The following is a 143,353-nucleotide window of genomic DNA, read 5'->3' on the forward strand; positions in this document are numbered from 1 at the left end:
CCGCAGCGGATTTTCTACTGCGATATGGTAGGTGTGAAGGCACCCTAACAATAATTAGTATTTTTTATTGTACGTAATTGTACTGGCTAGGGGCGGGGTTGCAAAGATGGGGGGTTTTGATGGCGGCGGACGTGGGGGGGTGGGGCCCAATTCGCACCTCTGCCCAGGGGCCCATAATGCTGTTAAGACGGCCCTGCTAGTATCACACGGAGGATGGTGGGATTCTCCACTGTGAAATCTCAGCAGTTTAACTCCGTGTGAACGGAGCCTAAGAGGGTAACTACCACCCAAGGGACCCATAGACCAAAGACACTCCTTTCCAATAATCAGCCCCTGTAAAAATGCTTTAAGTTCACATTCACATTACTGCAGCCTTAAAGGGGTATTTAGCTCTTGGGAAGAACATAATAAACAGCCTATCCTTACCTTTCTGCTCTCCCCTGGTGTCTTCCTACGCCATCTTTGGATCCTGGATGAACGATCCTGCCTCTGCTCCCAAGACGGACTTGTCTTGGCAATCACTGGCTGCGACGCTGTCCCATCTCAGCCAGTTTATGTTCTCCCCAAGGATAGCAATATATTAAAAGTTTTGTTTCTATGAAATTCCCCTTTAAATGGATTTATGGCTGCGGGTGGGGTATAATTATACAACAACCTATACTAGCCTACCCTGATCCACCACATTCTTTGTTCCTTGCCTATCCTGGACCCTCCAATTGGTCTAAGTGTGCACTGGTCGCAGGTCTCTCTGTCAGGACCACGCTTAAAGGGGTTATCCAGCATTAGAAAAACATGGCCACTTTCTTCTATAGAAAACGCGGCTCTTGTCTCCAGTTTAGGTGTGGTTTGAAATTTGTCATCTACTGAGGAACTGTGCTCAGCCAATCACGGCTGAGCAGCTGGTGACGCGGCAGAGGGGGGTCGGCATGAGGGACGGATGGAGCGGTTCAGCCGGCCGCCCAAAGATGACATCATTGTCCCAAGATGGCGGACGGGGTCGACACGAATCAGGTGAGTATAGTGCATCACACTTCCGGGGGTGGCATGGGTGGGGAAAAACACGGGGAAGTGGGCCATTCACATACTGTACATAACATACATTACAAAGTTGTATAACTTTGTAATGTGTGTTATTTTGTGAATAATTGTTTAGCGCCACACTACCCCTTTAAACTCCATTCACTTTAATGGAACCGAGTTGCAAAACCTGCACCCAAACTGGAGATGATTCCTGCTGTCTCTGGAAGAAAGTGGCCATGTTTTTCTAACACTTGATAACCCCCTTTAACCCCAATTTCTGCTATCTACTGGACCTCTCCCTCTGGCAGCGCTATGGGAACTGATTCAAGCTCGGGTCGCCAAGCTTCCATCCTCCACCTTTCCATAAACAATGGGGGAGCTTTATCAAACTGGTGTAAAGTCGAATTGTCTCAGTCGCCCCTAGCAACCAATCAGATTCCACCTTTCATTTTCCAAAGAGACTGTGAGGAATGAAAGGTGGAATCTGATTGGTTGCTAGGGGCAACTGAGCGAGTTTCACTTTACACCATGTTTGATAAATCTCCCCCTATATGTTTGTCTTGTTAGGGGCCAAAACCGCAGTTCATGACCTTTAGCCATGACATTGACATGAGCTTCCTAGTCACAACAGGGCAAAGGTTATTAATAGTGATGAGCGAAAAATGTCCTATGGGTGTTGTGTTTCGATTTTCCCCACTTATTAACATCTGGTCTCTGCGTTTTTGAACCCCAAAAATGCCATATGCCATATTTCTGAAAAACGCCTAGTCTGAGTCCAGCCATATACTACATGAGAACATACCCCTCTCCTAGTTATTCACAGGATAAGGATAGCAAGACCTATAGAGAATTAATGGAGCACTGTCCCCACTGTTTATTTGAGGGGGATATGTTTCCCACATTTTCATAACTGGGACCCCAACCAATCAGCTTGATATCCCCTATCCTGTGGATTTTGCAGGGGGGGCAGCTACCTAGCCCACACCTGCATGTATGGGTGTGGGAGCACAATACTCTGCCTTGCCCCTGATCCTGCCCACTCACACAAGAGCCACTGGGTTATGTATATATGATGTATATTTATGGTGGTGTCCGTGTTGCTATGATTGGTGTGACCCTGTCAATTGATAAAACCTTTTGCCAAGCCTTGTAGATGTAGGTATAAACCTTGTGATACATGTTTTTTCTTCAAGATTTGAGTGTTCCTTTAATCCAGGGATATGCACATACAAGCAGGAGTTCCACCAGCCACCGCTCTATACTAATTTTGCGTATTGTGCGCAGGTGATAGATCTGTGTAGCAGGCAGATGTCCAGCTTTATGACTCTGCAATATGTGATGGATCCCCAACTCCCCCAAGTTAAACCAAAGAACGCAAAATATAGACACAACACATTATAATCAGGTGTCAAAGGGGCCCAATTTTATTTAAAATTACATGACACTGAAAATGGCAGACCCCCGACTCACGAAGAGTCACCCTCCAGCACTCAGGCGAGGAAAAACCCCCTGTGGGGGAAACCTTGAGGAAGCCATGGCTGGAGAGCTGCCCCTCCCCTGGGCTTAGAGGGTAATACCATACTATAAGTATAATAAACTGGATGTGAGAGAGATGAGGCTGCAATATCTGTCACCTTATTGATGGCTAGGCGGCTGTATCTCTTCTCCTTCACAGGTCCAGGTCCCCTGCTAGAACCTCCAAATTTCATCAAGGGTAGGGGGCAGTAAAGTATACAAGCTCAAGGTCCTCTGGCGCATCCAAGATGGCACTGATTAGGGCGCGGTGCATCGCTTTATGGAACTTTCTTCATGACATAAGCGCCTGTCATCCTAGTGCATGGTTGCCATGGTTACTGCAGGTAAACACATCTGAAGCATTAACCAATTAATGACTGGTGATGTGCTGTACTGCAGAGGTCACTAAACACACTTGTGACCAAGGAAACAGCTTATGGTTAGGCCGCACTAAGAACACTAAATAATATGGTTTGATGTGGCCCATAGCAACCAATCACAGCTCAGCTTTCGTTTCTCAAATTACTCTGGTAAAATAAAAGCTGAACTGTGATTGGTTGCCATGCGCAACCTAGACAGTCTAAGAGCTTGTTAAGATATGAAAGGTGATCTGTGATTGGTTGCTATAGGCGAATCAGATTGTGTTTGGTCTCTGGCAGGTTGATAAAGCTGCTCCATTACTGTAAAATCTTATGATGATGATGATGATGATGATGATGACTGAAAACAGAGGACATCAAGCTTCCCCATAATGCTTTGCAGTCAGCCCTTCCTCCATACCTCCCAACTTTTTGGAAGGACACTAGAAAACCACTGGTATACAGTTATATACGGCGGATTTGTTAACATGAATGAGACAGCTGACAATCTGATTTCGTTGTATGTGGAAAGGGTGGCCAAAGAGTATTACTACATTTCCCAGGCTGTCATAGGAAATCGGTGATCACCCGATTAGTTGATCAATGGAGAAACTGCACTGACTGTACAAAAGGGGCTGTCAAGTTGTTTAAGGTTACAAACCCACTTGGCGGGTCTGCAGCGAGTCTCCATGCTGCGTTTTTGCAGCGAGACTCGCTGCAGATCCCGGCCCTATACTTTTAATGGCAGACAAACACGCAGCAGGGATGTACATCCCTGCTGCGAGTTTGTCTGCAGCCCACCCCATTAACCCCCCGGCCGCCGGAGCTGATACTTCACCTGATCCCGGCTCCGGCGGTTCCCGATGTCTTCAGCAAGCCGGAGCGGGGACCAGGTGAAGTATATGCTCCAGCCAGCCGCCCGCAGCCCCGGCCGCCCGATCGCCCCCCCGCAGCCCCGGCCGCCCGAGGGCCCCCCCCCCCGCCCCGCCGCCCCGATCGCCCCCCCGCAGCCCCGGCCGCCCGATCGACCCCCCGCAGCCCCGATCGCCCCCCCCCGCAGCCCCGGCCGCCCGATCGCCCCCCCCGCAGCCCCGGCCACCCCCCCGCAGCCCCGGCCGCCCGATCGCCCCCCCGCAGCACCGATCGCACGCCCCCCCCCGCAGCACCGATCGCACGCCCCCCTGCAGCCCCGGCCGCTCGATCGGGGGGGCGTGCGATCGGTGCTGCGGGGGGGCGTGCGATCGGTGCTGCGGGGGGGGGGGGCGATCGGGCGGCCGGGGCTGCGGGGGGGGGGCGATCGGGGCTGCGGGGGGTCGATCGGGCGGCCGAGGCTGCGGGGGGGCGGCTGGAGCATATACTTCACTTGGTCCCCGCTCCGGCTTGCTGAAGACATCGGGAACCGCCGGAGCCGGGATCAGGCGAAGTATCAGCTCCGGCGGCCGGGGGGTTAATGGGGAGGGCTGCAGACAAACTCGCAGCAGGGATGTACATCCCTGCTGCGTGTTTGTCTGCCATTAAAAGCATAGGGCCGGGATCTGCAGCGAGTCTCGCTGCAAAAACGCAGCATGGAGACTTGCTGCAGACCCGCCAAGTGGGTTTGTAACCTTAAAGCAAAATAGTCCACAGTATTAACCCCTTAAGGACAGAGCCTGAAATGGCCTTAATGACAGAGACAAATTTTATGAATATGACCTGTGTCACTTTAGTCATTAATAACTTCGGGATGCTTTTACCTATCCGGCTGATTCTGAGAGTGTTTTCTCGTGACATATTGTACTTTACATTTCTGGTAAATTGGAGTCGATACTCATAACAAATCTTTATGAAAAAAAACCCAAATAATGTGAAAAAATGTGAAAAAATGCATTTTTCCAACTTTGAAACTTTTTTGCGTATACAGAAAGTGGTTATACCACATAAATTATATATTAAATAGCATTAGCAACATGTCTACTTTATGTTGGCGGCATTTATTAAACTATCTTTCATTTTTTTTTAGACAATAGGGAGCTTAAAACATTAGCAGCAAATTTCCAAATTTTCAGTAAAATTTCAAAATCAGATATTTTTAGGGACCTGTTCAGGTTTAAAGTGTATTTGAGGGGCCTGTATGTTAGAAAGCCCCACAAAGCACCCCATTTCAGAAACTGCACCCCCCAAACTCTGCAAAAGCATATCCAGAAAGTGTTTTAACCCTTTAGGGGAGTCACAGAAATAAAAGCTAAGTGTGTAAGGAATTTGAAAATTTTAATTTTCTGTGCAGAGATTTTATTGTAATGCAATATTTTTCATAATTATAAACCTATTACCAGAGAAATGCACCCCAATAATTATTGTCCCGTTTCTGCAGTTTATAGAAATACCCCATATGTGACCCTATTGCGCTATTTGACGCAACCACAAGCCTCAGATATAAGGGAGCGCCTAGTGAATTTCAACGCCTCCGTTATATTTGGTCATTTCCGTATCACTTCAGGTTGGCAGAGGCTCTGGGGTGCCAAAACCTAAAAAACACCCCTAAAGGGACACCATTTAGAAAACTGCACCCCTCGAGGAATGTAACAAGGGGTGCGGTGAGCATCTGGACCCCATAGGTGCTTCACAGATTTTCCGAACAATATGGCGTGAAAAAAGAAAAATTTATTTTTTACACTAAAACGTTGTCCTAGCCTTCAATTTTTCATTTTCTTAAAGGGATAAGAGGCAAAAAAAGACACAAAATGTGTAGCGCAGTTTCTCCCGAGTACGGAAATACCCCACATGTGGCGATAAAGTGCCAAGGGGGCGCAGGACGAGCCTCCAAAGGGAAGGAGCGCCAATTGGCTTTTGGAAGCTGAATTTCACTGAAAAGGATTTCAAGCGCCATGTCACATTTACAGAGCCCTCGTGCTGCCAAGACACTGGAAACCCCCCACAAGTGACCCCATTCTGGAAACTACACCCCTCAAGGAATCTAAAAAGGGGGGCAGTGAGCATATGGACCCCACTGGTAACGGGCACAAATGTGGAACAATGTGACTAATGTGCCCGTCATCAAGGGGTCCATATCCTCACTGCACCCCTTGTTAGATTCCCTGAGGGGTGTAGTTTCCAGAATGGAGTCACTTGTGGGGGGTTTCCAGTGTTTTGGCAGCACAAGGGCTCTGTAAATGCGACATGGCGTTCATCATCCATTCTAGCCAAATCCAACCTCCAAAATCCAAATGGCGCTCCTTCCCTTGGGAGGCTTGCCCTGCGCCCACATGGCGCTTTATGTCCACATGTGGGGTATTTACGGACTCGGGGGAAATTGCTCTACACATTTTGTTTTTTTTTACTCTTTTAACCCCTTGTGAAAATGATAAATTCAAGGCTAGACCAACATTATAGTGTAAAAAATGTAATATTTCATTTTCACGCCACATTGTTCCATATTTGTGCCCGTCACCAGTGGGGTCCATATGCTCACTACACCCCTTGTTACATTCCCTGAGGGGTGCAGTTTCCATAATGGGGTCACTTGTGGGGGGTTTCAACTGTCTTGGCAACACAGGGGCCTTTTGAATGCAACATGGCCCCTCGAAATCCATTCCATCCAAATCCAGCCTTCAAAAACCAAATGGCGCTCCTTCCCTTCGGAGGCTTACCCTGCACCCGAATGGCGCTTTATGTACACATGTGGGGTATTTCCGTACTCAGGGGAAATTGCGCTACACATTAAATGTTTTCTTTTATCTTTTAGCCCCTTGTGAAAATGAAAAAATCATGACAAGATTAATGATTTAGAGTAAAAATTTTACAAAAATTACACTAAATGTTGGTCTAGCCTTGATTTTTTTTCCATTTCCACAAGGGGTTAAAAAAGAAAATGAACCCAAAACGTGTAGGGTAGTTTCCCCTGAGTACGAAAATACCCCACATGTGGGCATAATGTGCCATATGGGCACAGGGCAAGTCACCAAAGGGACAGAGCGCCATTTAGAGGCTGGAATGGAGGATAGAGGCCATGTCACAATTACAAAGCTCCTGTGCTGCCAGGACAGTAGAAACCCCCGACAAGTGACCCCATTCTGGAAACTACACCCCATAAGGAATCTAACAAGGGGTGCAGTGAGGATATGGACCCCACTGGTGACGGGCACTTACGTAGAACATGTGCCGAGAAAATAAAAAATACAATTTTTTTCATTTTCACGTCCCAAATGTGGCCGTCACCAGGGGGCCATATCCCCGCTGCCCCCCTTGTTAGATTCCTTATCGGGTGTAGTTTCCAGAATGGGGTCACTTGTGGGGGGTTTCTACTGTCCTGGCCACACAGAGGCTTTGTAATTGCATCATGGCATCCTCTAATGGGAATGGCGGCCATACCTACTTAGCTGGGGAAAAGGGACAATTCTAATTTATTTGGGGGTATTAGGCCAATTATTAGTTTATAAGGTTGAAAATGACAGGTGTCCATCAAACTCAACCTGTTTTGATCCAGAGGAAGGCAAAAAACCTCTCGTGAGGCAGACGACAGTAGCCTCATCAATGGGAAAAATTCCTTCCCGACTCCATAATGGCGATCAGAATAATCCCCGGATCAACGTGACCCCTGAAATAGGAATAAGGGACAGAATTTAGATAATGTAGAACCCCAGTGATGTGTGGTGCGCCTTGAAGCGATCCAGTATGCAGAGGCCGGGGTGATCAGGACAGGTGTCACACTGGAAAATGGTGTCCTTCCTGATCCTCCTGTTACACCACACTCTGTACTTCTTCTGGGGTCTCCCGTTCTCCAGTGTGGGGGACGTCACCTGGAAAATGTTGTCCTGGTGCGATACGGGGTCCTTCATATCCAGAAGCGCTGGGTCCGCTCCATGGCTGCTAAATATTAGGGCGCTATTACTACTTCTGATATTTTCGGATCGTGCCGCAAGCTACAGGGCAGCGAGGGACTGGAAGAGGGGGTGCTGGTATAAAAGTTATCCCCGTACAGGTGGTAACCTTTATCCAGCAGTGGGAAGATCAGTTCCCGGACGATCTTCCCACTTGTTCCGAGGATGGGGGGGGAGGGAGGGGGCATCTGGGGGCATCTGGGGGCATCTGGGGCTGGATTCGGGTGTCCCTTCCTACATACACTCTAAGGGTACGTGCACACTGCGGAATCGCGACAGATAACCCTTCGTGCATTCTGCAGTTGGCACCCGCCGGCGGACTGATGCAGGCGCACGTCTCCGTCCGTGTCATAGACTCCATTCTATGCACGGGCGGATTCCGCTCTCCGTCCAACGTGTTCATTCTTTGGACGGACGATGGAATCCGCCCATGCATAACATGGAGTCTATGACACGGGTGGAGACATGCGCCCGCATCAGTCCGCCGGCGGGTGCCAGCTGCGGAATGCACAAAGGGTTATCCTTCGCCATTCCGCAGTGTGCACGTACCCTAAATCTGTAAGTGTACCCAGAGGTACGCTCACACAGTTTGTAGAATTTCACTCCATACCGTCATCTCTTATTGGGACGGTACTGGCGGAAAAGACGTGTCTGGGGGGCAGCGTACGCTACGCTACCCCCAGACACGTCACTGGATGATGAGGACGATGAGGATGAATGGAGGAAAGAAGGATCCCCCCATTCATCCTCACTGGCTGTTTCGGTGTCGGAGGCAATAACGTATGCGTCCGACACCGAAAACACCCTGGGGGCCATCTTTATATGGGGACTAGTATATGGGGTATGTAGTGGTGTAGTGTCAAACTTTATTCAATGTAGTGTGGTGTAATGTAGTGTTTTTTACGTGTTTTTTTACAGTAAGTATAAAAAAAAAAAACCTACGCCAACAAAGGAGTTGCTGATAAATGCCGTACTTATGTGCGACACTTATCAGCAGACCGTGGCAGTAGAATATAGAAAAAAAACACCCTACGCCAAAAAGGAGGAGTTGCTGATTAGCAGCGCACTTTCGTGCGATGCTGATCAACACTCAGCAGCGATAGGGTGCGGAAAATAGAAAAAAAAAAATTTGAAAAAAAAAACCAAAAACTTTTTCTACATTCTGAACATCCCTGTAGCTGCTGATAAGTGTATTACACATATCAGCCGCTAGAGGGCAGCAGAGCGCAAAATACGGAAAAAGCCGACGCTGGAGCCGAAAATAGCCGAGAGAAGCCGAACGTGACGTCACGGAGGAAGCCGAAGACCCGAACGAACACGAGGACGCCGCGAACCCGGAAGACGCCGATCAGGAGCCCGGGACAGGTGAGTAATGTACAAATACCTGCTCTGGACCCCTCGGCTACCTAGCTGAGGGGTCCAGGGCAGGTATTTACTATCGTTCACGGCGATCGGGCCGGTGGCACGGTGACCACCATTACTTTTTACAGTAATGGCGGTCGGTGCCGTCCTCGGACAGCACCGACCGCCATTTTTTTCCGGGTCATCGGGTTACCGATGACCCGGAAAGGTTCCGATCGCCGCTATTGGCTGATCTGAATTGATCAGCCTATAGCGGCGATCGTAAGCACGGGGGGTGTTAACCACCCCCCGTGCCGTGAAGCTAAGATGGCCTGCTATGATTTATAGCAGGCCATCTTCCCCGACCGCTGTGTGTGAACACACAGCGATCGGGGAAACATCGGGCATACCTATACACCCGTTTGCGTTAAAGCCCACCCTGCGGGGGCGTATAGGTACGCCCGATGTCGTTAAGGGGTTAAAGGGGTACTCCAGCAAAAAAAAAATCAAATAAACTGGTGACAGAAATTTGTATTTTACTTCTATGAAAAAAATCTCCAGTCTTCCCGTACTTATTAGCTGCTGTATGTTCAGCAGGAAGTGGTTATTCTTTCCAGTCTGACACAATATCTGCTGCCAAAGTAAGTAACTGTCCAAAGTAAGTTCCTGGCATGGACAAAGGTGGAAGCAGAGAGCAATGTGTCAGACTGGAAAGAATACACCACTTCCTGCAGGACATACAGCAGCTGATAAGTACTGGAAGGCTTGAGGGTTTTTAGTAGAAATAAATTAAAATCTATATAACTTTGTGACACCAGTTAATTTGAAAGATTTTTTTCTTAGCTTGACATCCCCTATCCTATGGATTTTAGGGGAAGCACCACCTTGGGCCCACCTGGGAATTTGATTCTTGGGGCCCACCATACCTTACACCAGATATAATAAGCACCAAACCTCGGGGACGTCTTACCCATTGGGCATGGTAGGCGGCTGCCCGGGGGCCCTTACGTCCTAGGGGGCCCCTGCCCGCTGTGACATACCCGTATTTTTGGCTTTATAAGACGCACTTTTTTTCCTCCCAAAGTGTGAGGAAAAACTAAGTGCGTCCTATAAAGCGAAGACGGCTCCCAAGCAGTGCCGAGCACCACAAAGAAGCCGCCCCGCCCGCCCCCTCTATTGCCGCTCACTATGCATATGCAGGACACTTCCGGCACAGGCAGTCTCTCTGTACCCCGCTGCCTGTGCCCGGAGGATGACAGGAGTGCGCACTGCCGAGAGACATCAGCTGCTGGGGCCGGCGGACGGGTGAGTAACTGGTTTGTTGTTTTTCTGTTCGGCAGGGGGGATTGACTACTATGGGGGGCACTGGCTACTATGGGGGCACTGGCTACTATGGGGAACACTGGCAACTATGGGGGAACTGGCTACTATGTGGGGGCACTGGCTACTATGTGGGGGCACTGGCTACTATGGGGGGCACTGGCTACTATGGGGAGCACTGGCTACTATGGGGAGCACTGGCTACTATGTGGGGGCACTGGCTACTATGTGGGGGCACTGGCTACTATGGGGGGCACTGGCTACTATGGGGGGCACTGGCTACTATGGGGGTACTGGCTACTATGGGGGCACTGGCTACTATGTGGGGGCACTGGCTACTATGGGGGCACTGGCTACTATGTGGGGGCACTGGATACTATGGGGGCACTGGATACTATGGGGGCACTGGCTACTATGGGGGGCACTGGATACTATGGGGGCACTGGCTACTATGGGGGGCACTGGCTACTATGCGGGGAACTTGCTACTAAGGGGGCACTGGCTACTATGGGGGCACTGGCTACTATGGGGGCACTGGCTACTATGTGGGGGCACTGGCTACTATGGGGGCACTGGCTACTATAGGGGCACTGGCTACAATGGGGGCACTGGCTACTATGGGGGCACTGGCTACTATGGGGGCACTGGCTACTATGGGGGGTACTGGCTACTATGGGGGCACTGGCTACTATGTGGGGGCACTGGCTACTATGGGGGGCACTGGCTACTATGGGGGGGGCACTGGATACTATGGGGGGCACTATATGGGGGGCACTATATGGGGAGATTGGCTACTATGTGGGGCACTATATGCAAAGATGGGGGGGTTTTGATGGCGGCGGCCGCACGGGGGGGTTGGGGGGCCAATTCACACCTCTGACCAGGGGCCCATAATGCTGTTAAGACGGCCCTGCCAAACCTTTCAAATTACTATAGTGACCTTGCACAGAGCTGTGTATGTGACTTAAGTTTCTTGAAAGGAGAAGTCCAATGAAACTAACAAATCTCAGGTAGACGGGCGGGGGGGGGGGGGGGGGGGGCAGGAAATTAATAAAGAAAGTATACTTACCCATCCTTGTGCCCCCGAAGATCTTCCTTAATGTGCCGGCTCAGCCAATCACTGACTGGGGATGGACACCGCTGGCTGACTGGCTGAGCAGGCAATCCATCAGTGATTATGTGACATTGAGCTTGGGCCGTGACATACACAGAATCTGTTCGAAAATGCCTATCACTGCCTATCATTTGTTACGAGACTTCTATCAGCTGTAATTCGCGTTCCAAACTGCTGACACTGTTAGATGCTGTTAGGTCAAGAAGACACATGGTACCTTACATATATTTGTCTGTGCTTCTATAGCATAGAAATTTTTTTTATTCTCTGGTAGATAGAGTCAGACAGGGAGGCCCACCTCCTGCCAGGGGCCCACCAAGGGGTAGGGCCCACCGGGGGATTACCCTGTTCCCCTGTAGGCCAGTCTGAGCCTGTGTATCAAGCAACATCCGCTAGGAATGCTAGGCCACAGGGTACAGTTAGCTCAGCAAGTCAAGATGTCAAGTCAAGTCAGTATATCATATTAAGGGGCTGCGGGGCTGTTGTGTTTTTTGCACATTGTGAGTCATACCCTGTATATTTCCCTTTGATGTAACTATATGAGGCTTAAAATGTGTCACTCTATAGAGGAAGGAAGCGAAACAACATCTCTGAAACACGTTAAGCAATAACATCACACCATCTACTGAGGAACAGACAGGTATTGAAATTCTCCAAGCATTACACCAACAGGCGGCTAAGTAACTTTATGACATTTAAAGGGGCCATTCAAGCTTAGAACAATGTCATATGTCAATGTCACCTGTCCTGGTGGCCGTGAAGAGCCACGTCCTGCTCCTGAACCCCACTGGCTGTCTTCTGAGCCCCCACCCCAGCTAGGTTACAACCCGGCTGACATATGCCCCGCTCAGCTAGTCTGTGACTGGGGAGGGACACCACTGCAGTCACTGATTGGCTGAGCGGGCTAAATCCCACCAGTCTGTGACGTGGATCCTGGGTCATGACGTACACGGAACCGAGGAGAAGATGACAGCCGGTGAGGTCCGGGAGCCCTGTGATGCGGCGCAGGGGACCGGTAGGCATATTGCCTATTTCAATTTCCCCCACCCCCTGCCCATAATGTTTTTACGGGGAGCGTGGACAGGTATGTATAAGGTTTCTTACATAGTCATCAGCCGCCGGCCACGCATTATTATTACATGTAGCGATGTGCGCCTGACAACTGATGATTTTAAGGCAGGGCCAAAAGACATGATCAGCCGATGATCAATGTTTTTATTACTTGGACCGATTACGTCTCAGTGTAATAAGGCCCTAATGCCCCGTAGTGCACTTCACTCATTATTAATACCATTTAGTATTGGCGTCCCCTTACTGTGCCCAAGAATAGTGGCCTAATACTCACCTAGCCCTGTTCCCATGGCCGTACTGCAGCCTATAAGATAATGGAATGGGATCCCTAGACAGGTAGGTGTGATGACAGGTGGCCGTCACTGTATTGTGGTGGTCTGTACACGGGTTCTTTCCTGGCATCTCATAGACGGCAGGACTATACTGACTAGCCCATGATCCAGGGCGGAGTGGATGCTGACAGCGCATGATGTTCTCATGGTGTTCATTTCTTGTCACGCACAGGGCCCTTTCTTCCTTATAGTCAGCCATTCTTACATCAATCTTTTCTTCAGGTGTCACTCTTGTAATTGACCAAGCTGTGCAAACAGTGATTTCAGCTCTGAAGCCTACAGAATTGTGAATGCAGTTCTGGATTGTAAGGAGGAGATTTTGATTTCCTTGAATGATTATTTAATTAGACAGATAATAGAAGCGGCAGTCACAGGTCAGATGAACGACTCGTCTGCTGTATTCAATGTTAAGATCCGCACTGATGGAAGGTAACATGATCTAGTTCCTGGAAAAAAACTGGTAACCTGACATGTCCAGGATGGCTGCGCTCTACCTGCTGTAAGTAATTCTAGATAACCAGGCTAAAGGCCTCCTGCCATGGAAAGTCTGAGCCACGTTACACTATGTGCGCCGGTCGCTATCCTCACCTGCAAGTTTAATCCCTTTACATGTGTCTGACATATCAGTGCGTGAGAACTCAGGTAGGAGTAATAGGAAGGCAATGCATTAGCCTTAAAGCCGTATTTGTTTCCTCTGTCACTCATGACCTCTGATGTGATTGATATCACCTACATGTAGGCCAAAGAGCATGAAGAAACACGACATCGACGGAAGGGGTTAACTTGAGACTCCATTTATTAGACTAAAAGTCGTCTACCTGTTCCCGCCTTTATCTAGCAATGGTTATAGCAGCCATATTACCTGACTACTGATCAATATACAACCTTTAATAGCTTAACCCTTTAAGGACGGGGCCAATTTTCGTTTTTGCGTTTTCGGTTTTTCCTCCTTGTGTTTAAAAGGCCATAGCACTTGCATTTTTCCACCTAGAAACCCACATGAGCCCTTATTTTTTTTGTCACTTATTGTACTTTGCAGTGACAGGCTGAATTTTTGCATAAAGTACACTGCGAAACCAGAAAAAAATTCAATGTGTGGTGAAATTGTAAAAAAAACCTGCATTTCTTTTATTTGGGGGGACTGTGTTTTTACGCCATTCGCCCTGGGGTAAAACTAACTCGTTATATATGTTCCTCAAGTCGTTACGATTAAAATGATATATAACATGTATAACTTTTCTTTTATCTTATGGCCGGTAAAAAATTCAAACCATTGTTAACAAATATACGTTCCTTAAAATCGCTATATTCCCCGGCTTATAGCGCTTTTATCCTTTGGTCTATGGGGCTGTGTCAGGTTTCATTTTTTGCGCCATGATGTGTTCTTTCTATCGGTACCTTGATTGCGCATATACGACATTTTGATCGCTTTTTATTAAATTTTTTTCTGGATTTGATGCGACCAAAAATGCGCAATTTTGATTTTTTTTGTGCTTACGCCGTTTACCGTGCGAGATCAGTAATGTGATTAATAGTCCGGGCGATTACGCACGCAGCGATACCAAACATGTTTATTTATTTATTTACTTTTATTTAAAACATGGGAAAAGGGGGGTGATTCAGACTTTTATTAGGGGAGGGGGCTTTTTACTAATAACAACACTTTTTTTTTTACACATATACTAGAATGTATATTGTAGGGAATATGGTTATTCCTCCCTGGGGTTAGGGTTTTTCCCCCCTGGGGTTAGGTTTATTCCTCCCTGGGGTTAGGGTTATTCCTCCCTGGGGTTAGGGTTATTCCCCCCTGGGGTTAGGGTTATTCCCCCCTGGGGTTAGTGTTATTCCCCCCTGGGGTTAGGGTTATTCCCCCCTGGGGTTAGGGTTATTCCCCCCTGGGGTTAGGGTTATTCCCCCCTGGGGTTAGGGTTATTCCCCCTGGGGTTAGGGTTATTCCCCCTGGGGGACTTCTAGTATATACACTTTGATCTCTCATTGAGATCTTGCTGTATACAGCAAAGATCAATGAGGTCGGTACTCGTTTGCTTTCGGCTGCTGCAGCCGAAAACAAACGTGTGCCGAGCCGGGGACGGCGCCATCTTGGAGCGGTCCCCGGCCGGCAGCAGTAACGCAGATCGCTCGATCTTCTCCACTAGACACCAGGGATGACGCTGCGTCCGGCAATTGGATGCAGCTGTCATGTTTGACAGCTGCATCTGATTACTGTATTAGCGGGCGCGGCGATCGGACCGTGCCCGCTAATACCCGCGGTCCCGGGCTGGCTACAAAGGGCACCCGGAACCGCGGTGGTTCAGAGCGGGGTCGCCGCGCGGCCACGCTCTGAACACCTCTTATGGGCGCATGACGTACGGGTACGTCATGCGTCCTTAAGAGGTTAAAGGGGTTGTCCAGTGAAAATCTTTTTCTTTCAAATCAACTGGTGTCAGGAAGTTATATAGATTTTTAATTTACTTCTATTAAAAAATGTCAAGTCTTTCCATACTTATTAGCTGCTGTATGTCCTGCAGGAAATGTTTTATTTTCAGTCTGACACAGTGCTCTCTGCTGACATCTCTGGCTGAAACAGGAACTGTCCAGAGCAGGAGAGGTTTTCTATGGGGATTAATAGAAAACCGAGACAGAGTTCCTGTCTGGGCCACAGATGTCAGCAGAGAGCAGTGTGTCAGACTGAAAATAAAACACTTCCTGCAGGACATGCAGCAGCTAATAAGTATGGGAAGACTTGACATTTTTTAATAGAAGTAAATTACAAATCTATATAACTTTCTAATATCAGTTGATTTGAAAGAAAAGGATTTCTGCTGGACAACCCCTTTAAGCCTAGAGTATGTAAATTAAAGGAGAAGTCCGGACATTTTTAAAATCCTACAGCCGACGGGAAAATTTGAAAACGAGTAGGAACTTACCTTCTCCTGCGCCAGTGGTGAGGTTTTTTTTTTTTGTTAAGCAACAGGTAGACTTTTTTTTTTTTTAGTAAACAACATTTACATAATACACTTAAGGGGAGATTTATCAAACATGGTGTAAAGTGAACCTGGCTCAGTAGCCCCTAGCAACCAATCAGATTCCACCTTTCATTTTCCAAAGAGTCTGTGAGGAATGAAAGGTGGAATCTGATTGGTTGCTAGGGGCAACTGAGCCAGTTTCACTTTACACCATGTTTGAGAAATCTCCCCTGCTTGAAGAGCTGTATAACAACTAAGAGGATGCCATTAAATAGTACAACTTGTCCTGCAAAAAAAAACAAGCCATCTTATGGCTCTGTAGATGCTCTGAGAGTCAGGGTATGTGCACACTACGGAATCTTGATGGAAAACCCGTAGCGGATTCCGCAGCTCGCACCCATTCGCGGACTCTGGCGGCTGCTCGCATTTCCACCCATGCCATAGACTCCATTCTCTGCACAGATGGATTCCGCTGTCCGTCCAAAGAATAAACCCTCATAGTTCATAAAAGGCTAGGTGATAAAAAGAAAGTTATATACATTTGTAGATTACTTGTATTTCAAAATCTCAAGTCTTCCATGACTTATCAGCTGCTGTATGTCCTTCAGGAAGTGGTGTGTTCTTTCCAGTCTGACACAGTGCTCTCTGCTGCCACCTCTGTCCATGTCAGGAACTGTCCAGAGCAGGAGAGGTTTTCTATGGGGATTTGCTCCTGCTCGGGACAGTTCCTGACATGGACAGAGGTGGCAGCAGAGAGCACTGTGTCAGACTAGAAAGAATACACCACTTCCTGCAGGACATACAGCAGCTGATAAGTAGTAGAAGACTGGAGATTTTTTTAAGGCTGGGTTCACACTACCAGGAGTGGATTAAAAAACACAGAAAGGATCTGTTCACATAATGTTGAAATTGAGTGGATGGCGGCCATTTAATGGCAAATATTTGCTGTTATCTTAAAACAATGACTGTTATATTGAAATAATGGCCGTTATTTACTGTTATATGACGGCCATCCACTCAATTTCATCAGTGTGTGGACAGATCCTTTCTGTGTTTTCAATCCACTCCTGGTTTTGGTTGCAATATGAGGACCACAATACTGACTGAAATATACATAGTGTGAACCCAGCCTCAATCTGTATAAATTCCAGACACCAGTTGGTTCGGACTCTGACAAGTGATCAGCTGTAATCAGAAGGAAGAACCTGACAACCAGTCTTCAATTTCCCTGCAGCGCCACTGCAGGAGAAATACAGTACTACATCTGAATCAGTGGGATGGCCGTGTACTGTACCGACATACTGGTTCTTTCTATTTGAACTGCTTAATGGGTAATGAAGGTTGAAGAACCGGAATCTGTGCAAAGACGCCGGCGGTTATTGTGTATAGTGATGGTGCGCTATTTGCACAATGATATGAGTCAGCTCCGCACGTGTGGACGTTGCAGCTGTTTCTCCATTCTTCTTTGCTAAATGGTCCAAGCTCGATCAATGTAAAATGAAGGTAAAAGGCTCTGTCCAGATAAATGGCAGCCATGTGCAGTAATATACAGGCCGGGACCTCCAGCAGGGAAGGCTTATCACCTGTGTAATGCTATATCATTTGTATTTTGCTTTTCTATATCTGTAGTTTTTTTTATGTATATTTATCCATTATTGTGTGCTTTCCTCTATTATCCTCTTTTATCCTGATTAGGGATGAGTATGTGTACAGTACTAGGGAAGCACTTCGCTAGGCTCGGCAGTCGGACGGCTTCCTTTAAAGGAGAAGTCCGGCGACAATTTTTATTAAAGTATTGTATTGCCCCCCAAAAGTTATACAAATCCCCAATATACACTTATTATGGGAAATGCTTATAAAGTGATTTTTTTCCCTGTACTTACTACTGCATCAAGGCTTCACTTCCTGGATAACATGGTGATGTCACTTCCTGGATAACATGGTGATGTCACTTCCTGGATAACATGGTGATGTCACGCCCCGACTCCCAGAGCTGTGGCTGCTAGAGAGGATGATGGCAGAGGGATGCTCAATGTCCCTCCAGTGCCCTGTGTCCCTCAGTGTCCCCCTGCCATCATCCTCTCCAGCAGCCACAGCCCGCACAGCTCTGGGAGTCGGGGCGTGACATCACCATGTTATCCAGGAAGTGACATCACCATGTTATCCAGGAAGTGACATCACCATGTTATCCAGGTAGTGACATCACCATGTTATCCTGGAAGTGACATCACCGTGTTATCCAGGAAGTGACATCACCATGTTATCCAGGAAGTAACATCACTGTTATCCAGGAAGTGACATCACCATGTTATCCAGGAAGTGACATCACCATGTTATCCAGGAAGTGACATCACCATGTTATCCAGGAAGTGACATCACCATGTTATGCAGGAAGTGACATCACCATGTTATCCAGGAAGTGAAGCCTTGATGCAGTAGTAAGTGCAGGGAAAAAGCACTTTATAAGCATTTCCCGTAATAAGTGTATATTGGGGATTTGTATGACTTTTGGGGGGCAATACTACTCCACTTGTTCCTCATGGACATTTTACTGAGCGACATTCACTCCCGTTCTTGGGATCAGCAGGGGTCGCAGTGGTCAGATCCCCTGCTTGTTATCCAGTATCATGTGGATAGAAGAGATGATTATACCCCTTTAAAAACCCACTAAAGCAGGGGTAGGGAATCTTGGCTCTCCAGCTGTTGCAAAACTACAACTCCCATCATGCCTGGACAGCCAAAGCTTTAGCTGTCAGATCCTCAGGGTCAGGCTGTCAATCACGCAACAGTGGGCGGATGGTGGGTGTGGTCAGCATGACTAGAATCTGCCTCTTCCCCTCCCATGCAGACCTGAAAGATTCCTTTTAAACTCCCAGCATGCCTTTGGTATGTCTAAGGTTTTTCTTACAGGGGAACTATCATCAGGGTACTGTCACTTTAAAAAACTTTTGACATGCTAAAGGCATGCTGGTAGTTGTAGTTTTGGCAAAAGCTAGAGTGTTTCAGGTTGGGAAGCACTGTCATAAAGGTACCAGGGTGTCAGGGCATGCTGGGAGTTGTAGTTTTGCAACAGGAGGAGACATGGGTTGGAGAAGGCTGTTGAAGGCTCCTGTAGTGGAAGGTATAGTTACTAATAGTCCTGCTTTAAGATTGACCATCCCTTTAAGCCATTGAGGGCGTGGCTTTTCATGGCCCCGCCCCGAAGTAGCCGAAGGTGGAGTTTACATGTGATTTTAAATGTCGGTCCGCATGCCAAGGACAGTCACGGTGTCACCCGTAAGCCCCACGTGTGATAATAACCAACATCCGGTTTATTCCTTTAACCCTTCCATCCCCAGCGGCGTTCATCTCCCGGCCGCCCGGCACCGCTACTCCCCTCAGCATCCCCGGCCACCCGCTCTTCTCGTAAGCCGCCATTGCCCCGCCCTTCCTCCCCGTGACGTCAGAGGCGTGGTATCCGGCGCGTGAAACGATTGGTCGATCCCCCGCTCCTTTCCTCCAATCAGCGTGTGGGCCTGCGATAGTGCGAATAGCGCTGGAGGGGGGGGATCTCAGTCAGTCAGTCAGTCAGCGCTGCTGGGAGGCGGAGGAGGAGGTGGAGGAGGAGGAAGGCTTCTCCCACCGCCAGCTCCTCCAACCGACACGGTCAGACACCGGGACACGGGGCCCCGCAGGTGAGAGCCGGCCAGAGGATTCTTGGGATAGCGGGTGGGGAGGCAGGGACGGGATTTAGTCATGAAGGAGCCGTTACATGGAGAGGCATCTGCGCAGGCGCAGTTGTGTCAAGCCTGTGTCCATCCATCCGTGTGTCTGTGTGTCCTGTCCTCATGTCCAGGCTCATCACGTGACTCCTCCCATGTGTGCCCGTCCTCTGTGTGTGTCCTCCCTGTACCTGTGAGCCATCACTTCCCAGTAATCTCCATCTAATCTCTATAATCTATATTACTGTATGGATCAGCAATACATCACGCCTGCCTTTATACCCAACCGGTGACCACATGGTGCGACCGCCCCTCGGCCGCCAGCGCGTACCATCAGATCGCTCGATGGTTTATCGGATAATATGTGAGATCCCTATGGATCGCTGAATGTAATGGATAATCTGGATAGAATCGTGGACACGGCGGTCGGCGACTAGTTTCGGTCTGTCATGTAGAGGGGATTTACTATTACTGGGCCCCCATCTGCTGGTGGTGAGCGTCTAAGGGATGTGACATCATCTGATGACATCACAGCGGTTAAAAAGCCATAGGCTGATCTTGGGGGGGCGTCCTTGTGTCTGAAGTTTAGCATTGACACCGTAGGGGTAATGCTTCAGTATGGCGGAGCTTTAGGGGGTCATCTTTTTTAATGAAAGTTGGTGGTGGTCTCGTACTACCCTCATGACAGTAGTGATCCCCAACCTGTGACTCTCCCATCATGTCCTGACACCCGCGTATCCCCCAACCTGTGACTCTCCCATAATGCCCTGACACCCGCGTACCTTTAGGACAGTGATCCCCAACCTGTGACTCTCCCATCATGTCCTGACACCCGCGTATCCCCCAACCTGTGACTCTCCCATAATGCCCTGACACCCGCGTACCTTTAGGACAGTGATCCCCCAACCTGCGACTCTCCTATCATGTCCTGACACCTGCGTACCCTTATGACAGTAGTAATCCCCAACCTGTGTCTCTCCCATCATGCCCTGACACCCGCGTACCCTTAGGACAGTGATTCCCCCCCCCCACCCCCCCAATGTGTTGCTTTTCAGCTGTTGGAGAACTACAACTCCCATCAGAGGCTGGGGATCACGTCCTTATGACGTCAGTCATTCTGGTGACGTTGCGGCAGTAGATGTTACAGAGCAGATGTAGCTCGTGGACCTACCCTTTCAAATGGTGCATAGACGCCATTGGTCGGTACAGTCAGGAGCGTGTACACTTGGTGTGATCATATTTGTCCCTGTTGCATAAACAGGATTTGCTGTTTACCACTTGTTGACATATTGCTGTGATATGCTGTGACTTTTTCATAGATGGCGGTCTGACATCTGGGGCCCAATATGGTCCGTAGAAGGGGATTGCAACACTATTCCAGCCTCGAAGGCCCTTCATTCTTAGGACCGGTTTGTTTCCCAGAGGTCAGACCCCCTACTGATCATAAAGAGATGGCATATTGGTGGTCTCCAAAGTCAGACCCCACCAGTCATAAAGAGAGAACATACGAGAGGCCCAGAAATCAGGCCCCACCAGTCATAAAGGGGTGACATATGAGAGACCCAGAAGTCAGACCCCCACTGACCATGAACGGGTGAACGTATAGGATCATAAAATAATTACATGGGGATCGCAGCATTTACCAATAATGTAAAGGTATATGGGGGTCTCTGAGCTCAGAGCACCACCGATTATAATGTTACGGGGTCCCGGGACCAGTCCATCATAAAATCAGATATTGGAGCCACACAGCTCATATTTTAGTGATATGATATAACTTTATCAAATGATAACCCAAGTTAATAAATATATATATATATATATATATATATATATATATATATTTATCTTTATACAGTAAAATTCCACTAAATGCCCTTTATACACATTGGTGTCCCACCCCGGCGACTGATGTGATGGGGGTCTCCTGACTATATCGGAGGAATGAGGATCAGGCATGTTAGAATTAGGGATGGTCCGAACCTGCTTCGGTTTGGGTTCGTACGAACCCGAACTCTCGGAAATAATTCCCGCTGTCTGGCCGCTCCGTGGAGAGGGTGGATACAGCGGGAGGACCGCCTGAAAAACTGGGATACGGCCATAACCATAGGCTGTATCCCAGTTTTCCAGGCGGCCAGACAGCGGCCAGACAGAGGGAATCATTTCCGAGAGTTCCGGTTCGTACGAACCTGAACCGAAGCAGACTCGGACCATCCCTAGTTAGAATTCATCTGCCCAGTCCTTCTGGTTTTCATGGAGATAAGCTGCCACTAGAGATGTCTGGCAGCGGCCCATGCCCTTTCCGTTTGCCCCACAGCATTTGAAGTAGTGTGGCCACTCTATGAACAACAGATTGCTTGTAATCTGACATGACCAGGGATGAACACAGAGAGACGCAATGATGAAATCCAGGCTTGTAGTAGCGTGTTTCCTTTCTGACCTTACTATCTGTACTTCAAATGACAGAGTTTACTCTATTGGATATGAACTAGCCTTTAGGCTGATCATTACCCTTATCTGTATCCATTACTGTATATGATAGATTGTAAGCTCTTGGGTAATCTGTATTACATGTTGGTGCCCAGTACATTTGAGCTGGCCATACCCATTAAACCAATGCTGTTGATTTTGGTGTGGTTGGTTAACCATCTAATATGTATGGAGCCACTGGTGTATATATTGTGCAATAGATTCAAAAGCAATTTATTTTAGTGGGAGAGACAGGGAGACAGTACTATCTGTGCTTAAATCCCGCACAGTAAGGCACTATTATAAGGTCTGTATATGCAGTGTTAGTACCATCAGTGTGCATGCTGGACAGGAAGGGGCGGTAGCTTCTGTCTACATCACTTACGCTTTCTGTACCCCATCATTTGCTGGAAGATGCATAGCTGCCTGTGCCTACATTATGGACACGGAGACAAAGCGCTGCATGGTTTACAGGGACAGGCACTACCATCAGTGTCAACATCATCAACACAGTCCTATCTGTGTCTGTGTCATTCACAGGGAAACTGAACACTATCTTTGCCTGCATCAAGGACAGGCAGAACCATCTAGGCCTGCATCATTGCTGCATCATGCTGTGCCTACATCCTAGACATGGAGACACAGTACTGTCCGTGCCTATATTTACAGGGGCAAGCAGTACTATCTGTGCCTACAATCGTGTACAGGAACATGCAGTAATAACAATGTAGGCACAGATTACAGGGACAGGCAGTACTATCTGTGCCTACATCAGGGACAGGCAGTACTATCTGCGCCTACGTTGTGTGCATGGACAGGCAGTACTATCTGCGCCTACGTTGTGTACATGGACAGGCAGTACTATCTGTGCACTGCTTACAATATAGGCACATATTGCATGGACAGGCAGTACTATCTGTGCTTGTGTCATTTTACCAGTCCTACATGGGGTGTTTTTTTTTTTTTTTTCCTTAAATGAACTTTTCCACGCCCATTTCAAATAGCAGTTTCGTCTTATGGCCCTATTTCACGGGACGTCTACAGGAGCAAACGAGCGCTGTCAGCGCTCGTTTGCGCCTCGTTCCCTGATTGCTGCCGCCGCTATTCAACGTGGCTGCAGCGAGTGGGTGAGTGCGGAAGGGGCGACTGGGAGCTGCGGGGGGGCTTCCCGGGTGATCGCTGATCGTCTGGGCAGCCCATAGAATACAGCAGCGTCTACTGCCGATGCTCCTATTCAACGGAGCGCAACAGCAAACCGTTGCTGTATCTGTCGCTTGTTTTTCAACATGTTGAAAAACAAGCGGCTGCAACAATCAGCCAACATGAACGTTGTCGGCTGATCGTTGCACTCTATTCCACGGGACGATTATCGTCCGTAGCGGCCGATATCGGCCAAATACGGACGATAATCGTTCCGTGGAATAGGGCCTTTAGCATGAGTGGCGGGTAAACTGTACCCCCCTGCCCAGAGACCCCATCAGCAGTGGATCCATGCTGTGCATTACAATGGGAGAAGGCTGTGTGTAGGCGGGGGATGAATGGGGGGTGCCCTACCTTCTGTTTAGTACGAGCAAAATGTGTCAACCTTTAAAAAAATCCCGTGTGTGATCATGTCCTTACACATCGTGCACCGAACGTCTATAAAGGATTCACCACACAGCCACTTTTTATAACTTTCTATATCTTGTTCTCTATTCGCCATATCCACAGGTGTTCTGCACCTTACACACCATAGGACAGTATACATGTATCCCCGCACGTGTGTCTGCGCTGGGCTGCAATGTTGCCATGCTTTGTGATGTGACCTTGTGGGGCTGTCAGGAGGGGTCCTGGGCAGCGTCCTCCTCGCAGTGAGTTTTTCTCGGGGGTTGTCTGCTCCTGCCGGAGGGGGAGAGGAGTGGCAGGAGACGGCTGTCACGGCTCTCCGATAGCACCAGCTCATCCCTATTAGCAAAGAGGAAGTTTTGGCAGCGAGCAGACGTGCACTGACCCCCTATCTGGATTTGCATGTCAACACCGCAAACGTGTCTGTAGGAATAAACCCGTCATGGCCTATAAGACCTTGAGTCGTCCTCCTATAGAAGTCTTGTCTATATCTGGGAAAGCTGGGTGACCGTCTATGTTCTCCCTTTGTAATCTTTTTCTTTTTCTTCTCTCCCAGGCACTGGTTCAGCTCTGCGCGGGCAAGATGGCGGTCACCCTGGAGAGGATCAGGAAGATGGGAGTACTTATTTTCGTCATGGTTTTACGATTCGCCTTCATGGTGGTCAACAACACGGTTGCCATTCCGTCCTATGTATTATATTTAGTAGCTCTGCAACCTCTCAGACTTATAGACAGAAAACTGTTCTGGTATATAGAAGGAGTCATGTTTAAATGGCTCTTGGCTATGGTGGCGTCCTGGGGCTGGACAGCGGGGTACACAGGTAAGGTCACGGCTGCACAATAATATGTCTGGATGGATGTGATGGTGGTGACGGCGCAGGCTGGGCTGCTCCACGGGGGGCCCTTACTTATCATGCATCATTATACGGCCTGTTCTACAGATTATGGAAATGCATTGTATAAACATTCTGATTACTGACAATGGGATCAGATTGGTTTGATTGTTACCCAGCTCTTCAGAAACCCTGAAGCTAAAGCCTTGGCTGTCCAGGCATGATGGGAGTTGTAGTTTTGCAGCAGCTGAGAGCCAAGATTGGCCTAAAGTCTACTCCATTTTATATTTGGTCCTGAGAACCCCAACAAAGGTCTTGTCTGGCCAGACATATAGGTCTATGGGGGGGGGGGGGGGGTGTCACTTTTAATCCCACCTGTTCTTATGATTACTTGCGATGCATCTGTGGTAATAAGTGGGTCCCAGTTCAGTTGGACCCCTCTGTGTTAGGTTTGTGGAAAGGACTGTGTAACTATGTTCTATAGGATGACCACAGTGCTGTAGATTTGCATACAGAAAGATTTGCATTTGCAAACTGTGCGGATTTGCCTGTGTGGATTTAGGGGCAGAAAGAACCAATGAGATTTACTTTTGGGAACACACAAGAATTCTGCAGCAGTTTGTGTCCTTTTTTTTTTTTTTTTCTTTTTTACTTTTTATATTCCATGTCTAACAAGGGGTGCGGTTTTGCCATGGAGACATCCAACACTGTGTGATATATCTGGAGCGTTCTTAAAGTGCTAACGTTTCTGGCATGTCCTAGTGGCATAGCTTGTATCGGCGGGGTCCGGGTGCTGAGACGCCTGCTGATCGCAGGGATGAAGAGGTTGTTTCTACAGATTTAGAGTGAGACTTCCAGACGTTTCGTTTAAAGGAAGTCCCATAGACATTGTTATAACTGTGCAGTTACCTGCACCCATATGCTTTTGCCCCTTTAAACTAGTGATTGATGGTGGTGGGTCTCTGCACCTGGACCCCCACAAATACCAACTTCTGACATGTTACAGGGTGCAGTTGAGACCCACCACCATTAATCACTAGTGTAAAAAGGGCAAAAGCATGTGGGTGCCCGCACTTAAGCCCCTTTAAACGGCGTTCGGTAATAGTAAGGGTACTACTACAAGGAATCGGCCCTATCTGGCCTATTATCTTTCTGTGTAATAAACACAACGATCAGCCAATGATCAGTGTCATCGGCTGATCGTTGATATAGGTTTGGACCTATAATTGTCGGGCACCGACCTCGCATGGCATGCGCAGACGATTTGCAAAGAAGAATACATTACCTATCCGTGCTGCAGGGCTCCTCTTAGGGTCGTCTTCTCACCAGGTCCTGCGCGCTCCAGCTTTAGAGCGGCCTGTCTTAGCTAACAGATATTAGGAAGAACCCGGCACTCACCGAGTAAATTATGCTTCTTTATTGTAGTGTAGTAAACATATGGTACAAGGACGCATTTCGGCCAAGCATGGCCTTCATCAGCTTAGGGGTGTACCCCTAAGCTGATGAAGGCCATGCTTGGCCGAAATGCGTCCTTGTACCATATGTTTGCTACACTACAATAAAGAAGCATAATTTACTCGGTGAGTGCCGGGCTCTTCCTAATATCTGAACATTTTTCTCACCTCGAGCACCACCGCCAAGGAAGTGCCGTCTTATACATATTTCTACTGTCTTAGCTCACAGGCCGCTCAGCCAATCACAGGTCAGCACTGCTGCGGCCATTGATTGGCTGAGCGGCCTGTCAGCTGAAACAGGCTGCTCTGGAGCGCGCAGGACCCTGGGAGAAGCAGAGCACAAGAGGAGCCCTAAACCATGGATAGGTAATGTATACAGTTTAAACAAGGGCTGCGAGGACATCGGTAACTATGTCCATGCAGCCTTTGTTAAATGGTAACCGGGCTGTGTAATGATTATCGAGATGCTTTTTTACAATTATTATCGGGCCCCCATCGGCCCGTGTAATACTACTCTTATAATAGAAGTCTATGGGGTCATGGGACATGTCAAAAGTTTTGATCGGTTGGGAGGCTGTCGACGGGGCCCTCCAGTGATCAGGAGAACGAGCAGAGAGAAGCACATGGTTGCACAATTCACCCCTTACAGCAGTCTAAGTTGATGGGACTGCAGGATAGAGATGATTGACAGCAGAGAAGTAAAATGCTGTGTATGTGCTGCTTGTGTGTGTCCCTGTGACCCAGATCAAAACTTTTGACATGTCTGTTACATCAATGAAGAAGGTCCAACAGCACCTGTAACATGATCCGGTACAAAACATGCTTGGCGATGATCCATGGAGGGTTGAAACGTTGCATGTTTTTCATCGGATCACGTCAGTTAACCTGTGAGTACACTTCACGCATGCGGTTGGACCTTCTTCATTGATGTATTGACACTCACAGATTGGATTGTGGGCTTTCCCGGTGTGCATCCACGCTCTGCTGGTCTCGTTGGTTCTTTACCCCGGCTGCTGTTGGATTTCTTCTCTCGAGGTGAATGAAGTTAAGTTACTCTGTTAAGTGAAAATTTTTGTCTAGTGACAAAACATTGCTGGAGTAAATGGGTACTCATGCAAAAAAAATAAAAAATCCTTTAAATCTACTGGTGCCAGAGATTCCAGTGTTCCAGTACTTATCAGCTGCTGTGTGTCCTGCAGGATGTGGAGTATTCTTTCCAGTCTGGAAAGTAGGTGGCAGCAGGGAGCACTGTGTCAGACTGGGAAGAATACACCACTTCCTGCAGGACAAACAGCAGCTGATAATTACTGGAAGACTGCTGCTTATGTAAATTATTGTGGCAGTTAACCCCTTAATGTGTGTACAGCTCAGATACGGTTAGTCTGTGTCCCAGGTGGATCACCCCCTTTGAAGGAGTAGTTCGCAAAAAATTTTTTTCTTTCAAATCAACTGGTGTTAGAAAGTGCCAGAGATTTATAGTTTACTTCTATTAGAAAATCTCTAGTATCCCAGTACTTATCAGCTGCTGTATGTCCTGCAGGAAGGGATATATACTTTCCAGGCTGTCTGCTGACACCTCTGCTCATGTCAGGAACTGTCCAGAGCAGGAGCAAATCCCCATAGAAAACCTCTCCTGCTCTCCAGACTGGCGAGCATACACCACTTCCTGCAGAACATAAAGCAGCTGATAAGTACTGGAAGACTTGAGATTTTTATTTTTTATAGAAGTAAATAACAAATGTCACCAGTTAATTTTAAAGATTTTTTTTTTTTTTTTGCGGAACTACCCCTTTAAAAAGTTTGTTGCTTCTCATGTTCGTCTTGTGTTTGTATTACGATGCGCCCCCTGTCTCTTGCACACTTCTGTGCCTCCATCATGGCGCTAGCTCCCTCTCCATCCAATCCATATTTATTTCACACGCCGGCCCTTTGTGTTCTCGTCCATTGATTATTCCTGAAATCCAGTGTGACTGTGCCGCCTGCGGTCAGGGCTGAGTCTAGTGACACGGTTGCTGTAAAGTGCTGCCATTTACTGAGCTGTCGACCCCGTGCTGCCGCCACCGCCGCTGCTGCTGTCACTTTCTCTATTCACATCCAAAGCGACAGGAGAACCTCTGTAGTGTCATCATACGGGTTCTAGTCCGGAGGGATCAGGTTTCGGCTTTGTGTGAAGGAGCCTTTTACGCAGTTGCTGAAAGGGTTGGCGTCCGAGACGTCAGCTGAGAGGGCCGTGACTGTGTCTTTCCACTTGCCGTTCTCTTAAAGGGAAGCGTTTCCATGTATCTAGATAATTCTCATAGACTTTAATGGAGCAAGTCACCATTTGTTGCAACAGGCAGCCCCTCTCTCCTTATTAATGGGGACCCCCACCTGTCAGTGGTTGGTACGTCTGTCATTGATGGATGGGCTGCTGCGTGTCAGTCATCACTGTCCAGGGTGTGGGGTAGCGGTGCCCAGCAGAGCCCACCTGTTCCCATACTATACTGCTATTACATAGGAGACAGAACTCGTCCTCATACTATACTGCTATTACATAGGAGACAGGACTCATCCTCATACTATACTGCTATTACATAGGAGAGCGCACCTGTCCCCATACTATACTGCTATTACATAGGAGACAGGACCTGTCCCCATACTATACTGCTATTACATAGGAGACAGGACCTGTCCCCATACTATACTGCTATTACATAGGAGACAGGACTCGTCCTCATACTATACTGCTATTACATAGGAGAGCTTGGCTTAACTACAAACCTGCTTTAACCCTTTGATGCACAATTTTGTGTTCTAAAAAAAAGGATGCATTTTAATCCATTTGTGGTTTTTTATAATGAAAGTCAATGGAAAAACGGATCAAAACCGATGCATGCATTTCATTAGTTTTTTTGCATAAAACTGATGAAAAAAATGGACTGCAAAAACAGTGTGAACCCGGCCACACTCTCTCCTTCCTATTATGACCATACGTACATGACTGCTGTGTGACTCCCGCAGAGAGGGCCCCGCACATGCTTAGACCTCTGCTGTCTGTGGGACTCATGAACATTATGGAGTTCAGGGCTGAATAGGTTGAGCAAACAGACTGCCGCTCCTGGGGACAATTGATCTCTGTGATCAGCAGGGATCAGCTAGTTATCCCTTATCCTGTAAATCAAGGATAAGTTTATTTTAAATCTTGTGATAACTCCTTTAAGTGGCCCTGCTGATAATCCTGTGCCGAATCCAGACCCTCCAAGACATGAGCTGTTTGCTGAAGTGAGACATTTGTCTTCTTCAGCCAGAAGAAGCCGCTCCGGCCCTTTAAGAATGAAAGCTCTTTACAGCGCACAGACTGTACAAAGAAAACAAACCTTGCCGGTTTTCGCTCATGTCGCGGTCACGCATATCGTTGTACGTCTGATCCTTTCTTACATGATCTCTGTCAAAAAAAAAAACTCAAGTCTGTAATTCTAGACAAGTTGTAATTACAGATTATAGTAAGCCGGGGAATGCCATGCCTGTCCCTGGAGGCGACGTGTCTTACCACCCGGGGCTTAGGAAAAGAGCAGACAATTCCTACCGAGCCATTCCTTATGTTATGTGTGTATAGAGCAGGGATGGGGAACCTGCCGCCCTTCAGCTGTGGCAGAACTACAATTCCCATCAACCCCGGAGGGCTAAAGCTTTGGCTTTCCAGGCATGGTGGGAATTGTAGTCTTGCAAGCTGGAGGGCCACTGGTTCCCCATCCCATTTATAGGCGGATGAGGCTGATGTGTGGTCATACGGGCAGGAGAGCTCTATACTGTGTAATGTACAGCGCCATCATACAACTTCTCATATGTCCCCCAAATGATTCAGTATAGATAGACTTATACACAGACGGCTGTCTTGGGGTTAGGGCTGGGCGATTAATCCAATTTTATTAATTCCCCCAGAATTTGAGAATCTATTTGATTTTCATTGAAAAATCTTAAATTCGATTTTTAATTTTTTTTTTTTTTTTTTTAAGTGCCCCGGCCTGCAGGGGGAGCAGTGGCACTCGTTACTGGTGGTTACCGTCAGCCTCCAGCTTGATAGGGGAGTCTGCAAGGTGCCTCGAGTGGCAAGCTGCTTCTCCTGCAGGTCAGAGCGCCCCCTGCTGGGCCGCCCGCCGCACCCAGAAGATCGCCAAAGCCCACCCATTAGAGAACTAGGAGGAGCAGAAGCCAGGCAGTGAGGAGCCCCTGGTGCAGGAGAGACCCAGATCACTGGAGAGCGGGTGAAGACCACTCCCCCACTACATCTACCTAGTAACTAATACTACAACTGGCACAACTACTACTCTCACTATTATTGCTGCTGCTACTACTACTGCAAATACTTCTACTACTACTCCCACTACTGTTACTGCCAATACTGCTACTACTACTCCCACTACTGATACGGCTACTGCCAATACTGCTACTACTACTCCCACTACTGCTACTGCCAATACTGCTACTACTACTCCCACTACTGATACGGCTACTGCCAATACTGCTACTACTACTCCCACTCCTGATACGGCTACTGCTAATACTGCTACTACTACTCCCACTACTGCTACTGCCAATACTGCTACTACTACTCCCACTACTGATACGGCTACTGCCAATACTGCTACTACTACTCCCACTACTGCTACTGCCAATACTGCTACTACTACTCCCACTACTGCTACTGCCAATACTGCTACTACTACTCCCACTCCTGATACGGCTACTGCCAATACTGCTACTACTACTCCCACTACTGCTACTGCCAATACTGCTACTACTACTCCCACTCCTAATACTGCTACTACTACTCCCACTACTGCTACTGCCAATACTGCTACTACTACTCCCACTCCTGATACGGCTACTGCCAATACTGCTACTACTACTCCCACTACTGCTACTGCCAATACTGCTACTACTACTCCCACTCCTAATACTGCTACTACTACTCCCACTACTGCTACTGCCAATACTGCTACTACTACTCCCACTCCTAATACTGCTACTACTACTCCCACTACTGCTACTGCCAATACTGCTACTACTACTCCCACTCCTAATACTGCTACTACTACTCCTGATACGGCTACTGCCCATACTGCTACTACTCCCACTCCTGATACTACTGCCAATACTGCTACTACTACTGCCAATACTGCTACTACTACTCCCACTACTCCCCTTATCTACTAATATTACACCCCTCATTCACTATACCTCTACTACTACATCCATCATAATAAGCAAAAAAAAAAAAAAAATTGAGATTTAAACCGAGAATAATTTTAAGTAAATCAGGATTTTATTTTTTGGCCATATTCCCCAGTCCTACTTTGGGTCCATCAGATTTCATGATGGTGTTTGTCATTTCAAGGGGAAGGGACAGTAATGGGTGCCGGGATTTTTCGGCGCTACTTTGTGGTGTAAATGAATAATATAAGTCATTTATCTCACGTGGGTTCTGTAAAAACGACAACTAAGAACTGGTTTTTGAATAAACAAGAAAATATGTCAACATCTCATCACAAGTTTTTAGGATAAACATTATAACCATGATAAATAGGGCGCAGGAGGAGGAGGCGGTGGTCGGTAACCTAGGAATGGAGCTGTCAGCAATGGGAGGAATAGAGAGGCGTATCAGGAGGCAAGTTTGCCAAATAAATCTATGTGCAAAAATGTACAACGAATCCTACAAGTAAAAAATGGAGAATCCAGCACTTTGAGATGTTGGTCAGAGACACAACTACGGCTTTTAACTTGTATGGAATGAAATGTTCTGTATTAATACAGGACAGTATCTCAGTGCTGGTTTATCCATTTTTTTGCTCTATACTTGTCATGTAGCAGGCACTTAGTCCCCACCAGAGTCCATGCACCCTCCTAAGACTTTTCATTTGCTATCACTAATTTTCAAGGTGAGCTGAACCCCACCACCTATTTTTTTGCACATGTTTAGAACTATGAGAATACCCCTTTAATAGTGTCAGTTTTTTAAAAGGGCGCTGTCACTTTAAAAAAAATAAACTGGCTTTCGACATGTCAAAAGTTTTGATCAGTTGGGGTTTGAGTGTGAAGCTGACCCCCACCACTATCAGCCGGTAAGACGAATCTAACCTGCTGATATGTCCCTGGGGCACCCGTTAGGAGCACTGCCCCGCCCCCATAGCACCGATCCGCCCCTGGCTGGCATGCCCATCTCTAATTAATGAGGTGGACTGGATGGGTGCTATGGGGTGGGCTTACTGGACCATGGAACAAACTACTAACTGCAACGGAACAGCGCTGAGGAGGATGCTAACAAGCCTACCCTCATCCTTGGTGTCTCCTCCACAATAGGAGGCGATCAGCAGGTTAGATTCATCTGATAGGAGCTGATCGTTTCCCTATAACCCCTGACTGATTGCTAGAATGAACCAGGGGAAATGCCCCCTATATGTGTTCTACTAACTCTGTGCCATATGACCTCTGTCACGAACACAGAGCCTGGGGGAGAAGAGCATAGCTGGGTGCTTCTCTCTCCACTTGTACTTGCAGTTGGTTGGGATCTGAACTTTTAAACCCTGAGCGATTTTACAACTTTTGACAAGTATCTACAAAGCGTTGTGTACTGACGGCCAGGTACACTTAAAATTTTTAAAGGGATTAGGAAAAAGGTCTAGCTTGCCCTGTATAGAAACGCCATACTGGATTTATTTTTACAAAAACAAACAGAAAACTGATTTCCATCGTTTAATCCCTCCTAATCTTTTTTTACAGAAAGAATCCACTTCAGGGAGCGGCCTTCAGTCCTGAGGCTTGTGCTATAGGAAGTGTTAGAATATATCTATATCTATATTTATATACATTTTTTTTTATTTATAATTTTTCCCTCTTCTGACAAATTTCCTCTACCATTTAGAAGTTTCTATTGGTTTATATATTTTTCATTATTTGCAATTCAAACATAAACCAAGTTTTTATAAAAGTTCTGTAGAGTTCGCTGTTGGCAGTGTTTCGCCAGCACAAAGGTCAGGTCTGTGGCGCTCTGTCTCTGTGTCGCTGTCACCTTGAGAAGATCACTGGCCCGTACCTTACACTTGTCATCCGATCCTGTATTTAATCTTCGCAGGGAGTCTGCCAGGGCTTTAATAATAGAACAATTTCCTCATAGTTTTTAGTACTCCCTGCTAGGGCAACGTCCCTCCGCGGGAATGTGGATTACAGGGGCCGCTAAACCTTGTGATTGTAAAGGTGATAGTTGATGGCTCCTGTCTGTATAGGTTCTCGATACAGGTCATGTGAGGTTACGGGGATCTGTCGCTTCTCCTGACGTAGGTTTCTGTAAATCCTTCTGCTATAACTTTGCATTGTGCTGTTTCTCTGTTATTCCTCCTGGAAATGTATGAATGAACATCTGGGTGTTCTTTTTACTCTTGTTGTTCTAGTAGATCAGCACTTTGCTATTGTGATTGGGGCGTCTAATACGGCCCTGAGCCCATGACTAGATGGGGCTAGTCATCAGGATCTTTCTGATCTCCACAGTCCTTGCAATTTACATATAAACAAATAGGCTTATGTGCCCAGGGGGTGTTCCCCAGAATGGCAAAAGCCCAGATAAATCTAGCTCATGTTCTCTAATGCCTCTATTCCACAGGTCGTTTAGAGGAGCGCGCTCGTTTGCTCCTCGTTTCCCGCTCGCTGCCGCCGCTATTCAACGCGGCTGCAGCGAGCGGGTGAGTGCAAGAGGGGCGGCGGGGAGCTGCGGGAGGGCTGCCCGGGGGATCGCTGATCGTCCGGGCAGCCCATAGGATATAGCAGCGTCTGCTGCCGATGCTCCTATTCAATGGAGCGCCGGCAGCAGATCGCTGCTATATCAGTCGCTTGTTTTTCAACATGTTGAAAAACAAGCGACTGCAACGATCAGCCAACATGAACGATGTCGGCTGATCGTTGCACTCTATTCCACCGGACGATTATCGTCCGTAGCGGCCGATATCGGCCGAATACGAACGTTAATCGTTCCGTGAAATAGGGCCTTGAGGGCCTTCACACACCAGATCCGCAGCAGATTTCACGCTGCAAATTCAGAGCGAAATCCGCTGCGGATCCAGTGGCTGTCTATCCCAATGAGAATACATACATTGACATCCTGCTGCGTGTCCGACCTCTGTACCCCCTGACAATCTCTGTATCGGGACCCCAGCTTCTGTATTATGAATAGGGTACAGTACTCTGCTCTGTTGATCTATAAGAATGAATAGTGTAGGGGGTCATGTGCTGTACAGAAGCCGGGGCCTTATATGGAGATGGAAGGGTAAAGAGGTCGGACCCCCTGCAATCTCCTACTTAAAAGTTTATATTTTCTGGAATACCCCTTTTAGGGTTCGTTCACACCTACAGGATCCGCAGCAGATTTGATGGTGCAGATTTGATGCTGTGTTCAGTTATTTAAATGAAATCTGCCGCAGATCCGGTAAGTGTGAACGTGCCCTAAAGGTCTGCATACACCTTATACTTTTACCTGCCGCTCATGAATTTGTAGCTGCGGGAGTGAGGAGAAGCTTGAAGGAGACCAGGGAGCGTGGAGAGGTAATGTATACAGTTTCTTATTTACTATATACAGCAAGGGCTGCACAGACGTCACTATTTCCTGGAGAGTGTTCCAATGAATTGTTGTACTGATATTGTATTATCAGACCTTACATATATGCAGGATATATATATATATATATATATATATATAATATATATAAATATTTCATTTATTAGTATTGATAACCCTTGAGGTAAGGAGCTGTAATATTTGAGAATAATCTATAATCTGAGTTGTGTTTGTATCTGCTCATCGTCTTCTCTGATTTCCCCCGTGTATAGACATATGGGCACTGATTCCCGGGGTAAGGAGCTTCCTCTGAGGCCAAATTAATTAGAGGTGCGTTGGCGTCAGATGGCAGCCGTCCTCCGGTGTATTCGCCTGTATAATGCCATCATCACACTCACAGGATATATTCTTTCATTTACTGTGGTGGCATCCTGTAGCTGCTCAGGGCCTGGCACCACATAGGGACAGTATTTGTGCCAGTCTGAGGCCCCTTTTTCAAGGATAATGGAAACTCCAAATGGGCATCATTGTTAAAGTGGCTGAGAAGACGCTATAGATGCCCTGTATGCTGTAGGATAAGGACCAGTTACAATCTAAAAAATAAAATCTTAAAAATTTTGCAGTTTCCATTTTGGCCACTAAGCCTAATAATAAGCTGATCACAATGCAATACACATCACAATACAAGTTGTAGCAGCTCTGGTTCAATGTAGTGCACACCTCACAGGGCCCGATCCAAGGTCTGTGATTCAATCCAAAACCACTGCTTGGAATGGGCTACTTCTGAAACATTGCGCTGTGGAATAAAGGCTCACGTTTGTATTGCGTTTGGAGTCCTGTCTTTGATATTGGTTTTAGATAATAACAGACTGAGACTTCCTGTCCTGTAAAATTTCTCTGCATGCATTCTGCATCACAGGCAGCATTACAATGAAAGGTAACATCCGTCTCCCTAATATATGTAAGATTCAGGCCATGATGGTCACAGAGCATGCCCACAACTCTCCCATAGGAAAATATTGTCACAGAGCATGCCCACAGTTCTCCCATAGAAGTCCATTGTATGTGGTTGCTGTAAAGCATATCTCTAAGTGCTGTTGACAGAGCATAATAACATACAAAAAGAGATATGGATAGATGTGATAATCCAGCCATGTAGAGGCGTGTTGTATTTCTTCTAGTTTATTAAGTTTATGTAATTTTCTAAATTTTATTAATAAATTATATCATTTTAATGGAAGAATATGCCCCCGTTTTTATGGCTAATGTGTTGTGGGTTTCTGCATACTAGCTTTTCAGGCAGCTACATCTAGTGTTGACGTAAGGTATTACACTGTATTGAGATGGGTTATATACTGTCTGCTGGGACTATTGTATATAATCTATGATCTATAATATATTTGGATCAGGCCATAATGGTCAGAGCATGCCCACAACTCTCCCATAGAAGTTTATAGTTTGTGATTGCTGTAAGACCTATATCTAAATGCTGTTAACAGAGCGTAATGACATACGAAAAAGTACAGTGTTCAGTAGCACCCCTTTAACAGGAAGAACAGCAGCTCTGGAGCACAAAATGCTGCTTTAGTGAAGCACTGTGAGGATGGTTCAAGCCAGAACAATTCCTAAACCCCTTTTCTTTGTGTGAGACCCCTGAGTGTGAGGGTGGATGGGGGCTGCAGACATAGACAAGCCTACAGGTTGGCTGTACAGTAGCTGGCAGCCCTTGATGTAGCGTGTAGAAGTCAGGTGGCAGCAGCTGCTGTCATGTCTTGGCGGCCTGAACCCTATCACATGAGCCGACGCTTATGAATTATAGAACGGCCATTTAACAGCACTATAGCTATTCTAGATCAATCATCATAAAAGCCTTTTACCTGGACGCCATGCTGCTTTTTGGTTCTTTTGTGTAATGTCTGTGTGACCAGATTGGTGAGTTATAGACAGTGACTAGTGTAAGGGGGTCCTGAGAAGCCACACCTGCTGCTGGGTACCTACGTGGGTGCACACCCCGCTGCTTCATCCTCCAATCAGCTGCTTCTAGACGGGCAAAAGTGCCAAGTATTATCCTTGTGTATAGTCCTGGATGGAGACTGTATGTATTGATGCAGCAGAGTTGTTTGTTTTATTACAAACACTGTGATTCACAGGGTGTCATATGTTATGCATGTGAGCGGTAGACTCATTGCCCCCACTCCACCCCTGCTGGTCCGTGTCTATATCCTCATTCACCCCTAGACTAATGTATATACACACAGTGGTTCCTTGGATTACGAGCATATTTCGTTCCGGGACCGCACTTGTAATCCAAATCCATTCTTAAACCAAAGCAAATCACTGATATGCAGACAATTGGTTCCACACCCCCAAAATAATGATTTTATATTCTAAATAACCTGTAAAACAGATGAAACAAACATTCAGAAACAGCAGAATCTGTGATATTATAAGTTACTGTACAGTATAGCGATCAGCATGTGGTGTGTAATGTATAGTAAGTGCATAAACCTGATAACACAGCAGCAGTTTGTGGATACAGGATGGAGCCGCAGATCCCCATAATGCAGTAGCGTAGTACAACAGGCTAGAATAGAGAAGCAGGGCAGCTGCCAGAGGTCTGTCTGGTCACATGACCGCAATGGAGGAGGGGTGTGTGTTCAGCATGGACCAATCAGGACTGAGAGAGACTGCAGGGAGCATGAAGGAAGGAGCAGGGCAGATGTGGGCACATACATGCAGCACTCTCTGTCTGGGGAGAGAGGGGTTACAGCTATGGAGAGATTGTCTCCACAGTCCTGTCCCCTGATGTTAGCCCCAGCCTGAAGTGGATCTGCTATGATTTGGAAGGTAAGGGAGACTTCCTGGGTGTGAGTGCAGTAGACCCCGCTATGCAGGTCATGCCACTCCCCCGCTCCCGCCCAGTACAGGGAGCTCTTACACCAAAGCAATGCTCTTAAACCAAGTCACAATTTTGAAAAACTGTGAGCTCTTAAACCAAAACGCTCTTAAACGTATTGTAATGTATGTACACAGTGACCCCACCAGCAGAATAGTGAATGCAGCTCTGGAGTATAATAGAGGATGTAACTCTGGATCAGTAATGTATGTACACAGTGACTGTACACAATGATGACTGTGTATACTGTGTCATGCCTGGTGCAGTGTATCCTGGATTTATAGAGAATCCCTCTGTCATGCAGCCCCCTCCTCTACAGACTGGACCCCCCAGCCTGTGCATGATATATTACATTGTGCCAGCTTTGGCTGGAGTATTACTTTAACCCTCTCTATGTAATATTCCTGTAATTCTCCTGTGGTGCCTCCTTGGAAACGGATATAAATTAGCCGCGCTCGAAGGATAAACTCGCATTTCAGATTGCATTAGAAAAATCCTTATTCATCACTCAGGAGGTAGAGGAGAGACGTCGCTTTGTGGAACTAGTGGGAGCGCTCAGCCGAAATAGGAAATGACAAAGCCGGAGACATTCTATAAAATGGCAAAAGATGAATCAGCATATGGGAATGTGATGAGCGGGGGGATCAGGATCAGCCGGATCAGATGTATCCACAAATGATGATGATCTTCAGCTCATGTTACAGAGATCAGGACCAAGGAGCAGGACGCAAGATGTTAGAGGGATTGATCATTTCTCTGTTACACCCAGCGCGAGCGGCGCTTCCCGGAAATGGCAATATTTCCACGGCTGCATCTGTGTGACTGTGTGCAGAACAAAGGAACCCCGATGTCTCTTCACTTACAGGAGGCATCCGCTGCTCATTGTCTTGTATGCGGGGACCCTCAGGCTAGGGCTGCACTGTGACAGATGTCAGACGGCTAAAGGGTCCCGCTGCCTGCGCTGCATCTAATGAAAGTAAAATGTAGTTGTGCAGCTACCACGACCCGAGAGTAACAAGAAATCCAGCAGGTTTGCATCCTGGTGACTCTTGTGAGTTCCCAATGTGACAATGTGCAGTTTTATTAACAGCGGTTCAGATGGGGTAAAGTGCTCAACATTGCTGTGTAGCCCTAACCTAAGGCTCTGTTCACACAGTCAAATTTCTTTAGAGCTAAAGTGATCTGCAGTTTTGTCTGTATTGACTGCCCTTGGGTTTCTCATGTGACCAGCATTACCGGGCTTCATCATAGGTTGTCATAAACCTGACCTGATTAAGCCTGGCAATGCTGGTCACATGATTAAAGGGAGAGTGTCGCCTACATTTTCTTTTACTGAGTAGAGTCGGCTACAAAACTTGTTGTTTTATTCTAATCTGTTTCTAATTTTTGAACAGTGTTATGGAGGCTGCCATATTGCCTGGGCTGTTCTTTACAGCTTTTAGTGACATGCTTTACAGCAAGCCTCATGGACATAGACACAATAGACACTCTGTCCCTTGATATGAATGTGAGACATTACTGAGCGCGCTCTGTGGCCTGTGAAGAGGTCATTCCACAGGGAGCTGCTATTGTCTCCTCTATCTACTGGTGTCACATGTCGCTGCAATGCTGTACAGATCACTTTACAGCAGCCTCCTCTTATCTACAGACACAACAGGAAGTCTCAGCTTAGTTTTAGCCCCAGTGGTGAGAATGAAAACTGCAAGGATGATAATCTCAGGATTGTTTTATTATCTAGCTAGAAACATGAAAAAATTTTGGGGAAAAAATTCTTTAAAAAATGTTTAACATAAAATATTTACACAATAGGTTATTTTCTGATGACACATTCCCTTTAAGCCTGGCAATGCTGGTCATGGGATGGAGCCCGGTTGTGCTGGTCACATGGCACAGCCCAAAAAGTCAGTTTTAGGCAAACTAAAAATATGAAACAGGAAGTGCTCCTAATAGCATAGTAAGTATAGAAGCAATCCCGAGCCCAATTGGTGCCACTCACCTTCCGGAGTTGTGCAGTCCAGGCAGAGCTTTGTAAAGCGGAGGGGACAGGGTACTTCCGCTGCTTCACCTGTGCACTCCAAGTAAGGGTGCATTCACACGTACAGGATCTGCAGCAGATTTGATATTCCACCGATTATCGTTCCCATAATTGTTAACGATCTCAAATGACCTCTATTGCGAAAGACCTGAAAACGTTCACTCATTTCCATGGAACGATAATCGTTACTTATGATCGTATTACCGATCGTTTTTCCTTCGCTATTTCTTCGCTATTGCGTTCGTATCTACTGCGAATGACCGAACGACGTCTTATTCAATGCGAACGAGCAACGATAAAAATAGGTCCAGGTCTTATAAAGCGATCAACGATTTCTCGTTCGGTCGTTAATCGTTAACTTCATTTCAACCGAACGATTATAGTTTAGATTTGAAATATTTAACGATAATCTGAACGATAATCGGCCGGTGGAATAGGGCCCTAACTCTGGGCCATCAAGTCTGCTGCAGATCCTGTACGTGTGAACGCACCCTTAGAATCCACAGCACATTTGCTGCAGATCCGCAGCAGATTTGATGGTGCAGATTTGATGCTGTGTTCAGTTATGTAAGGGTACGTTTACACTTACTGGAACCGCAGCTGATTTTCTGCTGCTGATCCGCAGCAGATTTATTTAAATAACTGAACACAGAATCAAATCTGCTCCCCCCCCGTACATTCCTGCTGCGTGTTTGTCTGTCATTGAAAGTATAGGGCCGGGATCCGCAGGTAAGTCTCGCTGCAAAAACGCAGCAAGGAACTCACTGCAGATCGGCAAGTGGGTTTGTACCCTTATGGTGCGTTCACACCTACAGGATCAGCAGCTGATTTTCTGCAGCAGATTTCATTAATTAACTGAACACAGCATCAAATCTGCTGCAGATCCTGTAGGTGTGAATGCACCCTTAAGGAGGAAAACTTTTACAACATTTAGTACCATGAGGTAGCGGAAGGAAGGAGAGCAGGACTAAGCCAGTCCTAGAGATTGTGCTACAGCACGTAGGATGTTCCAATATTACAAGACAAAGAACAACACGTTTCCACTGAATCCAGGTACACTGAACAGGAGGATACATGGAGCGCTGGCCTGCCCCTTCTAATGGATATTCATCCGGCGCCCTGCAATGAAAAGTGATGTCACTGCAAAGTGCCAATATTCATTAGAAGGGGCCGGCTGGATGGAAGCCCCACCCACAGTGCACCAAAGTGCCTCATTAGCATATGGCTTAAACAACAAAGTAACGAAAACTCTGGTAAGCGCAGCTTACAGGCCTCTAACCTGCTTATTTTAGTTGGATATTTTGCACCTAATTTAATGGGGAGACGAGTATTTCTCCTGTGCTGGATGAGAGAGTTTAGGGCAGATTACTGATGGTGTCCTGAGCGGGGGTCACTGACGTATTATTTAATTATTGAATTGGTTTCTTGACACTTGAGGAGGAGCTGAAGGACACGACATTGTGATTGTGGAGACGCCTTGCGAGCCGTCATTATGTCCCGGCTGTAATTGTACCTCTCCATCGGATAATAATCTTTATTGGAAAAGTCATCCATGAGCTCCATGTTAATAAGGTGACTGCTTCTACCTGGTCTCCTGTGAACGCCGGTTATTGACCGAGAAGGGGAGGTACATCAGTCTCCAGGTCACTATCACCAACTGTATTATCCCTGTGTAGTTATGAGATCCTCTGTGTTTCTGGGTAGTCTCCTACCTACCCTATGGTGGGGGTCTTCCAATGTGAAGACGCAGAAAACCATAATAAGCAGTAAATAGGAGTTATTTTCCATGTATCAAACGGCGGTTTTATTGTGTTTTGTAGCATTAAAAAATTAGTGTTTTTTTGTTTTTTGTTTTTTTTTAGGACTGCCCTGGTACTACTCCCCCATCATCTATCTGCTCATACTATGAGCAGATAGATGATGGGGGAGTAGTACAGTGTGCAGACTCACCTGTTCCATAGACTAATTAGGGTGTAATTCCAATGGAGTGTCCAGCAGGGGCGCACTATATTTTCAATGGTATTCATTGACTTCTATATATTGCGCCCTTTGCTGGACACTCCATTGGAATTACACCCCCGGTTCGTGAGGTCACGGTATTTCTGAGATTTTGATGTCTCCGAGATCTACTAAATTAAGGGAAATAGCAGTAAATGTGCATTTCCCATAATTAATGTATATTAGGAGTTTGTCTAACTTTCCCTAACTAATAACATATAAAAAAAGATGCTTTTGCCCGAACTTCTACTTAATTTTTTTTATTCTTATAAATATTTAAAAAACATAAAAATATCTCAAATCTTCCAGTACCTATCAGCTGCTGGATGTCCTGCAGGAAGCTGTGTGTTTTTTAAAGTCCGACACAGCGCTCCCTGCTGCTTTCTTTGTCCATGTCAGGAAGTGTCCAGAGCAGGAGAGGTTTTCTATAAGGATTTGCGACTGTTCTGGACAGTTCCTGACATGGACAGAGGTGGCAGCAGAGAGCACTGTGTCAGACCGGAAAGAACACACCACTTCCTGCAGGTAATACAGCAGCTGATAGGAACTGAAAGATTTGAGTTTTATTTTTACGTTTTTTAAAATATTTATAAAAATAAAAAAAGTGTAAATATTTTCCTCTTTAAGTAACAGCTTGTAATACTAGAAAAAAACCTGTCATGCATATAAATCCCCTAGATCAATGACCCTTCTCCAAACACTAGTAACTTGAACTTGTAATCTTGTTACATTCCAGAAATGTGTCCGGTCCCTTCTGAACTCTTATAGTAGATCTCTCTCCCTGTGACAGCTATGTAAGTGATGCAGTAATGGTTATTCCTTGTGTAATGTGTGCAATTCTCCTCTTCTAATTTATTGACACCTTCAATGTCTTTAACTCACAAACCATTGCAGCAGCTGATAAGTACTGGAAAACTGGAGATTTTTAAATAGAAGTAATTTACAAATCTGTATAACTTTCTGACACCAGTTGATCCCCCCCCCCCCCCCAATGGTCATGTCACACTATACAGTAGTGCCTTGGATTACGGGCATAATTCATTCTAGGACTGTTCCACACCCCTGCTGCTGGGTACCTACATGGGTGCATAGCCCGCTATGTGGGTACACACCCCGCTGCTTCATCCTCCAATCAGGCAAAAGTGCCAAGTATTGACCTTGTGTATAGTCCTGGATGGAGACTGTATGTAATGATGCAGCAGAGTTGTTTGTTTTATTACAAACACTGTGATTCACAGGGTGTTATGTATGTGAGCGTTAGACTCATTGCCCCCACTCCACCCCTGCTGGTCCGTGTCTATATCCTCATTCACCCCTAGACTAATATAAATATATACACACACAGTGGTGCCTTGTATTACGAGCATAATTCATTCCGGGACCACACTTGTAATCCAAATCCACTCTTAAACCAAAGCAAGTTTTCCCATAAGAAATCACTGATATGCAGACAATTGGTTCCACACCTCAAAATAATGATTTTATATTCTGAATAACATGTAAAACAAATGAAACAAACAATGAGAAACAGCAGAATCTATGATATAAGTTACTGTACAATATAGCAATCAGCATGTGGTGTATAATGTATAGTAACTGCATAACCCTGATAACACAGAAGCAGTTTGTAGATACAGGATGGAGCTGCAGATCCCCATAATGCAGTAGTGTAGTACAACATGCTAGAATAGAGAAGCAGGGCTGCTGTCAGAGGTCTGTGTGGTCACATGACAGCAATGGGGGAGGGGTGTGTGTTCAGCATGGACCAGTCAGGACTGACAGAGACTGCAGGGAGCATGAAGGAATGAGCAGGGCAGATGTGGGCACATACATGCAGCACTCTCTGTCCGGGGAGAGAGGGGTTACAGCTGTGGAGAGAGGGGTTACAGCTGTGGAGAGAGGGGTTACAGCTATGGAGAGAGGGGTTACAGCTATGGAGAGAGGGGTTACAGCTATAAAAGAAATTAGCTCCACAGTCCTGTCCCCTGATGTAAGCCTCAGCTTGAGGTGGATCTGCTATGATTTGGAAGGTGAGGGAGACTTCCTGAGTACAGTGCTGTAGATCCCGCTATGCAGACCATGTCCCTCCCCCACTCTCCCTCCCACCCAGTACAGGGAGCTCTTACACCAAAGCAGTGCTCTTACACCAAGTCACAATTTTGAAAAACTAAACTCTCTTAAACCAAGTTACTCTTAAACCAAGGTACCACTGTATATTGATATTTGTAATACCACATACTGTAAATCCTGCATTGGCCGTGAGCAGATTCTCTTGCAGGAAGTGCCGAGCCCATCACGATCAGCAGATATTGAGACCTCATTGAGCGAAGTGGAGCCATAGCCAAACGACCTGAAATTGTTCACCGTAACACACAGAGCGATAGTCGTTAGTTACGTATCCATATCGTAATTATGATTGTTACTACCATCGTTTAGTCCTTCTGATCCCAGCAAACAAATGAACCATGTGCACACACACCGAACGATTAACCATGACTTCATGGTCAGCGCAAAAGATGTGATCAATCATACACAAACCACTTTCCAATTGTTTCCTGCATACACAGGACGCAGCGTGCCGCACGTTAGATAGTTATTACCTGAATGATCAGGTGGCCGCCAATATAGATTTGGTTTTGGTTCAGCTGAATGTGGACGTGGGTTGAGCAGATGGACGTTATTCGGCAGAGGCTGCTCCCTCTGAGGCTGTACACGGGCAGCCACGTGTTTTCATCTTTATTAGAGTTTCATTTCTCTGAATAAGTCCCTGTCCCTGTAGATGCCGTCCCCTTTGTGTGGGAGGAAGTAAACTTCCAGTGACCCTCTGAATAAGCTGTGACTAATGGCAGATCATAGTGCAGAGCTGCTCCGCTGTGTCCCACCCTGCCCCGAAATCCAAGGGAGACTTAGAGAAGTTTTCTTTAGTTTGGAGTCTGCAGGAAGTCATCTGCTCATCTGCTCGCTTTATTATAACTTCTGATATTCTCGTTCTCTTATTTTAGGGTGCGGCCCAGAGTAGTTTATGTTGCGGTTTTGTGGTTAATGGCAACCTTTATGCTATACCCTATGCAGATGTGTTAATGTGTGACCCACATAGTGTTTTTTTTTTTTTTTCCTTTGGAGGGATATGTTAGAATGATAAATATCAAATGTTTATGGCCTTTTTGTTGCAGAGTGGCTTTTGGAAGACCTTCCTATTTTTCACCAAAATTGCGCCTTCATGCAACTTTGCATGCTTTGTAACAAATTGTCTGATGTAAGAACGTAGCAACATCTCTTTATAAAACTCATAGAACTTACTATTAAAGATGAGCGAATTTATAGTAATAAGGAAGCAGGTTGCTTTATCCCTGCAATCCACACCTCACTGCCGCTCCTCCCCGAGTGCTGGGGGAAGGTGGATCCAGTCCTGGGCAACTTATCCCAGTTTCCCAGGACTGGATCCAGCTTTTCACAGCACCCGGGGAGGAGCTGATTTTGCTTTCCTATTACTGTAAATTTGCTCATCTCTAGTTCCTATAACAAAAGTCCCCAGAACTTGGGGACCAAAAAAAAGCTACACCCAATGCAAGTAGGGGTTAAGGGAAACAAGTACATTCCCCTAAGGCTTAGAAACACCTCCAGCATCTTTTTTTTTAGGCACCATTTTCCTCTGTCATAGTCCTAAAACAACTTTATAAGTGTGGGGGTGGAGCCACAGCACCCGCCACTTGGTGTGTCAATCATGTGTGACTGGCTAAATGAACAGCCGGGGCTGCGAGGTACCTGGAATCTTTTCTACGCATGGAGGGGTGCATGACTTGTTCCCCTTAAACACCTTAAAGTGACACTGTCCCCACCTTTTTGCATTCTGACTTCTCTACACAGGTGTAAAGGGTACATTTAGCAGTTTTCATACCTTATTTTATATCATACATCATAGTGCTTGTTTCAGTAAAAAGTGATCTTTATTAATCTGTGGATTGCGCTATCTGGGCGGGGCTTCACGTCCGAAGCACAACTTAGCCCTGCCCACAATGCCACCGTTGGCTCTGCCCCCGTAACTCAATCGACACATAGACCCCTCGACTAGCATTGGAACAGGCCAGCCTAAAGGTCTAAGCTCCACCCCCTCTGGGTCGGCCCATACCAATGGGCGCTAAGGGGTGGACCCTTTGTTGTGATGACGTCACAGGGTGGGGCCAACTGTGCCTTTGTGGGTGGGGCTAAGTGGCGCTTCGCCCGTGAACCCCCGCCCAGATAGCATAATCTGCAGATGATAAAAAAATCACTTTTTACTGGAACACTCACCATGACGTATGATATAAAATAATGTCTGAAAACGGCTAAATTTACCCATTACACCTGTGTAGAGAAGTCAGAATGCAAAAGGGGGGACAGTTTTGCTTTAAATTAAGTCTTCTCCCCAGGCTGACCACCTTATGCCTAATTAATGTTCCTCTAGCAGCTGTGTTATATGTATGGTCAGTGACCTTTTAGTAGTTCATCATGATTACGCTCAAGTAAATTTGACTACTTAGATTACGCTCAGGGTCCTTTTACATTACGTGATCTTCAGCTTACTGCAGCAAGCAAGGCTCTTTACAAGCCAGTGAATCGCACGGCCAGGCCGCACGAACAATCGCTGTATCCTTCATGTGGCCTCTCACATTCATTGTAACCGACTGCACATGTTCTGTTTGGACAGGATGTGCGGCCGATAATACATTTTACATCAGCACAAAATATGCGATTGGCCGAGGATCTGTTTTTTTTTTCTCCGCTCGTCAGCTGATCGCTGGCACTTTTACACACCCGAGTAAGCATTTCTAGGAACCATCATTGCTGATAATCGGCCCATGGTGACCATACACCTTGAATAACTGACGGCTTATCTGCCTGACTGCAGCTTACCTCTCGGAAAATCACCATCTGACCCCTTTGATCTCAATCACACACAACCTTCTATCCCGACATAACGTATCTGTGGTCGTTCAGGAGAGCCCCATACACCTCACACAGATGTCTGAGGAAAGTGTATGGGAGTCCTCTAGAATTCAGTGGCAGGACTCTCAGGTTACTCATCTCTAATAACTTTCTGATCTATCTTGACATGGACTAGAGACTCCTTAAGTAAAGGGTGTAATAGTGGGCGACGTCCAAGGCCATAAGTGTGCCGGAGAAGATAGGTATCACTAAGACCACCTTCTTTACTCTAGCATGAGCTGTGGTTTCCGTGCATCTAGGTCTCTGTATTATACACACGCCTCCCATCGGGTTATGTATATGTATAGATGCTATAAATATAGAGACTATGCATTGTGGGTGGCGATGGGTTTTATTATAGAACCGCATTGTGTTTCAGCCTTGTAACTTCTTTGTTCCCGTGAATTATTCTGCTGTCACTGGAAGTTGTTCCAAGGGCAGCCGGCCGTCTCGGCGGCCGTATCACAAGTCTTGTACAAACAGAATTACATCGGCTAATGATCTGGAAAATCCTCTCAATAGTTAGATGGGCGGGACGTTTCCAGGAAGCGCGGATTATAATCTTATAAAGTTACGTCTAGGATTAAGAAGGATGGATAACGTCTTCCAGTACGGAGGAGAACCTGAATCATTGGTCCATCGGGAATCATGGGGTCTCTTAGGCGGGGATCACACCTACAGAACCCACATTTTTGTTCTGCACTATTGGATCCATTAAAAGTCATTGATCCCATTGACCACAGGTCCGTCTGGTTTCTGGCATGGTACTCGGGAACCTGCGACAGATGATACTAATAAAACCTCCAACATGCTTGTTAAGTCTGGTATTGTATGGGAGTATATGGTAGATTGGCTTGTTGGCTTGTTAAAGGGTCATCCAGGCTGGTAAAATTGATGGACTATCAAATCAATCACCGGCACCCCGGCTAATCCTGTATTGTGAGACTGGGCCATCAATTCCTTACAAGCTGGATAACCCCTTAAAGTAAACCTGTCACCAAGAAAATGCCACCTAATCTATCAGCATCATGTTATAGAGCAGGAATATATATATATAAATAAAATTTTTAAAGGGGTTGTCCACCAATATTTTTTTTCCTTTTCAAATCAACTGTTGACAGAAAGTTATACAGATTTGTAATTGACTTCTATTAAAAAATATCCAGACTTCCAGTACTTATCAGCTGCTGTATGTCCTGCAGGAAGTGGTGTATTCTCTCCAGTCTAACACAGTGCTCTCGGCTGCCACCTCTGTCCATGTTAGGAATCTGACAGAGAAAATGTATATGTATTTCTATGAAATTAGAGTTGTATAGATGTCCAATTGTGTTTGATTAAAAGTCTCATTCTCTGTACAGCGTGATGGTTGCAGTAGCTTTCCACTCATGCTAGTAGATGGCGAGTCTGGTGGGGGTTCTCTCTCTCTCGCTCTCTCTCTCTCTCTCTCTCTCATAAAGTTGATGGACAGGGGAGTATTGGACAAGCTTGCTAACTACTGTACGTGCTCAATTTACCCCACCTGTCTGTGTTCTTATGACTCCAGTTTCTACTACAACTATGGGTGATTACAGACTTCATACAGCAAGTGCCATATATTTGTAATTCACTTCTATTAAAAAATCTTGAGTCTTCCAGTAGTTATCAGCTGCTGTATGTCTTGCAGGAAGTGGTGTATTCTCTGACACAGTGCTCTCTGCTGCCACCTCTGTCCATGTCGGGAACAAATCCCCATAGAAAACCTCTCCTCTGGACAGTTCCTGACATGGACAGAGGTGGCAGCAGAGAGCACTGTCAGACTGGAGAGAATCCACCTCTTCCAGTGGGACATACAGCAGCTGATAAGTACTGGAAGACTGGAGATTTTTTAAATAGAAGTAATTTCCAAATCTGTATAACTTTTTGACACAAGTTGATTTAAAATAAAATCCTGAGGAGTGCCCCTCTAACTTTTGTTGTGGGACCGAACATTTCATAGTTGGCTAATCTTCCCTGACTTCAGCTGTAGATATGGAGAGCGTTCCCATAATCCTTCCCTTCCATTAATGTGTGATTGTTTGTGGGCGATCCCATCAGTCTTGAAGCACTCTGGTGTTTTTGTCGTTCCACCAGAGCTGGCACTTGTAGCTGATTGTCTCCTGTATATCCAGTGATGCTTTTTGTGTTTCGAGTGTTGCGGATCCTGCGCTGTATAGAGGAACGTTCCCAGGAAAGCCGCGTACCTGAACAGGGGCCCCGGGGTGCAGTTGTTTCCAGGCTTTTATGCTTATAAAGGGGGGCGATATTCAGCTGCTTTGTAACAAAACCTCCCTTGTATACAGCTCTTATGGAAATGTCAGGATGCCATTTATTTCTTAGCTGATTTTTAGTTCCTACCAGAGATGAGCGATTCTGAGCGCGCACCATTTGATGATCGGTAGCCTTAAAGTTGGTTGCAGCCTTAAAGGGTTAGTTCACAAAAAAACTTCTGGTGCCAGCAAGTTCCAAAGATTTGTAATATACTTCTATTAAAAAATCTCCAGTCTTCCTGTACTTATCAGCTGCTGTATGTCCTGCAGGAAGTGATGTATTCTCTCCAGTCTGACACAGTGCTCTCTGCTGCCACCTCTCTTTTTCAGGAACTGTCCAGAGCAGAAGCAAATCCCCATAGAAAACCTTTCCTGCTCTTCAGACTGGAAAGAATACTGCAGGACATACAGCAGCTGATAAGTACTGGAAGACTGGAGATTCTTTTTTAAAAGAAGTAAATTACAAATCCCTGGCACTTTCTGGCACCAGTTGATTTGAAAGAAAAACATTTTTTTATGGTGAACAACCACTTTAAGGATGCCTGGAAAACATGGCTACAGCTTATGGACTACAGCTGTATCCATGTTTTCTGACTTCTTAGTGCTTCATCCACCAGTAATAAAATGGTGCACACTCTGGTCCGCTCATCTCTAGTTCCTACTGATACTAGACCAGAGTGACGTGTAACCACCTAGGTGCTGCGGCTGCTATGGAACAGGGCATCTAGGGGGCTAAATGGCCAGGATGGTAGTAAACAGTTATGGAGCCTGCTCGCTATTCCTGACAGTACGTCCATATCTTCATCTAAGGATTCTGGAATTCTGTACCAGAAACCTAGAGCTCTGACTGCTATAACTATTACTATGCACAATGTATTCACAAATCTAAGAACGCGGAGACTTTACGGTGTGTCCTCTAGTTGTACATTGTGTTTAGGGTATAGTCTTCTCCCTGCAGCTTCTCCTTACAGTCTTCCTGTTTGATCCTTATTTCTTATAAAAAAAAACAAAGTCACACTCACGCTCACAAAGTCTGAGCTTTCATTAGAATAGAATCCCCCCCTTTCTCCTTATATCTGTGCCTGTATACACAGGGAGAGCCCCCATGGAGAGAGAGCCGTACATTACCTGCATAGGTGATGAACTCTGTACAGAATAAGTATGTGCTTTATAGAACTACGCTATTGCAGAACTACAATTCCCATCATGCCCCGACAGTCCCAGGTGTGAATTCTGTTTAGTAAGCAAAATAAAGGGGTTGTTCCAGCTTAGAGAAACATGTCTGCTTTCTTCCAGAAACTGCACTATTCTTATGGTGTGGTTCCCCAGAGAGATGTATCTGACAGATTGTTGAAGCCAAAGACAGGAATGGATTTGAAAAAAAAAGAAAAAGAAATCTTTTTTTTTTTTTTTTTTTTTTTTTTTTAATGACCTGTTCTCTGTTTATAGTCTGTTCCTGGCTTTGGCTTCAATAATTTGTCAGCTACATCTCTCTGTGTAAACACACTCTAATGTCCAGTTTGGGTGCAGGTTTTGCAACTCTTTTTCATTAAATTGAATGCAAAATCCACACACAAACTGTTTTTCTAATTTTGGACGACTCTGTCAAAAGATTTGTCCACTTTAGGGCAGTCTCTAAAGGTCCCAATACAGGTCCCCCTATGTATAGGGCTCCCCAAACAGATGTCAGTGGAGATAGGGGTTGGGGGTGATGAAAAATCACCACCTGCCCCCTTTGTTCTGCAAAAAAAAGCTGCAGTCAGAGCGCTCTGGCTGTGGCTTACCCCTCCCCTCCCCGTGGTGAGTAAAGGAATGTTCAGCACAGCTGTGTATGGGGAGGACAGGGGCCGGGCAGTAAAGAGAGAACTGACGGATGAACAATCATTTGGCCGTCTGTCATTGAAGATGTATGGCCGCCTTTCGGCGTCCGTAATCCCTCTTTGCAAATTAAAATAAGTTGATCCTTATTTTTTGTAAATGTTAGTCTAAAGATTGTGGATGCTCCCATAGGCTTCTATGGGTGAATCTGTGCTGCTATTTATTTATTTTTTTTCCTTCACAGATTGAGGATCTGTAAAACTGTGGTCAGTAGAAATCATTGGGCCCTAAATTTTACTGTAATTGCAGTTACAGATAAATTTACATAATGTGTGGATAAAGACTAAGGGGGACATTTATTAAGTCCGACATTTTTTAAATGTCCCCGCATCTCCGGCTCTACGGAGATTTATGTAGAGGCGGACTGAAAGGTGGAGTAGGTTTTCGGCGTATCTTTTAGTTTAAAAAATGATAAATCGCACGGACTCTGAGTCCGCGCCCCCCCACCCCCGGCGTACCCGAAGCACCCGGCGCAAAGGGGCGATATGCGAATATTTTATTCGCAAAACGGCCATTTGCAAATAAAATATTCGCAAATCGCCCCTTTCCGCAAGAAAATATGCCTCTTTGGGTTGATACATGTCGCCCTAAGAGTTTCTTGATAACAAAATAATCAGATGATCAAATTCTGAGCGATGAGTGCTTAGTTTTCCTGCAGTGCCTCTGCTGGAGGAATGAAGAATTGCACTGTTTCCATTGAAATGATTGGGTTGCTTGGGTCCTCCAGTGATAGGCGTTTTTTTTTTATAGCTATTGTGATCTACCGGATGTTGAGAGAGGGTCATGTGACACACACTTTTTAAAATCTTCAAATCGGGCCCAAAAATAAAAGAAAATTTCAAATTCATTGAATCTGCTTATGAGGTGGAGCCCTTTACATCAGATAGGTGTATGTTCCGGCAATGGGATAGACAGATCTTAGTCCAGTCTACATTGCCTCCTATAGGCAGGACCTCTAGGCTCGCTGTATACAGCCTATGGCTGCTCTATAGTCTATGGCAGTGGCAGCCCCCAGAGGTGACGGAGGACATTCTATGGATTCCACATGGTAGACGAAACCATTGTCATCATGTCGTATAACAAAGACTGCATAGTGTTGGGTGAAAGGTCTTGTCTAGTTTGCACTTGTACATCTCGCCCTGGGAGGATATAGGGAATAGCTGATACGGCAGTCCTGTCACGGATGAAAGGCTAATTGTGTCCAATCACTTTCCACACGTCCCATCTCGCCCTCCCATGAGACTCGGCATTTTGTGATGTCTAGGAATGTCAAACAGACTGTCGCACCGCCAACCTTTCCGGCATCTCTTAAAGGGATAGTGCACAAAGTAGAAAACGATTGGTGTAGATGGAAGAGGATACGTCAGGGGTTGCAGCTTATCTAGTGATTGGTCCCGGGAGGGATGGACCTTACAGAAAATGTGCAGTAATTGGAATGGATGATATAATTGAATAGACAGAAATAGTTATGATCAGAGGGGAGATCGCAGCTCCGGGGGACTCTGACAAGCTAAGTGCATTAGGGAGTATGATGGAACTGCATCATGTATTTTCTGTAGTGCCGGAGGCTTCATATAGACCTTCCATGTATCTGCTCCTTAGCTCCCCTGATGGGTGCAGTAAGGATTAGTATAGGAGGTATGTAGAGCAATGGTAGGGAACCTGTGGCTTTGGCTCTCCAGGCATGATGGGAAGTGTAGTTTTGCGACACTCGGAGGGCAGGTTCCCCCAGGTAGTGCATTGCCTATATGATGGCTGCCATACACTACACAAACACACACACACACACACACACACACACTCAAAGAGAGGATCATATTCTTTATAGCACCCTCTGAGAAGTGGCAGCAGTATGAATGATGTTATAGAACAGCACTGAGCAGTGTAAGCTGTGAATCCAGCACTGGTGAGAGATGTAACACTCGCTACAATCTGCTGGGGCCTCCACCTGTCTCTATACTTTTGGCTCCCTCTACAGCTCCCTCCTCTTCCCTAAGGGCCCATTTACACAGAAAGATTATCTGACAGATTATCTGCCAAAGATTTGAAGCCAAAACCAGGAATGGATTTAAAAAGAGAAGGAATCTCAGGCTTTCCTTTCTGACCTGTTCCCTGCTTATAGTCTGTTTCTGGCTTTTGGCTTCAAATCTGTCAGATAATCTTTCTGTGTAAATGGTGCGTAAGCCATGATCCATAAACTTCTATCGGCAGCTGTAACCGATCCCTCAGCAACCTGTTAGTTCATGCACACATAGTGTCTACTACTACAGACAGGACGGGAGAGAACCCCCGGGGAGGGGTTTAAAGCATCCCCACAATTGGGGGTCTGCGTGGTGGGATTACATGTGCGTGGCCTTCAGTCTGTGGGGACTGTAGAGATTCGTGAGACCTCTCAGCTGCTTATAGGACACAGAGCAGAATGCATAGTTTATGCCTCAGGAGCAGCAATCCTGGGGATGACATATGTCTCTAAATAAAATCTCCCCCCAGTCATGTTGGCATCTCTGTCCTGCTGTGGGGACGGTGCCAAGTAAACTCGTACAACGCCATCGTATTTCACAACACTACCAGGAGCATTACATGAAGACATGGGGGCGCTACCACGGCGGAGCTGCGCTCACTACAGGTGTCATATGAAAACCTTCAACCCTGCTGTATCTACCAAGGAGGACAATAATCTGCTCCTTCCTGGAAGTGTGTGTAGATAGACTGACAGTATCTAGACTGACAGTATCATTGAATGGTGTCCATCTCTACTGTGCAATACTGCAAACCAGTGCTGGGAGTTCAGCTCCAGAGTATAATACAGGATGTAACTCAGGATCAGTAATGTATGTACACAGTGACCCTACCAGCAGAATAGTGAGTGCAGCTCTGAGGTATAATACAGGATGTAACTCAGGATCAGTACAGGATAAGTAATGTAATGTATGTACACAGTGACCCCACCAGCAGAATAGTGAGTGCAGCTCCGGAGTATAATACAGGATGTAACTCAGGATCAGTAATGTATGTACACAGTGACCCCACCAGCAGAATAGTGAGTGCAGCTCTGGGGTATAATACAGGATGTAACTCAGGATCAGTAATGTAATGTATGTACACAGTGACCCCACCAGCAGAATAGTGAGTGCAGCTCCGGAGTATAATACAGGATATAACTCTGGATCAGTACAGGATAAGTAATGTAATGTATGTACACAGTGACCCCACTAGCAGAATAGTGAGTGCAGCTCTGGAGTATAGTACACTAAAAACAAAAAAGCAGCAAGTGAGTTAATGTAAATGAGTATTGTGGCCTGATAGGATTATTGTGTCCTCACTATAGGTCACAGGAGATGCCCTCTCAGCCATTACACAGCACCAATAATATTGCTGCCTTTCCCATATCTCCCTCCTCTATTATGTCCCTATAGGGTGGTATATAGCAGTCAGCTGCGTATATATCCTGTGTATATCAGTAGATGACTGATGACCCCGCAGCCCTGTATATTAGTGATGGGACTCGGCTGCAATGTAAGCTGAACGCTGTGACAACATTACGGCCCGTGCGGACCCCCAATCAATAAAAACAATTAACTCCTCATTTTTTCAGCGCCCTATTCCCTATACACCAACATAAGTAGCTACTTACTATTCACTCTATGGTGTATATGTACCCACCGGCACGTGTCTACACCGGCTGCATGTATGTGGAGGGCAGCGGCAGGGACATGACAGGGACATCAATCTGTCACCATTATATATCATTGTCACCATTATATATCATTATCCACCATCTGTGTGTGTGTGTGTGTGTATGTATAAATAAATATATATATATATATGCATGCTGTAGGAGGCTAAAACCATGATAACCACTTCGAGAATTCAGCCCAGCAAGAGGGGACATGTTGCTATAGGAATCTATACTATACCATGTCATAAATGGTTAACCCCTTCCTGTCCCATGCTGTAATGCTATGGCCCAGGCTCAGGGTCTGTACTATAATACACAGATAACACTATATTGTAGGGGTGTGAAACTGTCTTTTTTTCTGTAACACTACATTCCCCGCCTGGGGGTGAGAGGAGGATGAGGTGTGCACTCTGGCAGAAGGGGTGGAGGGCATATCTGTTATGTGCCCTCCTGCCACATGCCCCCCCTCAAGTCTGCCTCATGCTACTACTACTATGCACCTCATCTATACCTGTACTACCACTACTACAGCCCTCGTCTATACCTGTACTACCACAGCCCTCGTCTATACCTGTACTACCACAGCCCTCGTCTATACCTGTACTACCACAGCCCTCGTCTATACCTGTGCTACTACAGCCCTCATCTATACCTGTTCTACCACTACTACAGCCCTCGTCTATACCTGTACTACCACTACTACAGCCCTCGTCTATACCTGTACTACCACTACTACAGCCCTCGTCTATACCTGTTCTACCACTACTACAGCCCTCGTCTATACCTGTTCTACCACAGTCCTCATCTATACCTGTACTACCACTACTACAGCCCTCGTCTATACCTGTACTACCACTACTACAGCCCTCATCTATACCTGTTCTACCACAGTCCTCGTCTAAACCTGTTCTACCACAGTCCTCGTCTATACCTGTTCTACCACAGTCCTCATCTATACCTGTACTACCACTACCCCAGCCCTCGTCGATGCCTCCACTACCACTACCCCAGCCCTCGTCGATGCCTCCACTACCACTACCCCAGCCCTCGTCGATGCCTCCACTACCCCAGCCCTCGTCGATGCCTCCACTACCACTACCCCAGCCCTCGTCGATGCCTCCACTACCCCAGCCCTCGTCGATGCCTCCTACTACTCCCTACCTAGATGGAGGCATAAAGAAGATCTCCTATACTACATGGAGGCACAGAGTGGCACTTATTTGGCAAACCTACTTATATCAGGCACAGAGGGGGCTTGTGTACGAGGCACAGAGGGGGGCTTGTGTACTACATGGGGGCACAGGGGGAGCATTGGTACAGTGGGAAGTAATATAGTTGTTGTCTGAAACATCATTAAGGGTAGCTTTACACGTACCGTATGGCAGCGGATCCACAGCAGATTTTAGCAAAATAACTGAACACAGCATCAAATTCGCTGCAGATCCTGTACGTGTGAACGCACTCTAAAATAGTATCTGACAGCGCAAAGAAAAATATGTTCTGTTTATTTAGCAAAAAAAAAATAATAAAATCGAGGTTTGAATAGAGAATCGTCCAAATTTTTTTATTTTTTGGCCATATCGCCCAGCTGTACTATAAACAGAGAACCAGTCATAAAGGAAGAACTGAGATTTCTCCTCTTTTCAGATCCACTCCTGGCTTTGGCTTCAAAATTCTGTATGTAAAAGGACCCTTACTGTCTACGGAACTTCATTGCCAAGAGCTGTGCTCGGCATTGCTTCGATGTCCCATAGAGAACAAAGAGCAAAGCGGACCAGCATGTGCACTGCAGCTTCATTCACTTAGGGGTCATGGGACGCCCCATCAGCTAGTTAAGGACCTATTACACGGGTCGTTAAGAGGAGCAAACGAGCTCTTTCAGCGCTCGTTTGCTCCTCATTGCCTGCTCGCTGCCACCGCTATTCAACGCAGCTGCAGCTACCGGGAGGGGGCGGCGGGGAGCTGCGGGGGGGCTGCTTAGGTGATCGCTGATCGTCCGGGCAGCCCATAGGATATAGCAGCGTCTGCTGCCGATGCTCCTATTCAACGGAGCGACGGCAGCAGATCGCTGTTATATCAGTCGCTTGTTTTTCAACATGTTGAAAAACAAGCGACTGCAACGATCAGCCGACATGAATGATGTCGGCTGATCGTTGCACTCTATTCCACGGGACGATTATCGTCCGTAGCGGCCGAATACGGACAATCGTTCCGTGGAATAGGGCCTTTGCAATTTCAAATGATCCCTTCATATAATCAGATCATGCAGCAAATAAGCACTGTATAGAGACTGGCAATATGGATGACTCCACCAGCAGTAATACCCTTGCCCAGGTATATAATTAAGAGGTGTATGGCGCCTTGTAACCTGCCATGTAAGTGATCAGGGGTTGGGTTACTTACCTAGCGTCCCATAGCTCTGCTAACTGGGGACGGCCATGTAGAACTATCCTATAAATATTAAGAGCATTAAAATATACATATGCAGCTGCGAGACACCGGGTCATTGCTTGTCGTGTCTGACGCCATGTTAGATCCATCCACACTGATGCAATATAACACTGATTATAGGGATCATGTACAGAAGTCTTCTCATCACATTGACTATCTGGATACCCAGGTCTATAGGTTGTCGCCTCTTTCCATGCAGAGTATGGACGCTGTATAACTAAGAATTATTATTACAGATGGAGAGTCGCAAAATCCCAACAACGTTGCGTTGTCTTCCATTTTAACATGTCCCCCAAACGCAGTGCGACTAGTGGTAGAAGTCTCTGGTGCCTCGGCCTCTTTGCAGCGTGTCTCATTTACTGCATGGCAGCTGTTCCTGGAGCAGGATCGGCTCTGTACCCATTGTGGTTTGAGCCTTTTGACCCCTGAATTCTTCCCCAGAGCGGGTATCGTCTTACTTTACTGTACATGTCATCCCAGAGATGCCAATGAGAGCCGAGCAGCTGCCGCTTCATAGGGCTGCGCCTGGAAACTCTGGATGGAAAATCTACAAAATAGTTCCCAGTGTTAGTCATCTTTTTTATATTTGGCTTGGTGTTACACTTAAAGGTGTGCTCCCCTGGTGTCAGGAAGTTATATAGATTTGTAAATTATTTGTATTAATAAAAAAAAAAAAAACAGTCTTCCAGTACTTATCAGATGCTGTTTGTCCTGCAGCAATTGGTGTATTCTTTTCAGTCTTACACAGTGCTCTCTGCTGCCACCTCTGTCCATGTCAGGAACTGTCCAGAGCAGGAGCAAATCCCTATAGAAAACCTCTTCTGCTCTGGACAGTTCCTGGCATGGACAGAGGTGGCAGCAGAGAGCACTGTGTCAGACTGGAAAGAATACACCCCTTCCTGCAGGACATACAGCAACTGATAAGTACTGGAAGACTGGAGATTTTCTTTTAAATAGAAGTAGTTAACATATCTGTATAACTTTCTGTTTGGTTTGATTTTTTATTTTTTCTCTTGTTACCCCTTTAACCTCTTAAGGACGGTGCCACTTTTCTCTTTTGCGTTTTCGTTTTTTCCTCCTTGTGTTTAAAAGGCCATAGCACTTGCATTTTTCCACCTAAAAACCCACATGAGCCCTTATTTTTTGTGTCACTAATTGTACTTTGCAATGACAGGCTGAATTTTGCATAAAGTACACTGCGAAACCAGAAAAAAATTCAAAGTGTGGTAAAATTGAACAAAAAAACTCATTTCTTTTATTTGGGGGGTATTTGTTTGTACGCCATTCGCCCTGGGGTAAAACTGACTGTTACGATTACAACGATATATAACATGTATAACTTTTATATTATCGGATGGCCTGTAAAAAATTCAAACCATTGTTAACAAATATACATTCCTTAAAACCGCTCCATTCCCAGGCTTATAGCGCTTTTATCCTTTGGTCTATGGGGCTGTGTCAGGTGTCATTTTTTGCGCCATGATGTGTTCTTTCTATCGGTACCTTGACTGCGCATATACGACTTTTTGATCGCTTTTTATTAAATTTTTTCTGAATTTGATGCGACCAAAAATGCGCAATTTTGCACTTTGGGATTCTTTTGCGCTGACGCCGTTTACCGTGCGAGATCAGGAATGTGATTAATAGTTTAAAGGGGGGTGATTCACACTTTTATTAGGGGAGGGGGCTTTTTACTAATAACTTTTTTTTTTTTTTAAACACTTATACTAGAAGCCCCCCTGGGGTTAGGGTTGTTCCCCCCAGGGGACTTCTAGTATAAGTGCACTGATCTCTCATTGAGATCTTTGCTGTATACTTATACAGCAAAGATCAATGAGATCGGCACTCTGATGCTTTTGGCTGCTGCAGTCGATAGCATCCGAGTGCCGAGCCGGGATCAGCGCCATTTTGGAGCTGACACCCGGCCGGTAAAGATGTGTGGATCGCTCCTCCGGGACAACGGAGCAATCCACCCCACTAGACACCAGGGAAGTGCTGCATCCGGTAATATGATGCAGCTGTCATGTTTGACAGCTGCATCTGATTACTGTATTAGCGGGCACAGCGATCGGGCCGTGCCCGCTAATAGCCGCGGCCCCGGGCTACACGCGGCACTCGGGAGCGGCCCCGCTCTGAACACCTCTTGCGGACGCATGACGTACTGATACGTCCTGCGTCCTTAAGAGGTTAAAGGGGTTGTACAGCGAAAATCTTTTTCTTCCTAATCAACTGGTGTCAGAAAGTTATATAGATTTGTAATTTACTTCTATTAAAAAATCTCCAGTCTTCCCATACATATCAGCTGCTGTATGGCAGGAAATGTTGTTCTGTTTTCAGTCTGACACACTGCTCTCTGCTGACATCTCTGGCCAAGACAGGAACTGTCCAGAGCAGGAGAGGTGTTCTATGGGGATTCATAGAAAACAGACAGAGTTCCTGTCTCTGTCAGAGATGTCAGCAGAGAGCACTGTGTCAGACTGAAAATAAAACATTTCCTCCACGACATACAGCAGGTAAGTATGGGAAGATTGGAGATTTTTTAAAAGAAGTAAGTTACAAATCTATATTTCTTTCTCACACAAGTTGAAGTAAAAGGAAAAAGTCTTTCGCTGGACAACCCCTTTAAAGTAACAAACTTTATGGCAACCCGGTTGAAACTGTCCAATGGCAGTGCTGTACATGTATGGGTAGGATCCCTCCGCTCGGTGTCTGGAACACCCCGACCACCAATGCATTGTAAAAACCTCAGTTAGTGGTCACCAGACAATACTGCATTTATTTTGTGCAGCTACTCTTGGGGACATACTGTATGGGGCTCAGGTTGTGCGACAGGCATGATACAGCTGGGGGGGGAGGCACCTAACCTTGGGACCCGTATCTATAAGACACATATAGCTTATTCTCTCAAAATACCATAAATGTCCTTGATGGGACTACCCCTTTTTAAGAGTGATATATTTTCCTGTAACGCTTTAGTCGGTCTCTGCTCCCTCTCCTTTCCCCGCTATGTACAATCCATCACGTCACGGCCGTGCATGTGGATGTCACTGCTATTTTCAGCCATTATGTATTCTTTATACCAGGCAGACCAGATCACTTATTCATGCTGTACATAAATGAAAGTGTGTTTTGTCGTGTATGGCTTTAGAGACGTGGATATTTACAGCCCATAAAGGCGAAGTTTTATGGTGCTGTTATGTATGGAGGAGTAATAAGGCTGTCAGAGACTAACATGAAGACTCTATAGATTGCATACCGAGGCCTATGGATCCCAGACTAGCGCAAACAGATTAGGTACATATAGAGGTATTCTATGTAAGGGACAAGACCGCCATATGTATGGAATACATTCTTTTATACATGAGCAAGTGTTAAGGGGTATTAATAATATAGTTATACTTGTAGGACTCATCAGGCGAAATATTTTGGCAAATACAGTCATGTAGCAATCTTGTCTCCTCCTGATATATCGCTTTTTGCCTAGCACTAGTGGCCAAGAAAAATGGTGCTTAGCGTAAATCTTCTACAATTTTGTGATGACAGCTTGAATTCAGACCTATGTGTCTCCATGGTAACAGACTACAAACAAACCATGTGTAGTCTGATCCTGCGGTCACACATTGCAATTTACTTTTTTTTGTTAATCTGTAACGTTTACATTTATAAGATTGTGGACAGCTGAGAGTATACTGCATCAGACTACACAGGGTTTGTTTGTAGTCTGTCACCATGGAGACACAAGCTTGCCTAGTGGCTGTAAACTGGTTCCTAAATAACACTATTTGTGAAGTAGCTTTTATTTATTTTTATTTTTTTTTTAAGCCATTAAAGCAATAAAATAAAAGGGAAGAATTGGCTGCAGAGGTTAAAGGGGAACTATCAGCGGGTTAGACAAATTCAATGTGCGGATGGTGCCCGTGTGCAATAGGGGTTGAGGAGGATGGCGTGCCTCTTACCTTCCTCCTCTGCGCCGTTCCCGTGCAGTTAGCAGTATAATCCTCGGTCCGGAGCACCGGTAGGATCGCCGGCCTCTGATGATGAATGGGATGGGCTGATGGGCCGATGGGCCGGATCGTCCCTCTGGGGGTGGGTCAGTGCTCTGGACTGAGGATTACACTGCTAACAGCATGGAAACGACGCTAGAGAGGACGCACCTTCCCCCTTATCGCCCCATGCACAATAGGGGACTGATGTCTAACCTGCTGATAGTTCCTCTTTAATGACCCCCTTATGCAGGAGTGGCCAGACATTTCCAGGCCGTCTTCCATGCATTCGGGCCCTGCTCAGCATCACTGTCTTGGGCGTCTAAGATGACTCAGTCGTCTGGTTTCTCTGGGGTCATCTGGACAGTAACAGCCGATGTTCTCTGTGAGGCCTGTATTACACCTGTGCCCTCTATAGGAGCTCTGTGAAGTCTAACGCTGGGATCTTCTTGTCATTGCAGTTGTTGAATGGGGAGACGACGTCCACACGATCACAGAAGACGAAGCTGTAATGCTGGTGAATCACCAGGCTACGGGGGACGTCTGCACGTTAATGATGTGCTTGCAGGACAAAGGCATGGTAGGATGTCGCTCTATGGGAAGTGATGGCCACCTCCACAGGGGATAAGTGGGGGAGATAGAAGCTCTTGTACTCCGGCACTGAACAGTCCGCACGCTCTGGGCTCTGATGGAGCGTTTACAATGAAGCCCTAACACCATGTCACACATGTTGCTGATCAGCTCCTCAGGGGTTTGCCTAGTTTTTTTTTTTTTTTTTTTTTTTTCCAACTTTCTTGGGCCAATTGCTACTCCATAAAACCTCACACATAGACATGCCCTTGTGTACGCTCCCTCCACGTATCATCTCTTGCTCAGATCTTATTGTGATTTCCAGGACCCGCCAAGTGCTGAACTATCCAGTAAATTCTGGGTAAAGGATTATATTTTTTGTTGCATACAGAATTATCCGGATCTACAGATGATTGATGCACTGCACTGTGGTCTGTGAGGTTACATTAGTAAAGTTAGAGGTCAAGAGGGCCCAATGGAGCTCCCAGATGAGTGCCATAGTGATCGGTCACGAAATCTGATTCTTGGACAGCTGTGCAGCTGTCGACTGCCATGTGGTGCTGTCTGCTGCCTAGAATCCGAAGATCCGCAGCAGCGGTAGCACCGACCTGCCAACTACTCATCACTGCTACATAACATATGGCCGCCCTCGCCAGGTCACATCTCTTCATTAACCCTGACTGCAGGACTGAGTACAGCCGATGTCATGTATTATGTTATATTATGACTGCTTTGCTATAGTGGCTTATTGTGTTAGTATACGAGGTCTTTGGGCACCCTGGAACACTGTCACCCGCTTCCACACTCCTACCGCAACCTCAGGGATTGGAGAAATCTGTGATCTCAGCAGATCTCAGCCTCTGTCCCATTCATTTCAGTGGAGCTGTGCTGCAATACCAGATGTAACCCATAGACAGGTGTGGGGCTGTTTTGGTAAGAAAGAAGCCATGTTTTATGAAAGGAGTTGTCCGCACCATTAACACATCCCCTGTAGCCGACTGCTGAGAGATGCCTGGCGTCATGAGTCTCCCATATGTGCCATATGTGTCATTGTCGCCCCCCTCGAGGCATCATAGGAAAGGGCCGGCCTAGAGGCATAGAGCCCCCCCCCCTGGTGACTGTAAGATTGGACCGTTCACATGACGCTGTAGAGGGGTTGGGGTCTATGCGGCAATGACATCACGGAGGGGCAGGGCCTACTGTGCTGATGTAGGCGGGGATATGGAGCACGGCGGCTGTGAAGCCCCGCCCATAGGGCACTGTCCACCAACAATAACATGCATTTTTGAGGTGAGAGACCACTAAGAAATCCTTTATACAGTAAGTTATTAAATGTCCAGAATATAAGCTTAAATTGTCACTGTCGTTTTTGCAGAAATCAATATACAGGGGATTTTTAGAAACTTTTGTAATTGGGTTTATTGGGCAAAAATGCCATTGTCTGCATTTAAAAAGACTTTCCCCAGGCCCCCCCCCTCTCTCTCATCCACTGCTCATTATCAGGAAATCTCGACTCTTTTACATTAGTTGGGCCCTGTGTAACCTATGGAGAAGGGAGGGGGAGGAGGGAGATTAGTCACAAGCAGAGAGCAAAGTGTTCCCATACTTATCAACTGCTGTATGTCTTGCAGGTAATGTTGTTTTATTTTCGTTCTGACACAGTGCTCTCTGCTGCCACCTCTGTCCATGTCAGGCACTGTCCAGAGAAGCAGCAAATTCTCATAGAAAACCTCTCCTGCTCTAGACAGTGCCTGACATGGACTGAGGTGGCAGCAGAGAGCACTGTGTAAGACTGGAGAGAATACACTACTTCCTGCAGGACATACAGCAGCTGATAAGTACTGGAAGACTGGAGATTTTTAAATTAGCAATAAATTACAAATCTATATAACTTTTTGATATCAGTTGATTTGAAAGAAAAATATTTTTGCTGGAGTACCCCTCTTTAACTGGTATAATTTGGTTACATCCTGTATTACATTCCAGAACTGCGCTCACTATTCTGCAAAAATGCCATTATCTGCATTCAAAAAGACTTTCCCCAGGTCTCCCCCCTCTCCTCTCTCTCTCATCCACTGCTCACTATCAGGAAATCTCGACTTTTACATCAGTTGGGCCCTGTGTAACCTATGGAGAAGGGAGGGGGGAGGAGGGAGATTAGTTACCAGCAAAGAGCAGAGAACAAAGGATTACACATTTTCATGATAAAAATGCGTATTTCTGCTACTAAACCCAATGACAAAGTTTCTTAAAATCACGTGTACTATTGATCTCTGCAAAAATAATTAAAACGACAGTGACACTTTAAGGATGGTGCTGAGAACTTCTTATATATGGGGGGGGGGGGGGGGGGGGGGCGACAGTATCACTTTAAAGTGTTTCTGTCATGGTACCATGAAACAGTCATTTCAAAGTGCCATATATTAAAGGTAACCATATTACACAGAGCGCAAGGAGAACTTACAACGCCTACTAGGGGTCTGTATCATGAGTGTAAAGTAGCATAATGCTGTCTGCGACAGAGATGGTCAGACATGTCTGTAATCCCATGTTGCGGGCAGTCGAACACACGTATCGCGCTGTAGGAGGTTAAAGTGTCACTGTCGTTTACATTTTTCGGCAGAAATCAATAGTACAGGCGGTTTTTAAGAAACTTTGTAATTGGGTTTATTAGCCTAAAAATGTATTTTTATCATGAAAAAACTGTTTGAAGCTCTCCCCCGTCTTCGTTGTTCTCTATGGAGAGGGGAGAGATGGAGGGAGATGAGGCACCAAAACAGGACAACAAAGAGTTAATTTACAGCTACATCACCGGCTATCTCCTCTGATAGTCAGCACTGACCTCTGAATACCGGCTTTCATACTGGTCCAGCTGTGTAATGCTTTGTTCTCTGCTCTCTGCTGCCAACTAATCTCCCTCCTCCCCCTCCCCGCTCCATAGGTTACACAGGGCCCGACTGATATGAAGTCGAGATTTCCTGATAATGAGCAGTGAATGAGAGGAGGGGGGGGGCCTGGGGAAAGTCTTTTTGAATGCAGATAATGGCAGATTTGCCTAATAAACCCAATTACAAAGTTTCTTAAAATCGCCTGGACTATTGATTTCTGTAAAAAAAAATAAATAAATACGACAGTGACACTTTAAGGCCTCCGTGCCCTTTTATCTGTTTTATTCTTGGAAATGAGTCTCTCCCATTGAGACCTCCAGCTGCCAATCACTGCCCGCCTATGAATTATTGAGCAATATATAATGGCCCAGGACCAAGTGATTGCAAGGCCGGGTCATCTGCGCTGTGCTGGGCAGGCTGTCTACTGTCTGAGTACATGTTACGGTACATGATGTATTCTCTAAATGGACAATAAACATTGCAGGTTACAGGGCTCAGTAGGGTAAAGGTCAGGAACCAGCACAAGCGGTGAACTACAAAAACTGTACAGTCATTGGATCTGTGAGAATCATACACAGGATGTGGACATGTGACATCATGGGGTTGTACAGCGAAAATCTTTCTTTTAAATAGACTGGTATCCAAAAGTTATGTAGATCTGTAATTTACTTCTATTTAAAAATATCAAGTCTTCCCATACTTATCAACTGCTGTATGTCCTGCAGGAAATGTTTTATTTTCAGTCTGACACAGTGCTCTCTGCTGCCACCTCTGTCCATGTCAGGAACTGTCCAGAGAAGCAGCAAATTCCCATAGAAAACCTCTCCTGCTCTGGACAGTTCCTGAAATGGACAGCGGTGGCAGCAGAGAGCACTGTGTCAGACTGGAGAGAATACACCACTTCCTGCAGGACATACAGCAGCTGATAAATAGCTATAAATTACAAATCTATATAACTTTCTAATACCACTTGATTTGAAAGAAAAATATTTTTGCTGGAGTACCCCTCTTTAACTGGTATCATTTGGTTACATCCTGTAATATATTTCAGAGCTGCGCTCACAATTCTGCTGGTGAGGTCACTGTGTGCGTACATGGAATTACTGATCCTGAGTTACATCCTGTATTATACTCCAGAGCTGCACTCACAATTCTGCTGGTGAGGTTACCGTGTACATACATTACATTACTGATCCTGAGTTACATCCAGTATTATACTCCAGAGCTGCACTCACTATTCTGCTGGTAAGATTACTGTGTACATACATTACATTACTGATCCTGAGTTACATCCAGTATTATACTCCAGAGCTGCACTCACTATTCTGCTGTTGAGGTTACTGTGTACATACATTACATTACTGATCCTGAGTTACATCCAGTATTATACTCCAGAGCTGCACTCACTATTCTGCTGGTGAGGTTACTGTGTACATACATTACATTACTGATCCTGAGTTACATCCTGTATTATACTCCAGAGCTGCACTCACAATTCTGCTGGTGAGGTTACTGTGTACATACATTACATTACTGATCCTGAGTTACATCCAGTACTATACTCCAGAGCTGCACTCACTATTCTGCTGGTGGGATCACTGTGTACATACATTACATTACTGATCCTGAGTTACATCCAGTATTATACTCCAGAGCTGCACTCACTATTCTGCTGGTGAGGTTACTGTGTACATACATTACATTACTGATCCTGAGTTACATCCAGTATTATACTCCAGAGCTGCACTCACTATTCTGCTGGTGAGGTTACTGTGTACATACATTACGTTACTGATCCTGAGTTACATCCAGTATTATACTCCAGAGCTGCACTCACTATTCTGCTGGTGAGGTTACTGTGTACATACATTACGTACTTGTCTTGTAGTGATCCGGAGCTGCACTCACTATTCTGCTTCCTGGTGTCATGACTCCCCCTTGTAGGCAATCAGTTGAGCAGAGTATAAGGTGACGCCTGGCTGCTGTGGTGAACCCTTTTTCCTGGCTCCTGACCCGCATTATGATCTGACGGCCATAATAAAGATCAGTGTAGCCGTCGCTTACATCGGCGACCGTTCTGAGCGGGGGACGTGTGCTGCTCTGGGTCAGGACAGACTATTACTGTTCTGCAGGAGCCGCTATAACATTCTCTGCATTAATCCTATGGGGTCGGAGTTGATTTTTTTTGTGTTTTTTTTTTTTTATATTTAATAATTTATTTCTCTTCTCTTTTCTTTCTTTCAGGTCGTCCGGCAGATGATGTGGCTTATGGACCATATTTTCAAATACACCAATTTCGGGATAGTGTCCCTTGTTCATGGAGATTTTTTCATCCGACAGGTAAGCTGAAAACAAAAACAACTGAAGTGGGTAATTTAAGCATTTTGTGTCCCGTTGACTGTAATTTTTTTTTTCAAATCAACTGGTGCCAAAAACTGCCAGAGATTTGTAATTTACTGCTATTAAAAATCTCCAGTCTTCCAGTACTTATCAGCTGCTGTATATCCTGCAGGAAGTGGTGTATTCTTTCCAGTCTGAGACAGTGCTCTCTGCTGCCACCTCTGTCCATGTCAGGAACTGTCTAGAGCTGCAGCAGATCCCCATAGAAAACCATTCCTGCACTCCTGACTGGAAAGAATACACCACTTCCTGCAGGACATACAGCAGCTGATAAGTACTGGGAGACTGAAGATTTTTTTATGGAAGTAAATTACAATTCCCTGGGACTTTTTTGTTAGGAAGAAAACATTTCTTTTTGCCTAACTACCCCTTTAAATCACTGTCCTTGGCTGTTTTTGGCTTTCTGACCACCTCTGGTGGCTGCATACAGGCCAGAGGGGGACGGAAAGATGAAAAGCTGAGATGGAGATATCACGTATGAAGGGGTTACCCGGGATGACTACTTTTTGCACAAACAGCACCATCCCTATCCTCAGGTTGTGTCTGGTATTACAATTCAGCTCCATTCACTTTAATGGAAGAAAGCTGAAAAAGCCCACACCCAACCTGAAGACAGGAGAGGTGCTGTTTCTGGAAGAAAGCAGCCAAGTTTTTTAAGCTTGGATAACCCCTTTAACCCCTAGACGACCCAGGACGTAGAGTTACGTCATGGAAGTCTGTCACCAGACGACCCTGGACGTAACTCTACGTCCTGGGTGTTTCTCCCGCTAGCGGAGCGGAGCGCGCTTCATAGGAGGTGGGGGCTGGCTGCAGTGAGCAGCCGGGACCTCACCGGTAATGACACGCAGCGTTTAAGTGTAATTGACAGGGGGAGTCCCCTGTCACTTACCGATCGGGACCCCCGCAGTGTGACTGCGGGGGTCCCAAACGTTGAAACGGACCGCTGGAGGTCTCTCACCTGCCTCTGTGCGGTCCGATCGGCGATCTGCTGCACTGAGCCTGCCTATGGCATAGCAATCATCAGTGTAGAAATCAAACTAGTGTATGTACAAGTCCCCCAAAGGGACTTCAAATGTGTAAAAAAAAAAAGTTCAAAACACTATTACATTACCCCAAAACCCCTCCCCCAATAAAAGTTGAAATAACCCCCCCATCCCATTATATAAATAAAACATATAAAAATAAATAAATAGATAAACATATAATATACCGTAGCGTGCGTAATTGTCCGAACCATTAAAATATAACAAGCGTCATTGTGATCGGTAAACGGCGTACACGAAAAGAGGGAAAAAAGTGCGCAGATTACCGATTTTATGTTACATTACATATTAAAAAAAATCAATAAAAAGTGATCAAAACGTCCGATCTTCACAAATATGGTATTAATAAAAACTAGAGATCATGGCGGAAAAAATGACACCCCATACAGCCCCATAGGTGAAAAAATAAAACCGTTATAAGCGTCACAATAGGCCCATTTTATTAATATTTAATTGCCAAAAAAAAGGATTTCATAAAAAATATATATAACATTAGAGAATCTGTGTAACCTGCATATGGTTGTGTTCGGACTGACCTATAGAATAATAGTATCATGTCGCTTTTACCATATAGTGCATTACGTAGACACAGGAACCCCCCAAACGTTACCATATTGCATTCTTATTTACGATTTCACCAATTTATATCTTCATAAATAATATATTTGGGATTCCGTCATACATGTTATGGTAAAATGAATGACGCCATTACAAAGTACAACTATTCCTGTAAAAAACAAGCACTTACATGGCTTGTAGATAGAAAACTGAGAGTGCTAGAGCTCTTAGAAGGGGAGGAGGGAAAAACGAAAACACTAAGATCAAAATTTGCGCGGTCCACTGGGTCATTTTGGGCCTGGTCCTCAAAGGGTTAAAGAGGCACTGTCATAAAACTTTTTTTTTTTTAAGAAATTCAGCAGGGTTGTAATCAAAAGTTTTCTGTGTTTAAATTGTTATATCTGCGGCCAAATGTGCTCCATGCTCCCTCTGTGCCGATATTTGGTCAAACTCAGGAAGTCCCCGTCCTTTCTGCGCTCACACAGGGAAAGACACATGTCAATCAGGTTGAGGGCAATTACCTTGGCTGGGTTCACACTACGTTTTTGCAATCTTTTTTTTTTTTTTTTTTTTTTTTTACGGATGAAAAACAGATGGAAAAAACAGATGCATGTGTGTGCATCCGTTTTGATCAGTTTTTCCATTGAATTCCATTAACCCCTTCCCGCACGAGGACGTAACTGTACGTCCTCGCGCGGGTGAGGGAGTTCAGAGCAGGGCTGCGCAGCAACCTTGTTTTGAACCGCCGCGGTCCCGGGTGCCGCATGTAGCCCGGGACCGTGGCAATTAGCGAGCACGGTCCGATCGCCGTGCCCGCTAAATAAGTCTTCAGATGCAGCTGTCAAAGTGGACAGCTTCATCTGTAGACTTACTGCAGCCGATTCACTGGTGTCTAGTGGGGAGATCGCTCCCCGAGAAGCAGCTGGGGTCTGCGCCGTAATGGCGCTGATCCTGGCTCGGCATTCTATTGCTTTTGGCTGCAGCAGCCAAAAGCAATAGAACACTGATCTCATCGATCTATGCTGTATACAGCATAGATCTCAATGAGAAATCAGTGTGTGTATACTAGAAGGGAATAACCCTAACCCCAGGGGGGGCTTCTAGTATATGAGTAAAAAAAAAAGAAAAAAGTTGTTATTAATAAGCCCCCTACCCTAATAAAAGTCAGAATCACTCCCCTTTTCCCATGTTATAAATAAAAATAAATAAATAAACAAACAACATTTAGTATCGCCGCGCGCGTAATCGCCCAAACTATTCATTAATCACATTCCTGATCTCGCACTGTAAACGGCGTCAGCGCAAAAAAATCCCAAAGTGCATTAAATACAGAAAAATTGTAATAAAAAGCGATCAAAAAGTTGTATATGCGCAATCAAGGTACCGATAGAAAGAACACATCATGGCCCAAAAAATGACACCTCACTCAGCCCCATAGACCAAAGGATAAAAGCGCTGTAAGCCTGGGAATAGAGCGATTTTAAAGAACATATATTTGTTAACAATGGTTTGAATTTTTTACAGGCCATCACATTATATTAAAGTTATACATGTTACATATCGTTGTAATCATACGGACTTGAGGAACATATATAACAAGTCAGTTTTTCCATAGGACACAAGGCATAAAAACGAAGCCCCCCCAAAGAAAAAGAATTGAGTTTTTTTTTTCAATTTCGTTGCGCATATAATTTTTTTTCTGGTTTCGCAGCACATTTAATGCAAAAATTCAGCCTGTCATTGCAAAGTACAATAAGTGACGCAAAAAATAAGGGCTCATGTGGGTCTGTAAGTGTAAAAATGCAACTTCTATGGCCTTTTAAGCACAAGGGGGAAAAAAACAAAACGCAAAAACGAAAATGAGCTCAGTCCAAAAAGGGTTAAAAAAAAGAAAAAGAAAAGGATTTATTTTTTTTTACGGTCTAGGTTGACTATGCTTTTGTGTACGTTAAGAAAAACAGATCATGTTGTTGTTTTTTTTCAATCAAGACGGAAGCACACTCAGGCATCCGTTTTTTGCAAAAACGTAGTGTGAACCCAGCTTTAGGCTAATTCTATTATCAGCTTTGTAGCTTATGGTATTCTTTACACGGAGCAATTATCGTTTGAATTTACACAATAATGATCTTGTAAACACAGTGAACGATGAGTTAGAAATCGTTCATCTTGGTCTTTCAACATGTTCTCAAATCATCGCTGGTCGTTCACTGAAAATTCTGTGCTGTGACAGGAGAGCTGACCATACAATGCAAGCACACCCATGTTATTCTTACTGAATGTGGATGCGCAGCAGCAGAGTCCAAGGTACTGGGGCTTCTCGTGTTTGGTCTCTTTTTTTTTTTTTTTTTTTTTTTTTTTTTATTTAGTAGATAAAAGACCAAATATCTAGGGAGTATGGACTGCAGTTTGACAGGAAGGGAGACATCACCTAGTGGCCATATGTATAATGTTGATTTAAAGGACTCCGGCCAAAACGTATTTTTTAATATGGAAAGTTAGACTAATTCCTAATGTACATTAATTATGGGAAATGCACATATACTGCTATTTCTCTTAGTTTTAGTAGATTAGGAAGGCTTCAAATTCTGTAAAAAACCGTGATGTCACAAATCAGTTGTAATTCCAATGGAGTGTCAAGCAGGGGGCGCACTATATATAGACGTCTATGGCACTGTATTGTGCATGTAAAGTATGTAATATATGTACACTTTGCTTTATTGATTGAATACATTTATGGAATACTTTGGGGAGCAAGTGTCCTTGCTCCCCCAAGTATTCCATAAATGTATTCAATCAATACATTTGGAGGGCACCGAGCAGGGAGAGAGAGGTGCCTGTGCATCTAACTGTACCTGGAGTTCCCCTTTAATAGCAAACCGCACCTGACCTGGAGAGAGGGCGGTGCTGTCTCTGGAAGAAAGTGGCCATGTTTTTGTAACTCTGGATAACCCCTTTAAGTTTCACCTGCATAAAAGGGAAAAGCTTCCACCCCTTTAAGGGTCCCTCTTGTGTGTGATGATGGTGACAGCTGCGGGGAATATCCTTCATCGCTCAGCAGACAGGAGGAGGAGGCGGCCAAGATGTGATGTCTGGCTGGATACATTCTTCAGGCAACTGTGTATCCTCTGTTTAGTCAGTGTTAATCTGATACCAAATGAGGAGAACTCTGGAGACAGTAACAGCGACGAGATGAAGTGTAGAGGAAAGTCTACATGATCAGGACGCCATCAGAATGAACCTAGTATCCAGTGTTAGAAAAACATGGCCACTTTCTCCCAGAGACAGCACCACTGTTTAAGTGTTATTTGCAGTTAAAGTGTCACTGTCGTTTAATATTTTTTTTGCAGAAGTCAATAGTACAGGTTTTTAAAAAATTGTAATTGGTTTTATTAGCCAAAAAAATGTTTTTTTTTTCTTTTTTTTTATCATGATGAAGCAGTTTGAAGCTCTCTCTCCCCTCTCTTTTGGAGAGGCACCAAAACAGGACAACAAAGGGTTAATTTACAGCTACATCACCGGGCTATCTCCTCTGAAGTCAGCACTGACCTCTGAATACTGGCTTTTATACAGCTCCCACTGTGTAATCCTTTGTTCTCTGCTGGCGAATAATCTCCCTCCTCCCCCCTGCCCTTTCCATAGGTTACACAGGGCCCGACTGATGTAAAAGAGTCGAGATTTCCTGATACTGAGCAGTGAATGAGAGAGAGGGGGGGGGGGGGCTGGGAAAAGGCTTTTTACATGCAGATAATGGCATATTTGCCTAATAAACCCAATTACAAAGTTTATTCAAATCGCCTGTACTATTACGCCTGTAAAATATTACGACTGTGACACTTTAAGCTCCATTCACTTCAATAAAACTAAATTACAAAACCTGCACCCAAACTGGAGACAAGAGTGGTGCTGTCTCTGGAAGAACGTGGCCATGTTTTTCTAATGCTTGATAACCCCTTTAAAGGAATCATGAAATCAGCATTTAAAGGGGTTCTCCACTTCCCTGCTTGTCAGAAGGATCACAACACTAATCTGATGACAATGTGACTTTCAGCTGAAATTGGCTGGGGTTTGTTCAGTTATTATTCAGTTTCTCTGCAGCGCCACCACAGGTGACATTGTGCATTACACAGGGCTCATTCATATCAGTGGGTTTTCTGAGTGATACAGAACAGGTCTCTATGCCAGACCTGATAGCGTTTGCCCTTCTGGCGCAGTATGTTCTGTCACAAGAGATTAGAAATACACATAAAGGTCATCAGTCTTCTCTCTTGTGTCTCCGCAGGGCAAAGCTTATCGTGACCAGCAGCTGGTCCTCCTGAAGGTCCACCTAGAGAAGTACTACAGGAGTCGAGATCGAAAGTGGATCATCTTATTCCCAGAGGGCGGCTTTCTCAGGAAAAGAAGGGAAACAAGCCAGTTATATGCCAAAAAAAATAACTTGCCATTTCTTACCCACGTCACCCTCCCAAGACTGGGGGCCACACAGGTCATCCTGAAGACATTGCTGGCACAACAAGAGAACGGGACTCCTGCAGGGGGAGACAGGCCTCAAGTGGGTAAGGATTGTCTCCTTTATTTAGTGAGCACTTTATATACATATATATTATTATAATTTTTTTAATATATATAATATATACACACACTAGAGATGAGCGAACCGGGTTCGAGTCGATCCGAACCCGAACGATCGGCATTTGATTAGCTGGGGCTGCTGAACTTGGATAAAGCTCTAAGGTTGTCTGGAAAACATGGATACAGCCAATGACTATATCCATGTTTCCACATAGCCTTAGGGCTTTATCCAACTTCAGCAGCCACCGCTAATCAAATGCCGAAAGTTCGGGTTCGGATCGACTCCAGCATGCTCCAGGTTCTCTCATCTCTAATATAGATAGATATAGATATTATATATATCTTCTGGTGAAGGACGTCTAGGTCATGTACAGATTGCTCTCTAGAATACCTGAGCAGTACACACCGCACGTCTTTATAAGATTACCCCATGATCACAAACAGCTGCTTAGGCTCGGCCAGGAATTTAGATCCTAATGCTATTGCCAGGGTAATAGGTTGTTTTGCATTAGCACAATGTTTCCATAATCTGAGTGGGAAGAGCGTGTTCCAGAATATTACACAACGTGGTTCTCACTGAAACCATCAGCGCCCTTTATTGAACTGTTCCGGGATGCAGCAGCTTGTGTACCTGTGACCAACTCATCAGCACCTCCTGCAAATATTTGGTTATGAAATGTTTCCTTTGTGGCATATGAGGTTTTCTATGTGAAAAGGAAACATGTGGTTCCTAAAGATAATCCACCCTTTAAAGGGGTTGTCCAAGAGTATAAAAAGATTGCTGCTTCCTTGCAGAAACAGTGCCACACCAGTCCACAGGATGTGTCTGAAACTGCAGCTCGGCTTGGCTGATGTCGGGCTGAACTGAAATGGCCCACACAACCAGTTTACGGGTGTGGTGCTCTTTTGGGTAGAAAAACATGTTTTTCTAATCATTTGACAACCAGACGAAGCACGATAGAGCGTGAAAAAGTTAGTTGATTCAGTGTCGCTCCCTACTTTTCCATCTTCCCCCTTCCCTGCCGAGTGATCCACGTTCTTCAATAAAGTTTTTTCCACAACCCCAAGCGGTGAGTGCCACTACTGTTTTTCATCAGTATTTATACTGTGCGTCTTCTCTGAGCACCTCCAAGGGTCTGCACTTTAGACGTGGTAGCTTCATGTGCTATTTACTGAACTCCCCCCCCCCCCCCCCCCCCCCCCCCCCCACACACACACACACACACACACACCTGAGATATACGTGGTGCCGGTTATTTATTACTCTCACATTTATAACTACTATAATACTGCTCCTATATACAGGAATATAACTACTATAATACTGCTCCTATGTACAAGAATATAACTACTATAATACTGCTCCTATATACAGGGATATAACTACTATAATACTGCTCCTATATACAGGAATATAACTACTATAATACTGCTCCTATGTACAAGAATATAACTACTATAATACTGCTCCTATATACAGGAATATAACTACTATAATACTGCCCCTATATACAGGAATATAACTACTATAATACGAACTGGAGAGAATGGAACCGCTGCACATCCCATCTATGGCTGATACTAATGCTGCTAGGCCTATATTAAAAATCAACACCAGAGTGTCTGTATATGAACTGATCAAGCCATATTGCCCCGTGTACCACCGCGCAGGTCCTCTGGTCCACACGGGTCCTATAACTACTATAATACTGCTCCTATGTACGAGAATATAACTACTATAATGATAACAAGTAGAAAGAGAGACTGGGGCACTCACCAGGCTTGCAGGTTCAGTTTATTGTACGGTACGACATCAATCCATAGGTGAGGGAGGACAGATGGAATAGCGGGCGCTTACACCCCCGGGACGACGTTTCACGCCCACTCTGCGCTTCTTCCTGCCGAGTGGGCGCACCGGCAGGAAGAAGCGCCGAGTGGGCGTGAAACGTCGTCCCGGGGGTGTAAGCGCCCGCTATTCCATCTGTCCTCCCTCACCTATGGATTGATGTCGTACCGTACAATAAACTGAACCTGCAAGCCTGGTGAGTGCCCCAGTCTCTCTTTCTACTTGTTATCATATACGCTATCCTGTTCTCCTGGGAGCACCCCTTTGCATCAGTCAGCTCGGTTCAGATCTCCACTAGCTCCATAGCGCTACCAGCACCGGCAGTGCCGACCGCACTCTACTTCCATATAACTACTGTAATACTGCTCCTATATACAGGAATATAACTACAGTGGTGCCTTGGGTAACGAGCATAATTCGTTCCAGGACTGTGCTTGTAATCCAAATCCACTCTTACACCAAAGCAAATTTTCCCATAAGAAATCATAGAAATGCAGACAATTGGTTCCACATCCCAAAAATAATTTATTATTCTGAATAACCTATAAAACTAATGAAACAAACATTCAGAAACAGTAGAATATGTGATATTTTAAGTTACTGTACAGTAATGGAGAGGATGGGAAACACAAGGGCTGACGGACTGCAGGTAGCATGAAGGAATGAGCAGGGCAGATGTGGGCACATACATGCAGCGCTCTCTGTCCGGGGAGAGAGGGGTTACAGCTATAGAGAGATTAAACCTAGGTACCACTGTACTATAATCCTGCTCTTTATATACAAGAATATAACTACTATAATACTGTCCCCTATATACAAGAATATAACTACTATAATACTGCTCCTATATACAGGAATATAACTACTATAATACTGCTCCTATATACAAGAATATAACTACTATAATACTGCTCCTATATACAGGAATATAACTACTATACTATAATACTGATCCTATATACAGGAATATAACTACTATAATACTGCTCCTATATACAGGAATATAACTACTATAATACTGCCCCCTATATACAGGAATATAACTGCTATAATACTGCTCCTATATACAAGAATATAACTACTATAATACCGCTCCTATATACAGGAATATAACTACTATAATACTGCTCCTATATACAAGAATATAACTACTATAATACCGCTCCTATATACAGGAATATAACTACTATAATACTGATCCTATATACAGGAATATAACTACTATAATACTGCTCCTATATACAGGAATATAACTACTATAATACTGCCCCCTATATACAGGAATATAACTGCTATAATACTGCTCCTATATACAAGAATATAACTACTATAATACCGCTCCTATATACAGGAATATAACTACTATAATACTGCCCCCTATATACAAGAATATAACTACTATAATACTGCTCCTATATACAAGAATATAACTACTATAATACTGCTCCTATATACAAGAATATAACTACTATAATACTGCTCCTATATACAAGAATATAACTACTATAATACCACCCCCTGTATACAGGAATATAACTACTATAATACTGCTCCTATATACAAGAATATAACTACTTTAATACTGCTCCTATATACAGGAATATAACTACTATAATACTGCTCCTATATACAAGAATAAACCTATAATACTGCTCTTTATATACAAGAATATAACTACTATAATACTGCCCCCTATATACAAGAATATAACTACTATAATACTGCTCCTATATACAGGAATATAACTACTATAATACTGCTCCTATATACAGGAATATACCTACTATAATACTGCTCCTATATACAGGAATATAACTACTATAATACTGCCCCCTATACACAGGAATATACCTACTATAATACTGCTCCTATATACAGGAATATAACTACTATAATACTGCTCCTATATACAGGAATATAACTACTATAATGGATAAATCGGTGAGAACGTAGTACCCGCACTATCGGTGTATAAGGGTAATTAATGCAGGTGAGGCATCAGTGGATGGACATACACTGGAAGTGTATCAGACTAATACCGGGGTGCAGCGGCAGAAGGCACAGTAGTATGACGGCACAAGCGAGGAGATAAAGGAGAACCGAAGCACTCACCGGATAGCAGTAGTCTTCAAAAGTTTATTACATAAACATCACAGGGAGGGGAGATGGTGGATAAGGTGCGGGAGCGTCTCTGCAAACAACCGTTTCACGCCGAAGCGCTTTGTCAAGTTCAGAGTACGTCACTACCGGGGTAGGTGTGTCTTATATACAAACAGTGTGCATGAATGAATAATGAAAAACAAAAAACAGGTGATTAGAAAAAGAAAAATACATAAATATATCTTACAAGAAGACGCTCCAATCATTCCTTTCGTTGAGCCCCCCAGGGCCGGTAGCGTCTAACTTAGCAATCCATAATGCTTCATGTCTAAGTAACCTTTGATGCCTATCGCCTCCCCTTTCGTGTGGATCAATACGCTCTAAGCCTAGGAAGCGAAGGCATTTGGTGTTCCCTGCATGGACCTTGTTCACATGATCAATAAGCCGCGGGACCCCTTTACCTGTTCTAACTGAGTATGCATGTTCTTTATATCGTGTCCACATTGGTCTCTTAGTTTTGCCAATGTAGAACCGATTGCATGGGCATATAATGGCATAAACGGTAAAGGGGGTTCTGCATGTGATAAGGCTGTCAATCTGACAATCTACACCATTAAGTTTAATGTAGTCAGTAGGGATGAGCTGGGAGCAATAGTTACATGTACCACAGCGTTTATTACCCTTTATAGTACTCTGACTCAACCAATCGTTGCGCACTCTTTTTTGGGACATGTTCACATTAAGAACATCACCGATGGTGCGATTCTTACGATAAGTGATGAGTGGACCCAATGTAGCTACCTCTTTAAGTTCTTCGTCCTGTTCAAGCACATGCCAATGTTTGTGTATACTATTGGCAATAATATTATTTAGTGGGGAGTTCTGAAATGCGAAGGTGAATCTATTAACTTCTTTGTCGGGACTGGGTCTAGGTGAAAGTAAGTCGGCTCTAGAGAGTGTATTAGCTCTTTCTCTAGCTGCTGATACAATATTAGAGGGGTAGTTCCTCGCAAGCAGTCTCTGCTGGAGGGCATCGGCTTGCTTGGAATAGGACTCAACAGTACTGTTAATTCTCTTGAGGCGGATCATCTGACTGTAGGGGATTGAGTTTTTCACCCGGGCAGGATGCGAGCTCCCGTAATGGAGTAAGGCATTACAGGCAGTTTTCTTCCTAAAGACGGAGGTTTCCAGTTTACCATTGATAGCTTGTACATGTACATCTAGGAAGTCAAGGGAGGTGCCACCTATAGTGTGTGTAAAATACATATTGACCCCATTGTTGACATTCAGGTAATTGACGAAGTCAATGAAACTGTCATTACTGCCATCCCACACAACGAAGACATCATCGACATAACGGAAATATGCTCTGATGCCTCCGATGTGTGGGTTATGGGCACTGAACACCAGATCATTTTCTAGCTTGGCCAAGAATAGATTGGCGTATGTGCAGGAGACCGGCGTGCCCATCGCGGTGCCGACCTCCTGCACATACCACTGGTCATCAAACAGGAATACGTTATTACGCAGGACAAAAAGTAGGGCTTCTTTAACAAAATCTCTGAATGCAGCAGGCTGATCACATCTAGACACAAACCAATCGATTGCCTCCACACCCGCATCATGGGGGATGCGGGTGTAGAGGCTCTCTACATCGATGGAGGCCAGGATACAACCCTCAGAAAAATGTATGGTATCAAGGGCATTGATAAAATCTCCCGAATCTTTCAAATAGCCCGTGGTCTCGGCGAGCAATGGTCGTAAGGACCAGTCGAGGAATTGTGACAGATATTCAGTAGGTGACCCAATGGCTGACACAATAAAGGCTTAGAGCGTATTGATCCACACGAAAGGGGAGGCGATAGGCATCAAAGGTTACTTAGACATGAAGCATTATGGATTGCTAAGTTAGACGCTACCGGCCCTGGGGGGCTCAACGAAAGGAATGATTGGAGCGTCTTCTTGTAAGATATATTTATGTATTTTTCTTTTTCTAATCACCTGTTTTTTGTTTTTCATTATTCATTCATGCACACTGTTTGTATATAAGACACACCTACCCCGGTAGTGACGTACTCTGAACTTGACAAAGCGCTTCGGCGTGAAACGGTTGTTTGCAGAGACGCTCCCGCACCTTATCCACCATCTCCCCTCCCTGTGATGTTTATGTAATAAACTTTTGAAGACTACTGCTATCCGGTGAGTGCTTCGGTTCTCCTTTATCTCCTCGCTTGTGCCGTCATAACTACTATAATACTGCCCCCTATACACAGGAATATAACTACTATAATACTGCTCCTATATACAGGAATATAACTACTATAATACTGCTTCTATATACAGGAATATACCTACTATAATACTGCCCCTATATACAAGAATATAACTACTATAATACTGCTCCTATACACAGGAATATACCTACTATAATACTGCTCCTATATACAGGAATATAACTACTATAATACTGCCCCCTATATACAAGAATATAACTATAATACTGCTCTTTATATACAAGAATATAACTACTATAATACTGCTCTTTATATACAAGAATATAACTACTATAATACTGCTCTTTATATACAAGAATATAACTATAATACTGCTCCTATATACAAGAATATAACTATAATCCTGCTCTTTATATACTGGAATATAACTATAATACTGCTCCTATGTACTTGTATATGGCAGTAGACATTGCTTAGTATAGCGGTCTCCTCTCCTGTACAGCACACTGTATCTGGCTCCCCTGCACTCGGCGCTGTGCGGCTCATTGTCTCTGATGACAGGACGCTGCTGATACCATGTGAATATTGATGAGATACATTCGGCCTCGGTAACTGATCTCCTCCTGATTGTAAACAAGGGCCGGGGTTGTGTTCAATTAAGAAATCAATAAATTGCGTTAATGACAGCGTAAATTTAGTGAAGTGTATCCAGTGTATCACACAGATTTATAGTCTGTGCTCCGCTCAGTTTCGCCATGAATATATGGGACGGCACTTGTGCGTTGCGGAGGGGGTTGAAATACGCATTAATGTTACTATAAAGGTCATATGTAAATATTGGTGTGAGAGTCTATATTTAGGCGTATTTATCTTGAGGATAGACCATCAGGGAAGGACTTCTAGAAAACCCCTTTAAAGGAGAATTCCGGGCTGGGGTGATGCTGGGGTGATTTTTGGCAGAGTGCTGGGGAGGATGAAAGAAGTAACATGCTCTCATCTTCTCCTGCTCTAGCACTGATGCCGGTATCCTACAGCTCCGGTTCCAGGTCCACGGCCGCTTCCTGGTAAGAGTGGGGACCAGAGACCAAACACAGGGAGTCCCAGGCCTTTGCACACTCACTGAAATGGGGTGTGTGTGTGGCGTGTGTACTAATGTCAGATGTGCTGTATACCAGCAAGCTGTGATTGTCCTTCTGGCACAGCTAGTGTGTCATTGTCAGGTGTGCAGGAGCGATCTCGTTTGACAGAGACAACTTGGTTAGGTTTCTCTCTCATCACAGTAAAAAGTCGTCATTTTACTTTTATGCAGCAGATATAGAATTCCTATTATATAGATTTGCAGCAGATATAGAATTCCTATGATGTCACAGCAGCTGTAGTGTAGTAGTCAGGAAACACAGGAACATGCACGACTGAGTAATATTTATATGCAAAGTAGCGTATTGCAGGCTAGGGCTAATGAACAACTACAACTCCTATCTTGCCCGTATAGTCCCTGTCTTTATTGGGTTATGGTACACTCCTGGGGATAGGGCTACTGTTTTACTCTTTAAGATGGTAATTTGCTTTACTGAGGCAGAATTACATCATAAAGGATGATTTTTTTTAATAATATAATAATAAATAATTAATTATTATTATTATTAGCTAGCCAACTAATTTATCCATTATATAATTATATGCTTATAAAATACTATGGGAGTGATACAATAACTGTACAATGTGTGATGCAGTTATTGTCTCTCTCCTGGAGCTTTCTTTACCGCGCTCCTCTACTTCCCTCACTTGGCATGCTGCAAGGGCAGATGACATCACTTCCTTCTCTACTTCCCTCACTTGGCAGTCTGTAAGGGCAGATGACATCACTTCCTTCTCTACTTCCCTTACTTGGCAGTCTGTGAGGGCAAATTACATCACTTGCTGTATACTCCCACAGAGAATTGCAAATAAGGTGCACAGAAGGATGCGGCTAATTGCTGCCAAATTAAGAGGTAAAAAAAAAAACTCTAGGGAGGGGTCATAGACACTGCCCAAGCAAGACTGAATTATTATTTTTTTTTAAACAAACATGAAGACAATTCCTATCTTACAGTTATCCCCATCCACAGGTAAAGGGCCCTATAACAGGGGACGATTATCGTGCTAAAAATCGTTATATCGTTTGAATTTAAACGGTAATCGTCCTGTGTAACTGCTGGCAACGATTGATTAATCGTTTGTGTGTCGTTGCTTTTGATCTGACCCTAAAATCATCGTTAATCGTTCGCTGTAATTCCACATTCGTTCGCTCTTTTTTTTCCACTAATCGCTCAGCGTAATTGCACATTGTCCATTGTTTTGCTGGGATCATAAGGAATAAACAATCATAGTAACGATCGCAATAACGACTATCAATCTGTGTAATATGGTGACCGATTTCAGGTTAACGATTAACAATCTTGTTTGCGATCGTTTTGCGTTAATCGTTAAAAATCAATTGGTGTAATAGGACTCTTAGGGATAACTATCTGATCACAGGGATATTTGACCACTAGGGAGTAGGATCTGCACTTTTGTCCGTTTTTTTTTTCTTCTTTTTTTTTCTTTTCATTCCCTATGGGAGCCATGGAAACAGCTGAATGTAGCGCACCTGTGCACGTCTCTGACCGGCCGCTTTATTTTCAGATTGCACCCTCGTTAGATCTGGTCCAAGCAGATGGAGCCCCTTGTGATTTTTATATACGGATTACTTATGCTTCGTTTACTCTGAGCGATAATTCACCCAATCGATCGTTTAACGATTTTGAAGTAACGCTTTGGTTTTTATATCGATCAGCATTCAGGCGAATAAACCGTTAGAAAGATAGAAAAATAGTTTTTGCGATCGTTTTAAGATCCCTTAAGCCCATCTCACGCATACGGGGAATCAGTGAAAGACTGTTTACGCGAATCGATCTGCGAATTTTTAGCGAACGACCAATGACAATTTGAGAACATGTTGAAAGATCACAATGAACGATTTCTCGATCGTTCGCTGTGTTTACACGAGCAGATTATCGCTCAAATGCAATCATTATCACGAAAAATTTGACCGATAATCGCTCTGTGTAAACGCAGCATTAGTCATGTGTGTTAGATGATTTTTATATAAGGATTACGTAGGCTTGGCCGGATCCTAACCCTATACCTCGGGTGATACGTTTTATTGCAGCACATGCTTAGGGCCCTATTCCATTGGACGATTAACGTTCGCATAACCGTTAACGATTAACGATCTCAAACGACCGCTATTGCGAAGGACCTGTAAACGTTCACTCATTTCCATGGAATGATAATCGTTACTTATGATCGTAATTGCGATCGTTTTCCTTTGCTATTGCGTTCGTATCTATTGCAAACGAACGACGTCTTATTCAATGCGAACGATTTGTGAACGAGCAACGATAAAAATAGGTCCAGGTCTTATAAAGCGATCAACGATTTCTCGTTCGGTCGTTAATCGTTAAGTGCATTTCAACCGAACCATTATCGTTTAGATTCGAACGATTTAACGATAATCTGAACGATAATTGTCAGGTGGAATTAGGGCCCTTAGTGGATATGAAACGCGCGGTGTAGATTCTGCGGCACGTCTGAGGAACATTACAGCCAATGCGACTCCTGAAAAAGCCTCAGAAATGAGGATCCGGCATTAAATATTTAGGATGTTGGGAATCGCCCGACTCCCGGGAATTCCTCCGACTGACATATTAAATAAACTTCAGCACATTAGTAATTTATGGTCGTAAATTCAAAATTAAACAGATAATTGAAGCTGCAGATTATCGCGACTCTGCGAAGACGTCTCAGGTTTAAAGACTTTCTGTTCACTTAGCTGCAGAACAAAGCGTCTTGACCCAGTTTATCCGACCGGTAGCCGAGGTGATAATAAGTGTAGAGCGCAGGGAACAGATTTTAGGCTTTGCTATAGGACGGTGTAATTGCATCTGAACGCCATGTTGTCTGGCACATCGTGAAAAATTTAATGACTGTTTACTGCGGTCTGTCTGTGGGGCCCCTGTCTATGGGACTACACCTTGATGTCGGATGAATGGCATGCATGGGCAATTGGCTGGTAACATGTGCCACCTCTCGCAGAGTCATCCTGTCCAGTCTGGTCTGTCACCGGGTCTTATAGACTGTCCCCTGGCAGGAACAAATCCTACAGAGCATTGCCAGGTTTGCCCGGGTGCCACATATCCCTAACAACTGGTTATAGCTCTAAAGCAATGAGAGTTATGTCCTTTATAGCAGCTACATGTACTCTATTAACCTGCAGTCTGTATATGAGGTCATTGATGGAATTGTGGGCATGCTCTGTGACCTGTGCAGGGTAGGGGAGGAGGGGGAGCCTCCTCCTATTGTAAATATTGGATCTTTGTGAAATCTGTATATAGGTTTTTAACTATTTCTTGTTCTGCATGTGATACTGAGATGACTGTGGAAAAGTGATCTCTACAGAGCAGGATAGGGGAGGGGAAGTGATCTCTACAGAACAGGATAGGGGAGGGGAAGTGATCTCTACAGAACAGGATAGGTGGGGAGAAGGGATCTCTACAGAGCAGGATAGGGGAGGAGAAATTATCTCTACGGAACAGGATGGGGGGGGGGAGAAGGGATCTCTACAGAACAGGATAGGGGAGGGGAAGTGATCTCTACAGAACAGGATAGGGGAGGGGAAGTGATCTCTACAGAACAGGATAGGGGAGGGGAAGTGATCTCTACAGAACAGGATAGGTGGGGAGAAGGGATCTCTACAGAGCAGGATAGGGGAGGAGAAATTATCTCTACAGAACAGGATGGGGGGGGGAGAAGGGATCTCTACAGAACAGGATAGGGGAGGGGAAGTGATCTCTACAGAACAGGATAGGGGAGGAGAAATTATCTCTACAGAACAGGATGGGGGGGGAGAAGGGATCTCTACAGAGCAGGATAGGGGAGGAGATGTGATCACTACAGAGCAGGATAGGGGAGGAGACGTGATCTCTACAGAACAGGATAGGGGAGGAGATGTGATCTCTACAGAGCAGGATAGGTGGGGAGGAGATGTGATCTCTACAGAGCAGGATAGGTGGGGAGGAGATGTGATCTCTACAGAGCAGGATAGGTGGGGAGGAGATGTGATCTCTACAGAACAGGATAGGGAGGAGATGTGATCTCTACAGAACAGGATAGAGGAGGAGAAGGTAAAAATTGTGTCCCTGTCACAGTAAAATAAATACTTTTGACTTGTCACTGACTATTAGATTGCAATGGGAGAAGCGCTCAGCCAAGCACTTCTCCCACCCGCTCCCTACAACCTCCATCTAATTTCAGAAAACTGTATCTAAAGGCTTAGGGTACTATTACACCAACAGATCTGACGACAGATTATCTGCCAAAGATTTGAAGCCAAACCCAGGAGTGGATTTGAAAAGAGGAGAAATCCAGTCTTTCCTTTATGACCTGTTCTCTGATTATAGTCTGTTCCTGGGTTTGGCTTCAAATCTTTGGCAGATAATCTGTCGTCAGATCTGTTGGTGTAATAGTACCCTTACAGTGAAGCCCGTCTCCTGCAATGAGACAGATAAGGCAGCGAGCTGGAGAGTGAAGCACCTAGCTGTGCGTTTCTCCCGCCTCCAATTAATAATTTTTTTTTTTTCTTAAGCAAGTAGAGGCGGCAGAAGCGCACATATAAGTGCTTTAATCCCTGGCTCATTACCTTGTCCGTCTCATTGCAGGAGATGGGCTTCACTGGTAGCCTTTAGATACTGTTTTCTGCAAGATAAAGGGAGCCAGAGAGAAACGTGCTTGGCTGAGCGCTTCTCTGAACTCTACCTAATGGTCAGGGAGCATCTGAACTTTCAGACCTGATCAATTTTAAAAAGTTTTTTTTTTTTTTTTTTTTTTTTTTAAGTGACAGGGACACTTAAAACCCTAATTCACCAAAAAAAACCACAAACATAGGAGTGTCTAACCTGTCCGGCACAATGTGCACTTTCCGTACCTCCCTGCCGACCTCTGAGACAGCACTGAGAGTGTACATGTTATGAAGTACATGGACCCGGCGCACATAAAACTCATTGGACCGCCAGAAGATGTCCATGCCGGGTCGGTACTGTGCATGAGCCTAGTTGGATCAGAATGGGGTTTGTGCACAGTACCGACCTGGTGACTGGTACCATTTGTGTCTTCAAGACAGCATGATTTGTTGATCTTCCTGCATTCTCTATCTTTTTGTTTTTATCCTAATGCTATTTTGTTTTTTGATTTGGCCCTAGATGCCAAAACATGTTAGTATTTTTTATTACTTCATTCTACATTGTTATAGGGGGCTGCCATCTTGCCTGAACTGTTTTTAACAGCATTTCGAGAGGTTTTACAGCAAGCCATATGGACATAGACAACAATGGATCAAAGCTGTCCTGTTGATATAAATTGAAAGGTGTCTGTGCGGGCTAGGTGACCTTTACTAAAGCCCCTATTAAATGGGGCGATGAAGAGGAGCAAACGAGTGATGTCAGCGCTTCCTTGCTCCTCGTTCCCCTCTCGCTACTGGCGCTATTACATGCGTCGGCAGCAAGTGGGTGACATCATTCACGTTGCTGATTGGCTGATCATTGTCTTCTACTACACCAGATGATTACCGTCCGTAACGGCCAATGATCATTTTCTGTAATAGGGCCTTAATATCATTCCACAGGAAGGGGGAGACTGAGCTGTGAGCTTCATCTGTTCATCTGTCTTCTGTAATTCTGAGCAGATGAGACAGAACAGAAAGTCTCGGCTTAGTTTCTCATGACACATTCCCTTTAATAGAAGTAGAGACTGAGGTGAAGCCTGTGCAGCATGGATCAGCAGTCTCTGGTACAGCGGACAGAACAGGGCGGTGGTCAGCCATAGACATGTGTTAGTTATGGCACCCCAGGCATCAGATACAGCTTATACGTAGCTGGTACCTGGACGGTATTAAATGTAAATGTTTGGGTTTCATTGTTAATTCAGTGATGAATCCCGAGCCAGAACTCCGGCTGTCCGTCCTCAATGAAATATTCATCACCCGGGAGCAGGGCTTTAGATTTAGGTTACTTGTTCAATATTGAAGGAGCTGCAAAAACATCTTGGAAGCGATTCCTAAGCGAGCGGCCTGGGAACGTTCCTGTGCGCCAATGTTTGTCTGACTCGCCATCATTCCCCGACACGTGATGAATAAATCATATGGATGAGAACAATGTAGTAGAAGATGGCCGGCAATGTGCGACAACACAAACTGCTGGGACAGATTGCCAAGGCTGGAGCGTCTTAAAGGGGCTTGATGGAAGGTCATTAAATGGTGCTGGTTAATAACTTGGCGCATTAGGATGGTGCTTGGAGTGTTAGGGCCCGTTCACACTACGGAATTGTATCAATTCTTTGAGCGGAGGTGCACGACTCCTCCCATTCAAACACATAGGCAGGATTTGGCGACGAAATTCTGTGCGCAATTCCGTAGTGTAAACGGCCCCTTAAACTACGCCTGGGCAATATTTTATTTATTTATTCATATCTTTTTTTTGTTTAGCACCAGCTAAAGGGGTATTCCCAACCTTGCAACGTTATCTCCTATTCACAGGATAGAGGATAACAACCTGATCGGTGGAGGGCGCCCTGACCGATTACCATAGTGAAGGAAAATTGTACCCGATATAAATGGAGCGCTGCATCCATTCACTGAACCACTTTCTTCTGTTCTCATAATTATTGGGGGATCCCAGCAGGAAGACCTTTACCTATCCGCTTGTTATGAGTTGGGAATACCCCTTTAAGTAAATCTTAAAGGGATTGGGAATACCCCTTTAAGTAAATCTTAAAGGGATCTATCAGATTAGAAAATGTGGTGACTTACCTTAGTTTTTCTGAAGATACTGCTCTGTGCTTGTCCATTGGCCATGGCTGCTATGACATATGGTATACATTCACTTAGATTGGTTTTCTTACAAATGCTAACTTTTTTTTCTTTCTTTCTTTCTGTTTTTACTTCTGTTTAGATCGAAAACCTAAAGGCTTACAGTGGGTAATAGACACCACCATTGGATACCCAGATGCAGACCCTATGGACATCCAGACCTGGATTCTGGGCTACCGGCCACCTACTGTCACACATGTGTACTACAGGTAGGACAGTGCCCCTTTACTGGCAGAATAAAAAGGGTTGTCCCAGTGGTTTATTTCCAATAATAGCGCCTCTTTGTCCTTATCTCATCCTCCTAAATGGGTGTAGGCTCCTATACCAGACACAGGCCGTGGAAAGGAATAGGCCTTTTATTGATATATATTCTTTTCCACTAATCAGATTGCCATCACTGCTCACTGTGCTAGAAGCCGAGCGAGCGGAGATAACGTTCACCGCTGCCAGACACTGTGATCGGGTGGGCATGCTTTGTGACCCGTGCAGGAAGAGGGGCTGTGATCATAATTGATCCTGTGTTATCTATAAAGAGATGTTCTTTTTATTGTAATCCTGTCTGTGATGATAAGGAGGACACCGCTAAGGACATCTCTTTAAGTATGACGGCGGGCGTACACTTTTAGCCTGGTATCATTCGCAGCCTCTAATTCTTCTGGTAATTACACCGATTGTTCTCTAATAAAATATTTTTCGTTTTCCCGTACAGAATCTATCCCATCAAAGATGTTCCCATGGACACAGAAGCATTAACAGATTGGTTATATCAGCGGTTTGTCGAAAAAGAAGAGCTTTTGTCACATTTTTATAAAACAGGTAAAGTATAAATGACTCGGAACATCAGTGTATAGGGACGTCCCTGTAGTGATCTGCAGGAAATCCACTGACAGCGTTTACTTTGTGATGTGATATATAGGGCGACATGGGAACAGTCAGTGTGGCATCTCAGCTTACTACATATACAGCAGCAATATGTTGGTGGACCTCAGACTGTCCCCGTGATTTAAAGGGAACCTGATCTGATCTGTCAGCCACATATATACCAGTTATAGAGCAGGAAGAGCCGGGCAGATTGAGATCTATCTATCTATCTATCTATCAATCAGCTCCTATCTATCTATCTATCTCCTATCTATCTATCTATCTATCTCCTATCTATCTATCTATCTATCTCCTATCTATCTATCTATCTATCTATCTATCTATCTCCTATCTATCTATCTCCTATCTATCTATCTATCTCCTATCTATCTATCTCCTATCTATCTATCCATCTCCTATCTATCTATCCATCTCCTATCTATCTATCCATCTCCTATCTATCTATCCATCTCCTATCTATCTATCCATCTCCTATCTATCTATCCATCTCCTATCTATCTATCTATCTATCCATCTCCTATCTATCTATCCATCTCCTATCTATCTATCCATCTCCTATCTATCTATCCATCTCCTATCTATCTATCCATCTCCTATCTATCTATCCATCTCCTATCTATCTATCCATCTCCTATCTATCTATCCATCTCCTATCTATCTATCCATCTCCTATCTATCTATCCATCTCCTATCTATCTATCCATCTCCTATCTATCTATCCATCTCCTATCTATCTATCTATCTATCTATCTATCTATCTATCTATCTATCTATCTCCTATCTATCTATCTATCTATCTATCTATCTATCTATCTATCTCCTATCTATCTCCTATCTATCTATCTCCTATCTATCTATCTTTATCTGTCTAACATATTGATATTCTTAGGAGTCCAGTGAACAGGGTCACTCAGTGTTGAACCACCCTCTAGACTCCTAAGCATGGAAGGACAGGAGATGTCAATCATTGAATGAAAGGTTTCCTGGAGCTTTTCCCACAAAGATATTTACCAATCTGCTAAGCTCCTCCGGCTTTTTATTCTATGATGTTGGTAGACTGGACTGTGTACAATCTAACAGGTTCCCTTTTAAAGGGCTTATCCAGGCAGCGCTGTTAAGAACAAACAAACAAATCCCTGATCCTCCCTTTCTTTGCTCTGGGTTGGCACGGTGTATCCAGTCAGTGGCCAAGGGGCACACCGCTGTGGCCTCTGTTTTGGCTGAGCCAGCCTAGAGCTCCATGATAATGGCAGGAGAGCACGGTTACAGGTTTTATTTTTATCTTTTTATTATTACCAAAAAAAGTTATTGGTGATGTGTATAATCAATGGGCTACCCAACCCCGGGGTCCCCACCAGTCACTTGTATAGTAGTCTTAAGCATGTAAGGAGTAAAGTGGACCTGTAGTGATCCCCAATAAAATAACTTAGGGTGCCCGATCACGCACTCCCCCCCCCTTTCAACTTCTTCCTTTCCCAGTATAGGTGGGTTCATAGTTTACATGACATTTCAGTTAATAGTCAGAAGGGCGTGAGCTTAATTTTAATAATAGGTGTGATTATATATCCTGGGTGTGATTTATAATCATGCCAATCATTTGATGGTCACTCCCTTTATTAAGATTAAAAGAAAATTAGAGTGACTTATTTTTCAAAACTGCTGGGAAGGGGGTGGGTGGAAAAAACCATGTACTTCTCTCCCGACTCTGTCCTCCGCTCTGGTCCCCAGCCGCATCCTAGTTATAATTTATCTGACAATTCAGTTACTAGTCCCTTCTAGAGAGGGGGCCGGGATGGGATGTGTCAGGTCCATTTAAAATGGTTCACACAGTGAGACACCGGCCACTCTGTGACCCGGCCATGTCACAGAACGGCCAATGTCGGTGAGGTTCATCCTTGCAGTACCGGCCGGACGAACATAATTTCGGGTGAATTTGGATGCTGGCGCATTCGTGCGCGCCCCCATCCCAATTCACAACGGAGCGTGCAGTCAGAGCTGTGCGTGAACTGTTAGTGGTGTTTGGCCGCTATTCAATAAACAGACATGTCAGTTTTTCCTGCGGCCAATTGGAATCCTGGTCGGAGTGTATACACTCAGGCCGTGATTCCATTGACTTTAACGCAATGTACATTTTCAACTAATCACGGCCGGTGTAGCAATTTGCAACAACGGCTGTGATTGATAGAACATATAGAATCCCCCCCCATTCTTGGCGATGGTCCCAGCGCATGTACATTTATCATCTATACAGTAGACTCTTACTATGTGACAGCTTGATAAATCTCCCCATGTATAGTCTTATGATCACCTCACCAGACTTCCTTCCTTCTCTTATCCAGGTGCATTCCCTCCCCTGCCGGGACAGAAGAAAGCCGTGCCGCGAGCGATGACCCTAAACAACGTCTGGCTCTTCCTTGTACAGTCGCTGGCGTTTTTGTCAGGGTACATGTGGTACTGCGTCCTTCACTATTTTTATCAATGCCTATTTTAAAATCTCATTGGGACCTGAGGACTTTACATGTAGGAAAAATTTCAAGCTCTTACGTAAGAGCATCATGTTATCTGTGTGAATGTGAATGACACCACAGTCAAGAAAATAGCTGACTTTTTTTTATATATATAATTTTTTTTTCTCTTCAATTCAAGCTCCGCCTGGGGCTGTTTTAGACTCATGGTATAATGGATCCATGTCCGTGACTTGCTAATGTATTTTTAGCAATGGGACAGAAGTCCTTCTCGGTCTATTTCAGTGAGGAACGGTTGTTCACGATGGATGCGTCGAGGTGGAACAGCGAGTGCTCAGTGGCGCCCCCCCAAAACAAACAAAAGAAGACTGTGAAACGCATTGTCACGATTTTGCTCTCGTCCCCGACCCCCCCCCCAAGGGACGCATCACGTCCTGACCAACAGTCTCCATAAAACCTCTTGTCCGCGTCCTTCATGGCCTCCAACCTGACGGAGATTGAGATGACCGTTTTACGTTTACCGCCTGGTTTACTCGTCATCCCTTTTGGAGAAGTGTCTGTTCACCTGTAAAGTTTTGTTTGCACCATTTTTTTGTATGTGGATTTTATCAATTTTTTCTTCTTTCCCTCAATTGCACTTTTTACGACACAGTTATAAACTCTGTGAACTCTCTCTGTTCTCGATAAGTGCTGAATTATTTTATTTTATTTTTTTTTTTAGATACACATCTGATAGTTTTGTCAAGAGAGTCTGTCAGCTGAAATGTCTCGTTTCATTAGCGTCCCCGTTGTGTTTTCCCACGGCGCGGCCTGTGTATCTGACAGTGGCTGGGAGATGTGCATTGTGGTTTTTTGCCAATCCAGGGGTGACTCTAACCATATGTGACCAATCTTCTTTCTTTCAATCCCCTGGATCTAGGGGGGAAGCTGTGTCAGCTCGATTTCTACACTGTGCTGATGTCTTTCATGTCGCAGGCCAGTGTCATGGCACAGTGTCCAGACGTCGTTTTACTCCACTATCGTAATGGCTTAACAAAAATGCCACGTGGAGGCCCGTAGAGCTGAATTTTTATGGCGTAGCCATGCCCAAGCGTAGTTTTGGAGAGACACTGATGAGCTATAGGCTGCCTATGGAGCTAGTAAACTCCAGTCTAACACTGACCACAGATACATAGAAATCTGCCGCTATGGACGGTTGTTCCGGAGGCTGACGTCTGCAGAATCGGCCGATGATGAACGACCATTCCTTAGAAGTGGGGGGGGTTCACATGAGGGGTAAGGCTGTCTGCGTACCACACGGACCAGATGGTCTTCTATTTTTTAGGTTCTTTGTGTTGGCCATCTATGTGTAGGATGACGGGGATGAAGTTGAAGCCATACTGTTTTATGTAACGTGTTACCCATTGCTATATTGCAAATCCAACTCAGTCACATTGGACATATTCATGTACAGCAATATTTTGCAACCTGAGGCTCTCCAGCCTTAGCAAAACAACTCCCATCATGCCGGGGATAGTAGTTTTGCTACAGGTTGTAGGACGCCCATCTACAGTATGCTATAAAGGGAAGTATTTTCGTGTTAATACCAGAATTCTGGGCGCACTTTAGATTGTCCTCCTCTCTATGTCATCATTGTGATGTCATCAGTATAAAATCATAGTCCATGTACAAGAACCTTTCTTCTTCTATCTGACATCAGTTTTTTTTCCTTATTATTTTAAACCCCACATGTTCTTGCACTCTGAGAATTTTTAATTTTTTCTTTGTTGCTGCCAGTTTAACCCCATAGGGTGGGAATTGTTTTGTACGTTGATATAAAAAAAAAATCTTCCATTAAAAGTATAATAAGGATGCCAAACAAGACGGCAGAGGATTTGGAATATGTTATTCGACTAGAAAAAAAAAAAAGTATCTGGTTTTATGGTTTTACAGGTAAAGCATTTAATGGCTGAAAAAATAGAAAGCGAATGGTTTGCAGATTTGTGATTTCACGTGACGGTCTGTTCTTTGCAGTATTTGTGATGCCGCTGCACATTTAAAGCGCTTGGTTCAGCAATATTTTTTGTCCGTGGGGGAGCGGGATGATGGGTAATGGCTGTACATGTGGCTGGAGTATTAGTCAGGTAAAATACAGGAATAAAGAGAAATGAGGAAATATTTGCCCTTGCACTGGTACATAGGGTCAGCTATAGTTCTCAATGCTTCAAGGGGTCGTCCATTTCTTGCAATCCCTTTTTCATTAGAAGCTGGTGATCGTCCGTGATCATTTGTGGAATCTGACAGTAAGTATTCCCTTTTCCTGCAGCGCCACCGCAGGTGAAGTGAAGAATTGCATAGTGCCGGTGATAAAAGGAAAGTTACACCCTCCCCCCCCTTTAGCTCAGTATTATAAAAAAAAGACTTTTTATTCTAGACAACTGATAAAAAGAAGGAAGGGGAGAAAAAAATCCAAGGCTGTAAAATCCATTAGTCAGACGTTGCTGACTAAATATAGCATAAGGATGCCTGCAGGGACACAACCCAATAGAAGTCCTTGACAGGTTGTCCATCTCTATTTACTGTACTGTCAGACTGTGTCTAGTTATGGACACGGAGAGAGGCTGACTGTAGCAGGGCTTGGGCTGTGGACGCCTTACATGTAATTTTACTGCGTTGCGGGTACTATGTGAAATAAAAAAAATTCTACAGTGGTTTTAATTTTATTTTTTTTTTTAGGTTTGTTTCTGCAGCTTGTATCCATTACTGTACACTGGCAGCTGCTTATCGGCTTAGTCTCTAGCCGCTCCTGCCTTCTCCTGAACACACGTCTAAGCTCAGATCTAATGTCAGTGTTCAGGTGAAAAGATGAGCAAAGCGTTCTAAGTGAGAAGCATCCAGCAGCTTACAGTGCTGGAATACATGCAAGCTGCAGAACTCAAATGGGGGATGGATTTTATTATTTTTTTTTCTTTAAAAACCAATTGCAGATGTGTTTTTATTCCACGTGCTACGCACAATGCACTAGACATATTTGCAAAGGTGTCAGAAGCACTAAACATCATGGTCACACCAAAATCTGGAAGCGCACAGCTAAGTGCTTCTCCATGTACCTTTCCTTGTTGCAGGAGATGGATAAGAACAGGGGTGTAAAACTCAGGCCCTCCAGCTGTTGCAAAACTACAATTCCCATCATGCCTGGACAGCTAAAGCTGGGAATTGTAGTTTTGTAACGGCTAGAGGGCCTGAAGTTCACACCTGTGGATTAGAAAAACATGGTTGCCGTCTTGTAGAAGCAGCACAGCTCTTTTTCCATGGGCTTTTGCATTGTTTACCCATTACAGCGCCACACGTATTGTAGTGGCTGTGTTTGGCACTGCAGCTTCCATTTCATTGAACAGGTCTAAGCTGCAGTATCGGATACAGCCTTCTACGCTTTTTGGAAGCTGTGCTTTGTAATAAAAAGGCTCTAGTGCCTGGCCTAGCCCCAAAGCTGCTACAGTCAGCTGATTGGACACAATGTCAGGAGTCGAGCCCCCACCTGTCACTTTTTGACGTGTCAAAAGCGTTAATCGATCGGGGTCAGATGGTTCACACTCCGATTACCAGAATGAAGTGAGAGAAGTCCTCCGCTAAGTGCTTCTCTTCCTGTCTTGCTGCACAAGACTCCATAGACTTACTATAGTGTTCATCTTTGAGCGGGATCGGGAGAGCATTTGGTGGGGGTTCCTGCTCCCAGAACCAACCAATTAAAACTTTTGACATGCAAAAAATTTTATGTGACTTAAAGGATAAATGACAAATATTAATAATCTGAAAAACACCATTTATCTAGTCCCTTATTTGGGTATAGGGCAGTTTTTCCCACATTTCTGCAATATTTGATTTCCACAATCCGATCCCAATGACTACATCTGTAGGTGGTTTTAGTTGATACACAGTAGGCAGAGTTGTACCCTTTAAAGGGGGTTCCGGGCACAGATCTGCCCCTTATCCTCTGCATAGGTGCTAGGACCCCGCAGACACGTTAATGAGGGATCCCATCTCACCCACAGTGGTGCTGTGGTGGCTCCATTCCGACTCTATGGGGGGTGATACACAGAAGTCAGTGGCTTCTCTCCTTCTACACAGATGTCATTAGGGAAATGATACAACAGATAACCTTATCCCTATTATCAATAGTATTTGCTTAGTTTTCCAATTGCACATTTTTTCCTTTTATTGCAGGGGCATTGATCTGCCCTCGCAGCCGGCTTCCCCCGTGCCGTCACATGGCTGTGGCTGTAATTTCAGGAGGAGCTTTCCTCTAGATAAATCCATTGATTTGTGTTGGCTGCAGGTTCGGAGACATCAGTCAGATATCCTGATCCCAACGTGTTTATGTTGGGTGATCCAAACCTCGGTAAACAGTACAGTAATGACGCCACTTGCCATCCAATCGGATGAGGCCGCCGGTACTTATTCTGTATAAAACCCAGCAGTAACATTATACATACAATACATCGTTTTAAATTAACTGGTAATAAAGCCTCCCGCAAGGCCTGGGAAGTCATTACACAACTCTGTCTGCTCTTTTAAAGGGTTTAAACTGGATAAAAAAAAAAAACCTCATAGCTGATTTCTTTCAAAAACACTCTTGTCCTCAGGGTATGTGTGCTATTGTAGTTCAGTTCTTTTTGATGTGATTGGACACAACTTGTAATACCACACACAACCTGAGGGCAGATGAGGTGGTCTTTTTGGAAGAAAAACGAAGTTTTTCTGATCCTGAAAAACCCCTTTAAGACAAGGGACACATAACTGACCCTGCTGAGTATAGTCACGGTGGTGAACTCAGTCTCCTGTGATCACTTCATCTTGTCCTGTTACATGAAGATTTAGGCCAGCGTATGCTTCCCCATCTGCCTTCAGGGTTGCATTAGAGCACAGTCATGTTATTCTCACCTGCCTATAATTTTCCTTATACATATGTATAATCGTTCTGCATAGACTGACATAGATTTAAAAGATAGATTTATCTGTGAACTTTGTCACATTTAGAGCTTATGTGTCAAGTGGTCGTTGCTAAGCTGCAGCATGCATGCCTCCTCTCTCCACCACTCCTTGTCCTGCATGAATGAGGTACAAGGCTGAGTCCTGGGAGGAGCCAAGCAGGGAGGGGTGGGGGTGGGAGGAGGTGTGCTGCTGCAGCTCAGCATCTTGACACTTGAGCTCTGAGTATGATGTAGGGAGCGTTAAAGAGCGTATCGCATCCTATTTGTATCTAAATGCTGTGCAGGGGATTTGGAGCTGAGCGTCAGAAACTCTGAGCTATAACCACATTAAAAACTATATAAAAAAAAATCTTAAAGGGATTTTCCGACTTGTAAAATAATTGTGGTGTGCAGGGGATTATGGTAAGATGAGAACAGAAGCTCTATTCATTTGCTTAAAGGGGTACTCTGGGTGGGAGGTCCTTTTTTTTTTTTTTTTTTTTTTTTTTTTTATAAATAGTATAGCCGGGAAGGGGGTGGATGAAAACAATGATGTCCGCCTACCTCCTTGGCTCCAGCACTGAGGCCCACATCCTGCTGCTCTGGTCCTTCGGTCTCCGACCACTCATGTCTCAGATGGGACTTTATGTCGGCAGGCCAACTCTGCGAATGTAGTGGTGTCCTGCCTCTGCTGCTGAATGGCTGAGCAGGCCTGCCAACGTCACGTCTCCAGTGTGAGCGGTAGGAGACTGGAGCTAGAGAGGTAAGTGGACGTCATTGTCATTCACCCCCTCCCCAGCAATACTGAAAAAAATGCCTCCTACCCGCAGTACCCTTTTATTTCCTCCCATTCACTTCCTATTGAAAACCATCGGCTATGGGCAGCTTACAGACAGAACAAATTTCCTTCCCAAAGAATCAAAGAATAGCCATGAGTCTGTTTTTTTAAATATTTGAGTAGCTCTGTGTCCATACAGTCAGGGAAGCAGCTCTGTCAGCCCCTCTCACAGCACAACATTGGTGTCCCTGTCATTTAGCAAAACCATTTTTGGGTTAAAGCGCACTACCATGTGCTTCTCCCTGCTCGTTCTAACGATCGACGGGGGTCTGACTCTAAAACCGTGACCAGTCAAATGTTTTTTTTAAATGACTGGGACACTTAAAGCCCATCCGCTTCATGAAAACAAACCTTAGCATTAGTAATAACGTCCGTAGAATTACCTCCGTGCACGGACTGTGTTCTGCTGACTGGACCTCTAGAGCTCCCAGCTTCATGATTAATTATGATGTTGGGAGCTCCAATTCCTTTTTAAGGTTCGCATTAGTGTACTGACACATTCGCGCGGCTGTGTCAGTACACTAGCGCGAACTTTATAAAGGTTCCAGTCCGCAGTACATGGTCTGTGTACGGATGGAATTCTATGCACGTGTGCATTAGCCCTAAGTGTAGCCATCGCCTCTTATAGTAAACCATCTTTAGTAGAAGTTGTAGTTTAGCTAATGTGGGTATTTACAGTGCACAATAACAGGAAGGTTCTTGATAGGCTACTAGTAGTACATTGTATCATTTAAAGGTTTTTTGTTCACAACCCCTTTAACTGGGGCGATCCAATACATAACGGACTATTTTTATTAACGGGTATGATGTGCGTGATAGTGCCGACACAAGTCATTCTCCTAGGACATTTCACCATGTAATATCACAGGTTATTTAACCCAGTATTAGATCCACACAGCCAGGGTGTAACTTACCTCGGCATAAGGGCAACTATGCTGTGAAGTTGTTAGATCTACCTATTCGCCGTGTTTTACGCCTCCGTCATGGAGAGTTAAAACAGAAGTCGAAAATCCCGACCAGCAGCTTGTGTCCCCAGCTTGTGTGTAAAATTACAATTCGACACCATTTACTTCAATGGAACCCAAACTGAGAACAGGAGAGGTGCTGTTTGTGGGAGAAAGCCGCCATATTTTTCTGGATAATTCCTTTATTACTGCCTCCATTTGGTGCAAGTGGCTAGCGTAATTTTATTTGGAATTTTTATTATTATTACACTCTTGTTTTATTTGATTAAGCTCCAAGTGTTATAAGCCCCGCCCCTGAGGATCCCATGGAGCCTACCTCGTTTGTCACAATATTTGCTGTGACTTTTATGAAGGACAGGGACAGTCCTTTATATCCAGTATATGATATCCAAGCTGCTCGGCAACGGGTCAGTGCTACATAACGGTTTACGTGTTGTGGTCCATGTGACATTTCAGCAAATACAAAGTTCAATTTTGGGGGAGGAGAAAAAAAATCCCATTTTCTGTGCGTGTCCCATAAGGATTTGTTCTGCCTATGGAGGAAAGGACTGTATACTGTAAGTTTCTATATGGAATTGTGCACTGAGTGTAAATGTCATGATGGCCGTCATGATTTTTTTTTTTGTCTAATATATTTTTTTTATGATTCTTTTTAAAAAAAAAATAAATATTTTAGTTTTTTTTTTTTTTTGTATTATATTTCTTTTGCCATGCTTTTGTTTGCACTGATTTAGGAATATCGAATTTCTTCCAAACTTCAGAACCGGAGCTATTTATTGCTATATATTTTTTTTTTAATTATTTGTGTTGAATTTTGCTTCTAAATAAAGCACTGTTGGTGTAAAACATGAAACACGTGGGACCAAAGCTGCATTAATCAATGTGTACATTGCAAAGAAAAAAAAAAACCTTACTGCTGCAAATTCTGTGTCATGTGCCAGTTTAAAGGGACACGCCAACGGGGTTTATGAAATAAGGGTGGTGGTTTTTTTTTTCCTCAATAACAGCGCCACCCTTGTCCATGGTCGATATTTGGAATTACAGCTCAGCCCTGTTTACATGTGACCCCTGCAATACCAAATACAACCTATAAAGTGGCGCGGTTTGTGTTCAAACAATTTTTTAGTTTTATTTTTTATTTTAGTCTTATACAATCCCTTTAAATAAAATCAAATCTGCTACAATTTATCCTGATTTCATTCTCTTATTGGTCTGGTTGTGTTCTGTTTAGCCGTCCAGAGTATGAACAATAAAGACATATTCTTCTACTTGTGTTTTAGGAGGCGTCTTTGGTTTGTTTTTTTTTCCTCTTTCCAGTGCTTGTGAATGTTAAGCAAGAACGCACAAAAACAGACACAGACAGAAAGATTGCCCCAATCCAAACTGACTGACTTTTCTCCTTCATAGCCGGTGGGTGCTGCCCTTCAGATGCGGGCGCACACATCCAAATTCTGCAGAAATGAAGATCATCCGGCCTGTACTGCATCCTGTGATCCTCCCGGGTCACAAAACGGCCAGTGTCTTACTGTACATCATATGAACATGGCCTTAGGCTGCATCCAACTCCTGATGCCTCCGGTAATCAAATGCTGCACAACCGAGTTTGGATGGACCCAAGCGTGGTTGTGTTGCACTCATCTCTTGTCTGAGGTCATGGGATAAATTCATGAGATAGAGCTCTATTACACGGAGCAATAATCTACAGAATTGGGCTCATTTGGCAGATTATCGCTCCATGTAATAAAGACAGCGATCAGCCAATGAAAAGGATCGTCGGCTGATCGTGTCTGATGCGTGTCTGACGTACTGGCTGTGTGTATGTGTGATAATATATATAATGTACCTTGGTTTGAGTAACTTGGAGTGTTTTGGTTTAAGAGCTCCCTGTACTGGGTGGGAATGCGAGAGGAGGAGGAGGGGCATGGTCTGACCCATGAAGTCTCCCTCACCTTCCAAATCATAGCAGATCCATTTCAGGCTGGGGCTTACATCAGAGGACAGGACTGTGGAGGTAATCTCTCCATAGCTGTAACCCCTCTGTCCTTGGACAGACAGTGCTGCATGTATGTGCCCACATCTGCCCTGCTCATTCCTTCATGCTCCCTGCAGTCTGTCAGTCCTGATTGGTCCATGTTAAACACCCCCCCCCCCCCTTCCCCATTGTGGTCATGTGACCCCACAGACCTCTGACAGCAGCCCTGCTTCTCTATTCTAGCCCGTTGTACTACGCTACTGCTTTATGGGGATCTGCAGTTCCATCCTGTATCTACAAACTGCTGCTGTGTTATCAGGGTTATGCACTTACTATACATTATATACCACATGCTGATCGCTATACTGTAGAGTAACTTATAATATCACTTCTTGAGCTGTTTCTCATTGTTTCATTTGTTTTACATGTTATTCAGAATATAAAATCATTATTTTGGGGTGTGAAACCAATTGTCTGCATATAAGTGATTTCTTATGGGAAAATTAGCTTTGGTTTTAGAGTGGATTTTGATCACAAGCACGGCCCCAGAACGAATTATGCTCGTAATCCAAGGCACCACTGTATCTATAAATAGATAGATATCCCTTGCTGCACAAAAGTCGAGCCGTGTAATAGACTTTGTAAGCGAGCGCAGATCGTTGCTTGCTTACATAGAATATTGGTCGGTGTAATATGGCCCATAGTGATAGGACTAGTAATCGGCAAGGAGCTCTTCAGGGCCCAAAAAAACACAGCAATCACTGAGCTCAAGTAGATCAATGACAAAAAAAAAAACACTGGAGTACTTGTAAATAACTTCTATTAAAAAACAAAACAAAAAAAAAAAACCTTTTACAGTATTTATCAGCTGCTGTATGTCCTGCAGGAAGTGGAGTTTTTATTACAGTCTGACAGGGTGCTCTCTGCTGCCACCTCTGTCCATGTCAGGAACTGGAATAGAATAGAGAGCTAAGGTCCTCTAGACAAGTTAGATATGAATGTAACATGTAACACCTGCTGTAGTTCAAGTGTTTTATATGCATAGATTGTCAGAAATAACTAAAAACATTATATAAAAATTGTGCACAATACATACAATTGGTAGATAAAAATAGCGATTGAAGGTATGTAAATAGATGAATAAAAACTAAAAAAAAAAAATAGAAACATGGAAAATAAAGAATAAAGAGTATAATCAAAATGGGATATACAAGATATCAAAAATGTAATGAGGGTGGGAAAAATGCAAGAGTTGCAAAAAAGAGAAAACAACTCTTTTAGCATTTTTCCCACCCTCATTACATTTTTTATATTTTGTATATCCCATTTTGATTATATTTTTTATTCCCCCCCCCCCCCATTTTTCTATTCTTTATGCCTACTAAATAACTGGGATGTGCTGGGTCCTCCAGCAACTTTTCCTGTCCTTCTCCCTTCTGCTGAATTGACGTGGGACCCCATGTGTGATCGTACAACCTACGATTCTGAGATACTGAGCATTCTGGAAAACAAAGTAAAGAGAAGTGTAGCCCAGCAGGCGGAAGATGGGAAATAATTCTCTTTGGTTACAAAATAAAAAGTAAAGGAGGTGAAGACCCTAAGAGGAGGACATTACGTGCGCACAGCTGCTGCCAGTCCGGCAATACAATATCCACAATGTCCCTCTATAGGAATAATCTTATACTAATATCCCTTATTTATAGAGCAGTAACATTGCTAAGCCCTGTATATTTTATAGACTCACTTCTAGTCCCCCTAAGGTTCAGTATGTGCCATCTGCACTCCGCCATTATTACATCCATAGACGATGGGGACTTTTTCTTATTTAGTTTAAAGTGACACAGAAATCAACAGTACAGGCGATTTTAAGAAACTTTGTAATTGGGTTTATTAGCATTTTTATCAAAAAAGCAGTTTGAAGCTCTCCCCCCAGTCTTCATGGTTTTCTATGGAGAGGGGAGGGGTGGAGGTAGATGAGGCACCAAAACAGGACAACAAGGGGTTAATTTACAGCTGCATCACTGGGCTATCGCCTCTGAAGTCAGCACTGACCTCGGAATACCGGCTTTCACACAGGTCCCGCTGTGTTATACTTTTTTTTTTTTTTTTTAATCAGATGAGAGGGGGGGGGGGTGTGGCTGGGGCTGGGGAAAGCCTTTTTGAATGCAGATAATGGCATATTTGCCTAATAAACCCAATTGAAAAGTTTCCTAAAATCGCCTGGACTAATGATTTCTGCAAAAAAAAAAAAAACCACGACAGTGACCCTATAACCCTTAGGTGACCCTCCTTGTGTTTAGAGCGGGGCCGCGCTCTGAACCGCCGCGGTCCCGGATGCCACTTGTAGCCCGGGACCGCGGCTATTGGCGGGCACCGCCCGATTGCCGTGCCCACTAATAAATCAATGTGCCTGTCTCATCGATCTATGCTACATATCTATGCAACATAGATCTGTATGAGAGATCAGAGTACTTATACTAGAAGTCCCCCAGGGGGAATAACCCTAACCCCAGGGGGGAATAACCCTAAACCCGGGGGGATATAACCCTAACCCCAGGGGGGCTTACAGTAGTAGTGTAAAAAAAAAAAGTGTTATCAATAAAAAGCCCCCTCCCCTAATAAAAGTCAGAATCGCCCCCCTTTTCCCATGTTATAAATAAAATAAAAAAATACATAAACATGTTTGCTATCGCCGCATGCGTAATCGCCCAAACTATTAATTAATCACATTCCTGATCTCGCACGGTAAACTGCGTAAGCGCAAAATATCCCAAAGTGCAAAATTGCGCATTTTTGGTCACATCAAATCCAGAAAAATTGTAATAAAAAGCGATCAAAAAGTCGTATATGCGCAATCAAGGTACCGATAGAAAGAACACATCATGGCGCAAAAAATTACACCTGACACAGCCCCATAGACCAAAGGATAAAAGCGCTATAAGCCTGGGAATTGAGTGATTTTAAGGAACATATATTTGTTAACAATGGTTTGAATTTTTTACAGGCCATCAGATACAATAAAAGTTATACATGTTACATATTGTTGTATTGGTAACAACTTAAGGAACATGCATAACAAGTTTCACCCCAGGGTGAATGGCGTACAAACACATTCCCCCCAAATATAAGAAATGCGTTGTTGTTTTTTTCAATTTCACCACACATTGAGTTTTTTCCTGGTTTCGCAGTGTACTTTATGCAAGAATTCTGCATGTCATTGCAAAGTACAATTAGTGGCGCAAAAAATAAGGGCTCATGTGGGTTTCTAGGTGAAAAAATGCAAGTGCTATGGCCTTTTAAGCACTAGGAGGGAAAAACGAAAACGCAAAAATTTTAATTGGCCCGGTCCTCTAAGGGTTAAAGTTACCCTTTTGCAGAGTGCCATTTTTGTAATACTGATATAACCCATTGGCCCAGGCCGTGGATTGACCTCTCAGATACTCTTTGTATTCTCTGATGTCCCCCAGCAGTGGCCATGCTGTCTGTATACGCTAGGCTTGTATGGCACTAGATTTATTTGTCCACATTCAACCAGAACACCTTGGCACTACTAGAAGCGAATGTACCATCAGGTACATTGCTGTTTTTTTTTTTTTACCATAGTTTAAGTGCCGTGGGGATGCCGGTGCGGATGCCTTTTTTAAATGGCACCTGGTTCCTGCGCTCGGCACCGTTCTTTTCCCGAGCACTTGGCTGCCGCCCCCCAGTGTAGCGATAACCCCTCCCCTCTGTGACGCTACATTAATTATAATAAATCTGCGTCACAGAGGGGAGGGGACATCTCCACACTGAGGGCAACAGGCCTGCCCCTACTGCTCCGGGGTGGGCTGGTGCTCGGGAAAAGACCAGCCACCGACCATGGGATGGGATTCGCTCCTTCTAATGATAATCAATGGAGAAGGCAGGATGGGGCAGTGCTCCGGATGTGGATTCAGCTACTAACTGCATGGGAATGGCACAGAGGAGGAAGAGACATACCTTGTGCATTAGGCGGCTACTGGCAGGTTAGATTCGTCTTACCTGCTGATGGTTCCCCTTTAAGGTAAAACAAAACAAAAAAAAAACAGCGATGTACCTGATGATGGTACATTCGCTTTAAGCGGCAAAAGTCTGATAGAATGGACTATTGGGCTATCCATGTAATCAATAGTGCTCAATGTAAGATCATCCACTCCATGCTATCAGTAGTGTTAGAAGGAAACAACGTGGCACTCACCAAGGCTACCTCTAGGTTAGTGCCACTTTTTTTTCTCTCTAACACAACGGACACCCCCAAGAAAGTCTTCCCAGAAGAGTGGAAGCTGTTATTCCTGGAGCGGGAGAGCGACTCCATATTAGTGTCTATAGATCTAGAATGGGATGTCCTGAAAGCTCCTGTAGGTGCCCCAATAACTTTGTCCATACAGTGATTCCCTCCAGAATGTAATAATGTAGAGCATGGTATTACACACTGTCTGGAGATCTCACCTGGCCCCTACTGCTGTGCTGCACATTAGTTGCAGATAGATGGGAGTACAGCGCGTCCTGCTATCGCAGCTGCTAGGAGAACCCATCTTTCCACGTTGTCGTCCAAAGTTCGGTGTGATGCCGGGTGTAATGATTAACCATATGACCGCTGCACTTACAGAGAGGCACCTAGGCCGGGGGCCAGTGTGTGCAGTGGTGCGCGCCGCCCCTCATATATACACAATATGTGGTGATGCTGCTTTTATTGACGTTTTCTGCCATTTTCCTATTTTTTGCTGAACGTGAACCCATGCAACTTTCTATAAACCATTGAATTATGCGGATCTATGAGGCTGTGGGTTCGGGATTAGAAGCATATAGCGGTGCTTACCTGTCTGTCCCAGGTCTGAAATGACCAAAATATTATTTGTTTTGCAATGTAATCCTCTCCCCTATTTTGCCCTCTTGCTACTTCCTGGTTGAGAAGTTGCAAATCCCAGAATGCATTGCTTTCTTAGGCTATGTTCACACTACATAAAAGTACGGCCGTTGTTGCCATCTGCAACAACGGCTGTACTTTGTACGGGTGAACAATACCTATTGTTCTATGGGATCCCGGCCGGGGCGTATATACATCGTATGCGCTCCGGCTGGGATCCTGTACGGGGCCGCAAATAACTGACATGTCAGTTTTCTGCGACCGCAATTTAGTGAATTTCGCCCGTAGGAAACTCTGTCAGTTCACATAATGAAGCTCCGGCGGCTTGCTACATTGATCACTATGGGAAGTTCTGATGCGGGCGCGCATCAGAACCCTGCGGCCGAAAGATCATCCGGCCGGTACTGCAGTACCGTCCGGAATGATCCGTGCAGAGACCGGCCGCTCCGTGACCTGGCCAGGTCTCTATACATAGTGTGAACATAGCCTTACAGCACTCCTGTCAGTCTCAAATATGTTGCCAAATATTTCAGTACATAGCAGACTATAGCAGACTTAATCTTTAGCATCTGCTGCATTCATTCCCTGTCTGCTCCTCTGCCAGTGGCATTGTTTAGCATACTGCAATCACCCCTCCTCATTCTTTCCTAAATGTCCCAATAAAAAGAAAAAATAAATAAATGTGCACATGACGGAGCTATTATTTAGGGGGTGGAGATTGACAAGATCTTGCCATGCCTCCTAAAATAGCAGATGATGCATTGTGTCCAGAAGGAGGAGCCGGGGAGGTACAACACCACACTGAAAATGAAAGGACTACACAACTTCCTGCCAGGGATATTTAAAGCAAAAACCTGCTGAAGCCAGTATTACTAGTGATACCACTACAGTAGTAAGTTATATATGCTAGTGTGATAGCTCTAATGGATTAAAGGGGTTGTTTACCAATTTTTTTTTCTTTCAAATCAACTGGCCCCAGAGATTTGTAATATACCTCTATTACAACATCTCAAGTCTTCCAGTACTTATCAGCTGCTGTATGTCCTGCAGGAAGTGGTGTATTCTCTCCAGTCTGGAGAGCAGAAGAGGTTTTCTATGGGGATTTGCTACTGCTCTGGACAGTTCCTGACATGGACAGAGGTGGCAGCAGAGAGCACTGTGTCAGACTGGAAAGAATACACCACTTCCTGCAGGGCATACAGCAGCTGATAAGTACTGGAAGACTGGAGATTTTATTTTTTTTTTTTTAAAAGTGAATTACAAATCTTTGGCACTTTCTGCCACCAGAATTTTTTTGGGTGAACAACCCCTTTAAGGCAGGACTCTACAGCATGCCATTGTAACTGTGCCCATATGTGGTGGCCAATGACTCGGCAGTTTTGACGGCATATTTGAACAACAACAATAGGTCAGTGCTTCTATTTTTTTTTCAGCATGCTGTCACAATCCTTATGGCCCTGGGCTTATAACTTGTGTGAAAGAAAAGCAAAAAAAAAAAAAAAAAAAAAAAAAAAGCGGCATGTGAGTGTTTTGTGTCCAAGTATTGTGGCCTCCTACCTATGTGTTCTCTATTAGGGTGGGTTCACACTACGCACATCCGTGTGCCTTTCCCCCGGCTCCATAGACACCATTCTATGGGCCGGCGTATTCCGCTATCCGCCAAAGAAATGACATGTCACTTCTTTCGGCGGATAGCGGGATACGCCGGCCCATAGAATGGTGTCTATGGAGCCGGCAGAAAGGCGCGCGGACAGCCGACGGAATTTCGCTGATATTATCCGCGAGAATTCCTCAGTATGAACCCACCCTTATGCAGCTTACACACCATTCTGTCAGGATGGAGTGTTAGGAGATATAAAGACACTTCTGAGACGAAGAAAGAGGAAGGATGTCGTCGATGGCTATTCCTACTTTATTCACCCTTGAGGCGAGGTCGGAAATAAGTCCTAGCAGATGTATGTGACATTGAGTTGTCCGCCTGTCCCCTTATTTGAATATGACACAGAAATAAATAGACCATTCAGTGTTCTCCTGGGGCAGAATGTGTCACCGCTGCCATCTACAGGACACTGTGAGCGACTACAAGGAACCATATCATAGCTATAGTGTTCTAAGGTAAGCTGTGTATATAGCCGAGCAGATCTATACAATCCCTGTCACCCCATAACTAATAACATATATTGTAGAAGCTTAGACATCTACACATTCTACAGGAATAAAGTTTAGTCATGTATAGTGAAAAAATGATGCTTGCCGTTTTTTAAGGTATCACCTGTCAGCATGGTCACTATGTTTTCAAACAATTTCCCTTCCCTGGACAACCTGTCACACTCCAGATAGCATATAATAACATATAATAGCATATAATAACATATAAAATAATGGGAGGCATCACAAGAGGCAAAGATGCTAAAGATGAGGAAGTAAGTTTGCATTATACATTCATTATTTTTTTTGTTGTTATCATGTTGTAAAACAAATCTGAACTTACCAGAAATCCAGGTCCAGTCTCCTGAAGGCAGCTATATAACAGCTATACTTACTTGTATCCAGGTCCAGTCTCCTGAAGGCAGCTATATAACAGCTATACTTACTTGTATCCAGGTCCAGTCTTCTAAAGGCAGCTATATAACAGCTATACTTACTTGTATCCAGGTCCAGTCTCCTGAAGTAAGCTATATAGCAGCTATACTTACTGTAACCAGGTCCAGTCTCCTGAAGACAGCTATACTTACTTGTATCCAGGTCCAGTCTCCTGAAGGAAGCTATATAACAGCTATACTTACTTGTATCCAGGTCCAGTCTCCTGAAGGAAGCTATATAACAGCTATACTTACTGTATCCAGGTCCAGTCTCCTGAAGGCAGCTATATAACAGCTATACTTACTTGTATCCAGGTCCAGTCTCCTGAAGGCAGCTATATAACAGCTCTACTTACTGTATCCAGGTCCAGTCTCCTGAATGCAGCTATATAACAGCTATACTTACTGTATCCAGGTCCAGTCTCCTGAAGGCAGCTATATAACAGCTATACTTACTGTATCCAGGTCCAGTCTCCTGAATGCAGCTATATAACATCTCTACTTACTGTATCCAGGTCCAGCCTCCTGAAGGCAGCTATATAACATCTCTACTTACTGTATCCAGGTCCATTCTCCAGTTTTGTGCTTGTTGAAGAAGAGAGACTAAACACATGATGTCCCGGCCAGTACAGAAAGTCACGGCTCAATGTGTCCATCAATCACATGACTGCCTTCTTCATTGATAACTAAAAAAAATAATAATAAAAAAAGTCCCCATAATAAAAATTCAAATGTCTATTTTTCAAATAAACTCCCAAAAGAATTTACGGCATCAGGGTTGTCCAAACAGTAAACTAAAGTATATTGATCCCTCACAGTGAAAGCTGTAAATGGGAGAAAAGTATGCCAGACTTGCTGATATTTGGACACATGGGGGGATATTTATGAAGGCTGTGCCAATGGTGTACGGGGGGGGGGCATGGCCGGGCCTGGTTTACCATGATTTACGCATTAATCATGGCAGAAATCTACACCTGCTTAGGAGCATGTCTTCATAAATGTCCCCCACAGTGTCCCAAAAACATGGAATAAAAAGCGATCTCATCTACCAATAAAAACACAGCTCCATACAGCTATAGGGACCATTTACACAGGAAGATTACCGTATTTTCCGGCATGTAAGGCGACTGGGCGTATAAGACGACTCCTGACTTTCAATCAGATTGTTAGGGGTTTGCCTTATACGCCGGAAAATGTTAACCCCAGCCTGACGGCAGCGCTGCTACGATCAGGCAGGGGTTAACTGCAGCTAAATGAATGAAATATCAAACAGTTAACTCACCCAGGCCCGTTCTCGGCCTCCGTGTGTCTTCTTCTCCGCTCCTGTTCCCCCGCGCAGGCAGTGTGACGTACGGGAGCGGAGGAGGAAAAGAAAACGCGCGGAGGCCGGGAATGGGCCTGGGTGAGTTAACTGGTTTTTTTTGTTTTTTTTTTTAAATGGACGCGCCATACGGTGGGGATGCGGGCCATTTTTGAGCCCCCCACCGTATCGGGCGACCATACCCGGCGTTTAAGACGACCACTGAATTCTCACAAAATTTTGGGGGGTTAAAAAGTTGTCTTATACGCCAGAAAATACAGTATCTGCCAAGGATTTGAAGCCAAAGCCAGGAATAGACTATAAACAAAGATCAGGTCATAAAGGAAAGCCTGAGATTTCTCCTCTTTTCAAATCCATTCCTGGCTTTGGCTTCAAACCGTTGGCAGATAATCTTTCTGTGTAAATGGACCCTTATAGGGACCAAAATAGGGCAGAGTGCAGTCAATTTATTTTTTGTTTTGTTTGTTTTTTTTATACTAGGATTTGACCCCAACAAGGATCAAGAGCCGTCTTTCCCCATTGCCGCAGCATATAGAGACCACCTCACCTGTACCCTGGAATCTGTACAGGCTGCTGTCCCGGCAATCCATGGCGCCCAACAGTGCAAGGATGGGGAACCTCTGGCTCTCCAGGCATGATGGGTATTGTAGTTTTGTGGAAGGCAGCAGGTTCCCCATCCCTGGTCTAGTGCCTCTCCCAGAAGGGGGCGCTCTGAGCTGCAGGAACCAAGTAGTCTCCCCTAGGTAACTGCCCCTAAATATCCTATAAGCCTGATATAGACAGCTACTAGAGATGAGCGAACCGGGTTCGGGTTTCGAGTCGATCCGAACCCGAACGTTCGGTATTTGATTAGCTGGGGCTGCTGAACTTGGATAAAGCTCTAAGGTTGTCTGGAAAACATGAATACAGCCAATGACTATTTCCATGATTTCCACATAGCCTTAGGGCTTTATCCAAGTTCAGCAGCCGCCGCTAATCAAATGCCGAACGTTCAGGTTCGGATGGACTCCAGCATGCTCCAGGTTCGCTCTTCTCTAACAGCTACGCATAATACCGGCTCTGCGGCCATAGCCCAGACACATAGAGCTGTGCAGCATTTACATGTGAAGGGGACAGAGACACTGGATGCAAATAGCTGTAATGTAAGAACCTGCGTATTCCCCCGTCCTAATGGAGGAGCTGAGAATGGAGGGGCTGCAGGGGAAACAATGGCGGCTTTGTGCCCCTCCGGCCCATTATCTGCTCCTCATTGTTGACAAAACTAACCAGAGGTCAATGCAGTATGGAGCCGGGGGTGTAATGATGGACGCTAATACACACCTGGGGCAAAGGGTCGCTCAGATCTCAGCACAGAAGTATTTGTGGGGTTTTTTACAGCCAAAAAAAATGTACAAAATATATAATACTGGATAAGTCACATCCCTGTCATTTCTGGGGTCCATTCAGCCCCCCTGTGATGCAGTCATGAGGTGGGGTCAGGTATCATGGCCGCCGGGTTACAATGGTTTTCTTTCAGATGAGCTGGTGTCAGAAAGTTATACAGATCTGTAATTTACTTTTATTTAAAAATCTCCAGTCTTCCAGTACTTATCAGCTGCTGTATGTCCTGCAGGAAGTGGTGTATACTTTCCAGTCTGACACAGTGCTCTCATGTCAGGAACTGTCCAGAGCAGCAGTAAATCGCTGTAGAAAACCTCTCCTGCTCTGGACAGTTCCTGACATGAGAGCACTGTGTCAGACTGAAAAGTATACACCACTTCCTGCAGGACATACAGCAGCTGATAAGTACTGGAAGACTGGAGATTTTTTAGATAGAAGTAAATTACATATCTGTATAACTTTCTAAAACCAGTTGATTTGAAAGAAAAATATTATCACCGGAGTACCCCTTTAATAAAGCTCCCTTATTCAGTTCACCTCACACGTAACCATGTCATCCCAGCACCAACCTGTTGTACCTGTCCTGAGCTGTAGGTGGCGCTGCGAGGCTACGGCTGGAGTCACCTGACCTAAGCCCAACTTCCCTTCATAACGCCCGCTCTGGGATCGCGCCGCGTCCGTCGCTTAGTAACAACCTTAGCCCCGCCCATTGATCGGTGACGCTTCCAACAACAGCTGGAAGGGCGCATTCTGTGTTTATCGAGAACGACCAATCAGCGAATGAGTTGGTAGGAGCCGTTAGCCAATCAGGAAGGTAGATGCGGAACGGCTAGAGCCAATGAGTGCGCTGGACAGTGCGGAGGCTCGACATTTAAACGGTTTCTATTGCTGAAGTGATTCAGCTACAGGTACGGGGACTCTCCGAGCTCCGGTTATACCTGGACGAGTAGTGTGAGGTGACAGCGATCGTGTACAGCCGGTAGGAGACGTCTGGAGACATGCCGTCCAGGGTGGAGGACTATGAGGTGATGTACACCATAGGCTCCGGCTCCTATGGGAAGTGTCAGAAGATCCGGAGGAAAACTGATGGGAAGGTAAACTGTGGGCTGTAGCGGGTAGTCACAGCGGAGCAGGAGGGGTGCTGGTTGGTTTTGCCGCTGCGTTATCGCTGTGTGTACAGAACTGTACCTGATATGTACACTAGGGGCGCTGTGCTGCGAAGCTGCCGTTAGTCACGTGGTTACTTCACCTTGTGCCAGCCAAATCACCTGCATGTCCTGCGCATGCGCACACCGCTGCACCACCTAACTGATCAAAGGGCCATAGATCTGGATGGAGCTCTGTCTGCGTTGTGGTCTTCTACAATAAGTCGTGTTTGAGCTTAGAAAGCTCTGGCACATTGGACCAGGGGTAGGGAACCTTGGCTCTCCTGATGTTGCAAAACTACAACTCCCATCATGCCTGGACAGCCAAAGCCAGGCATGATGGGAGTTTTAGTTTTGCAACAGGAGAGCTAAGCTTCCATGAATTGGAGGATCATGGTGACTGGATGACCTTGTTACATATATTTATGGTATATTCTGGTTGTCGTTAGAGCCTTTCCTGAAATGACAACAATTGTACACCCTGTTAGGGCCCTATTCCACGGGATGATTATCGTTAAATTGTTTGAATCTAAACGATGATTGTTCGTTTAAATAGCTGTTAACGACTGAATGAGAAATTGTTGATCGTTTAATAAGACCTGGACCTAATCTTATTGATTGATCGCATTAAATAAGACATCGTTCGCAATAGCGGCAACAAGACGACCGCAAGAACGATCGTAAGTAATGATTATCGTTCCATGTAACTGGGTGAACGATTTCAGGTCTTTCGCAAAAGCGGTCGTTTATTGTTAACGATTATGCGAACGATAATCGTCCTGTGGAATAAGGCTCTTAGTGTAGGTCTGACTGTTGGGACCCCCATTGATCAAAAGAAAGGGGTCCCGTGCCCCTCTGCCTGAATCGTTATGGCTGACTATGTGCTTAGCCGCTCTGTCCTATGGGACTGATGGACATAGCCAGTTGCTGCGATTCATGTCACTATTAGCAGCGTTAGAGGGTAAGGGTGTTATTTCATGGGCCGAAGGGGGCCCGATAATAACTCTAAATGAGCACCGATCTGCTGAGACAGGCCGCTCAGCCTATCACTGGCTGCGGCGGTCCCGGCCTGTGATTGGATGAGCGTGAGCGGCCTGTCAGCTGACACAGGCCGCTCTGGAGCTGCCGCACGCGGGACCCGGGGTGAAGTGGACCGCAAGAGGAGCCCTGCAGCATGGATAGGTAACGTATAGAGTTTGGAAGTTGTCATCCGCCGGCCGCACACCGCTATTACATGTAGCGATGCACGGTCAACACCCGACAACTATAGATCGGAACCTATATCAATGATCAGCTGATGATCGTTGTGTTTATTACATGGAGGGATAATTGGCCGGATAAGGGCTGACTATCGTTGCGTGTAATAGGACCCTAAGTATAGACCTGCGACGTGACCCATCGGCGCCCTGCAGTCACTTTGTGGGGGTGCTGGACTTTTGACAGGTACGGCACCTGTCCATCATGTATCTCAATACAGCCATCATGTTATGGTGTTTATACTAAGCGATTATCATTAAAAGATTCATGATAACGATCGCATTTGAGCGATAATCGGGTCACATAAACACTGTGCACGAGCGAGAAATCGTTCATCATGATCTTTCAGCATGTTCCGAAATCATGGTTGGTCGCTGATAATTCACCGATCGCTTTGTTCACGGTATGTGTGAGATGGGCTTAAGCGATCTAAAAACAATCACAATAACTTCTTCAAACAATTTATCTCTCCATCTAAACGCTGAACATTATAAAAACTAAGTGTTGCTTCAATTATTGGACCATTAGATTGCAGCATTGAAAGGGTTAAATGACTGCCATGAACAGGATCACTGCTTACTATCATTAGCAATCTGCTACGTAGTCGCCACCTGCTGCATATGGAGTGGCCTCAGGATTAATTAAAGGACAACTCCGGCGAAAATTTTGTTTTGGGCTTATTTAACACACATTACAAAGTTATATAACTTTGTAATGTGGTTAAATACCCGGTCTGGCCCCCTTCCCCCACCCCGGAAGTTAAAGAATATATACATTACCGATTACGGTCGTCACGGTCCTCTTCTCTGGTGTCGGGTGATGCTAGAGCTGGGGGCGGTCCGGGTCTTCTTCCTCCTCGGCGTCTTCATTGAGAGTGAATGGGAGAGAAAAGGCTGCTGGTGCACATGCGCACCAGCAGCCTTTTCATTGGCTGGAGCGCATCACATGGCTTCCAGCTTGCTCAGCCCTGATTGGCTGAGCTTGCTGGAAGCCATGTGATGCGCTCCAGCCAATAAAAAGGCTGCCGGTGCGCAAGCGCACTGGCAGCCTTTTCTCTCTCATGGACCCGGAAGCAAGAGACATCGCTGGACGGCGGAGGCAGGTGATGGTGAGGCGGACGGCGGGCGAATGGAGTGGCGATCGTCACCGGAGGGATGGTGAGTATGGTGTCTGTGTGTGTCTGTGTTTTTTTTTTTTTTTTTTTTTTGGGGGGGGGTCCCGCCGGAGTTGTCCTTTAAATGTCCGGGTCAGTTTTTACAGCGACATCAAAACAGTTAAATGGGTGGTTCAGCGCAAAGAAAAAAAAGGAAGAAAATTCTTTCAAATCAACTGGTGCCAGAGATCTTTAATTTACTTCTATAAAAAAAAAAAATCTTGCATCTTCCAGTACTTTTCAGCTGCGGTATGTCCTGCAGGAAGTGGTGTTTTCTATGGGGATTTGCTCCTGCTCTGGGCAGTTCATGATATGGACAGAGGTGGCAGCAGACTGGAAATACACTGACACAGTGCTCTCTGCTGCCACCTCTGTCCATATCAGGAACTGCCCAGAGCAGCAGCAAATCTCCATAGAAAACCTCTCCTGCTCTCCAGGGTTGAAAGAATACACCACTTCCTGCAAGGCATATGAAGTTAAGTGCTGGAAGGCCTGAGATTTTAGAGGTGGTGGATATGATGATGATCTTTAAGTGTACAGGGGGTGTGTTATCCTGTTGGCGTGGCTGGAAGTAACTAAATCAATAAATGTGTGTTTTGCAGGTGCTTGTGTGGAAAGAGCTGGACTATGGCACCATGAGTGAGTCTGAGAAGCAGATGCTGGTATCCGAGGTGAACTTGTTACGGGAGCTGAAACATCCCAACATTGTGCGCTACTACGACCGTATAATAGACCGAACCAACACTACACTTTATATTGTGATGGAGTACTGTGAGGGAGGAGACCTGGCTAGCCTGATCGCTAAATGTACCAAGGAGAGGTAGGTGCCCTAGAGCGTAAGAGGGAGCTGGGCTGTCACTATTACATGGTTATTCAGTGCTGGCCATAGAATGGTGTAAAGTACAGTGCCTGTATTACCATTTCTTCCCCTTCACAGGCAGTATTTAGATGAAGACTTCATACTGCGGGTATTCGTGCAGCTCGCTTTAGCTCTGAAAGATTGCCACAAAAGGAGTGATGGCGGTCATACAGTTCTCCACCGGGACCTAAAACCTGCCAACATCTTCCTTGATGCCAAGAAGAACGTGAAACTTGGTGACTTTGGTTTAGCCAGGATACTACACCACGACACCAGTTTTGCAAAAACGTTTGTTGGCACTCCGTATTACATGTCTCCTGTACGTATCTGGTATTATACACTGGTTTTCAGGTCTGGGTACATGACAACTGCCAGATCTTAATGAGAGTTTTATTCTACTACTCTGCATGTTTCTAGGGTGTGTGTGTGCATACTCCATGTAGGCTGTGAGGTTAATGATTTTTCTTCACCTTACTTTGTCTAGGAGCAGATGAACCGAATGTCTTACAACGAGAAGTCGGATATATGGTCTCTGGGTTGTCTTTTGTATGAACTGTGCGCCCTTTCGTAAGTACCATGTGCTCTGTTTTCAAGGAGGGAATACATTTATACAGTAAGAATTTGGTTACTGAACACCTTGGCATTCGAACAGAAGCTTCCTCTGAAGTTTTGCTTGGTATGTGAACAAAAGTCAGCTCTAACCAGTGTTGCCCTTAGCGGAGGCAGGAGCAGGCGGCTATTTGAACTTGCTTCTCCCTACTGCTGGGATCAGCTCCTCCAGCCCCTGGATCAGACCACCACCGTCTGCTGCTTGGTGGTTCAGCAGCCGGGGGCATTCACCCAGCCACAGCGTCTACCTGACGGGGTTCACCTCCGCTGACCTCCTTGGACCTGTCACCAGGCCACTGCCATCCTCCTCCAACAGCCACCGCTTCTGTTTCTCTCTGCCGCGCTGCAGCCGGGTGAATGTCCCCACAGCAGCTGCCTAGCCAGCAGGCAGTGGACTGTGGGGGCTCCAGGAGGGTAGTTGGTCAGGTCCAGGGGCTGGAGGAGTTGTTCCCCACAGCAGGGAGAAGCAAGGGTGGCGTGGCAAGTTCAAATAGCAGTCCACTCATGACTTATTCTGCTGCCGGCAATCCCTGCCTCTTTACAAGGAGTTCCCCACTTTTTTATCAGTAAGTAGTGATGCATCTTGCACAATTACTCACTAAGTCTTTACACTTTGAGGGCTGGGTGCTCTGCACCTGACCCATGGAGTGTAAGAACCAATTAAAAACTTTTACATCGTTCCCTATAAGAGCACACTGCTCTGTTCTGGAACAGCTTTCCAGAAGAACAGAGGTACAACAGTATATAACTTTATAAAAGCTGGGTGTACAGTTCTCAGTTACCTCCAAATGCCCCACCTGGGGAAAAGCTTAAATGATTCTCGTTTTGTAGCTGTAAGTCTTGGCTTTCTACTCGCTTCTAAATTGTCAGCTTAAGATGTGGAATGAGTAGTGTAGAAAGATTAAAATGACAGATTTGGAATCTGATTAGGAGCGAGAGCTGATGTTTAAGGCCCTATTCTTGCGTTCATAGCTGCCTACCTGTAACTGCAGAGAGAACCTAGTAAGGCTGGGCGGTATACCGTGAAAATACCGATAGTCTCTGGCGTCGGTTAACCGACCTCAACTTTGCCAGGACGGTATCTGCGGGATTTCACATGTTTGTGTGCTGAGCAGCGACGCAGGATGTGGCTGCAGCGGATCGGATGAAGGATCACTGAGCTCTGACACTACAGCCTGGGGAGAGCAGCCGCCAAGTGCAGCCTCTAATGGTGCGTTTACACAGGCAGATTTATCTGACAGATTTTGGAAGCCAAAACCAGGAATGGATTTAAAAAAAGAGAAATCTCAGTCTTTCCTTATGACCCATTCCCTGTTTATGGTCTGTTCCTGGCTTTGGCTTAAAAAATCTGTCGGATAAATCTGCCTGTGTAAACGCACCATTAGTGTCCTGCGCTCCCCTCCTGGGCCTCTCTCCCCGGTCAGCACATGCAGCACAGAGCCGAGGACCGGACTGCTTCTGCTGGAGTGACCGCTCTGCCCCCTCCTGTCACTGCCAGGACCCGTCCTTTCAAACAGGGCAATTGCCGCACAGAGCAGTGACCTGGAGCCAGAGCGGTTCCAGAGGCTCCAGTCACTGTGCACTGCCACAGCTCTCCCCCTCCGAGTAACTAACAGCAGCAGCTCTCATGAGGTAACCTCTTCCTACTATGTGCCGCTGCCGTCCACACAGCCCTCCTCCATCACCAGTTTCCGGGAGGTACACTCTACAGCCGCAGGGTTGTAGATCATCTCCTCCTGCACGGAGGAGCCGCTTTCTTGTTTAGCTGCAGTGCTTTGTCTATTATCACTGACACCTGAGGCAGCGGTTTCTCAATTCTCTATGTACACAGAGCATAGCAGAGCTGTCTCAGTTCATGGACACTACACACAGGAGACTACCGAGACAGCTCTGCTATTGTAGAGACCTGTCCCCCCTCGTGTGTGTGTGTGTGTGTATATATATACAGAGACCTGTCCCCCCCCCCCCCCCCCTCTTGTTTAAATAGAGCTGTATAAGGGTATGTTCACGTCACGTTTTTCTCCAAGTCGGGCTACACGTCAGGAATCCGTGAAAAAAGGATGGGTGCAGCCCGATGTGCGATTGACGGCCACATTGACTTTAATGAGCAGGACAGAGTCATTATGTGACTGTGTTCTGCTCATTTGCTGAACGTACACGGCTTTTGTGCAGGACTCAAAAGCACGGTCGACCAGATCCTGCACAAAAGCAGTGTACGTCCCGCAAATGAGCAGAACAGTCACATAATGACTCTGTCCTGCTCATTAAAGTCAATGTGGCCGTCAGCTGCACGTTGGGCTGCACATCCGCATCCTTTTTTCACTGATTGCTGACGTGCAGCCCAACGTGTGGAGAAAAACAAGATGTGAACATACCCTAACTCTGCTGAGACCCCTAATAATGACAAATAGACTAATTTCACAGCCTTGTGTTGCTGCTTAGTAAGTTACTTTTTTTTTAAACAAAATATCCTGAGTTTGGGGCGTGTCATAATTATCGTTACCGCAGCTACATGTGCGATAAACCGCGATATTGAGTTAGGCCATTATCGCCCAGCCCTAGAACCTAGGGCTAATAGCTTTTGATGGCCCCAATCACATCACATGTCCGTATGGGGCCTTGATCTGTGACGCAAAAAAACACAGATCCTAGTGCAGACCTAACTTCGCAGCACGGATTGCTATCTTTAACCCCCTTCCTGTCAGTAACGTGTGTGTGTGTGTGTGTGATATATATTTACACATTCCTACTGCATGGGGTATGTGCAGTAGGAACATCATATAATAAATATATATTCCTGCACTGATGGAGCTTCTGATGTGTGCAGGACCGCTGTAGTGAGTGGTCCCACACACATCAGTGTGTCTGGGGCCAGTGGTAATAAGAGGCAGCTTTAACCCCTTAAACGCTGCAATCTATAGCAATTGCGGCATTTAAAGTGACACTGTCACCCCCTTTGTGCATTCTGACATCTCTACACAGGTGTAAAGGGTAAATTTTTCATACCTTATTTCATATCATAAGTCATGGTGCTTGTTCAAGTAAAAAGTGTCCTTTTATCAACTGCAGACTGTATTAAGTGGGTGTGGCCTCGCGGCATTAGCACCACTTAGCCCCGCCCACAACGGCACCGTTGACTCCCATTGCTTGGCCGACGTAAAGGGGGTGGGGTCTAGACCTTCGGCCAGCATGTTCTAATGGCCGGCGAGGGGGGCAAGACCAACTGTGGTGTGGGTGGGGCTAAGTAGCGCTAATGCTGTGAGGCCCCGCCCACTTAACTCAATCTGCAGTTGATAAAAGATGACTTTTTACTTGAACAAGCACCATGACGTATGATATAAAATAAGGTATGGAAACCGCTAAATTTACCCTTTACACCAGTGTAGAGAAGTCAGAATGCAAAAAGGAGGTGAGTGTCACTTTAAGGTACTCTGACAGAACAAGCATCTGTCACGGAGTGATCAGGACCCCCGCAGCCATGCTGCCGGGGTCCCGATCGTTTGTACCTACGGGCAGGGGTAAGTCTTACCTCTGTCCTGTCCAGTCGGTGATCTGTGTAGAGTCTCTACTCTCAGGCAGGCTCTATACATAGATCGCTGATAACACTGATCTATGCTATGCCATAGATCAGTACATGCAGTCTTTGATTGCATGTTTTTACAGTTATAGAAGTGTTAAACCCTTATTACCCGCCCTCCCAATTTAAAATACCCCTTTGCCCATTATAAAAAAAAAAAAATATATATAATATATATATCGTAGTGTGCGGAATTGTCCGATCTATTAAAATATCAAATTATTGTTCCTGCACAGTAAACGGGGAGGGGGACACACACACACACTCCAGGATTGCTGATATATTAAAAAAAATAAAAAAAATATCAAATTATAAAGCAGTTAAAATGTTTGTTACACCAACATATTAAAAACTAGAGCTCATGGTGCATAAAATGACACCAACCAGCCCTATAGGTGGAAAAATAAAAGCGCTATGGCTCTTAGAAGACAGGGAGGAACATTGCATTAATCTGATCTGGACTCTTGTGCATCAAAGGGCTCTGTCTTGAAGGGGTTAATGTAGTGCTCTATAAAGCACACGCCACTACTGACTGCATCCCATGGATATATCAAAGTATCGTAGCACTCATGAATACTGTGCAAAGCTGGAATCTGGTTCATACTAGTAATGGAGCAGCAGGCACAGGTAGGTGATGAGTAGATAAAACACATGATGCCTTTGTCTTTGTAATTTTAAGTTTCTGCAAATAGCCATTTTTCCTTTGAAGCTGAATACTATACTATGAACACCTCCTTCCCCACCTTAGTCAAGACAGGGAGGGTGTGAAAGGGAGGAAGTGTGCACAGTATAGCTTAGCCTTTGTCAGGCATGTCAAGAGTAATAGATTGCAGAACTGCTGACCTGTGGCTGGGTTATATAGTCGGGGAGAGAGTGTGGCAGAAAAAAAGGCCACGATCAGGTCTTGAGTCGCTCCCATCTTCATCTGGTAGTACTGGATTTACATATCCCTTAGCTTCCATAGTGAACAGCTGACTGTGGGGGTGGTACTAGCCTAATACACTTTTTCCTTGTTTTTCTTCAGGCCACCATTCACTGCCTATAACCAAAAAGAACTGGCAGAAAAGATTAGAATAGGGAAATTCCGCAGGATTCCCTATCGGTATTCAGAAGAACTGAATCAAATCCTCACGAAAATGTTAAACCTCAAGGTGAGTGTCTTAAGATATTTCTTACCTGAATAAAACATGTTCTTTAAAAAAAAAAAGCCTGCATACATCCATGTAATTTTGTAGTCTATGAAAAATGAAGATTGCCAATGAAGTGTCATCTGTGGGCTGCCCATAGTCATGGATCATGTGAGCCATAGGTCTATGGATCCTGGACTGCAAATATGGTTCTCTGGCCTAGGGAAGATTCAGTAACTAAAGTATATAACTAATGGTCAGTAGGTGGCAGCATCACACAGTGAAGCTACTTCATACCACTTGTCTGTAAAAAAAATAAAAAAATAAATAAAAAATAATGGACCGGGAGAACATGGAAGGACTATTTATGTCACTATAGCATGTACTTCTTGTAATGTAAAACTTGAATCCTCAGTTGCAGTCAAGGCCTGCAGTGTTGTCACCCACCAGCACCTTACACCATACGTGCTTTGTAGATGTCCATTTTCCTTTTATTTATAGGATTACTTGAGACCTTCCATTGAGGAGATACTGCAGCACTCTCTATTAGCAGACTGGGTTGCAGAAGAACAAAACAGACTATCTGAGAAGCGCGGTCGCCGGTCTACAGAACAAGAGCGTCCCCTCCAGCCGGATCCAGTCCTAACTGAACTACGGTTAAAAGAACAGCAGCTGCTGGCACGGGAAAAAGCTTTGCGGGAACGGGAGGAGCGACTGGAGCGTAAGTTTCTTTTTTTATTATGACTTATGACTTAACTCCTTAAAGGGGTACTCCCATCTCAAGTAATATTTGAAGCTCTCCTTAAGTTAAATAATTTTTTTGCACATACAATCATTTATAAAACTTGTCTTTCTCCTGTTATGCTGCACTTCCTATTATTGATGACTCGTGGTCTAGGTTACTGACCATCTCTCTGCTCTAAAAATGGTGGGCTCGTTGGTTGGTTTCAGTCAGACCACTGCTTTTAAAACAGTGTGGTGGTCTGTAAGCTAAACAAGCTGTCAACAAGAAGTGTAAAAGAGCAGCATGTCTTAAGGAGACAAGTCTGATAAATGATTTGTTTTGTTCTTATTGCCCTACTCCTGCACGCTAATACATTTTATACTCTGTGCCATAAATACTCAGTCACATGTTAAACATATGACTTGGAGCCGTATTTGCTCCAATTAAATATATATATATTTTCCCAGAGCGAGAAAGGGAGCTGTGTGTACGAGAGAGACTTGTAGAAGATAAACTGGCAAGGTAAGATGCTGTGTCTCCTGATATCTAAAAAATATGAAAAGCCTCTGTGGATGAAATGTCACTCTAGGGAAATGGCCACTTAAATTCCAGGGAATTCTGCGAGTTCTTGAATTAAGTTAAAAGTTTTAAATGTAACTTTTCGGGTATCAATAGTTGAATCTAGTTTAAGAAAACTTTGTAATAGGTTTTATTAAGCAAAAGAGTTTCCTTCTCTACTCCAGAGCTGTTTTGCAGCCCTCCCTCACTTCAGAAGAACCAGGACTTGTGTCCATTGTGGTCTATGTCTGTAGGCAGTGATGACTGGCAAAGATCATACATTCTCGATATGAAAAAAACACTGCTGACTTTTCTTAAAATATAATATTTATTCCAAAAGCCTGACTATGGTTTCTCTAATTGGTTTATATTTGATGCTTCGTGGCTAATCTGGAAGCTAAATTCTCATTATAAATGTCTGGCTTGCATCTTCTCAGTCAGCAGTGGTAAACTGTACAAAGCTGAAGCTTCCTCATCCGTCCATACTATGTATCTCACATCTAGTGAATTTCTGACCTGCTGCTTTTCCTCTCTTTTAGGGCAGAGAAGATGAAGAACTTTAATCTCCTCAACGAGCAGCGGTTTTATGGTGCTGGTCAGGAGAATGGACTAGGTACGAGAGGCAACCGGAAGGCTCTAGAAGCTTTAGTTGATTGGCAGAACTTTCCAATGTAGCCTTATAAAAAAAACTTTTTTTTTTTTTTTTTAGTTGTAGGATGTGAGATTTATCTTGTTTGTTATGTGTAAATAAATTATATTTATAGTGGTGGTTTTTTTAATTTTCTGTGCTAAATGCACCAAATAAATGTTATAGACTTTGTTGTAAAGCAAAACTTACTTGTATCCAGGTCCAGCCTCCTGAAGGCTGGTTGAAAAAGACTAAATGCTGGAAGTCCATCAGTCACATGACTGCCTTTGTGAGTGCTCAGATGTCTGAGACTTCCTGCGTTTGGTATGTAAAATATATAAAATTTACTTTTTACTTAACAAGCACTAGGAATGAGTGAATTTATGGTATTAGCAAAGCACTTAGCTAGGCTTGCTGCCTCTAAACACCATGACATTTCTCTCTAGAAAGGCACCTGGAGCAGAGTGGCACAGAGATCACGCGTAGCAGACTAACTGCCAAGCCTAGCAAAGTGCTTGGCTAGTACCATAAATTTGCTCATTTCTCATCAGCACAAGGCTAAAAATCTGCTTTCAGGAGATTGGACCTGGATGAAAGCAAGTATAGATTTGTTTTACAGCATCACAAAAAATTATTGTAAGTTGCCAACATGCTTTGTTTTAGATTTTGAAAGTTATGATTATAGGGTACTGTCACCACTGTGCTGTTCTCCACGTAGTGGATATGTCCTATGCCATAAAAGCGCTGTGCATGAGCATAATTTTAATTATGGGACTTATTAACAACTTGATCCTCCAGTTGTTACTGTACACCAATTAGGAAGATAGCTGCATAGTGATACTTTATGAAGCACAAAGTATTAGTGTAAGCCAACATGACATTGAGGGGTTACTATCTCCAAGGATAAAAATTGTATATTGGTTAAAAGCATTATACCATGTCCTGTCTCTAGCTAGGGGTTTACACCTTGGATATACACAAGATGATTTCATTCTTGCAGACAAGTTTTGAAAGCAAATGGTTTTACAGAACCTATCTATATACCACAACTATGCTTTATATGATACCTAAAAGTACTCGAAGATTTGGCATGGGTGTTGGTTCCCCTGCCATTTAGAAAGGAATTGCAATATGATCATCATCCATTGGTCAGACATCCCTTTATGACTAGGAATTTCTGTTAGAACTTGCTTCCCTGTTAGGAAAAACTTGACATGTTGCATATACACAGCAAACATTTTAATCTGTCAGGGTCGACATGTTCAGACTCTCAACAGCTCATTAAAATAATGGGGCAGGAGTGTGTGGTTAACCACGCTCTTCTTGCACTGTCTAATAATCTTTGGGGGTCTGAGTGTTCTCCCCCCTTTTTCTAATGATCATAAGGGTTTGGAACATGCTGCTGGATTAAAATGATTGTTGTGTCTATGCAATTGGTCAAGTTTTTCCCCTTATGACAGGGAGTTTACAATGAGGTAGGATTGTCTTTGCTTTCCACTGATATCAGTAGGAGCTCTCAGGTATATTGGTCATGTAATTGTAATGGCTTACAAACTTTACATGTGTCTCACCACCTTTCCTTCCATTTAAAGATCCTTCCTTGGACCGATCGACTTCTTCTATACGGAGTAAGAAGAACGTCCACTTTGGTACTGAAAGTAAAGAGAATCGTAGTGGGAGCAAATATCCCCCCACCCAAGAGAAGTGTACTGAACTAAAGCAGCGGCTGCAGGCGGCCAATGTGCGAGCGCAGGCCCTGTGCGAGCTGGAGAAGAACTTTCAGCTGAAAAGCCGCCAACTGCTGGGCATGCGCTGATATCACTGGTCACTTTCCATGTGACTCTAAGCTAAAGGCTTATGGTGGTTTTATCTAACAAAGATTCAATGTTCTGTGAGCTACCTGTGGCCTTTACCATATTGGTAATGATTCCAGAGTTTTTGTTTGGATGTCTTAGTGCCTTATGGAAGCAGTAGTGTCTGATAGTTGTTCGATTTGGGGACTGAAGTGTTTGTCTTTTATGCTGTTAACGTTACATATTTGTTCTGTTATGTATTTTGAAAATGTAATTTTTCCCTAGTGTTAAAGGATGTTTTCTTTTAACATATTGCTTGTTTTAAGCATATCTTTATGCTGATTTTGGTTTGTATAGTAAAAAGGGATTCTCACCTGCTCTCCAGATAAGCAGGCCTGGGAGATTATTGTAGTGTAGAGAGGCAGTCGAAGATAACCTGTTTGTGCATGCACTTTTGTAAAACCAGCCTGATCTAGCCTTGCTGCACAATAAGGGCCCTATTACACAGCACAATCTAGAGAAGGAAGTGAATGCTAACCTGTTACACTCACAGACAGCAAGGGCAGGAGGGGCTCTCAGATGATTCTTAGATCACCCAGGTGGCCCATCGAAGATAGCGGTGGGTGGCTGCCACTGCTCCAATTACACAGTGATGAGTGGTACAGTGGCTGATACCACAGGGATATGGGGTCTGCACCTCACACCTTACAAGATGCTGATACCACAGGAGACATCACAGGGATATGGGGTCCGCACCTCACACCTTACAGGATGCTGATACCACAGGAGACATCACAGGGATATGGGGTCCTCACACCTTACAGAGTGCTGATACCACAGGAGACATCACAGGGATATGGGGTCCTCACACCTTACAGGATGATACCACAGGAGACATCACAGGGATATGGGGTCCGCACACCTTACAGGATGCTGATACCACAGGAGACATTACAGGGATATGGGGTCCGCACCTCACACCTTACAGGATGCTGATACCACAGGAGACATCACAGGGATATGGGGTCCGCACCTCACACCTTACAGGATGCTGATACCACAGGAGACATCACAGGGATATGGGGTCCGCACCTCACACCTTACAGGATGCTGATACCCCAGGGGACATCACAGGGATATGGGGTCCTCACACCTTACAGGATGCTGATACCCCAGGGGACATCACAGGGATATGGGGTCCTCACACCTTACAGGATGCGATACCCCAGGGGACATCACAGGGATATGGGGTCCACAGCAAATGGGCATCTGTTGCTGAAATATTTATTATTTTATTTTATATTCATAATATTTATTATTTCTTTATTTCATGAAATAAATCTTCCTCCAGGGGTATGTGTGGTAAGTGAGACATTATTTGGGTCCTATAAATGTCTTACAAGAAATCCGCATGCCGCTGGGGGTGGATTATACCTGAAAGAAACGCCAGGATTCAGCAAGTTCTCTTCATGCAGCTTCAGGCTTTGGATCTCTAGTTAACTAATCTTCTAGAAGCATAGAGTCAGATATAGAATGTTCTCCTGTATGGGCCCTTTGGTCTATGAACGATTCTCCACCTGCTGACGGTGGTGACATTTCCAGGACACGGTGACATGTCTCTTATCTTTACTGCCTGAAGGAACATTGATCGGATACACCTGGGTCACAGCTTGTAAGGTTGTGGCCGTGTCAGAGATTAGATTGGAAATAAAGAATATTAACCCCATTATAGGGCCATTATTGTAAGCTATATAATGCTCATTGACCAAGCATGAGCCCTGCACCATCAGTGACCGGTCATCCATGTGCCAACAAGTCACACCAACACCATGTAATCTATGTCCCGTGGCTGCTGCACTCAATGTTATATTGTGTTACACAAACGTTGTCACTAGCCGACCATGTTTAGGCCATGTAAGGCCAGTAAATGGGGGCTGCATCTGTTGTTGACATGGTGTTGGTGTATCAGTGCCTTAGGGCCTCATTACATGGAGCAATAATCCCAATTCGGACGATTATCGCTCTGTGTAATGGAGACAACGTCAGCCAATGAAACGATCATTGGCTGATTATTGGTTTAGGTTTGGACCTAACATCGTTGAGCGACGACCGCGCATGGCTACGTGTAACGACTGACGATTGCCCAAACACCTGATACCTTACCTCTCCCTGCTCCTGGTCTTTTCCCAGTCCCAGTGGCAGCAGCGTCTGAGCAGCCTGTCAGCTGAAAGCTGCGGAGCACAGGAGAGAGGAGCGGGGGAGAGGTAAGGTATCAGGTGTTTGGACATCGCTAACAATGTCCATGCAGCCCTTACTTTCCCGATTATCGGACCGTCTAATAGGTCCAGTAAACGAGCATCGATCCAGCAGATTCACGCTTGTACACTAAATGATTGGCCCATGTAATGGGACCCTTGGAAGGCACAATCATGGTGACATTTTTATATGACCACCGAATGATTTTATAGATGCCCAAATGGCCCTCGAGGGAAAAGGTTCCCCACCCCTGGTATAAACCATATTGATAATGATACTTACCTAGCCCCAGGCCCCTGCAGCTCCAGTTTTGCTCCATCCAGTCCCCTTTTGTAGGACCAGCCCAACACCATTACAGCAATGATTGGCTAGGCCAGTAAGTTCTGTTTCACGTGTTTGTCTTGGAAGTAGATTGGAAACAAGATTGGGGAATTGCAGAGAGCTGAGTGGGGGATTGGGGTTGGTGAGTATAGGCTTTTCTATTTCTACATGGCTTAAGAACCACATTTTTTTTTAAATCACTGGAATACCCCATTTATGTCAGAGTCCACCACCACCATACACTGGAAGCATATCATATGTAATAGTAACTATATAAATATATTTAGCTGCATGATAATCAAGCTATGTAATAGGCTCAGTAAACCAGCGACACACTAGTCCTAACTTCATTGTTTTAGTTATCTTTGGGGGTCTGAGCACCCAGGCCAATCAAAATCTTTGACATGTGTCTATAACCTAAAAAACAGAAGGTGCAACAGCAACCCACAGGTGCAAGTGCTTACCGTATATACTCCTCCCAGCATACACACAGTAAAAACCTGCTCTGTAGATATTAAAAAGTGAGGATCTTAGCAAACTGTTTGATCATACAGAGTGTACCATGTCGCCACGTTAAGGCGTCCTCGAGACATGGTCCCTACTCTAGCATTTTCACACTAGCAATGGCCTCCTCTGGGCTGAACAAGCCTACAACTGGGCAGATAGGAACCAAAAGATCTCTTTTTATAGCACCCTTGGCTGAACGTGGGGACATGGTACGCTCTGTTTGATCAAATAGTTTGCTAAGATCCTAACTTTTTAATGTCTACAGAGAAGTTGTTTGCTGTGTGTACACTGGGAGAAGTATATATAGTAAGCCCTTGCACCTGTGGGTTGCTGTTGCACCTTCTGTTTTGTCTGTACTTTAGCCACAAGCACCGTGCAACCTGCAGTGTGAACAGAGTCAAAGATGTGCGGCCAAGTTTTCCCTTTTTATGTGTTTATAACCTGTCAAAAGTTTTTTTTAAGTGACAGTGCCAATTTAAAGTGTTTTCCCAGCTGTAGTGTCTCTACAAACGCCCCCAAATCCACATCTGTAAAAGTCCTCAGAATCCCTACATTTTATTTTGTATTATATTATATAAATTTTTGTTTTTGAATAAAACAGTTTTGCATGTTTCATAGACACTAAGCCCAGACATCTTACAGACGGGGGTGAGCTGGGGGTGGGAGGGGGGGCACAGTTGGCGGACATAATACAGTTGCCAGCTATGAAGCGGCAGATAATGGCCTAGTTGTTGTGGAGGTCTGGGGGTCAGCAGGTGTAGAGTGGGCCCAGCTATTCTGCTGTCAGGCCGGATTATGTCCGCACCCTAGCTGCTATATTACAGCTGTGGACCTCATGAGATCAAGTCACAGAATAAGAGGAGTAGTTGTTCTAATGTCTCAGGAAAAAGAGGTATTTCGGGGACCGGTAAATTATTGCAACAAGTGACACTTATAGATAAGTGAGCCTTTACAGCAGCTTACTGACATCATGCTGAAGTATGAGACTGTATATTGCAACTTCTGTACTATATATAGTGGCTGTGGTCTGCAGCTGCCAGGGAGTTGTAGTTCTGCAGTAGCTGGAGGTTGGAGAACACTGCTTTGGGGCTCATGGATACTGAGCAAAAGAGGCGGATTGTCGAGCAGATTCCGTGCGAAATTCCGCTCGAAAATGCACCCGTTTAAAGCAAGGCACTTTGCGCTGTGCTGTTCACACTGCGGAATTTCCGTCCGTAAATTTCCGTCGCAAATCAGCTTTCCGCCCAAAGAAGTAAGGGTGGGTTCACACTGAGCAATTCTCGAGGAATTGAAGCAGAAAGTTTTATGCTTGAAATTCCTCGCCTATTCAGCTCTGGCAGAGGGGGACCATCTATAAAGGGGAACCATCTCCTATAGGATTAGCAGCCTCCTCTCCTGACATCCTCTGTGCTGCTGGGACCTCCCCTATAGATCAGCACCCTCCTCTCCTGACATCCTCTGTGCTGCTGGGCGCTGCGACCTCCCCTATAAGACCAGCACCCTCCTCTCCTGACATCCTCTGTGCTGCTTGGACCTCTCCTATAGATCAGCACCCTCCTCTCCTGACATCCTCTGTGCTGCTGTGACCTCCCCTATAGATCAGCACCCTCCTCTCCTGACATCCTCTGTGCTGCTCGGACCTCTCCTATAAGATCAGCACCCTCCTCTCCTGACATCCTCTGTGCTGCTGTGACCTCCCCTATAGATCAGCACCCTCCTCTCCTGACATCCTCTGTGCTGCTGTGACCTCCCCTATAGATCAGCACCCTCCTCTCCTGAATAGGAGCAGAATTTGAGCGGAATTCAAGCGGAATTAAAGCCCCATTGAATTCTACAGGATTCCTCTAATGGAATCTGCCCAAAGAATTGACATGTCAATTCTTCAGACGGAAAGCGGATTTGCAGCGGAAATTCCACTGTAAACAAATAAGCGGAAAGCCGTTTAAAGCCAATGTACATTCACAATGAAAATCAGCGAGAATTCCTCAGTGTGAACCCACCCTTAGACTATGTTCACACAATGTAAGAGACCGGCCGTTCCATGACCCCGGCCAGGATGATCCCTCCGGCAGCGGAGCTCTGATGTGGGCACATCAGCGTGCGCCCGCATCAGAGCTTCCCATAGCCCACAGTATGAACTGAGCGCTGTATGAACTGACAGGTCTTTCTGCAGCCGGAATTCACTGAATTCCGGCCGCAGAAAACTGACATGTCAGTTTTTTCCGGCGCCGCACGGGATACCAGCCGGAGCATATACGATGTGTGGACGCTCCGGCCGGGATCCCATTGCAAATAAGGCATTGTTCAACTCCTCAAAACTACAGCCGTGGTTCTGCGGCGAGAACTACGGCCGTAGTTTTATGTATTGTTAACATAGCCTTAGGGTATGTGCACACTGAGCAATTCTCAAGGAATTGAAGCAGAAAGTTTTCAGGCAGAATTCAAGCAGAATTTAAGCCCCCCATTGACTTCTATAGGATTCCTCTAGCAGATCTACAGCAGAAAATTCTGCTCGAAAATTCTGCAGTGTGAACAACAGAGCAGAAAACTCATTGAACACAATGGGACTTTGCTCTGTACATATTTTACGGGAGGAATTTCATGCATAAAATTCCTATTAAATTCCTTACCTAATTCCTCGCTTTTTCCTCAGTGTGCACATACCCTTAGGGTATGTGCACACTGAGCAATTCTCGCGGAATTCCGCCCGAATTCCGCCATAAAAAGCGGGCGGAATCCGCAAGGAATTCCGCCCGTGTAAATGCAACATTGCTCCTTCCATAGAGAACAATGGGATTTCCGACTGCCCGTGCACACAGAGTAAATTTCCGTCCGGAATTCCGCGCAGAATCCGCATTCCGCCCAAAGAATGTACATGTCAATTCTTTGGGCGGATTACGCTAGAGGAATCCTATAGAAGTCAATGAGGTTTGAATTCTGCTGGTAATTCCGCTTGCATTCCGCTTGATTTCCGCGCGGATTCCGCTCAAATTCCGCTCAAATTCTGCCAGAGCAGAATAGGCAAGGAATTTCAAGCAGAAATCTTTCAGCTACAATTCCTTGAGAATTGCTCAGTGTGCACATACCCCAATTCCTCGTCTTTTGCTCAGTGTGCATGAGCCCTTGGATAGCATAGTGTTTTTTTAGGTTCTTTTAAAATATGTCTTTATATTTTCTTACTATTTTACTAATAGAGAGCTCCAAGTCCCCTCCATAGACAGGGGGTAAGTGATAACATGCTGGCTGCCTGCAGTCCTTATGCAATAGGGTCATTAAATCCGGTCCCTATAGATCGGTATAATATGTGACAAATGTATGGCCAACAGGGATATGCAAGAATCAGGCACTAGAGGGCGCTAAGAGACATGCTTTATAGTGATGAGCAGGATCCTGTAGCGCAGTGCTTCCCTATTCAAGCTCTCCTGGCCACCAACATGTTTTGAGGATTTCCTTAGTATTTCACAGGTGATATAATTATACTTGGTGCATCAGGGATTATCACAGCTGATCTTTGTATGGGATGTCCTCATAACATGGCCTATTGGTGGCCATGAGGACTGGAATTGAGAAGCACTGCTGTAAGAGAGTAGCTGCGGCTGTCTTGAAGCTAGCCGAGGTTCAATAGTTTTATGAAAAAATTAAAAATAAAATAATAATTTGGTAACATACAGTAAGATTCCAATAATCTGCCATCTGTGACATTAGCACTTTGCTGGAGTATCAAATATGCCAGACTATTGGCATTATCAAATAGGCCTCCTACATCTATTTAAAAATCTCCAGTCTTCCAGTACTTATCAGCTGCTGTATGTCCTGCAGGAAGTGGTGTATTCTTTCCAGTCTGACACAGTGCTCTCTGCTGCCACCATGTCAGGAACTGTCCAGAGCAGGATAGGTTTTCCTTTGGAAATTTGCTGTAGAAGTAAATTACAAAAAGATTTTCGCCAGAGTGCCCCTTTAATTCCAAAGAATCATTTTTTTTATAAAGTATGTATTGTCCGGGTCTATGTTCACACACAGTTTTTTAATCCATTAAAATGGGGATAAAGACCCTTCGACCATCATGATGGGAATTGTAGTCTTATAACAGCTGGAGGGCCGTAGGTTTCCCATCCCTACATCATAAGGTTGTTTTACATCTCAAAAATAATTCAACTGATAAAAATGGAACAAAAAATAGCAAAAACTGTGTGTGAACCTAGCCTAAGAACCCCCTCATCCATGACACATGTACCGGCCTGTGCCCCCTATGACTCCCATGGGACACTTATTAGTGATTTCGGACCCTCTCATCCTCCATACTTTTCTCTTTCGCCATCTATTGATTTTGTTTTTAGCTTTCACCTTCTCAAGGAAGAAACAAAAATACCGGGCTGCGAATCTACAGAAAGAAGGTGCGACATAAGATAAGGGACTCCACCCAAATATTCCTCCAGACGGGCCGGATAAGGAGCCTCTCAATGTTCAGCGATAAGAAGAGACAGGAGGGAATCTCTATGGGGAAGGGTGATGACACATTGTACAGGGCAGAGGCCTCCGGGTTCTGGGCACATTTTCATGTTACCTTTAAGACTATATTACCTCATGGCTTCTCCCCCTCCCCCGGCATCTAGCATCTTCCAGTAGGTTACACATCCCCCATATCCTTTTTTTTTCTTAGTCCTTGAAGAATAATTGCACATCCCCCAATCCCTTCCTCGTACGGGGGAGGAGGCCGTTCCTTTACAGTCTATTGATCTCCTTACATCTGCCTTCTTCCTTATTTATCATTGTGAGATGCCCCCCCCCCCCCTCCATTGTCATCCTACTCCTTATATAAGTGGTGCCCATCTTCCCCATAAGCCCTATATACCCCCCATTCTTCTCTGTCCTTGGTATTGACAGTGGCCATAGTGGACTGGATCCATTTGTCTGTTGAGTTACCATTGCAGTCACACAATATGTCTGTACACCCCATTAGGGCGAATTAAAGTAACAGGGTCTTCCAGTCTTGGTGATTTCTTTTTCTATTTTAAAGAGAAATCTGACATGTCGGCATCAGTAAGGTGGCTATACGGATTAGCAGAGTTTCATCTCAGTCCTGGTCCATATACAGTACAGCAGATGATGGCCCCAGGTAATCCAATTAGTTGGATAGAGAATGTTAATATTCCTGTTCTACACAACTACCTGGGACCTGAAGGTAAAAGAGACTGAGGATCACAGGAGCCCAGACTAGTTTGGCTGTGAATAAGAAGGGAGGAGTAGTCACCGCACGTGTGTACAGTAATGGCCGCATTCATTTACATTACACATAGACGTTCCATTCATATCTGCTCGCTGACGTCTTATCTAGAAGTATTTAATTATAGGGCAATGCAGCAGGTAGTCATTTTACTAGTTTTCAGCCCCTTGAAGAAACCACGGCGGCCATTGTTTCATTGGTTGCTATTGGTTACTTAGTTTTTCCTAACAGCAGATGGTTGGGAACCATTCACCTTGGGGGCAGGAGATGAACAGGTGGCACCATAGCAGCAGCATCAGATACACAGTAATAGGCTGTTATGCTATATACAGTAACCCAAAAAAAAGGAAATTCCTCATAGAAAAGAAACATCTGAGCCAACAAAAAATTCATAAAATCTTCTTAATACAACAAGGAGGACAACACAAACCAAACAGCACAACAAATGGAAAGGGAGGCCACACAGTTCATGCATGAATTAAATCAAAAAGCAAACAACATGCTTTGACCAGCGGATGATATATATCACAAAGTGCTATATGCATCATGCAATAGATAAAACTAACGGAGGCGAAACATGCATAAAATATATGACAAAAGATATTGAAAAGAAATTGTTAGCTTAAGGTGAAAAGGTAAAAAGATAAGATGCAAAGTGCTAGATATCAACTAATAATCACCTTAGAAGTAAGATAGAACAAATAGTAAGAAGTGAAAAATACCATACATATGAACCATGCAGCTCCCTTACCCACAGGAACACCCCAACGCACGTTTCGGTACGCCCTTCGCCAGGACCTCCTTAGGATCTTAGGAAAGAAGAGGTTCCTTGTACATCCAAATATAAAAAAAATGATCTTGATTGGTTTGTGTTGGCCGAACATTCACGAAGATTACGCACATGTGTACAGATTATCAGGTGCAAAGCATAAAATATGTAATAGCAAAACATAGCTTATCTTTTATTCGCCCGTGCGTATATATACGCAATGACTTATATACTACTGTGTATATCATTTACACTCTGTGATCACTGGCACACAGCAGAGGCAGACAGAGAGATTTATTATATATACATACAGTGGTGCCTTAGATAACGAGCATAATTCGTACCAGGACGGCGCTTGTAATCCAAATCCACTCTTAAACCAAAGCAAATTTTCCCATAAGAAATCATAGAAATGCAGACAATTGGTTCCACACCCCAAAAATAATGATTTATTATTCTGAATAACATGTAAAACAAATGAAACAAACATTCAGAAACAGCAGAATATGTGATATTATAAGTTACTGTACAGTAATGGAGAGGATGGGAAACACAAGGGCGGACAGAGACTGCAGGGAGTATGAAGGAATGAGCAGGGAGATGTGGGCACAGTATAGCAGCACTCTCTGTCCGGGGAGATAGGGGTTACAGCTATGGAGAGATTACCTCCACAGTCCTGTCCCCTGATGTAAGCCCCAGCCTGAAGTGGATCTGCTATGATTTGGAAGGTGAGGGAGACGTCCTGGGTCAGAGTACAGGGCTGTAGACCCCGTTATGCAGACCATGCCCCTCCCCCACTCCCCTCCCACCCAGGACAGGGAGCTCTTACACCAAAGCAATGCTCTTACACCAAGTCACAATTTTGAAAAACTGTGAGCTCTTAAACCAAAACGCTCTTAAACCAAGTTACCACTAATATATATATATATATATATATATATATATATATATATATGCTAAAATGCTGGATACTTTCACCCTCCCTACACTGACAATTTTACAACGTTCTAAGCACTACTTGGTGAGCTCTCCCTCCCTACACTGACTAACTACCACTGAGAATCACAAACTGGAGAGAATGGAACCGCTGCACATCCCATCTATGGCTGATACTAATGCCGCTAGGCCTATATTAAAAATCAACACCAGAGTGTCTGTATATAAATTGATCAAGCCATATTGCCCCGTGTACCACCGCGCAGGTCCTCTGGTCCACTCGGGGCCCTACGCTAACTCCACACCGTGTCGGTCAGCGACCGCCAACCCCGCAAAGCGTGCACGTGCAGGGAAGGGAGGCTATGGAATGGCCCTGCAACCCCCATGTCACAGGACCAGACCCAAAAAGCCCCACCAAAACCCAGCCAGCACCACCGGCGGGGAAGGCTGCCCCCAAACGACACAAGTATGGATATGGTATTGCACTTACTATTGCTGCTCTCACAGAATGGGGAAGACATAGGGTCCAGACATGTGAGCACAGGCATATCCTGCCAATTTTGGTCACGTGGGTCTTATAAAGGAGTGCGAGCTGTTCAGAGAGGGAGAACTGTAAAACACGAACTGGAGAGAATGGAACGGCTGCACATCCCATCCATGGCTGATACTAATGCCGCTAGGCCTATATTAAAAATCAACACCAGAGTGTCTGTATATGAATTGATCAAGACATATTGCCCCGTGTACCACCGCGCAGGTCCTCTGGTCCACACGGGTCCCTACGCTAACTCCACACCGTGTCGATCTCTCTCTTTCTCTCTCTCTTTTTCTTCCCTGAACCGCATTTTGTTTCTCTCTTTTCTCCGTGTTTTGCACTCCTCCTGGTGAGACCCACATGACCGCAATTAGCAGGAGACACCTGAGTGCACATGGTTTTAATCCCTCCTGTTTTTTCCCATTCTGTCTGCAGCAGCTATGGTGAATGCAATACCTCATCCAGACTTGGGCTGTTTGGGGGCGACCTTCTCCGCCGGCGGTGCTGGCCGGGTTCTGGTGTGGTGTTTTTGGGTCTGGTCCTGTGGCATGGGGGTCGCAGGGCCGTCCCATGGCCCCTGTTCCCTGACTGTGCGTGCCTGCGGGGTTGGTGGCCACTGACTGGCAGGGGCGGTCTTGGCATTTCTGGGGCCCCAAGCAAAGTCATGTCTGGGGCCCCCCCATGCCCCCCCCCCTCGACATGCGCTGCCCCCCCCCCCCCCCCAGTAGTCCTCTTATAACCCTCCTACCACCATACAGAGATTACATATCACCTCAAAACTGCTCTGAACAAAGCAGGAAGATATTACCAATGATGCCATAACATAATACTGCCACACCATGACCCCTATCACTACAGACCCTATAACAGAGTGCAGTTACATCCAGTGACTTACAGGAGGCGTCTTCTCTGATCAGCGTCTTTTACTTTTTTTTCTTTCTCCATCCAGCCTGAGCCACCTTGAAGTCTTCTCCCGGCTGGTAATCTTCCCTCCAGAATCTGTCAGAGAAATATTTTAGGCTCCAACGCATACAGTAGTTAGGTCCCCTGTACCCCTATATAGTAGTTACGCCCCTCTGTGCCCCCACAGATTAAAGGTGTCCCTGTGCTCCCACTTAATAATTAGGTATGTTCTGTGCCCCAGTATAGTAGTGAGGCATATAGGCACTTCTGTGCAGTCCCAATGTAATTAAGACCGCTGTGTGCTGCCCCCAGTTATATAGACCCCTTGTGCGCTGCCGACAGTAGTAAATACCACTTGTGTGCTGCCCCCTGTAGTATATACCTCTTGTGTGCTGTCCCCAGTGGTATATAGACCCCCCTGTGTGCTCCCCCAGTTATATATAGACCTGTGTGATCCCCCAGTTATACATAGCCCCCCTGTGTGCTCCCCCAGTATACTATATAGACCCCCTGTGTGCTTCTCCCAGTCGTATATACCCGTGTGCTCCCCCAGTTGTATATACCCCCCGTGTGCTGCCCCCACTTGTATATAGCCTCCCTGTGAGCTCCCCCACTTGTATATAGCCCCCCTGTGTGCTCCCCCTTATATAGCCCCCCTGTGAGCTCCCCCACTTGTATATAGCCCCCTGTGAGCTCCCCCACTTGTATATAGCCCCCCTGTGAGCTCCCCCACTTGTATATAGCCCCCCTGTGTGCTCCCCCTTATATAGCCCCCCTGTGAGCTCCCCCACTTGTATATAGCCCCCTGTGAGCTCCCCCACTTGTATATAGCCCCCTGTGAGCTCCCCCACTTGTATATAGCCCCCCTGTGAGCTCCCCCACTTGTATATAGCCCCCCTGTGAGCTCCCCCACTTGTATATAGCCCCCTGTGAGCTCCCCCACTTGAATATAGCCCCCTGTGTGCTCCCGTTTATATAGCCCCCGTGCACTCCCCCACTTATATAGAACCCCCCTGTGTGCTCTCCTGTTTATATAGCCCCCCTGTGCACTCCCCCGTTTATATAGACCCCCACTTTGTGCTCCCCCCGTTTATATAGCCCCCCTGTGCGCTCCCCCCGTTTATATAGCCCCCTGTGCGCTCCCCCCGTTTATATAGCCCCCTGTGCGCTCCCCCCGTTTATATAGCCCCCCTGTGCGCTCCCCCCGTTTATTTAGCCCCCCTGTGCGCTCCCCCCGTTTATATAGCCCCCTGTGCGCTCCCCCTGTTTATATAGGCCCCCTGTGCGCTCCCCCCGTTTATATAGGCCCCCTGTGCGCTCCCCCCGTTTATATAGCCCCCCTGTGCGCTCCTCCCGTTTTATATAGGCCCCCTATATATAACACACACAAAAAAACAAAAAAAAAAACATTTTTACTCACCTGGGTCTGGCGTCTCCTCTTCTCTTCTCGTCTCTTCCCTCTTGTGGCCGCGGGAAGTGTTTCCCCTGCGGTCACAAGAGGCCGCTCTACCGTTGTCATGGCACCGGCGCTCCAGTGACGCCTCGAGCGCCGGCACCAGAGACACAGAGCAGCCTCTTGTGACCGCAGGGAAAACACTTCCTGCGGCCACAAGAGTGACTGACAGGGAGGGAGCCAATGGCTCCTGCCCTGTCAGTGCCGGTGCTGCCTGTAACTATGTGCGCTCGTTACGAGCGCACATAGTTAGCCGCAGTGGTCTTGGGCACCAGAGCGGGGCCCCCGTGGATGTCGGGGGCCCCACGCAATTGCGTGGTATGCGTGGTGCCCAAGACCGCTACTGCTGACTGACACGGTGTGGACTTAGTGTAGGGACCAATGTGTATCAGATACCGGCACGAGGTACATGGGGCAGTATGGCTTGATCAATTCATACACAAAATTCTGATGTGTTTTTTATTTAGCCTAGGGGCACTAGTATCAGCCATGGGTGTGATGTGCAGCACTCTTTTTCTTCCCTGTACCACTGAGAATGTTGCTGCCTAACTAAATTCAGATGCTGTCCCTGCTCGTTTCACTCTCCCTACTGAACAGCACAAGAATCAGGAAAGACTGTGAGAAAATTCGCCTCAGTTCTAAGATAATTGTTATAACCATTCCAATCATCAAACAAATTGATTGTGATCGGCAAACAAGAAGTTAGCATCATGTTGGTACGAACATACGAACATGTTCGCTCATAACTAATGATGATGTCACAGAGGTGATGTCACTTTGTATAAAGCTGAGTGTGACGTGCATGTTGAAGGCATCGGTAAGTACGGTGAAGTCACAATCTATGCAAAAAGGATACTATATGTGATTGGATAATGATGTCACAGATGATTGCAGTGATGTCACAGACCATGTAACAGGTTAGTGTGGGATGGATAATGATGTCACAGAGGAGTGCAGTGATGTCACAGTCTATGTAACAGGTTAGTCTGGGATGGATAATGATGTCACAGAGGAGTGCAGTGATGTCACAGACCATGTAACAGGTTAGTGTGGGATGGATAATGATGTCACAGAGGAGTGCAGTGATGTCACAGTCTATGTAACAGGTTAGTCTGGGATGGATAATGATGTCACAGAGGAGTGCATTGATGTCACAGTCTATGTAACAGGTTAGTCTGGGATGGATAATGATGTCACAGAGGAGTGCAGTGATGTCACAGACCATGTAATAGGTAAGTTTGGGATGGATAATGATGGGTGGGACCAGCCAACCATTTAATGTGACAGATGATGTTGGGGGAGAGATGACCATGGGGTGTATGGCTGCTGTGATCTCCAGTGATCAGCTGTAACCTGTGAGGGAGCCTGGCTGCAAGTGATCTATCTCCTGCAGCGCCACCACAGGAGATATACAGCATTACACTCTTCTCACCTAAATCAATAGGTTGTCTGTGTAATGCATGGGCATGTTGGTCCTCCAGGGTGAGAGACGCTCTTTACAGTTGCTCTGCATATTCTTTTCTAAATGGGACGACCTCCCTTATGAACTCTGAATTTCCTAATAGGTTATTGGAGAATTGGTTTGCTAATCTGGTCTACCCCTTTAAAGGGAAACTGACAACACGGATGTGTATATCATTTCTCATTGCCGATCACACCAGCAGTGCATATATACCTTCTCCACTGCTGTGTGATCCGGCATGTTGCTAAAATACGTTTTTTACCCTGGCCTTGCAGTGTTATAGAGGCGGCTCTGTGTCACTGTCCGCTCCCACCCTGCTCTACAGCCACTGCTGCCGTGTCTTCATGCCACTTCCAACTGTCAATCATTCTAGAAGAGGCGGTGGCCAGAGAGCAGGGCGGGCATAGAAAGTTATATGGACCCGCCCCTGTGACACTGTCAGCCCGGAATAAAGAACATTTTTTAGCAACGCGCCGGATCACACAGCAATGGTGAAGGTATATATGCACTGCTGGTGTGATCGGCAACGAGAAATAATAGGCATATCCCTGCTGTCAGTTTCCCTTTAAGTGTGAACTTTTTTTCTTTTTTTTGTTATGTAACATTTACTAAAGTTTCTTTTTTTTGTTTCTTTAGTTTCCTTATTTTATTTTTAGCTTTGAATTTTACATTTCTCCTTCCATTTCCCTGAAGCATTATTATTATTATTATTATTATTATTATTATTATTACTGTTCTTTGGTTAAACCCAATAACAATGGGGACAATTGTAAGGAAAAAAAATAAGGTTAAGCGAACGGTAGTGGAACTGGCTTGATGTTTTCCCTGGATTAATATTATCTGACTGGATTGTTTATTTTCCTCGTGCGGAGATCGATACAGCTCGGCTATTCTTTCAGCACTGTATACCGCTCCGTCTACTAAAGGCCGAAGGTGACAGGAATAGTCCGATGTTCTTAAAGGGAATGAATAATAAAATATATAAGGGGGCCGATATAAAGTGATATTGTCTGTAGAGTGTGTAATCCAGGTCTGTGCTGTAAGTTTCTATACCATCATCGCTTAGGGTGTATTTACACAGACAGATTTATCTGACAGATTTTTGAAGCCAAAAGTTAGGAGTGGATTTGAAAAGAGGAGAAATCTCAGTCTTTCCTTTATGACCTGTTCCCTGTTTATAGTCTGTTCCTGGTTTTGGCTTAAAAAATCTGTGAGATAAATCTGTCTGTATAAACACACCATTAGGCTATGTTCACACTACGTAATTTTTATATTAATCTCGTCCGTTGATGATTTGCAACAATGGCCGTGATTAATATGAAACTTACATTGTGTTGCTGTCTATGGAATCACGGACGGAGTGTATACTGCAGTATATTCTGTGACCCGGCAGGATACCGGGACGGCCGGTGTCATAAACAGTGTGAACATGGCCCTACTCTCTATCTCTGTGTTGGAATAGGCTACACGTGAACACTCAGCTCATCTGAGCATACATGTGTTCTGAGTTGAAAGAGAGGGGTAAGGTGCCAGGACTCCTCCCAATCCCAAGAACAGGGACACAATCACCCCACAATGAACTTATAGGGGTGATCCCTTCTTAAAGGAAAGATGTCATCAGCAAATTACTTATTGTTTAAATAATGTTTCATATTTTTTAAAGAATTTTTGGCTTTTTTTTCTAATTTTCCCTTTTTCTATCTACATTATAAAATAATCCTGAGATCTTGCAGTTTTCATTCTAACCACTGGGGCTAAAACTAAGCTGCGACTTCCTGTTGTGTCTGTGGTGATAAGAGGATGCTGCTGTAAAGTGATCTGAACAGCATTGCAGCGTCATGTGACACCAAGATAGAGGAGACAATAGCGGCTCCCTGTGGGATGACCTCTTCACAAGTCACAGAGCGCGCTCAGTAATGTTTCACATTCATCTCAAGACAAGAGTCTGTCTATTGTCTTCTATGTTCATAAATCTTGCTGTAAAGCATGTCACTAAATGCTGTTAAGAACAGCCCAGGCAATTTGGCAGCCTCCATAACAATATACAAAAAGTTAATTAAAGAAAAATTACAGTCAGAAAATAGAAACAAATTAAAATAAAAGAACAAGTTTTAGTATCTGACTCTAATCAGTAGAAGAAAGTTCAGGTGACACAATCCCTTTAAGAATCACTTCTATGAGCCAAAGTGAACAACCAGTCTGCCAATGGTATTATCATCAATGCCAGGATTTGAGAAGTCAGACCAATGGCCGATTAGAGTCTAATTGTTTATAGAATGGGTTGTCACTAACTACAATTAAAATGCACATACATGAAGACAGATATAAATGGGGAATATAACTACTAACCACCACTAAGGACACAGAGATAGAAAATGACCTATTGACTTCAATGGGAGAAGGTTGTGGGCATGCTTTGTGACCTGTGCAGAGTAGGAGGAGCTAAGCTGTAACTGTTATCTATTCTCAGTGATTTATCCTGTGTTATCTAACTTGTTCACATGACAGCTGACAAGCTGTAGAGAGAAAGGACGTGTCGGCTTATTAGTCAGGATTTGGTGGCCACTGCGAAAACTGCGGGATTTCAGGATCTTGAAGACATAGTGACTTGGATCCCCATATTACACGGAGTTCTTCCACTAATCATAGATCTCTCTGCTTCTTCATTGTGTAAATCACACAGTAAAATAATCCTGCAAAACTCATGTGGTTCTTCTAATGAGAGGTTATATAGTGAGGCCGCTATCAGCTCGCCTGGTGCACGCTATACATCTACTTGTGGGATGTCAGCCAGGATGTGGCTAATCTGCTCATATAAAGAGGCAGCACACATGCGGGTATTGTGAAATGTAAAATTCCTCAGCCGTATACAATAACTATCATGAGCAGCGGCTTATGACAACAGGACCGGAGCGTGAATAAATAGAGATCAGGCAATAATTAATCTCAGGGGGTTTCCCAAAAGAAATCATTGCACAAATGATAATATTCAAGGGTTTATCCAGAATTAGGCTATGTTCACACAGCGTAAAAGTACGACCGTTGTTGCCACGTTGTTGCCAAGTACGGCTGTTTGAACGGTGTGAAACACTGCCTATTCTTCTATAGTATCCCGGCCAGAGCATGTACACATCGTATACGCTCCGGCCAGGATCCCATGCGGCGCCGCAAAGAACTGACATGTCAGTTTTCTGCGGCCGCAATTCAGTGAGATGCGGCTGCAGAAAGACCTGTCAGTTCACACAATGAAGCGAGCGGCTCCGGCCGCTTGCTTCATTGTGTGCTATAAGAATTCTGATGCGGGCGCACGCTGATGCGCCCGCATCAGAACACTGCGCCCGGAAAGATCATCTGGCTGGTACTGCAGTACCGGCCTGGATGATCTTTGCAGAGACCGGCCGTTCCATGACCTGGCCGGGTCACAGAACGGCCAGTCTCTTATGTAATGTGAACATAGCCTTAGAAAAAAGGCTACTTTCTTACACAAACAGTGCCACCCCTGGTTGTGTGTGGTATTACAATTCAACTCCACTTCAATGGAACTGAGCTGCAAAACCCACACCCAAACTGAAGACAGGAGGGGCGCTGTTTCATTACAACTTGGTGGAAAATGCATTCTGGTGGGGGGCCCGAGGCCGGTCTTGCCTCTCACCGCAGGCACGTGGAGAGGTAAGTGCTTACTCATTATCAAATTCCCCCTGGCGGCTGCCAGATTTTCGAAATGTCCGAACTTCTTTAATTTTTTAAGAAATGTCAAAAGACCTTTACAGACTCTAGGAAATATGGAGCTCAGCCCTTCCCCCCAGAGACCACGGACACGGGAGCTGCCTCCAGATACTTATCAGTGTGTTACTATCCTGCTTATTCCGTCCCAGTCTACACGACAAAGTCAACAATTCTATGGATCTGCATTAATGTGTCAATAGTTTAAAAATTAAAAGATATAGGGGGAGATTTATCAAACCGGTGTCAGTTAGAGCTGGCTCTGTTGCCCCTAGCAACCAATCAGATTCCACCTTTCATTTTCCAAAGAATCTGTGAGGAATGAAAAGTGGAATCTGATTGGTTGCTAGGGGCGACAGAGCCAGCTCTAATTCACACCAGTTTGATAAATCTCCCTCCATAAAGTCTATGATAAAGACCTGATTTAATCAATATGTCAATTTGTGATGGTGTCTCCCCTTTAAGAATCCATCGTGTCACAACATCACCTCATTTACCAGCTAATTTCTTTACATTTCCCCCTTCGGCATCCATGGAAACCAGGCTCCTTGTAGTTAATGAAACCAGATGAGTCATGTCCATGTGAGCCCGGCACATCCGATGATAGTGAAGCATTGTTCGGGGCTATGGGGCCGGCCTCTCTCCGTTTTGTATTGATAGATTAGCTTTGCCATCACTATGTCCACATATCACTCATGTTAGACTTCTCCATATTTATATGGATTATAAAGCCACACGTGTGACTACACATAGGAGGATGAGACAGGTAGATGCAATGCAAATCGGCTATACGTCAGCTTGTTTACTACGATGTTATCTTATTTAAAGGGGAGTTTTTCTCCGAACGTGTAATTTACGGGAAATGATCAGATGTTTGGCATCAGATCTGTATGAGGAGAACCAGTCAGACAGGTGACAACTTGTTTATCCAGGAGGAAAAAAAACGGCTGCTGTTATTGTACTATGCAGATCATACCCGGGCAAGAGGAAGGCATACGCCGTGCATAATCATAGACACATTGAGACACATTGGGGGAGATTTATCAAACATGGTGTAAAGTGAAACGGGCTCAGTTGCCCCTAGCAACCAATCAGATTCCACCGTTCATTCCTCACAGACTCTATGGAAAATGAAAGGTGGAATCTGATTGGTTGCTAGGGGCAACTGAGCCAGCTTAACTTTACACCATGTTTTATAAATCTCCCCGTTGAGTCCGACTGTTGAGACCCCGAATAATCCTGAGAATTGAGAGGAAATGTTTCTTAAGTGAATGGAGTGGTAGTGGCACCAGTTCATGCACGTTCATCCCCCATGGGGCTTGTAAACATTGTTAAGCTCACTGATACGCTCCATTTATATGGGAGACATTCAACCTACGTATTTGGGACCAGTGTGTGTGGGTGGGTGGGGGGGTCACAGTGGTTGGACCCCCAACAATCAGCTAGTTATCCCCTAGGTACTAGTGCACTACACCACACTATAAGTGCACCAATGCATATGACACTTCACTGCAGAGCAAAGGTGGCCATACATTTTCAATACTTATTGGATGTCGACTAAACATTGGTGTGTTGTCTATGGTGAAGGTAGAGTTAAGCTGCGATTCCTCTGGCGTTTGCTTATTCTTTCTAGAACAAAGGGGTTGGCTGTAAAACTCCAACAAGCCTGACCCCCAACCGTACATCTTAGCTGCCACAGTGGACTTTAGTCTATACGGACATCTCAACTATTATTTTTTTATGAAATAATTTTTTTGCGCTGACATGCAAGAGAGTTTGATCATGGAGGTCCAGATATTGACACCAGCAACGGTCAGTGAAAGGAAGGGCTGAGTGCTGTCCCTTTTTTTAGGTTGTGACCAACTGTTTCTGGTCTCCTTGCAGAGTAGAAATAAACACATATGGACTCACAGTAAGGGTCCTTTTACATGACCCAATATGGGACCATGCAAAGATACAAGCAAGCACCGATCAGCGAGATCAATCAATGCAGTGCCTTCAAAATGTACGATTAACTGCGCGCCCAGGCCCCAGGAACGATCACTGTATTGTTTGTGCAGCCATTGAAATCTATTGCTACCTGCTCGTATACACAGGGAGAAATGCCGGCCCATAGTGATACATTTTAAAGCCTCACAAAAGATGCGATCAGCCAAGGATTGGACGTTTTCCTGCTCTTCAGCTGAAATTTTTATATGGAGCCGATTATCAAACAAATAATCGTTTCTAGCAACACTCCTTCCCGATTATCGTCCCGTGTAAAAGTCAATGAATCAATACACCGCCAACTCCACAAGAAAAGCCAAGGACATCCAAAGGGTTAGAGCGTTCAGCTAAATGCTTCAGCCCGGTTGTTTCAGTGGTCAGTGGGGGGTCTCACCACCCGGATCCCGAGCGATCAAACCTTTGACGTGTCACCATGATACCTCAGAAGTTTCGTTAGATAATACTTACACTTTAAGCTTCCTCAAGGCACTTTCGGTATCATACATTTGCCTAATGTTAATCTCCGGCAGAGATAATGTCACAAGTCTCCTGGAATATTGCAACATCTCTGTGTATGTATTATACATAGAGGAAACTGATGTCACTTCTATATTAATGGGAAACCTGTCTGTCAGGCCGATTTATAATTTATGAACACGAAAACTGGATTACTTAGGATCTCGGGAGTAGGACGGATTGGTTTTGAGTTGAGTGATTGTCTGGAACACAGCTGTCAAACTCTTGGCCCT

At 45.0% G+C, this 143,353-nt stretch overlaps 2 protein-coding genes across 3 annotated transcripts; both read left to right on the plus strand.

The window, feature by feature from the left end:
- The first annotated feature begins 19,484 nt into the window (after positions 1–19,484).
- On the plus strand, positions 19,485–98,147 carry LPGAT1 (lysophosphatidylglycerol acyltransferase 1). 2 transcript variants are annotated; one of them, XM_069955196.1, is made up of 8 exons: positions 19,485–19,568; positions 24,226–24,490; positions 61,172–61,290; positions 66,413–66,508; positions 72,449–72,722; positions 86,943–87,069; positions 87,570–87,676; positions 90,082–98,147. In XM_069955196.1, exons 2-8 carry the CDS (start codon positions 24,253–24,255, stop codon positions 90,231–90,233), a joined length of 1,113 nt encoding a protein of 370 aa, XP_069811297.1. In that variant the 5' UTR covers positions 19,485–19,568; positions 24,226–24,252; the 3' UTR covers positions 90,234–98,147. The 2 variants fall into 2 exon arrangements, with proteins under 2 accessions (XP_069811297.1, XP_069811298.1); XM_069955197.1 differs by lacking the exon at positions 19,485–19,568 and adding an exon at positions 19,753–19,806.
- An 11,701-nt stretch (positions 98,148–109,848) lies between these two features.
- On the plus strand, positions 109,849–122,821 carry NEK2 (NIMA related kinase 2). Its single transcript, XM_069955195.1, has 9 exons — positions 109,849–110,193; positions 113,257–113,474; positions 113,592–113,832; positions 113,998–114,080; positions 118,724–118,850; positions 119,328–119,547; positions 120,018–120,072; positions 120,648–120,721; positions 122,329–122,821. The coding sequence occupies exons 1-9, from the start codon at positions 110,098–110,100 to the stop codon at positions 122,550–122,552; spliced, it is 1,338 nt and encodes a 445-aa protein (XP_069811296.1). The 5' UTR covers positions 109,849–110,097; the 3' UTR covers positions 122,553–122,821.
- Positions 122,822–143,353: the final 20,532 nt, after the last annotated feature.

Source organism: Dendropsophus ebraccatus, chromosome 15, assembly GCF_027789765.1.
Source record: "Dendropsophus ebraccatus isolate aDenEbr1 chromosome 15, aDenEbr1.pat, whole genome shotgun sequence".
NCBI lineage: Eukaryota > Metazoa > Chordata > Amphibia > Anura > Hylidae > Dendropsophus > Dendropsophus ebraccatus.

Bases quoted from the DNA above. Each gene is read 5' to 3' on its own strand.
- LPGAT1 (XM_069955196.1), top strand. From the start codon at position 24,253: ATGGCGGTCACCCTGGAGAGGATCAGGAAGATGGGAGTACTTATTTTC. The intron at 24,491-61,171 runs GTAAGGTCACGG...TTGTCATTGCAG, and splicing joins CTGGACAGCGGGGTACACAG to TTGTTGAATGGGGAGACGAC. The intron at 87,070-87,569 runs GTAGGACAGTGC...TTTCCCGTACAG, and splicing joins GTCACACATGTGTACTACAG to AATCTATCCCATCAAAGATG.
- NEK2 (XM_069955195.1), top strand. From the start codon at position 110,098: ATGCCGTCCAGGGTGGAGGACTATGAGGTGATGTACACCATAGGCTCC. The intron at 110,194-113,256 runs GTAAACTGTGGG...TGTGTTTTGCAG, and splicing joins GGAGGAAAACTGATGGGAAG to GTGCTTGTGTGGAAAGAGCT. The intron at 114,081-118,723 runs GTAAGTACCATG...GTTTTTCTTCAG, and splicing joins TATGAACTGTGCGCCCTTTC to GCCACCATTCACTGCCTATA.